This window comes from Falco cherrug, chromosome 6 (assembly GCF_023634085.1).
Source record: "Falco cherrug isolate bFalChe1 chromosome 6, bFalChe1.pri, whole genome shotgun sequence".
NCBI classification, from domain to species: Eukaryota; Metazoa; Chordata; class Aves; order Falconiformes; family Falconidae; genus Falco; species Falco cherrug.
The window spans coordinates 77,784,417-77,915,745 of NC_073702.1; the positions used below are offsets into that span (position 1 = coordinate 77,784,417).

A 131,329-nucleotide genomic window follows, 5' to 3' on the forward strand; every position below is an offset into this window, starting at 1 on the left:
TACTGTAAAACTGGTGTGTAGGTTGTATTTTTACAAAAAAAATAGATTCTCCTTTTAAGGGAATTGCCATGGGGCCATTTATCAGCATTAAATGCTATACTTGCTTCAAGGTAATTCTATCACTCGTACATGTCCAGTTCTGCTGTCAGAAGAAACAGAAGCATAATCTCCTCAAAGTAGAGTGAAGGAGATAAAATCACACAACCACTGTATGATCAGGTTGGAGGGGACCTCTGGCGATCATCTAGCCCAACCCCCCGATAAAGTAGGTTCTCCTAGAGCAGGTTGCAAATGTCATACTACAATAAGGTATAGCTTGTTTACATCCTCAGACTTCATATTTTGTCTTCAAGTACTCATTATCTGACTCATTTTCTGTTTATATTCCACGAGAAAGATGCTAAGCAAAAGCTGACTCCTGGAAATACTTGACATTCTTTTTAGGCTAATTTTGTCCTGAGCATGGCTGAAATGGCTGATTTTGAACCACTCATAAAAGGATGTCTGCAGCAAGGAAGACAGAGTATTTTCATTTCAGAGAACCCTGCTGCGTTATATTCCCTTATTTTCATCAAAACCAGACCATGTTTACTTGTCCTTTTGGCCTTGTGGTCAGTGTTTTTTATTTAAATCGGTTTAGTTCTAAGTAGTCGTTTTCACTCATTCCCGAGTTTCCCACAAAAACCTAAACAGTGGCAGCCTGATATAGCTTTGAACACTTTCCTCCTTTATTAAATAAAAAAACACCCCACAACCAAACAAAAAACCCCAACAAAAAGCACCCCTACCCTGTAAACTCTTCAAAAGCAATGTGCAAGTCCACAAACATGCTCATGAAGTTAGTAGCCTTGAAGACCAAGGTGACGGCCGGTTCCCTCCCCAGGCCTCCCTGCATGCACCCCTGCCACCTTCCTCAAGCCAGAAGCAATGGCCCGGCGCCTAGAGCCAGAACCCACCCCATAGCTCAAGACTCGTCTGCCCAAAAGTGGCTCCCTGAAACCATCCCAGGCTGGGTGTTTCTGGCTAAGGGCCAGAGCCAAGAGCCTTCTGGGGAATGAAGTGGGGTACCCCCTAGATGCATGGGGCAGCCCGAGGGCCTCAGCGGGCCGAGGTTTCTACTGAGGGGCCGTGAGGCAGCTCCATCCCGCGGGGGAGCTGTGGGAGCACGGGCTGACGGCAGGGTCCTCAGCCTCTGTGGGAAGGGGCGCATCGCCCCTCAGGAGGCTAGCGGCCTTCCCTCAGGAGGGCCTGAGGACAAATGACTGCGGGGCGGCCGGGAGACAGGGCAGAAAACCGAACCGGGGAGGCAGGGAGAAGGGAGGCGGCAGCGGGGCAGCTCGGCACTCCCGCCGGGCGCTGAGGGGGCACGGCGGGCGCCGGGGGAGGGGCGGGTCCACGGGGCGGGGACGCGGCCGTGACGTCACCCCTCCTGGCAACGGCGCCACGGCGTGGGGGCGGTGGCGCTCGGCTCTCGCGGGATTTGGCGACCCCCGCGGCGAGCGGGGCGGGGCGGGGCGGGGCGGGGCGGGGGCGGGGCCGGGGCCGCCGGTGCCGGAGCTCGCCCGAGGCGAGGCGTGGCGGGAGGGGACTGCGGCTGCTTCTGCCCCTGCCCCTGCCTCTGCCTTTGCCCCGGGCCGCCGGCGGCTCGGAGCAGCCTCTTTAACGCCGGTGCCCGTAGGGACACGGATGGAGCCGCCGTGCCCGGCTTGAGCACGTCGGCGGGATCGGGAGTCGCTCCGTCGAGCCCGGGCGGGCGGGCGCAGCATGGGTGAGCACGGCGGGGAAGCGCTGCCGCGGCGGGAGGCGGCGAGGCTGGCCCCCTCTTCCCGCTCCCCAGGGGCCGCCTCCGTCGCCCTTTGTCTGAGGGGGGGGGGGGCGCGGACCTGCGGTGCCCGGGGAAGCGTCGCTTCAGGGCAGCCGCCGGCGTGCCCTGGGGAAGCAGCGTCGCTGGTACCCGCTGCCCTGGCGGAAGGTGGCGGCTGGCGGAGGGGCTGGAGGAGCTGCCGCGGGTGCCCGGGCCCGGCAGGCCGGAGCCGGCGGCGGCAGGTGCCCGCAGGTGCTTGGCTGAACGCCGCCTCCCCGGCGGGACGAGGGGCGGCGAGAGGCCGGGGCCGCTCCCTCCTGCCCGACCTAGCCCGGGGGGCTGCGGCGGGGGCCCGGGGCGGCCGGAGGCGGATGGCGGTGCCGGGGGTGACAGGGTTTTCGGTGGGGAGAGCGAGGTTTGCAGCCGTATAGCGAGCATTGAGCCAGTGCTGGAGGGAGGGAGCTTGGTCTTGGTCGGAGGGGCTTGGTGAAAAGTTTTTCGGGTTAAATCCAGCCCTTCTGGCTTCTTTTTTGTACCCAGCTTCAGTTTGAGCTGTGCCTACTCCCATTTCTCCACCAAGGTGTTGGCTTCAAAAAAGCAAGTGTACGACGACTCGAAGTATTTCTGTTTTCATAATGTGCCAGCTCAGGTTTACACTTGAAACAATCAGTTGTGCTGGGTCTGATTTTTAATGGAAGAGCCTCTGCACAGGCAAGTGTGAAAGACCGACTTCAACATCACTCTTCAGAGCCTTCTTTCCTTATACAGGATGCCCCCACTGGGGTCCAAAGAGCTCCGTTGACCATTTTATCTGCCTCTGTTACCTCCACTCGCGTTGCATCCCTTGCTGTGCTGTCCTGTGTAACATCAGCTGCTTAATGCCCTTCTGGAGGGGTGTGTGCAGGAGTGCGTGTGGTGGGGGCTTGCCTGCCCTGTTTAAAGAGGGCTGCGTGTGTGTGCTTATGCTGCTGTGTGCAAACATGCTATGTTTAAGCGGAATTTAAGCCTTTTAGGTGGAAGGATACCTAGGTTTTGAATAGCTTTGCTTCCTCCCCCTTATGCATTAAAAAAAAAAGGGGGGGGGAGAAATGCGGTGTGTGTAGATCAAACGTGCAGTTAGTGGACCGATAAATGTTCCTCCTGATAATAAAGACGTGCTCTCAGTTTTTTCATCTCAGTGAAAGTTGTATTACATGATCAAAGCACACTTAAAATGAAGTCTGAAAATATAAAGTGAAATTGGCGTTCTAGGTTCTGATACAAGCCAAACTCTAAAAAACTTTTTGATGCTTCTTTTGGTTATTCAGAATAGGCAGGAATTATTGTTTCTTTCTTTCTGGGTTGCGTTGTCTTACTTGCAAGTGAGAAGCATCTGTCCAGGTCATTGCAGTGGCCTGTGATGGTAGTTTGTAAAGCATAAAGTTGTAGTGTGCTAGTTAAACTTTTTAAACTCAGACTGTGTAATGCTGAAATGTGAAATACCTGAGGATTTATTTATGGTAGGTCTGGGTTATTAGTGTACAGTTAGGAATACTGTAAACACTGTTAATAAAGGACTGAGTCCAGCTTATGACTAAAGGTTACTGTAGTTTTATGTTTTATGGGTTTTTTTCCTTTCCTTTTTTTAAGTGTGGCTTGGTTCTCTGTCTCTTCTGATTACAGTAGTGAGCATGTTATTACTGCTGCAGAGGTGACTGAATTGACAATACTGTGTCAAGTATTGTTATTGCATGGGTGGTTACAGCAATTTGTGTGCAGTATAGAACTGTTTCTGCCAGAACATTGGCAAACCTCTATAAATGATTGCAGAATGATCCTAGAACCTTTTAGATAGATTTTCTATGAAGGTGTCATCCTTTATTTAGATTTTCAAGCGTTATTCTCTTGTCACCAAAAGTAGGGAGAAATGTACTGTAAAACACCTCTAAAAATAAGAGTGGAAAAAGAACTAACTGTAGTCTGCACTGCACTCACTATATTTAGTGATGGCCTCACATTTAACTTTAGAGGTCATTATTTCATTATTTTATTACTGACGTCATAGTAGACCTGGCTCTTGATAAGAGATTGTTTGTCTTTTATGTCAGCTTATGGAAGAGATTTTACATGTAAGAGGTGGCATGGAGGGGGCTGTTGGGATATCTGTTTGACAAACTCAAGGGTTTCCGAGATTTATGGAGAAGTAAGAACGGGGCATGTGGAGGAATGACTGTGGAGGAACCAAAAGGAGAAGGGCAGAAATACAAAATGCCTTGGAATAGGTTCTTTACATTCTTGTAGTGATTGGACATTAATGTTGCAAGAGCATGTGTCATTCAGGCACTTGAAAGATGGGGAGGAGGATGTTGTCAGAGGTGACAAACACGACACTATTAACTGGTAACTAAAGTACTAGTAATGCGGTAATGCCCTGTTAAGGGCTTAGGCTTTATCATTGTAATTACTTGCCTTCTGTACTAGGTAAGTCAAATGGATTCAATATATGGTTCTACAAATAGAGAAATAGATTAATTAAAGGGGAAAAAGCGTTCAGATGTTCTGTGGAAAAACTTTGAATTACCTTTTTGCTGTCTTGGGTTGATAGCCACTTGGAGGTAGAATTCTGTGTATTGTAGGATCTGTCTGGTTTACTTTTATGGCCCAAAATTAGATTATTTTACTAATTGTAGTTGAGAAAGTGTTTGACTGTATAACTTACATGTTAACAAGAAGGTTGCGCTAAATTTGCAGTGTCCAACTAATTTTTATATGGCTTTACAGCTAAAGAGTGAAGTATTCCAGCAGCAGTTAATAAATTGCCACAGTGGTTCACTGAAACTTACTGGACTTCTGTCAGTATCTACTTCGCTATATGCATTTCTCCCCCCTTCCCCCCCCATCCCATCCCCTTTTTATTTCCAAAAATTTGTGCAAGTTTTGATTTGTGGTGCTGAGAAGTTAGTACATTTGAATTTCCTGGATTTTAGCTTTAGAAAGTTTTATAACTTTGGAATACTTTAAGAAGCCAGACATACTTTTTCATTGCTAACAGAATGAGTATAAATATACATAAATATATTTGTTTTACAGAAACTATTTAGTAAGTTTATCGGGCATTAAACTTGCATGACACCTTTTGCTTTCTTTACCTTCATGTTGGCAACAGAAAAAAATCGGGAAGGGTTTTGTAAGCAGGCTGAGTGCTTGTAACATAGTCACATGGACAGTGACAGATTGTTGCAGTATTGACTAGTAGTATTAGAAGAACCAATCAAAACATTACTTCAAGGTTTGCTCTCTCATTTGAGGAAAAAAACCCAACAAACCAACCAAAACTAAACACCCCCCCCCCCCCCCCCCCAAAAAAAAAAGAAATCACTCCAAACACCCCCCAAACATATGGGATAGGATAAATGAAGAGTCCTTCCACTACTATTATTCATAGTAAAATACTGAAGAATGAGTTATTGGAAGTAAAATTTTTTGCAACCCTTTTCTACTGGGGCACTTGATGATTGTAACGTTGACAGACCCATTGTATTTGTACTGGCAATGTTGAGCAAAGTGCTGTCTTATAGTTTTCTTTATTCTAGGCAAAACTATAAGGGAAGATGATGGAAAGTTGACCTCTGGAAGAGAGGTGCCTAAGCTACTGGGAAAACAAGTTACAGTAACTGAGAAGGAGTGGTGTGTACTGGGTTTGGGTTGAGGTGGAGGAGAAATCCCATCAAAAAGTGCTAGAGATTATGTCAGCTCAGCTTTTGCCTTTTCTGTTTTTCCAAGCATGTAAGAGCTGCTATGCTAAGTCTTGTCTTTGGGGCAGGTAGGAAGGAAGAGGATATGGAAAGCAGGCAGGTCCATCGTGGAATGTTGTTTGTTTTTAAGTAAGACACATGGTCTGGCAATTAGTAATTGCTCAAAAGTGTTTGTAGTTTCACTGGACTTTTTTTATAGATGGGGATAGGCTATCAGGGACTTGTACAAAGGGGGGCAAAGAGGCTCTTGCTCTCCACAGCTACCTGTGGCAGTGAGAGTCCCTGTTTAGCATGAATGGGTGTGTAGGAAAGATGTCGTTTTCGCATAAGGCTTTTTCCCTAAAGCTGCTGCTCATTCTGCCTAATTCCTTTGTATTTTTGAGAAATGGTGGGTGATTGGTGGCTTCAGACTGAGAAGTCTCCCCACGTCTGCTTTCCTTGTGTGCCAGCCATTCTGGGTGCTGGTCACCTTTACTGGATGGTTATTTTAATTTTGATAGCACTTTCATCTTGTGGAGAGTTCTTGAGACTGTGTATATGTTATTCAAGACTTAACTCCATGCAGGAGTGTAATTATTTGCTGTCCTGGCTTCTTTTATTCTCCTATCGGTTCTTAGAGGTTCTGTTTCAGCTAGGTAGGGTCTTCCCTTTGGAGTCTCTTCACTTTCACTGGCTGCCTTCGCCCCGTTGTCTGCCTGTATTAGGCTTTTTTGTCCCTTAGTGATTTTTTTGTTGCATAAACACAGGAAGTGTGTGGTCAGGCATGCTGCACTGTCTGGGACTAAGCGAGGCGGCTGCCTGGGCTGTCCCGCTCTGGCTGTCATCGCTTTGCTCTTCCCCATCCATTTTGCTTCCTTAGGGGTGCTGTCACATGTGACTGCTGCTCTAGTATTTCCCTGACCCAGCTTCATAAAAGTGCTTTGCTAGGAAAGAGCAGCAATGAAAGTGCCTAAAGTGACTTAGGTTGTCTTGACAGATGTGGGTAAGTTGATCAGGTGAAATTTGTTACTAGTAGTTCTGGAATGTAGCAATTTCTAGCAGCTAGTCCAACCTGTGATTGCCCCCTGCGCACTTAAAACTTGTCTCTGGTCCACTACAAGGGGTTAGTCCTTTTCTTCTGTTCCTTTAAAGTCTGGTGATTTGATTATTTTTTTTTTTTTTTTAAGCTGGCTTCCTAGATTTTGTGATGTAGTTAAATCAAACTTTTCCTTCTGACACTCTTCCTTTCCATGAATGTTGCTTTTCTCTTCTACTCTGAATTGTGAATTTGCTAACAATGTAAAATGTGCCCTCCTCACTGTGAAGGGGATGCTTGTGTCTTTGCTGTCCCGTATCTTCTTGGATGTGCAGTGATGAGAAATAGTTTTACATAACTTTGTCACTGTGATGGTGCGAGCGTAACCCTGCTTGCACATAGCCCTTGGCTGTCCTGTCAGAGTCCTAAATCAGACTGAAGGACAAGTCACAGTATGTGTCTGTCTGCCAGATGAGTTAAATCTTTCCACTTTTGGGGGTGATGTACACTGGAGAGAATATAATATGAGGTCATTTAGAATATGGAATTAACTTTTCTTAAAGGAATATGTATTGCCTATAGCACACCTAAAGTATTATTAGGCAGGGTTGCTTTCAGTGGAATAAATTAGAATCTAATATTTTGAATTATTAAAAAAAACCCACCCTTTTCCTTTAATTTCAGCAATTTGGACAGTGCTGACTTGCGATGTTACAGGAGAGGGTTGCAGCTGGAGCTCTCTGCTGAAATCTGGAGAAAGAAGCGAGGATCTGTCTGCTTGTGTGCCTTAGTGCTGTAAAGTTTTGTAATTGTAAATTTGAGTTTAAATTTGACATTGTTAAACAAACTAAAAATTAATTTTATCACCTTTATTGCTTAAACCAGATAAAGTATTATTTTAAATTATTGAAATGGCTTAAGCTTATGCTGTTTCCTTAGCAGTATCTAAATTGTCACGAACATGATACTTTTTGGCAGTAGAGGAATATGTAAATGTTTTTTCTTTTTCTTTTTTTTTGCTTCCTTTGAATAGATTTTTGTGGATTTGAGTTACTAATGATTTTTATTTTAGTTTTAAGGAAGGCGGTTTTGCCCAAGATCCTGGAAACTTGCCTGATTTACCATTTAAAGAAGACTCTTAAGTCATTAGTTACTACTTCTTGGATAAAATTACGAAGTGGTCAGTCTTAGTCAAATGCTTTCGACTGTATATGTAGCGTGATCTTTGTAAGCTGGTGCTGAAACAAAATCTCATCCTTCACTTGCTTCTGGCTAGTGAGTATTGTCCTCTTCCCTTCCTTGTACAAGCTGAATCTTTTGAAACTTCCCTGTTTTTCTGGATTAGTTTTCAGCCAGGTTGGCTCTCTAGAAGCTGAGACTAAGCTCATGGTTGCAAAAAGTGAATGAAAGCAGGATGAGGATGCTATTTAAGAGTGGTGTCAGCTGCAGCACATTTACAGCAGTTGTCAGAGTTGTGCCTGGTAGAAATTACTGTCTTCCAGTTTTAGCTCTTTGGTTCAATTGTGGATTTATTTGATTTATTTACCTGTTTGCCTTAATTCTGCTTAATATTTTTTATTTTCCAAGCTACATTGTTTCTTAATTTTTCAGGAAAGATACGAAAGAAGAACAATAGCAAATTTCTTGGGATGGTTCAAGTTACTTCCACTCAATGAATCTTTGGGACTGGGGAGAGAAAAGCCTCCCACTTTCACTGCTTGAAGAAATGAAACTGCTTAATTTCATAAAGGTTTCACGCTCTAGTAAAGGAGAATCATATCACTTGACTCTGGACTTGTAGCTTTAGTTATGAAAGGATTAGTTTTAAGGTTGCTTTGTGTGTAATTTCTGTTGTCCTGGAGTCATTCTGTGTGTGCAGTTTAACTCTGTGCTTCAGCGGAGATCTCTTTAAGCTGCTGCTGAACAAGGTAGAGCTTTGTGATGCTTCCTCCTGGCTTGCTATGGCCCTGGTGGTTGTGAGTCCGCAGTGTGAGCTGACAAGCTGGCTGGTGTGGAAGAAACTCATGTGCCAGGTTTGCCATTGTGTCAGCAAGCTGAGTGGCCTTATTCTGACTGCACAGTCATTAGTGCCTGTGCAAGAAAGTGGATGGGACTGTATTTCAGGAGCCAGGGAATGGAGAGTGTAGCCTGCAGTTACTTTGCACTTGATCCAAGCTGAAATTTCGTGAGTTTCTACTGAGTGTCTATATTAATTGCTCTCCCTAAGTGTTCATGATCCAGCAAACCGATTATTTTATAGCTTTCTTGTTCCTGATCTTTAAAATGCTTTTTACGTCCTTGTCATCCTCCCCATCCATTTTAAGCCAGCCAAGTGTCCTTTTTAAACTGTCTCTAACTTGCTTTCTTTTTGAAATGGGCTTAATAATGCCTTTAAAGAGAAAATAGTTCCTAAACAGCTAGAACTTATTATTTTGGTGGCTTTTTCTATTTCTGTGGATTTTGGTTTTGGTTGTACTCGGTGGTATGTATGTTTTGAGAAGACAGCTTACCGTAGGATGTAAAAAATAATATACCTCCGTCCTTCTATATTCTGATTTTCTGCAGTTGGGCTGGATGGTAATGTTCCCATCACTTATGCTTTTATGGAGTTTGGCTTATTTAGTACTGTCATAAATCAGTAAATGCAAGATCAACTAGAATAAGTCTGCCTAAAACTTAAGGGAAATTATATTGCTGTTTGCACTCATTTTAACATCTGAATGTTTCTGTCTGGGAAGTTACTGACTACTAGAACAAATTGCCAAGGGAAGTGCTAGATCCATCATTTCTCGATACGGTCAATCCCCTGGATGATGCCCCTATCAGTGCATTCTTTAGTCTTCCCTTTTGGCAGATTTAGTGATCATGTGTCCTTGGGATGATCTAGTTCAAGACACTGGCCAGGGTTGAATCCAGCTGGAGAAGAACCAGCTGGCTGATTTGGCAGCAAACTAAAACCGGCACACCCTGGAGCAGCAGAACTGTGGAAGCACAAGGGAAGAGGCAGCAGTATGGAAATGAACAGGGAGAGAGTGTGCAGGGTCACTACTTCATCCTCAGATTGTTGAAATCACTCTAAGAAACTCTATATTCTCTGTAAATGACTAAAGCAACTGTTCCTGAAAAGCAGAACCCATCTGTTTGGTTTCCTAACTGGTTAAGTCAAGAATATTCTTTTCTCCAGAGTTTTTTAGTACAAGACTTCAAATTTAGCTAGATTTGCAAGCTGCCTGGGAGTGTCGGCAGAGTTTCAGATGTTTGAAACCTCAGTGTCCCAGATAACACTTGTTTTTGTGTTCATCTGAGTTAGTGCTATTCTGAAGCCAGGTAAGATGAGATGCGGTTCTGAAATTGGGGCAGTGGAAGTGCTGAAGGGAGTAAGTCTTTTGTAGGCATGAGAACAAAACCATATACATTAATCCCATACTATCATGGGTATGGTAGATAAGGATCTTTCAGAAAAGTTATTGTAAACTGTGCTGTTTTGCTCATGAAAGTGCTTCATTTTTGTGACTCAAGTTGTGTGTGGTACAGAAAATACACCTTGCCCTTCAGCACTGGGAATGAGAGTTTGTGGAGTGGAAGACGATAGTTAAAACATTACATTAATATTTGCACATTATGAGAAGCCTAAGTATAATAGGATCTGCTTTTCCAGCATACCAGTTTCTGTGTAAGGATGGTGGTGAAGGGAAATTGGAAACTGTCTGGGGTTAAACCCTTTGCAGTTTGAGGAGAACTTGAAGACATTTCTTGTAACTGTGTGTGCTATAGGGTTGTATGTGAATTAACAGTGTGGTGGTTCTCAAGTGAAAGCACAGTTGAGAGTGCATAAAATTGCCTCCTAATTTTCGTGTGTTCATCATCTTACTAGATGCTTATTTTGTGGAAAGAGGGTTTCCTCTTTCAGTCTTAGTACTGTGTCCTTTCTGAGAGAGAATCATAAAATATATATATGGATTGCAAGGTAAATGGCATCTAATGAATAGGTAGCAGAAGAAAACCTGCCCTGGTAGATAACTAGGACCAGGAATCCTCAGGCTTGGTGAGTAGGAGATGAAATAAAGCTGTTTATGAAATATGAGATGTGCTGTCAATAGAATAAAACACAGCCTGCTATCTCCATGCAGCAAGAAAGCTGTTTCCTATCAAGACAAGAGTTTCTGGGTCTTGCTGTTCACTGCTGCATCATGCTTTTGCAGTTCTGAGCAGTGGTTGAAGTGGTAAATCCTGAACTGTGTTTTTTAACAAGCTGAGGTTATATTGTTGATTTTTCTCTCCTCCTGATTTTTTTTTTTTTTTTTAACGTGTGTGTGGTTGGGTCACCAGGGTTGTGGTTGGTAGTGGTGAAATATGTGGGGACAGTCAAAACTATTTCCTTAGTGTTTCTGAAATCCAAACTACTACTTCAGGTGAATGTGGTGAGAGCAGTGGAGGTGAGGGTTAGCTTTCTATGAACTTGGGTTTGGGTGCTTTGTCTCCTGACTGAAGTGACTGCTATCCCTTGCCCCAGACAGCTTTTCATAACCTCCCATAAGGCATCAGCTCCCTCCTCAAATTCTTCAAATACCAATCATTCTGTGTTACTATCAATTAGCTCTGCAAGACACAGCACATGCTGTAGCTGCTTCCAAGCTGCATATTTGATGATTAGCCAGCCATCAGGTTATAAGAGCAAGAGTGTTTGGGCAGTGGTTTGGGTGCCTCAGTGCTGACTCGGGGGGTGGGGGTGGGTGGGGGGAAAGTGCAGCTCTTATTTTTGGAATGCTACTCTTTTGGCATGTTTCAACCAAATAGCTGCACAGGGAAAGAATTATCAGGAGTGAAGCAGGATAGGCTGATAGTGGCTTGTGTGAGCCTGGTTTCTTCAAGTGCTCAAGGTGATGTTCCTATACCTAAAAAAACCTCCACAGTGAATGCAGTGGGGGATAGTTGATGTGCTGCAGCAGTACTGGGGGAATGGACTGACAGGAACCTCCTGCAGTTCCAAAAGGACAAATGCATAATCCACCATCTGGGAAAGAACCACCTCACTGTCTATCAGGTGGCATTAGCAGTATAGTAGCTACTAGGTCATGGGGAGTAGTTGTTCCCCACCATCTGGCACTCACAAGGGTGTCTCTAAAATATTGTTTCCAGTTTTGCTCATCCCTCCCCGCAGATGCAAGGAGGATGCTGACAGATGGGAGAGTTGAGCATGGTTAGGAGGCCAGTGCGTACAGTGTGCAGGAAGTTGGTCTAGCCTGGAGAAGATGAAGACATATTCTCCTTGGAGGCACAGTGAAAAAATGTGTATCAGTGGCTGCAAGTTAGGACTAATGGTAATTCCTGTTGAATATAATGGAGGAAAAATTACTGTGGAATTGAATACCAGAAAAGGTGCCCAGGGTGCCTGTTTTATCTCCATCCTTTTTGAAAACTTCCAGAATTTAGTTGGACAATGCTTTGGTGACCTGATTTGACTTTGCGGTTAGCCTTGCTCTGACCAGTTTGCCGTAAGTGGTCCAGAGGTCCTTTGAAAACTTGTTTTTCTATGATCAGAAGTATTGCAAGCTACATCTGTTTAAATCGTGGTGTTAATAAGATATACTCTAAATCTGTCTAAATTCAGGTTACAAATGGATGTTTAAAGGACTCTATCTCCTAACTTTTAGAATATAATTGAGCTGTTGAAGCAGTTTTATCTCCTTTAAAAGTATCTGATTAAGATTGTAGAGTGCCCTTGAGCATTTGCCATTTTGACTGGCTTTTGTAAAAAAACTATTGCATAAGGATTTCTCTCTGTGCTTTTCAATCAACAGTTCAGTTTTTTATATTGACTAAAATGTCCGCAGTAAAAAGTAAATTAATTTTATTAATGCCATAATTAGAATGGACTGTCCTGACAGCATGAAGTCAGATAGGAACACTTGTTCCTCTTTTAATGCTAAGCATATTTTGTGGTTTTTGCAAGATCCCAATCTGGGACCATTCAGACTATTGCATCATGTCTGTTTTTAAAGATGAAGGGAACACTTTGTGCATGCTCCGAATGATGCTTTTAAGTTTCCATAAATTTATTTCAAAGCCAGATTCTTGCCATGTTTGCAGAAATACTAATTGTCATTCTGAATTAAATATGTGCCAAATTGTAGGCCATCTATCAAAGCATTTTTTCTTTTTCTTTTTTTTTTTTTTTTTTTTTTTTAGGAGTGTGAAAAGAGTTTTCTTTTGGTTTAAACCCAGAAGGCTTTCAGACAGTTTCTTGTTTCTGTAAATCATGAATTCATAACCTGGAGCTATGATCATGCTGTCCTTTTTGGCTAGAAGAGTCCTGAAAAAAATCTGCAGGAGGAGCTGAAGCTTTTGTAGTAATGTGGGGTCCTGATAGTGAAGGAGGAAAACTTCTATAAAATTTAAATACATTTTTTAAAAAATTTTTTTTAGGGGGGTACAGGAATAACTTTATAAAAAGAATTCTAAGATAAGCAACAGAGTCTTCCCCTTCAAATGTATTTTTGTGAGCTAATTATCAAGTGAAAGTTTTAAGGGAAAAACCTATACCCTGTGGTACTTTTACTGCTTATTTGGTGCTTTGAATTTGAACTAAATCTGAATGAGGTACGATTTTTTTTAATTTTTTTTTTTTTTTTTTGTTCTTCAGAGCTTTTTGGCATGGCTTTATTTTAGCAGCTTTTGTAATTTGGTGTTTTGTGACTTACCTTGAATGTTGTGCCAAATAAATGTTATAAAATTAACTTAAGGGAAGGAACGGAGGAAGAGGTGTAAATCTATGTATGGAACAGTGTCTGAGTCATGACTTTAAAAAAAGCACACATTTTCTGAAGTACATTCCCTTGTACCCTCTCAGGTCCCTGGTTTTCTCTGCATATTAAATTAGTAGCAGCTTTTCACCTTTGCTTATGAAGACATGTGCTACCTTTTCTGCAGGTGTCACCTCTCATTTCCAGGCTGGTTTCTTGCAATGAGCTCTGCTCAGACTGAAGGAAACAGCAAAACATCACTTTGTGCTTAATGTAACTTGCCAGGTAAAACATTTTGACCTCTCCTGTCCTTACAAGGTGGTGTCAAATACTAGTGGTTTTACTCTAATACTTCCTATTTCAGTCTTGCTGTGAAGGGAGGAGTCTGTCAAGTCCTGCTCATAGAATTGAGGGGGGTAAATTAAATCCACAATTCTATCAGTTCTTAAGTTTGCGTATATCTTAAGGTAAGTATTTCTGATAATATTGGAGAAGACATGATTGGATTCTTCTTCTAGTGTAGGTTTAATATACCTGCAGTGAGAAATATATCACTAAGATGCTTTTTTTTCCCATCTGGTTGGTAATGATGACTTACCATCTACAGGATGCAGTTGGAATTGAGGGGATGTGTGCAGTGATTTGCTTTAGGGAAGTAAAAACTGACAAATGTTTAATTTAAAGTGTGTTCTATTGTACACAGTGGTAAGCACTAGAATGCACTCTAGAAAATTAGGGGAGCCTGGAGCAGGAAAATGAGCCATGTATGGTTTGCATCTTTAATGCTTCAGGGCAGGCTGCTGGGCAGGATTTCTGCTGTGCTGTTTAATTTCCTTCACAAAGTATCTTGCTAATTGTACTGGAGCCAGCTGGAGAAGCTGGTGTTTGAGATGGTTACTGTTGGAATGCAATGAGTTTCTCATTGCTTTAAACAGTTTGGGAGTAAAAGCATACATTTTTTTAGAGTTTTCAATTGTCCATTTCCTAATTATTTTAGCCATTCTTACTGGGCTGTAAAATTAGACATAATCTTTTATTAAAAATGTGTGGTGAGTCGTTTCTTGGAGAATGCATGATGGACTTGCCCAATCTAAAAATGCTGGGCAAATCCATGGCAGCTTCCAGATAGACCAGTTCTGTGCTGACAGGACCAAGACTTCTGGCTTTAGACCCTCTCATGGGTATACTGCTATTCTTGTTTTTATTTTTCTTTTTTTTTTTTTAGGATTGTTGCTCTAAGCAGAAAATGCTTGTGCTGGAATGGAGTGATGCAGCATAGAGCAACTTAGAAAGGAAGTAAGGAAAAACAGCAGATGCTGCAGGGTGGAAAGAAAAAGAAAAAAGAAAAAAAATGAAACTTTACTCAAATCATGTTATCACTGACTTTGAAAGTGACTGGAGCTGGCTTTGGACCGTACTGTCTGAGAGTTCATGACTTTGATGTCAGAGGCATAGCAGCGAGAAGTATTTTTGGGAGAAGTGTTCAGTGGCTGAAATGAATTTGTTTGGTCAACTTTGGCACAGAGTTGCCTGTCAGCTGTAGATATGTAAAATTGGAAGTTTGAGAAACTTAATGAGGTATCCAACAGATCGCAAGGATTCTGTGAAAGTGAGATGTCTCTGAAAGAGAACATGCTAAAACCAGTTACTGATAAATTCTTTTATTTGTATGATGTATCTAACACCTAGGTAAAATCTCATTAAAGATTTTTGTGTCTGAATTACAGAATGGTTTGGGTTGGAAGGGACCTCCAAAGATCATCTAGTCCCAACCTCTACTGCCATGGGCAGGGATACCTTCTGCTACAGCAGGTTGCTCAAAGCCCTGTCCAGCCTGGCCTTGAACACTTCTAACGATGGGACATCCACAGCTTCTCTGGGCAACCTGTCCCAGTGTCTCACCTCCCTTACCATAAAGAATTTCTTCCTTATGTCCAGTCTAAACCTACCCTTTTTCAGTTTAAAACTGTTGCCCCTTGTCCTGTCACTACAGGCCCTAGTAAAAAGTCTGTCCCCACCTCTTTTATAAGCCCCCTTTATATACTGAAATAAGTAAGGTCTCCATTATCATTAGAAAGCATAAAATGTGGTGGGACCCCATATTTCAGGAAAATAACACTGCTTTTTATTCCAGCTTGTTCATTCCCCTCTTCCAGCGGAAACCTTTTTTTTTTCCTTGAAGCTCATAGTATTTGATCAAAATAGGAAGCTGACAGTGTCTGAGCTGCTGGTGCTGAAGTCTGGGCAAGCAGATGCCCAAATGAGATACTGGATATTGTGAGACTGAAACGATATGTTTGAAAGCTGTTTTGTTTCTGCCCCACCCCATGTGTGTGTGTGTTCTGATTTGATTTTTTTTTTCCTAAAACTGTCTTTTATAACAGTTGAAAATACCTTTACTGTAAGCACAGGAGAGTACTTGCTAAGTTTCTAACTGATGTTCTAAACCGTAACATATATCTAGGACCTTTTTGGTGGTAACTTGTGGTAGAAAAGATACACTCTATTCCAGAGGAATGATATGTTTTCTTGATAACCAGCACTATGGTCTTTGATTGGAAAGACTTTGATTTTTAAATTCCCTTCTAAAAATATTTTTTTAAAAATTTGTTAGAGGAAGAGGGGCTAGGGCTGGAAGACTGAGCTGCTGCAGCACAGCACTGCCTGAATGCGAACTCAGGTGGGTATGGTGCTCCATCTGATCAGCTCTTACGCTGGGGAAGCAGAAAGGCAGCTTGTTGGAAATTTGGCCTGACTCTGTGGCATAGTGGCTGATTGACATCGCTCATCTAATGCTTCATCAAATCTGATGAGCCTTCTGAGATGTGGGGTGTGTTGGCATGAGTATGAAGGTTGTTGCTTCAAATGGAGCAAATCCTGTTGAGCTCCAAATTGAGTCCCTGCTGTGTGGCAGCAGGGTGTGTTTGGTGCTCCCAGAGTCTGGGTAGACACAGCTGAGCTGGTTTTGTGTAGAATCAGCTTGGGTCCAACAATGTGTGTTTTGTTTATATTGAAGGCGTCTTTAGTGCTTGAAAGCAGTGTGTGTTTGCCCAGCACCTGAGCTAATACATTCTACAGACTTAGGTTCTCTGTCTTTGGAATAATGAGCATATAGCAAAGTGGGAGTTAACTGCATATGCTTAAAAGAGAAAGTACATAAAATGGCGTGAAAATCTTTCAGTTTCATTGGCATTATGTTGTTTTATTCTAAACTAATGAAAGAATCTTGATGGCGCAGGGCACTTTGCTGAAAACAAGTCTTTAAGTCAATATTTGAATATATGAGATCAGCAGTATCTTAAACTGCCGAGTAAACTCCTCAGCCACATCCCTTCCTTGTGGCAACAGAAGTTCGCTTGGCTGGCATATAGGAAATAAAAGCTGCAGGAGCAGGAAGCAGTGTGGCTGCTGTGGTACAGGGGTGTTTATTAGGATTGGAGCTGGCATGACTGGTATGGCTCACATGGGAGCAGGCACAGGTAGAAAGGGCTCTGCCGTGTGTCACTGTTGTTTCTGAGGCCATGCAGGAGGTGTCTGACCTCCTTTTGAGCTACTGTGAAGGCAGAACATCTTGTGATGCTTGATGCTTTCAGAAGCCCTCGTTATGCAACTGTTTTGCAAGTCCTCCACATGGAGCATGAGTGTGATGGCTCTGCGTGGCTCAGCTTGGTTAAGTGTCTGCTGTTCTGTATAGTGTCACTTCGAAACTGTTGACTTATTGAAGGCTGTGGTGAACTCTGCTGTAAAATACTACGCGTGTAGACTACATGGTCTCCATTAGTTAAATACTCTTTCCTTGTCCAGCTTCTTAATAGCTTGGAACTGCATCCCTACCAACAGTGTTGACATGAATCCAGCGGCCTCATGTTGTTTATGCGTTGTGTTAGGATGTGGTTTTGTGGCAGGTTTTGTCTATGTGCAAAGCAGCATGTAGTGAGGGGCAATGTGATTGGATCCGTAGTGGGAAACTGCTGGTGTTAGGCATCTGACATTCATACTGCATGTTTTGGATGTTTTTATATCATCATGGTCCTAGTCTCATCCCATGGATTTAATGCCTGTTAAAGATTAGCATGCATTAAGGGTGTTGTTTGGCTGTATATCTTTGATTTAGTTTCAGTGAAAAGAAATCCAGATTACTTGCTGTGAGACTGCTGGTCCACACTGAACTGAAGCACGTTAAATGAGGATGGTTTGGGGAGCTTCACCAAGAAGCATGCTCCTGATCTGGACTGTAACAATCGTGTAGATGTTGGATTTGACTCAGTCCTGCGCATCTGGCCCTGCTGTGAGCCATCTTAGGGAGATAAACTTGAAGGTAGTTGGCACTTCATAGTTTTTTCTCAGGCTGTTTTCCTTGCCTAATTCACCAGCAGTATAAATAAACACTAGTTCCAGGTGCAGAGCAGGGAGGAGGGACCATGTGAATGCAAACAGAAGAGAAGATGGGTTCACAGCACCCTTGGGTTAAGATGTCTTGGAAGTACAGCTTTGCAGGTTTCCCAGTTTCCATTGATGATATAGCTGTGTTTGGCACCATGAGAAGGAAAGTAGGAAATCCTGTATGTTTCCATCTGTTCCCGATTCAGTCCCTAGGCTGCTTCTCATGCTGATGACTATTGGAACGTGAAAGGAAGGGAAGTATCTTTTTGCACAAGACCGGTGGTCAGATTGGTTTCCCCAGTAGTGGGAAATGTGAGATGCTTCCTTACTCAGTGTGAGGAAGACCAAACCCACATCTGTACCCCAAAAGAATACTTAGATCTTTGGGGAACTGATTATTATGGTCATGGTGGTTCATTGTGTAAACAGGAGAGCGAGTCATGAGAGCAGATGCAGAGCGCAGAAGGAGTCTGGCTGCAAAGAAGTGGAGGCTCTTGACCAGGAGGGATTTGTCTTTGGTTGCCAAACCCTGATGCTCACCTTGTGTGTATGTCTTACCAGGAAAGCTTCGTAGGACAAACCTCGTACAGTTTTTGAAGCAGGGGCTAGAATTTTAAGGGCAATGGGCAGTCCACCGGGTCTCTTTAGCTGAGCATATGAGTTGTCATTAGTGACTCAAGTCAGGGTAACAGGGAATTTTGTGGTGTCGAAGCAGAAAAAAGATAATTCTTATAACCACTACTTACATTTAGAACTTAGGGACGTGTTTTCATTGTTCAGCATTTAAACACCTGAACTACTTTTTCAGTGTTAAGGTCTATTTTCAGTGGCCAAAGATAAACTGTGGTATTGCTATTAAAACAGCTGGAACTCTTGTATCTAACATTGTAGGAATGTTTCTGTGGGAGAGCAATTGGGAGAAGCTTTCTACTTCAGTCTAACACCCGGTTTTGAGATAATTGTGAAGAAAAGTATCATAGCTAAAAGGATAAGATTGTGTCTTCTGTCGTCTTTTGTCTCTAGTGTAAGCTTGCTGTCTGCTATAAAAATAAATGCCTTTGTTACTCTGTGTATGTGTATTCATAAATAATAACATAAATGTTAACTTGGTTTTATAGGTGACTAAATTTTGTTTTTTTTTTTTTGTGATGTACAAGTGGAAATAACTACTAGTAAAGTTTGGTTTGGGCATCTAGCAACTGTCTGTTGTTATAAATTGGAAAAGCAAAATCTCAGTTTCTAGTGTAACTGCAGTTCTGCTGGCACGATAAATCTGGAGACTACACAACTTTCCAGGGTTCCTGTTCCAATAAATGACTGAATCTGAACTGACCTAAAACCTGCCTGAAGAGACCTTTACAGGGCATGACATGCAACCCAAATTCTTCGTGCTGCTCGATGTTGGACTCTGTCCCTCCAGGTCTGCAGCAAGTTTCAGCAAGGCTTCCTGAATAGCTTGGAGGTTATATGCAAGGATTTCAGTTATCCACAAATGTGTTTGGTGGTTTTGTTTGTTTGTTTGGTGGGGTTTTTTTTCATTTTATAAGCTATTACATGTGTTTTTAATGGGATTTATTTTATATCTGCTTTGTGTCTTTTCCTGGCTACTACAGAAAGGACACTGGATTCTGACAATACTGTAATGTCTTAAAGTACTAAGAATGTGGAATTTTGCTCTTTGCTGGACAAATGTCTGACACTTGGTTATTTCTGTTGAAGACAGTCATGCTAGAATTTCAGTGCGTTTTCCATTATTTTCCTTCATTTATTTTTGGATTTTGTTTGTTTTGGACGCTTTTTTTTTTATAGGGCTCCCAGAGGGCCTTAGTTACCTATAATAGCCAACCTCAGAGAGAATCTGGGTAGTTGAAGACTTCCTTTGTTTAAAATCAGTGAAGATGGATGTTATGCAGCCATGCTTATCGGGAGGCTTGCCTTCTGCTTTGGCACTGGGATGCATAAGTTTTGGAGAAGTGGAGAGTCCACCTGTGCCAGCAGTGACTGAATGCCTTGTGCAGGCAGCATTGCTATGTTGGCTAACAGCATGAGCAATTCTGCCAAAGAGGCAGTGTTAGAGAGGACACTTTCGTCTTTGATACAGGGAGCAACGTAGTCTGTAGTTGATGACACTGACTAGCTTTGACATGTTTGGCCCGTTTCATTGTTTCATTAGTCAGATTGTCATCTTACTTGAAACCAAGAGCTGAATAGACCACTCTCATAAAGTCTGCTATAATCACCTTTCCCCCAAGGATGTCCTGTCAATATTTTTTTACTAAGCGCTTTGATTTAATTGATCCCCTGCCCCTGAAAATTGGTCATAACCTTCAAAAAGCACTGTCTAGGAAGTTGGCTATGTTGGAAGGCTGTCATGGCTGGATGACAGAAAGTGGCCACCTAAGGTATATCTTTTTGGCTCAAGTCAGTCACAGAATGGCTGAGGCTGGAAGGCACCTTTGGAGATCATCTAGTCCAGCCCTCATGCTGAGAGCAGGGTCAGCTACAGCAGGTTGCTCAGCACCGTAGAATCGTTTAGGTTGGGAAAGGTCTTCAAGATCATCTAGTCCAACTGTTAACTGAAGACAGCTCTTTGTATCTCATTACTGATGCAGAACAGAGGTATTCTTGGATTATCACTAACAAATTTCAAAAATTCAATTACGACTAAAATGGAATGGCAGTGTCCAGTTGGTTTTTGGGCATCTTTAAGGAGACTGCACAGCCACTCAGAACAAACTGTTCCATTGTTTGATCCCTCTTGCAGTGTGTGTGTATATGTACATGCATATATATATATATGTTGAAGAAGAATTTGTTCTGTTTCAGTTTGTGCCTGCTGCCTCGTGCTTTCGTTGGGCACTGCTTGATCTTCTGCATGCACTCATCAATAAGGTCTCCTCCAGCCTTCTCCCAGCTCTTTCAGCCTTTGCTCATATGAAGGTACATATGAACATACCAGTTATCTTTGTGGCCCTTGGCTGGGCTCTCCAGTATGTTCGTGTCTGTCTTGTACCGGGGAGCCCAGAACAGGGCCCAGCACTCCAGATGGGTCTCACCAGTGCTCAGCAGAGGGGGAGGATCACCTCTCTTGACCTGATGGCAGTACTCCTAATGCAGCCCAGGATGCTGTTAGCCGCCTTTTGCTGCAAGGGTACTTTGCTGGCTCATGTGAATTTAGTGTCCACCACGTCCTACTCTGCCAAGCTGCTTTCCAACCAAGCAGGCTACAGCCTGTACTGGTACAGGGGTTTGTTCCTCCCCAGGGGCAGGGCTTGGCATTTGCCTTTGAACTTCATGAGGTTCCTGTTGGTCCATTCCCTCAGCCTGTTGAGGTCGCTCTGAATAGCAGCACATCAGTGTGGTCTGTAAGCCACTCCTCGTAGTTTTGCATCATCTGCAGATTGCTAAGGGTGCATTCAGTTCCAGGTCATTAATAAAGATATTGGAACAACTGAGCATTGATTCCTGGGGCACACCACTGGTGATTCTCCTCCAGCAGTTGTCATTGATACAACCTTTTGAGCCTGGCATTTTGGATGGTTTTCAGTCCACTTCACTTTATACTCATCTGGCCTGTACTCCATCCGTTTGTGTATGAGGATGTTATGGGAGACGGTGTACCTTAGTACTTCACGGCATGATGGGAGAGCAATTTCATTGTGAAAGGCTGTCAGGTTGGTCAGGCATAATTTCCTCTTCATACATCTTAGCCGATTCCCACTATCGTCACCCCAGTGCTCTTGGCACCGACTCATCTGCCTCTGACACTTCATTGAACAGTTTCCAGCCCCTTGACTGCTACCAGGGCAGTAAACATAGTCCTATGTTTCTAGATCTATTCTGTCAATTCTCAGTCTGTTAAAATTTATTTTCTGTAATGCCCTAATCAACCTGACTGATTTGGCTTGTCATTTTTTGTTTGTTTCCCTCTTTCCTTGGTTGGAAGCATGTGCCAGGTGCTGTCTTGTTTTGGCAAGAATTCAAATAAAACCCCTAGTTTGCTACTTATTGGTTAGAGATCTAGGATAAAGACAGCTTCTTTGCACACAGTGTAGGAGGTGGTTTGTGATGGCCCATGCTGCCTGTGAAAACTCAGAAAAAATGTTGTTTCCCTCTTGGGTGAACTTTGGTCCTGCTGGATGTGCAAGAAAAGCATAGTTAACCTCACAGTGTTTGTGCTGAAGCTCAAGAAGACTTTTTCTTCCAACACTTGGTCATTACGGATTTTTAAGCTACAATTGATTTGAGTTGGGTTTGAAATTGAGGAAGCTGTGTAAAAAGCAGAGGGGAGGCAAGATAGATGGTTTTGATAGTTTGTGTTTTTGTGATGTTCTGATGCACCTTCTACCAGTTGGGACTAGTTTCTGACTCTTTTGACCAGCTTGTATTACTGCAGTCCAACTTAACTGCTGACTGATTTTAGTATCATATCTGTTCTTCAGTAAAGCTTTTAAGTGAGAACTTGAGAATCTTCCAGAAGCATTCAGAACTACTTCAGGCATTAAGTATAATCCATGGACTGACATGAGTCTTAATTACTGTTATTATAAGGAGTTGTGATTCCTTAAAAACATCTTCTGTCATCACTGGACACTAGTTTTGCTTGGGTAAATATACTTGAAAACCTTTCAGAGGCTTATTTAGTCTGGACTGTTCTGGTAGTAGAATAGTTTCTTGCCCATCACACTGCCATCCAGATGACCCGATTGGTTCATCTAGGCTACTTGCTAATGTTGAAAAGGAAAAGTGGTAAGTGTTCCTGTTGAGGACCACATAGTAATGAGGTGTGTAGCGTCCTCCTGTTTCTGTGTCATCACGTGACTCCTCTAGCTTTACAGGCGAGACAGCACAGTTTGGATCTGTTCTGTGTATGTATCCTTGGGAGTGAGGGTGAAATTGAATATTGATGTCAAATACAGAAGGAAATTCAGCACCTAAATGTCAAACATAAAAAGCTGATGTTCGTACATTGCTATTTGTCTTTGGAACAGAGACACATGGATGACGACTAGGAGGTTCTTGAGATCCTCCTTTTGGTTGTTGCCATGACAGAGTCCATGTTTTACAGTCTGGAAAGGTTACCAAAATGAATGTGCTGTGCTGTGCATTTCAAGCACAAATATGGAAATGTTCCCCCAAGGAAATAAAGAAGCTTTCAAAATAATTGTTATGTTGACATAATGTGAGTATGATTGCCTACTACTTCTGTGGAAAAAGGACCAGGTGTTTGGCAGTTGCAGTCATATTCTGCAATGCTGGAAGCATTTACTATGACTGATACAGTGTTCTGATCCATTTTCCATGTTTAACTTCATAAAACTGTCCTATAGTGCGTATATTGAAATATAATATCTGCTAATGTGCTTAAAAACAGAGTTTATCATGAGAGAAATATGTAACATCGATATTTCTTACATTTTTATGCATTTGTAGGTTTCCAGCATGGTTGAGTTGGGTGGAAGATGACATTTTCATTTCCAGACTGTAGGTGATGAATGGCTGTTGTTTTTATGTTCTGTGGCTGCCAGAATTTCCTATCTGTTGGGCAATATTTCATGTCATCCACTCAAAAGACAATTCAGTGCTGAAGCAAGACAAAATTGCTATGGTGGCTGCAGGCAGTAGTCTGGAAATAGGATACTTTAAAGCAAGCTTAGAGAATACGTTTGACAAAAAATAAATGTATACAGTATGAAAAGTGTGTTAAGAGTTGTAGTGTGTGTATCACGAGCAGACAACTCTATTGATGACTTCTGTTCATAATGAAGAAAACAAATTTTCTTTCTTAAAGTAAAAAAAGCAAAACTAAATCTTCATATTTATATTCGACTGGTTCCTTTGTTAATGGGTATATTCTGAAAATCATGTAGTTCTGTTTTTTACCAAAGGTTTTCTGATTTAATCTCTAGGCAGCAGAGGGATAAAGATGCGTTACAACATGCGTGCAGCAGCACTTCTGATCAAAACTGTCCACAGATCAGAATTCTATATTGATTTAATAAGTTCATTACCAGGAAATACTTTCTTCCATTTGATTCCTTAATTTGTGAATTAATTGTTCAATATTATTACGTACTGATAGAATAAAGAATGACCTGGGGGAAAAAACCACTTTCACAGCCATTCAGGATTTCTGTCTTTTAACCCTGTTGTACTCTCACCTTTGCATGTGTCTGTTGTGATCCGCAGAAGAGAAGGTGTGAGAGCAGTGTTACATTTGGTAGTGCCTGAGTATCCTGACTGGATTTGAGTGAGAGGGAAGATTATTTGATTGCTGCAGGTTTGTGGAAATTTCTGGCATAAACAGAATTTCCTGATGAACAAATCGGCCTTTATTGCCAAACAGGCCTTAAGCTCTCAGTAAGCAACTCTAGTGGATCTTGTGCAACAGATGGACAAGTATGTAAATACATTGCTATACTCCTCTGGGTAAACTTATTTATATCAAAATTAAAACTTGCTTGCTGCTGCTTCTTCAAGTAGACCCAGATGAATCTGAAGGATTGTGTCTTTTTCATGTCTGGGAATTTTATTTGTATGATATTGTTAATTGTACACCTTCTGGCTATATTACATTTCTTGCATGAAACCTATGAAAATATTTGTGTGCCGCAATCAATTTTTTGCAGGTAAAATAGCAGATGCAAGTATGTGAATTAGCAAAGCATTGCATGTGCATGCTGCACATGCACAATTCGAGCCTTTCTCCCTCCTTGGCCCTAAATATGTATTGAGTAAGAAACTCTTGCCCTGTGAGCACTGATTCATGGTTGGTAAATCTTCAGTTGGGACTTTGCGGGGCCAGGGGGACCCACTGCCTGCAATCCTTTCCACCACACATACACAAAAACCTACCTACCACCACCAAAATATGACCTGGTGTCATATTCCTAAATTTACTTTAATAGGTGACTGTCCAGTTTTTTCCCTCTCCCCAAGATGGTTGGGAGCACTACAGCTCACAAATGAGCATTGCTGTAAGGGAAATGCTTGTTCTTAGCATTTGTCGTTGGGTCTGCCTTTTTTGTGTGTGCATGGCTTTCAAGTTGTGTTTCCACATCTGATTTGCATTCACTGTGGTGTGTTTCTCTCTTTTTTTTTTTTTTTTAGTGGACTATATTGTGGAATATGATTATGATGCAGTACATGATGATGAGTTAACGATTCGAGTTGGGGAAATCATCAGGAATGTGAAAAAACTGGAAGAAGAAGGATGGTTAGAAGGGGAGCTAAATGGCAGAAGGGGCATGTTCCCTGACAATTTTGTGAAGGTGAGTTTTCTGCGCTGACTTTGTTTTACTGTGATTATACAGCAGGCTAGTTATTAGTGAAATGGTTATAATACGTATCAGTTGTATTTGTAACAAGATGGGTTTTTTTGAACTGGAAGACCTTTTAGATGATTACATCTTTTTTATGGTGTTCTTGAAGGCCTTTTTTGTTTAAGTTCTGCTGCCTGTTCTTACTCACTTAAGCATTTCTTTTGGTCTGTACCCTTGTGCTGTATGTGCTGTCTCCCTCCTACTGCTGGAGTGCACTAACAGTTGTCTGTAGCCATGGTTACCTGCTTTAGTTTTTTAATCAATTCACCTCACTAAAACCATAAAAAAACCCCAAACCTGCCCCTACAGAAGACATCAAGTCATGAGGGAATTGGGAAAGTGGGGCTGCAGCTCAGCTATAATGAAAAACTACATCCTTAAGCTGTGGTTGTGTGGGTGCTTCAGCCTGGATTTAAGCTGCTTTGTTTGAAGGAGCTATTCTGCTCTACCCTGGAGTTTCCACTGCTGGCTCTGCCTTTTTTTGTGACCATGCAAAGGGACAGGGCAGGGAACATGTCCAGCTGAAAGGTAACTGTGCGCTCAGGTTGACTATCAGCTTGTTTGGTTTCCTGACCAGGATCTGCATTAGTCAGCAGCAAGTAACTGAAACCTTCCAGGTGTATGGTAAGTGTTCCACTGGGTGCAGTGCTGTCATGTCTTTGGGTTAGTCATCATCTTTCTATAAAATGATCCTCTTCTCTGGGATCTCTGTCTCGCTCAGTGCTGAATGACTGACTTGTGGTGGTTGTCTGTTGTTGTGAGATGCTGCTTCTCAAACCTTTTATTTAACCTTCCATGTTTATTTTGTTTGTGTCCTAATTTAAATTGAAGTTCTTGTTTGCACCTTCCACATTTTTCCTATTTTCTGACTAATATCAAGTATGAACCTATTTATTAGTTAAAATGAAGAAATCTGCAAAGCAGCTAGGTGTGCTATTCCATGTGTAACTTCTGAAATTCAGAGTCTGAGTCATCTGAGCTGCAGATACTTTATCATGTAAACTACGCAGATTTTATGGAGATGTTATGCTTTGCTGCTTTATGCTTTCTAGCCTTTTTAGTAACTTCCAGGGATTGCTTAGTGTGACTTCCGTAAATTATAATCAAAGAGAATTTATATATTCCTGTCTCTTTTCAAGCGAAATTAATCATTTGCGAAACAGAATTATCTAATGTATCTTACTGTGATATTTTCACATTGCTAAACCTACGGGGAAATTTGTCCAGTGCTATAAACACTTCTTTACACTAGCTTAATTACATTTGATAATTTTTTTGTTCGTCTTACTGAAAAAGCAAGATTACTTATTTTTGATTTACTGCGGAGGGATTTAAGTATCTACCTTTTAAAACTTATGCGAATAATCCATTTGTTCTTAGAGTATTTTACCAAGGAAAAGTTTGTACGAATGCCTCTCGCTTGTCTAATATTTTTAAGTTGTTTGTATTTTAGTTCAGAATCTGGTTTGGGTCCTGTATAAACAGCAGTTTAAGTGTTTTTTTGATGATTACTGTGTTGATGGTGGTGATGATAATTGGTGCTCAAGTGCCATATAGAAAGAAAGGTTCAGACACGGCTCATCTCTGGTTCTTGCGTCATCAAAACTGCCTTTCCTGCCTTTCTGCTGAACAGCGGAGAGGGGCCAGATGTGGCTAGTTTCTATGTTAAGTACTAAACTTGGTCAGATGTTTTCTTGCCCTTCTGCAGCTGTGGCTTTTATAAACTTTGGTTTAAATTGTTTTCATTCTGAAAAATCTTTATGCATCTCAGCTCCAGGTATTTTTAACTATACAGCTTTTCAGTATGTGTGTGGCATGGTTGGATTCCTGAATTACAGGGGACAGTCAGTTTTCTAGAAGGTGTGGGGCTTTTGAGAAGTGGAAAGGGAGTTGTGTGAAAGAAGACTACGTCTTTGGTTTCATGACAACAGGATAGCTTGCTGCCTTGGTGCTGGAGTTGAGTGTGGTTAGGAGGCTGATCTTGGGAACTTTTGCTCTTGAAGATAGTGTGCATAGACTGGAAGACTGTCATGCAGTGATGAGATGATGGGAAAACATTGTTAGGGAAGTGAAAGTCATGGTTTTCTTCATGACCGATTTGATTGTCATTTCTTAAAAGTTAGTTTACAGGTAGTGATAATTTGAGAAGCTATGTCTGGGAAAGCTGTTGCAGAGAAGTGGGGGTTTTCAGCCTCCCTCTCCAAACTGTTCTCATTTGCTGCTGCAGTAGGTTGTTAGTGCTACTATGACCGGACTGCTGCAAATACTAAGCCTCAGCAACTAAACTTACATGCTCCAGCTTGGCCTGGTGCAATGTTAACACTTGCAAGGTGTGGGTGAACTGCAGGAGGGAGGTGGGCAGAAGCTGAAGCAGGGTTATACTTTGGCCCTGTGAACAAGGCAAGTCCCTTGAGGAATGGATTTACTCATTTGCTGCCTTGTGCAGTAGCTCACCACTACCAGGTGGTGGTGGCCTCCATGTCCTCTAAGCTTTTTATAGTAATGGGCTCCTGTAAGGTGGCGTAGGGTTGAGAGTAGAGAAGTGTAGCAAGTTGATTAGGTGGGGTAATGACAAGGAGGATGCTGAAGAGGGACAAATACTGCTACTTCTCGTGACCCACACAAAAGGGAAAGGAGGCTGAAGGTCTGAAAGATGCAGTGGGGAAAAACAGTTGGAAGGATGCTAAGCTGGGAGGACTGGGTGGACCTTGGGTGTATGAGGTGGATCTCCCAGGTCAGGACAGTCGGCATGTGACCAGAGAGAGCATGTAACTGTGGGCAGGACCAAGGGTTGCACCAAGTTTTACGCATTTGGATGCAAAATTCTGGGACCAGACTTGAATATTTATTTCTTCATGAGAGGATCTTCTTATTCTTCTGTTATGAGTGTAATTCCATGCATTACATGGGGATCTGGCCTGAACTCATGTGGATAAGTTTGGTTGTTTTTCTTTCCTGATACATATGCTGGTTTGCTAAGAATTGAACTGAAGTCAGGGTATAACCCTTCCATGCAGAATTTGGATGGTAAATTATAGTCTGTGCCAAACTGAAAAAGATTAGCATTTGAAGCTGAAGGTGCATGTGTTATTCACTAAAATTGCCTAGACTCTTCGTATATGAAGTACTTAAAAGCATAATAAATGTATGACAGATTACGTGAAGACAGACGTTTTCTTTTTCAAATGTTAGATGCTTTTAGAGAAGATAATTGAGTTTTTAAAAGAAGCCTTTCATTTTCACAGGCAACTGTAGGAGAATTTTTTTGGAGGGGAGGTGAGGAGTGGAATAATGCCAGCTGCTTTGGGTTTTGCTCATTTTATTGGTTTGTCTCTTCTTCATCCTGTCTGAGGGCAGGAAAAGAGCTTGTTGCCTTGGTGGCAGCTGCAAACTGTCCTTGGCTGTCAGGCAACATGCGGCTGCTTCTTGCCTGTGTGAGGGATAACCAAAATACCAACAGGAGGATTATTACTGCATGCCGCCTGGATGTGTTGGATGCCACATATTCAGACTGTATCATCCCTGCTAAAGCAGATCAGTCCCCTTATGTTCCCTCCTCCTCCTGGGCTCCACTAATACACAGGATTTACTGACATTTTACACCACTCCTCATACTTTGACTTTTGCATGCTTTGACACATGTGTCTTTTCCGTTTGAAGTATGACCAAGTGCTATCAACTTAATTTTGAGTAGTTAAAGTTGTGCAGGAAATATAACCAAAAAGATACCTTCTTTTATTTGCCTCAAGTCTTCTAAACATTGCAAAATAGTGTTATGTAGTGGTAGTCGGTTTGTTTTGTGTAGTAGTAGCGATTGGGCCTTTGCTGTCAGAAGTGCAGCAACAGAAGCTGGCATTATGTTTTCGAATGTGTTAATTAGTTGTACAGATAATTAGGTGAGCTAAGCACTATATGACTTCGAAATACTTGCATACAGAAGGGAATGTATGGAAGCTTCCTGTGGAGTAGGGTTAGTTATAAATTAATCATATCAGTATGATGTGATGCTGATGCTTGGTACCTTATAAGATCTGCTGGTAGTTTTTTGATTGGTTTTTTTTTTGGCTTCTACCTAAACTTTTTGCTTGTTGACAGTGTGAGACTGAAGAAAGATCAGAGCTTGGTGGTACTTAGTGCCAGCTGGGACCTGGGCATTTTCTGCAAGCTCATCACTTAATGAGTTAAGTAGCAGTTTGAGATGGTCTGTCCCAAAAGGTGCATTTCTTGGTGCTGACTTCTACTTGCTTTGTTTTGCATTGAAAGAAGGAGAACAGGTGGACCTCTAAAGGGAACGCCATAGAGCCTCCCAAAATATCCTGAGATACTAGTGTGACAGTGTGACAGTGTTGGATGGAGAGCAGGAGGTGTTGTAAATGCTGGGAGGGAAGTCATGGGGTAGGATGTCCAAAGCGGTCCTGAAACCAGAGCTCAAGGGTAATGAAGCTTGCAGTGACTGTATAGTTGAAAACAAGTAAGTAAAAACACACACACACAAAAGTACAAGCAATTACAGTACCCACTTTTGAAGGTACTTTCTATTAATTCACTTTTTAATACTAGCCCTCTTTTAAGATTTTATGCCTGTATTGCAGTGCTGGATTTTGGAGTGTGTGAATTTCTAATTTTTTTAACAAAAACTGGTTTGAAATTGCTGTTTGAAACTGTGTGTGTATACACTTTTAGTGGGGGTGAAATATTTGAATTAGGAGTTCTTGTCCCTTACATAGTTGTAGCCATTTTTCTCCCTCTTCCTGTATGGGCGATTCAAAATAAACAACTTTATACATTCCTGAAAAGAATTAGCAGTGGAAATCTAGCAGACATTTGTTGTTTTCTTTGAGAGTGGCTTTTCCTTCCTAGAGTTCATCACAGTTTAAAATACGCATACAGATGTTCATCTCCAGTATGGGTTAGAGCAGTGCAGTAACACTGTTAGACTGAACGTGTGAGGTTTGTGGAGATGTTAAGGTATGTGGGATGTGGAAGGCTTTTTGGTTTTAGGTTCAGATTTTTTTTGTTTGTTTGTATTTTGCTGTTTGTTTATTTTGAGTAGCTCTGTTCACTCTCCAACCAGTTGTGTTGATAAGCCGGAAGTGATGATTTGCTGTTCTTCCTTCTGCTCATTTTGAAGTTTGTGTATTTTTTTTTGTCTGTGTGTAGCTGAGAAGGTTTTTAAGAAGTGAAGTTCCTCGTTTTATGTGATTTATTGCTATCTTAGTTTTGTGACTAGCTATACTGTGAGTAATATGGCTTTTCGTGGTAGTAAAACCAGTTCGATCATAAGCTCAAGGCAGTAACTTGAATGAGGGAGGAGCAGCAGATAGATTAATTAGTAGCTTTCATCAGTTAAGGTAGAAAGGTTTGCTGGTAGGTTTTGGGGGTATTGTGGTGAGCAAGCTGGTCACTTTTACAAGCACGTTTGGGATATGCACCACTTCAACTGTCCGCTCAGCAAAAGATGTGTCTGTGATAGAGCTGGTTTAGAGACTTTTTGCCTGCTCAGGTGTGTGCGCCTGCTCCTGCTTTGCTTTAGCGCTGAGCCTGGATCCTTTTCAGGTTAACATGAACTTTGCTCGCTGTGACATTTTTCTTCCTCCCCCTAAATAAAAAAGCCTGCAACACTGGGTGTGTTCAAACAAGTATGTCCTTGGAAGCGGTAAGCTTGCTTTGTTTTCCATATGTTCTTAACATCAGATATTGTAAACAGACTTTGTGTTTTGGAGTAATGAACATGAACAACAGCACAAATTAAAAGTTGTGATTGTAATATAATTTTTAGTTTTGATTTAATATATAAGTGTAAATTCTTGGCCTTAGAGGTGTTTGTGTAATAAAATTACTTTGGTATGATTTAGCTTATCTGCCTTAGCTTATCTTCTGCAGTGTACAGCGAAGCTTAGGAACTGCAGACACCTATGGTGCTTGCATGAAGAATTTCTTTTTAAAAGGGTGATTTGTTTTTAGGGGTTATGTCCTTGTTCAGCTTCCTGGTCTATGTGTTTGTCCATTTAAAAAGAACAAAACCCAACCCCCTTTGCTTCACGCTTAAGCCTCCCTGAATGAAAACGTCATAGTATTGGCATAGCTGACCTGCCTTCTTAAGGCTGGGTCTTTGCTGCCTTCTTCCTGCATTCTTGCTGGTGGGATGCTATTAAGGACCGAGTGTGCTGTGAACTGGTGGGAGAAGTTTTAGCTGAAAACTCCTTCAAGCATAGCCTCTGCCACAGTTCCTTTTCAAAAACAGAGAATTGACCTCTCCCAGAACTTTAAACAGGAATCATGGAGCTGGGAAGGTTCATGAGCAAGACAGTGTTACTCTTTCCTGAGTTGTTCTTAATTCTAACCTGGGCAAGGCACAATTAAATAGTGTAGTAACATTAATTTAAAAAAAAACAGATTAACTGTAAGCTTTTAAACAATGTGTATAGGATAAGTATTGTGCATCTAAGTTGAAGTAATCGGGGTGTCTTTATAGAATGGAATAAAACACTTATCTGTTTCCCGAATTTTGAGGTTTGCTCTTCTTCAAGGTGTTCTGTCCAAATTGTTTGCATGCAAATAAGGCTTGGGGAAATTAGCTATGCAGTACTTCATCGGTCCTATCAGTCAAATGGTATTTCGATTTATATGGCTTTTTCATTTGCTTTTTTTCTTTTGAGGAAACTGTCGTCGTAGTGAGTAGTGTGGGGAGGTGAGACCCTCGGGCTTGGAGGTGGTGTTGACTTCCCAGGGAGAGGTATGCAGCCCTGTCAGTAAGGAGGAGATGCTTGTGTTGAAGCTGACAGTTCTTGTTTTTCAGAAACAAAGTTAACGTGCAAGATTGAAAGCTGTATTAAGTAATTTTGCTTTCAGTGCTGAGTATGAGACAGAAACCATGGGTGTAAGGTGGCTTTTTGCCTCCTGGCGGGGAGTGAAGCTGATCATTCAAGCTGGGGCTCTTAAGACGTGTTGATGATGTGATGGCACCATCCGTTGTTTCTGCTGATTTTTTTTCTTCTGGCTCATGAAGAAAGTAGTGCCACTGAACAGTGTGTTGTCAGGGGGTGCCGTGTGGGTTTGCCTGAGCTGCTCCCACCAATCCCATCCATCGGCATGTGTCTGGGGTTTGCGGAAATGGCGATAATGATTCCTGTGCTTGTGGGGTGAGAGACAGGTCTCTACTAGCCGACTGTTTTGGCTTGAATGAACAAAGAAACAGGTTTCTTCCAACTGGAATGTCAGGATAAATGGCTTGCCTGAGCCTTGCTTATGATGGGGGAACCATTGTTTCTAAAAATGATACTAAATAAACCAGTGGAAGACATAAGCAGATAAAGTCAGTGGCACTGATGTATAGATATATATTCATATAAGAGTTTTTGCTGGGATTCAGTTCTCAACATGGGTTATTCTTATTTCTGTGACTCTTGCAGTTGAATCAGTGGATTGACTACTTGGGTTTGTATCAGTTGGGCCTTGACCCCTCTGTACTCTGACTATCTGACATGAAGAGGGGAAAAGCTGAGCCTTGAGGTTGGTTTGAGTTTGAAGATGATCTTGGACTTTGCACCGTAGAGACCCTGTTGCTGACAGCAATGAGCACAGCCACTTGTGGGCATCTGTGTGCCAGCTTGTCTTTTCTTATTGTCACTATGTCCACACTGAGATTTTGTTGCCTTATCGGTGTTGCCTGGGGCTGTGTGAATTATTTCCTATTCCAAGGCAGTATAGGTATGCTGATTAGAAAGATACGGCATGAGAAAGTTATATAGCTATAGAGTTACTTATCTTGGTGGACTATTAGATCCAAAAATACCACCTGTAAAGAAGGTTTCAGTTTACATTTGAAAACTGTTGTTTCACTGTAAGAATGACAATCTGTAGCGTTGTGAATTCTTTTGTGGCCAGATGTGAACACAGAATGAAGAAAACAGTGGTGCTTCTTTTAATATTTAGCATTTAAAACATATTTTCTGTATCTTAAAATACTGTGTTGCCAAGTGCATGGGAGAAATGGAAAGAGCTCATAATTTTTGCCACAGTGGCAGTACTGGTATGGAAGGGGATTGGAGTTACTGTTCTTGAGGACAGCAGGATAAAACATGATTAATGACTTGGGTGAAACCTGCTTAACATGCTGATTATTCTCTCTGATTCAAATTATCCAAGTTTCTTGATTGTACATGTGTCTTTTGCTTTTTTAAATGGCGTGTCAGCTTGTGATGTTTCTGTGTTGGAACAGCACACTCCTGGATACTCACACTGCTGCTCAGTTTGGGTGTTTGCTGCACAAGCTATCCTGGAAGGGGCAACAGGTATATACAAGTAGTTATTCCTTTAACCACATGAAACAGTCTGCTCTTTAGTCCTTCCTTATTTAGTTTTTACACTTGATTTGTGCATAGTTTTATAACTTCCTTTCTGAGCACTGGAGAAAGGTAACCATTGTCTGGCTGGAAGCTTGTAAACAGGGTGTGTTCCATCAGATGGGTGAACTCCACAAAGTATTGCCAGTGTCTTGGGCAGCAATACCTGACTGCAGAGGTGCAGAAAACCTACTTTTAAGTTTAGACCTTCACTGTATATACAAGTCTAAAATACAGCCATAAATATGTACTCTGTAATTAGCATATGTAATAATACCAAAAAGGTCAGTTATCTGGATACTGTAATATGTAATATTTATTGCATACTAGGAGGCTCTGGACGTGTGTTCCAGTGCTACATTTTTAGTAGTTTGCCGTATGTCTAATAAATCAACATGTGTGTACACCCAACACAGTTACTACTAAATCTGTTCTTTTGCCTTATTTTTATGAGGTTGAATGAAGTAATCTACTTGTGAACTTGAAAATTAAACTAGTGTGGGGCTTACTCATCTGGCCTGTGATCTTGTAACATTTGTGCCACTTGAGAATTTTTCTTTTTGGATGGGTCATCATTTTGGAGGGGGGAAATTAGCTGTCCTGTACTGTAGTGTTTTCAGTATTAAATTTATTTTTAAATGTATGTTTTCCTTCCTTGAACTTCGGGTTCTATCTAATACGGTGAGCTGGTCTCAAAGTTAGATGTGTTAAGTGGTTTCTAGGCTTATTGAGCTTTCTGGATACTTTTCACTTCCTAAAAATATAATTTTTGTGTATGCATGTGAGCTCATTAGCTTTGGACTTGGTATAATAAGATTTCAAACTGTTAGAAACTGATGAAGATGGTCAGTTGCCCTGTCACCTACCTGCTTACAGAACAGGAGCAGAAAGCAAGATGCATTTTCAGTTAACGATAACTTGTGAATCTTTGGTAAAACTGAATCTTAAAATCTTAGTGAAGATCAAAAGAGGTTTAGAGACTTAGATTTTTAGCCCTTATTTGGCACATTTCTTAGTCATTTGATTTAGCGTCTTAGGCAAGTGTTGTGATGGGATGTAGATGTGGCAATGTTTTAACTCACTGTAACCTTTGTGCAGAGGTGGCCATGAGTGAGGCACTGGAGGTTTTAAAGGGAATAGAGATGGGTGCCCTGGAAAAGGCATGTAGGGAAGAAGGAAGCAGAGTATGACAGCAAACATGAGAAGCCAGAATGATGGGAAGAAGGAATAAGGGATGTTCTGAGTTAAACATCAGAGTGGAACTGTAGTGGTTAACAGGTCATGGATTTCTCTGGACCAGTAGTAGAGGCATTTAACTGGGAGAAATGTGTCTTTCTGACTTCTGTGTGGGGAAAACCTGATAAAACACAGTGCTGCAGGAGCTGGATCTGTCTTGTGCTCTGCTACTTGTGATTCTTGGTTTCATTGATCTAAAGCACTATTTTGTACTGGTGGTTGATAGGACGTTAACTGCTAGTCTGTAAAACAATTACAAGAAAGATAATTAAATTTTCATATGTATAAGCAAGTAGAATAGAAAAGAAATGCAATTAACATTTTAAGATGTTCTTATCTGCCTGTGAATGTAGCAGCATGATAAAATATTATTTAGATATTATTTTTAGAAGTATTTTAAGACTAACCTCTTTTCTTAATTAAGTGGTTGGGAAACATTGATGTAAACATCTGTGCTTCCTTTAGCTACCCCTGTTGATATAGAATGCTTTGCTCCACTCTTGGTAGGCCTGGTGATGTGACTGCTGTCCTTTTCTGCATCTGGGCTTTGGTGCTTCTTGAAAACAGATGGAAGGAGTCTTTTTAACATCAGCAAAAGCTTCTTAGGATGCCAAGACATTCAGTGTTTTTAGGTCCCTTGTATTTTTGAAATATTAACAAGACCTCAGATCAGAATCTGTTTTGACACTTGTTTGGCATAAGCTTTACAGGTATCCAGTTCTCCACAATAAAAAGCAATTATAGATATGTATGTATAATTTTGTTTACATATATTAAAATCTGTATAAAAATCTGGAATTCCAAGCCTGCTTCTACATTCCCTCTTTAGAGGTGAGTTTTCCTTATTTAGGAAAGTCTGATTGTTTGCCTGTTCTTCACCTTCAAATATTACATTTATTCAGTGGCTCAAGTTTTAGTCTGTAAGTCTGAAGTGACTTGGTATTTTTTTTTTTTTTTTTTTACGCTTCCCAGGGATCCTGCTTATTCCATGTGTTATGTATTGTGATAAAGTGATACCTTGCCTGACTGATTATGCCTTTCTTCCTTACAGGGAGGCAGTATGATAGTATGATTATATGATCTACATTTAGCATAATTATAACACATGGAAAAATATTGGTAACTTGTTAAACTTCATGCTGGGTAATGTGATGTGGGTGTGATTTAATAGAAGGAAACACTGGGGTTCTGTCTGCAAATGGGAGAAGTGTGAGCCTGGCTTGAGTCACTTCTGCAGCTAATTATATTTTAATCTTGAGGGGAAAAGGTTAGAAATTGTGATCTGAATCTGAAGCAGGCACAAATATTAATAATTCAATCATATGAAAATACTTACCCAACCATTTATGAAACTCTGCTATGCACAGGGAGTCTGCACATATTTTCTGGCATCGCTTGATGGCTGAGAAGTTTATCTACCAGGGGCTCTGCATCCTTGCTTTCTGTACTCTCATGTTTGAAGCATGCAAAAACTTTAGCTGTAAAATGGATAGCTCTGTGTAAAACTTACAAGAAACATTTAGGCAAATTTCTAAAGCCATGCTCAGTTGATAATGGCCTTTGAGTGAGTGGTGTGCTGTGTTGAGGAACTACAGCAGTAGTTGCTCCCACAGCAGTATGTGCCTGTAGTTTATGTGAAAATTGCTGGGGACTCATGTCAGCTGGAAACTTTTTTTAAATTTAGTCTTGAACAGAAATGCCCCTGAATGGGGTGTACAGAAGTCAGAATATGAAGCAACTTCAGTTTTGGAAGAGGAAAAGATGAGGAGTGATGCCACCCTACTGTTGGTTCAGCCTGATTGTGGATCAGCACTTAAAAAATAAACCCAGTGATTTACTGTTAAATAGTACCTACACTGGCCATAAATTAGGCCAAACCCCCCACAACTGGTGACATATGTTAAACTGCCCAGGAGGTAATTTGTCTTGCAAAACAAAGGTTATCAAGTTTGTCCATTTGTCAGATGGCAACTACTTTCATCTTTAAAGTGATTTGTTTCTGGTTTTAAGAATAACTTTCAATCCTCTTGGGAGTCAGGGGCATCTCGTGACCTCTCCCAGCTCAGATTTTTTGTCGGGAGGTGGAACCTGCTCTGACCTCCTGAATGTTCCAGAGAAAGAGCTCAGGAGCTTCTCAGCTATTTTGGTACATAAAATAGCCTTGATCTGTCTCTTTAGCTCATGGCAAAGGAATGGGGCAGATAGCAAATTATTCATTTTTATATTCCTCTCTTTGCCTTTATTAAATATTTTGCCTCTATGGGTGCCTGCATTCAGGGTGAGGAAACGTTTCCTATTCAAGGAGGAGACACTGGCAAAACGAAAGGACGTGGGAAATCTCAGATTTAAGAGGCTGGAGCTGTTAAAGCTGCCCTGTACCTGCCTGTGTTGCTGTAACTTAAGACTGTAAATGTGAGAGGTAATGGCTGCTTAAATAGTTGGCTATGTGAAGATTTTTGTTTTCCAGGAGCCGTGATGTTTCAACGCACTTAATCAACCATAATCTGTCAATCTCATTTGTATGTAGCTGTACAGATTTTTATGCGTTTATATACAGTCACACACATATGTATGTGTTATTTTTCAGTGATGGGGTTTTGCAGGCTGTGAGGGGAAAAGATAAACTTGTATAAACAAAACTATTGCCCGTAGATGTATCACAAGCTTCCAGTTCCTCCCTCTCCCCTGAAATAAATGACAAGTTCAATTCTGACTTACTTTCTGCCCAGTAAAACGTGAATAATAAACTTCATTTACCAGTCCATGGGTATGTTATTGCTGCTCTGATGGGGAAGAAAAGAGATGAGATAATTCTATATGAAGGCTCAGACATTTACCTTTGTGTATTCATCTCAGCCTCTTCAGAGATCAAGACCATTTTCTGCTGCTTGAGATCTTGGTTTAAAATGTACTCAGCCAATAACAGAAACACAGATTGCTTTGGTATAAGCTGATGTTTCATAGTTTACAGTGGAAATAATGTTAAAAGTCTAATGATAATTGTTTTGGGTATGACTTAAATAGAAGGAGGTGGGCAGCTAAAGTCTTAATATTTTTATGTTTGAAGAATCTAGCTAAGGATTTAGGTTTACTGGATAATGAACTTCTCTGTGCCCTGTAATTCAGGAATAGACTTCATGTATACAATCATCTATTCCTAGTGTCCTTTTAGATGATCTGACCTGCTTTATCTCCAGCGCCCTGCTGATTTTAATGCTCTTTGCTTCTGGCAAGGGAAGCGGGGAGGATCCTGCTGTCCCCACTGGAGTGATGTGTAGGCAAGCAGCTGGTGGTGGGAAGGCTGCTTGCTTGCTTAAAAAGTAGGTCAGAACTGCCTGCTTATGTGTTTAATAGGCATCATGAGGCTATAGATTAAATTAATGTGTTAGATTTTTTTTGTCTGTGTATAGAGAAGAAGTCTTGTTTCACATGTTGCTGTACCTAAATGGTTTTGAGATGTTACATATAAATTTCCTGGAGGAATCGTTAAATTGTGACAGGTGCAATTAAAACAGTAGCCCCTTAAGATCACCCCAGTCTTTTTTTACCTGTTGAGTTAGATTTGTATGCATTTTTGCATATTAACCTGTAATGATTTTGGCAAATTTTGTGTCGTGAAATATGTGTTTAGTTGAGATTATGAAAACTTCAAACGTATATGACTAGTGCTGTTGTCTGCAACAGAAAGAGTGGGTGGTTACTTCCCAGTTGAGAGTGTTTTATGCCAAGAGACAGTCTGTATTGACCTTCTACTGCCAAGTCATAAATGCATAGAATCTGTGTTGCTAATGGGAACACTGACAAGCCTTGAACTGCAGTAGACTGGCATAATAAAAATATTAAAACAGCTGTGGTTAATGTCAGGTTTTCATTTAGTTTTTGCTGGCTGACAGCTGGTGGTGGCCTCATCTCAGAACAAGCTGAAGTGTCCTGGATGTTTGTTGTTGGTATTGTCACAGCACAGACTCTCTGATAGTTTGGATATGTGAGGCTGACTTAAAAAACAATACCTAAGAAAAACGCCTTACTTGCTGTCAAGCCAGTAAATAGGAGTCTTGGGCATGTTCATGTTGGTTATAGCGGTACCTGGGAGATGAGGCCTGGGGGCAGTGTCATTTTCCATCTGCTGAAATTCAGGCTAGCTGTTTGGGCAGAGATGTAAGAATTGCAGATTCTTATTAACATTTAACATTAATTGCGGACTCTTATTAATGTTATTAACGGGGCATGCATTAATGTTTGCATTGATTAGTGGAAATTTTCAGAGATTCAAACCGATCTGTATTTTGCTTGGAAATTTGTAAAATCTTAACGCGTCCAAAAGTTCAGAGAGTTGTAATGATGATGCTGAAGGTGGAATTGCCGGTGGTGGTGATGGATGCATATGTCAGAGTATCCTGATGTGTGCTTTTGAAAATGAATCTTAGAGCAGCTTCCTACTGTTAGCAGGCTGATGTGAAATACAGGTTTACAATGTAGTGGAACATATGTGGTTGTAGAGACCAGAGATTCCTGAATTTGCTTTAACTTGGTTTGGTTTTAATGTGTTTTTTAATGCCCTGAAGAAGGATAATTAATGCTGCAGTTCCTCTTTTAACAAGAAGGAAAAAATCCCCACCCACCCAATAGTGCTTGCTTTACAAGGATGTTCTAAAGGGTAGTAGGTTAAATATGGGAAAAGCAGTTGCTGGCTTATCCATGCCTCCTCCTGTAGTTTTCTGTCAAAATTTGTCAAGATTTATCTAACCCCTTCTTCTGTATTTTTTTGTCAAAATTAGATTTATCACTAGTTGCTGTAGCAGTAGACTCTTCTGTGGTTATTTTTCCTCTGCTTGTTGCAGAACAGCTTCACGTCATGCTATGGTCACAGCATGCTTTCTGATACATGAAGTAAAATGTTGCTGTTGACTGATTTAAACACGGCTGGTATCAGTCCGTTACTCATGTCTGTTCACTGTAAATCTGATTGATTTGCACTCTCTGCTCCTGGTTTTATCCCGTAGTCACCTTGATCTTTTCTTTGCATCCTCCTTCCTTTTGTATGCCTTAGGTTAGGAAAATTTCTCTTAACTGTGAAGTGTTCAGCTTTAATATCTTAGCTGTATTAGGAAGGTCTGGTGGTACCAGTCCGTCCTAGTGTCCAGTTACTCTTCCTGGTTTCTGCTGATGAAATTCTTCATCAATAAATCTTCAGCCTTTGAATATGACTGCAAGATTTTCTTCACATAATGTTTGCTCATGGAATTATTTCAGATCTTATTTTTATAAGTCTAATTCCACTGTACTTTCTGTTAAAATTTGCTATTGCTAGTCTTGAGTTAGACTTTTTGAGTATTTCCTTACTATCACCACTTCAAGTACTGACTGAAGCCTGGCAAAGAAGTCGCTCAAGCATTCCTTGTTTCCTTTTTGGGTATTTGCTCTTTTGTGGTGGTCACTGCTTTTGTCTCGGATAATTTCCTGTTTGTAAGCTATCAATTATTTGCTGCCTTTTACATTACTGCTGGACTGAAAAGTGTATTGTCTGTTTACTTCAAATTATTGATACAGGTGATGCTTACCTTACAATGTGTTCTAGCATTTGGAAGTGGTGTGTGTGGGTTTTTTTTTTTTGTTGTTTTGTTTTTCTTCTAATAAATTAAAAAAAAAAAACCAAAAAAACAAAAAACAAAACACACACACACACACCCAGAAGAGGGAGGTGTTACGTTTTTGACCCAACTGCCTGTGTATGTCTTCCCCATTTCCCTTTTGCATCTCTGTGGTTTTCCCAATGTTATTGAAGCAGCTGCTTCTGAAGCCTTGTGTGAAATACAGACCTGGGGGAGGAGCCTGGAGCTGACTCCTCACCAGAAAGCATTATGATTGAGAAATAAATTAAATGGGGAAGCAATAATTCCTGGAGCAGCTGGAAGCTTTTGGAGGCTGTATAAATTGCATAGTGAAAGATAAAGAGTTTTAAAAACCCAGGGATATAACTGCTCTAGGCAAGTTTTCAAGCACCGTTGTTATTCAACTGAGCAGAATGGCCTTATCAGTAATGCAGTCAGAAAGGTGTTTTGGAGGTGGCAAATTTTTCAACCGTAGTCAAATTTAATTCCTTATGGTTTATCAGACTTGGAAGTAATTAGCCAAAAAAACCAACCATAAGACTGACAGAGTCTTTGAAATACCTACTGAAATGGGAGATAGACATGATGCCCTGTTATTGTGGAGGTTTGGGGTTTTTGGTTGGTGTTTGGGGCTTTTTTTTGTGGTTTTTGTTTTTTTTTTACTTGGAAGATGGGATCTCAGCAGAGCTAAGATCTGCAGGGCAGAAGTCCCTGAGGATGAAGACTAGTTAACAGCAGGAACTACTCACCTGTTTTCTGAAAAGCCTCTTTGCTTAATGTAGATAAGTGGGAGGAAAATTTGTGCTGTCTGTAGTCTTGTTTGTTCTACTTGCTCTGCTCCTTTTGGGAAATAGGAAGGTACTTTGGACTGTTTGACTTGAGGTTTGTAGTGTGTTTGAAAGCATCAGTAGATTACCAAACCTGCTGAATTTTCCAGCTGGACAGCTGCACTAAGGAACCTGGGGTTTAATGTTCCAGAAAGCGCTAGATAGGTCCTGGTGAAATGTTTCTTGTATTTTTGGTGTTTCATCAATGCATGGGTTTTGTTGCCTTAAAGCTCATGTTTAAGAGTTCACATGATGTTAGTAAGCGTACATGTATTCATTGCCAATCTTGTTTTCAAATATTACATACTTATTGCAGCTACAGCTGCAGTAACTAGTGGACTTGTGAACCAGTGGCTGCTGCTGGTGGATGCAAGAATTGTTCTGAAGTTGATCACAAAAAGTACTTATGCCAGGTACTTATGGGTGTTTGCATTGCTCAAGACATTGTAATGCTGCAGTGGTAGGAAAGCAGACAGCTTTGAGGGTCTTGCTAAGCTCATGCAGGTGCATGAGATTCAATGAATGTAACACACTTGGGTTTTCAGAAAGTTTTTGATGAAGTTCTCCATCAAGTTACTGAAAGAATGAAGTTGCTATGAGACTAAACGGAAAAATATTTTATGGTTTCGAAGATGCTTAAAGAATAAGAAGCTAAGGACTTAGCAGTGACTTGTCAGGGTAGAGGAGAGCTGGTGATGGGATGCCCCAGGAGCTGGTTGTGACCCTGGCTTTGTTCAGCATCTCCAGTCATCTGGAGAGGGGATTTAACAGCAGATGCTCCCATTTTGTGAGTGCTCTTAAATTCTTAGATAGTTCAATGTCATGCTGATGGCAGTGAGCTAAGCAAGGTAAGTAAATGCCAAGTACTGTGTGTAAGAAAACTTAATCCTTATGCCTACATGGAACTGCCTGTTGCGAGCTGAGCATCAGCACATGAATATCTGGTATTGTCTCTTTCAGTTCTCCAAACTCCTCAGCTCCAGGTGCAGTAGCACCCCCAAACACTGGCAGGATGCCAGGTGTCCTCAGATCCACTGAGACCAGGATGGGGACAGGTGGCTAGAGATGGTCAGGGGGTGGAACAGCTGCCTGGTGAGATGGGGTGCTGACAAGGCTGGGACTCCTCATTTGAGAGGATAAAGCCAAGGGGAGACACAATCACAGTTTACACAGCTGTGGAGGTAGTGATAAAATAAATGCAGCGGTGGGGAGCACACACTGGGATTAATAAGGTGTCATCTGCTTTAGATGATAGAGGGGAGCTTCTTCACAGAGCAGAGAGCGATTATCTTGTGTCTATCCACAAGGAGACTGTGGAGGCAGAGGGGACCGTGGATGCAGAAAGGGATTAGACAGCTTCATCCGCAGACCTGAAGGGAAGAGTGGAGGGGGTGTATCTCCCTGATAGGAAACCCTTACGGGTGCTCTGGGAATCTGGAGAATCTGGGTTGCAGGGTAGCTCTCTAGAGAGTGTCTGGGATTGCAGCTGCTCAGAGCTGTGTTCTGCACTAGATGGACCATTGATCTGACTTAATGGGTTTCTTCTTGTGCAAAGTGACTATTTCCTTCTTTCAGAGTGTCTGTTCTCCGGTGGAATCTCTATTAAGGAGCTGATGCAGTAGAGTGACTGCTGCACACATGGTCTTTTCTGTCAAAAGCTGATGCTTTCTTGTTTATAGGCTTTTTAGTCTTGATTGGTACATTCAATTCCAATGTTAACACCTTATTTTAGGAAGACTGGAAGGTGGGAGACAATGATCAGAAAAATGTCTTTGTTACTTTTCCTCCTACACCTTTGCCCTCACTTTTCCCACTCTTGTTTCTTGTATCTCACTTTCTTTTCCACTGGTCTTTCAGCAGTACTTTTGCGTCTTTTGCTAAACAACCTTTGGAGCTTTCAGAGGCAGAGATGATCACCTAATACAGTTTTACGTATGAAAATATTTAGTGCCCTACCCTATAGGTCTGTCATTGAAGTAATGTTTTTGGATTTAAAAATATTTTCAAATGTGAGCTGTTAATTACAAGTTGTAATATGGGACTTCTGGGCTCTAAAGCAATTTTTCTTAGGGTTGGAGTAGATGGCTAAAATACTGCTCCTGTTTCTGAATTTTCTCAGCGCATCAGCTTACCTGTTTACTAACACAATTGTATGGAAGGGTCAAGTTTATTAAGGCCTTTAGTATGTTTGGTTGTAGGATGCCATGATTTTTGAGTATAGTACGTCATTATACACCAAATGGTACGTACCTGAAATCCATTAGTCTGCATAAATCTGCCTGTGTAAAAGCACTGACCTCTTGAGTAATTCACTTGGTCTTCTAAATCTCTTGTTTCAGGAAGTTAAGAAGGATGTAGAGCCAAAGGATGATGCCGTACCAGTCAGGAGGGAGAAATCTGGCAATGTAGCCAGCCTTGTGCAGCGTATGAGCAACTATGGGCTTCCAGCAGGAGGATTTCAGCCTCACCCCCCATCCAAAAGCTTCAAGAAGAGTATGTAGTCTTTCCAATTCCTTCAATTGCATAAGCTGCTGACGTGCATTGTTTTAATGAACATGAATTATTTAATGTCTGACTTAGTTTTCAGGTTGGACCGAAAACTAGAGACATAGGAGGAAGAACTTTGATTCTCAGCCAAATTCTGTTCCTGTATGCATGGACAGAAAGCTTAAATGCAGTTCTTAACAGCAGCAATAGGGATCGATTTTCCTGGGAACAGGATTTAGCCCCCTTCCAGATTATAGAGAGTTGCTCTGTAACTTCACGTGAGCTCTGCTTGTATTGTCACATACCTGAATGTGAACCACAGGCCTGTTCATGATAGTAAAAAATCTTCCTGTGGTCACTTCTTTTAAATGTGTTTGCTACAAATTCAGGACTTTGACAAGGAAACACTCCATAGTTCAAGTTCCTCTTGTTTGGTAGGCTTGCTTCTAGTGTGAAATAAGGTAGAGCTGGTGGTGCCTAAGACAAAGTAGTGGTCTTTGGTTGTAACTGCAGCCCCCAGGATGGTCGGGAGCACAGACTTGGTGCCTCCATATCTGTGGTTTTTATGTTTTAATGCCAGCGTTTAAATCAAGCTGACTAAAACTAAAGCAGAAAACTGAGCATTGCCTGCATCTAGAAAACTGACTTGTGATTGGTATTTCGACACCTCAGTCTTGTAAGAGATGTTGCTCTAATCTGGCTGCTTCTCTCTTATAAGGGATTGCAGGCACTTATATTTATGATTTAAGCTTGCTTTTTTAAAAAGAAAGAAGTCAGAACTTACTGTTTCTAGTATGTTTATGCTTTGTGGTTTTGCCCATAAAAGAAGAGCCGCTAGTCATCTTCTAAAGCCCTGAAATGGGACCACCAGACTTAGGAATTTGTTGGAACCTTCCTCTAGGCAACTAAGGATGTTACCTTCAAAATAATTTTTTAGTGAATCTAATCTGTATTTTATATGCATATTGGCAACAGCATGTAGGTGCCTGTTGGATGTTTGCATCAGCAGGCTTTTGAAAATGTATCATTAAAAATTAATGCTGTTCCTAGATTAGAGCAGCCAGACTCTGAAAGAGAATCAGCATGATCCTTGTGGGTCCTTCCAACTTGAGATATTCTAGGATTCTGTGATTCTGTGCATATGATCTGATATCAGTTCAGGTGTTGGCTACTTACTGTGGTCTCCCTAACCCTGGAACATTCCCATATTCAGCATGCATTGTCCTCATACTGGTGGCTGTGACCAGGGTAGTAGGTACAGCTTGGTCTCTGGCTAGTCTTATCCTCCTAGTAGAAAATGGTGTTCGGGCACCTTCCTTTAAGCACACAACTGTTCATTTGGCATAATGACAGTCTCTGCATTTCCATTTTACTTTCTGTTCCCTCTTTCCTGGAAGACTCTTTAAACATCTCCTGCAGATCCTGTTTGCTCTGTGCCTGGGCAATCGCTTACTGTCTTCAAAAGGTTTTCAGGGCTTAGTTGTCTTTCCTTTTCTAGTTCCTAACCTGGTAAAATGAGGTTTACAATGTTGAAAACAAAGTTAAGCTGCTTTAAGAGTAAGTTTCCAATGTGCAGTGAGGTAGGTTGTATCTGCCTGGGGAAGTCCCTTGTGTTATTCTCATGAGTAGCTTTCACTGTATTCAGGTATTTTATATCAGATGGGTAATAAGCTGCAGGCAGTATTCCTATCCGTTAGATGGCTGCCTTTATTCAGGAAAAGGAAAATACAGAAGGTGAGCTAAATCAAGGCAACAACGGATACATTTGTTTTACCCTGTACAAAACAAATAAAACCTGAAGCTGGACAAGCTGTTTGGAATTGCCTGGGGGCTGCAGTGAGGCTGGAGTGTTTTCTGAGTGGATTCATTAGTTTCTAGCTTAATCTAGGGATTTTCAAAACTGGCAGGCAGTACTTTCTAAATCGGGCACCACTGAAAACAGACTTCAGATGAGAGTGAGTTCTGTATGTGAAATGCATCTGCAGGTTTTTCTTCTCCCCCTCTTCCCCATTTAGATAGAATTACAATACAAAAAGGAATGCTGAGATCAGATTTATACCAAATGACCATGACTTTTAATTTGTCTTTTTTTGATATCAGTTAATCTCATACAAAGGAAGAGTGTTGAAAGTGCTGTAGGAGGTAGTAAAGGCCAGTGAACTGTTTATTCCAATTACTGTTAAGTTAACAATCCCTCTTGGCTGGTGTAGGAGTTTCAGTGGAGTTAAAAGAAGGGTATATTATGTGGGCAATTGCATGTTGTTAAAAATAACCCATAGAGCTTCATACTTTTGGCTGATATATTTCATGCCTCTTATTAAGCACAGGCCATATACCAGCAAGTAGAAAATTCTTGATTTGGTGAGCCCTCTCAGAAATTGTAGATGCTGACTATTACTCAGATGCCTGGCGTGTTTTGTACTGAGGACGCTGGGTGTGGCAGCCTTCTAAACATCTGACTTTGGACTTTCAACGTTGCTATAATACAACAAGAATCAATCTTGGAGGCAGTATCTGTGTTTTGAAATGTTTTCACCCAGTTAATCTTAATTGCTGCAGCTTGAGTGAGGAAGCATTGCAAAGTACAAGAGAGTGTGGAAATTATATATACAGTTCCTACTATCTTGAGCTTTACCACTTCAAGCTTTTGATTCACATTTTCACTTAAACTGTGGCAGATTGTTTTTGAGGAGGATGGGGAACATCTGTGGGTCATAGCTCAGGATGGCAGTTGCCTTCAAAAGTGTGCTGGTGCTCTGTTGTGGAAAAAGACTGAAGACATGGCCTCTTCTTTGAAGGAGAAGTGTCTGAAGTCTCTGGGTAGAGCAGAAACATCCCTCCAGGATACGTGCAGAGTAATTGGGCAACCATAAGTTCATACCTCACTGCCTGGAGGGGCTCCCCTCTCGAGTTTGTCTTTTTAATGCCTGCAAAGCTTTAATGGTATGTGGCAAACATCTAAAGACTGCACTTTAATTTTACCTGTGTCAGACACTGAATTGAAGCTTAGGTTGAATTTCTCTACTTCATACCGGCATGGAGAAAAGGGAGTTTTCTTGAATTCACAGATAAAAAATGAGTTTGGATTTTGAAATATGAGCTGAGAAAATGTTAGCATTACCTCAGACCTGTAGTTAGTAAGGTCTTTGTTAGAGGACAGAAAGGCTATCGGCGCTTCAGTGTTGTGCAGAACAGAACATGTTACTTCTTTCAGGATTACTTAAAGACTGGAGGCTCAAACTTGCATGTTTTCTTCCAAGCAGGTGCTAACACTGCAGTTGGCAGCTGTTGTCATTCCTGCAGACTTTGGTCAGGAAATAGCCTGAAAAATCATTGTAAGGGGATTTATCTGACTTGCTTGTGTCAACGTGTTTGTTTTTTTTTAATAGGATGTTGGTAATTGGCAGTGTATGTTTGTTTGTAATTGCAGTCTGTGAAGCTTGATGGTTTTCAAGCTCTAAGATACGGCTCGTTAGCCTAAAGTGACATAAGCAAACTGAAAAACCAGCAGCAAAAGCTACATAGCTTTTTGGAATGGTTTGTGGATCTTCTAATCAGGTTTGATCATCAGGAGCTGAATTTAGGAAAAAATAGTTTTCCTTTGCAAGTGTTCTTACTTTCACCATTTCCCTTGAATCAGGGTCCAAGAAGCGGCAGTGTAAAGTGCTCTTTGAATACACCCCGCAGAATGCGGATGAGCTGGAACTCAAGCTGGGGGATGTGATCGACATCCATGAAGAGGTGAGCTGATTGTCACGCTATGTGGCCAAAAGTCAAATGTTTGTGGGGGGGGCGGGTTGACTGATTACTGAGTTGCAAGGATGTTTGAAAAATAGCATGGGGAAGTAGTGTTTTTGAAGCTAAAGCAAGTAGTTTAGGAGTTCTTCTCTTAGGATCCAATCCTAAACCAATGAATGCTAGATGTTTAGGGGAAGTATTTGATCATCGCAGCTGTAAATTGTGATTTGTTACACAGATTCCTTTTTTGAGATACTTCTACAGTTCTTTGGCCCAGTCTGTGATCTGTGTTTTTAGATGCTTATACTAAAACTGTTTGACTGGTTGCCTTTAAGCACACATACTCCTAACTTGTTTAGGTGAAAAATGTTATTTGACCTGATTTTCCAGTTTCATGCTTTTTTGAAATTCATTGAAGCTTGAGCTAATAGTAACAGTATTCAGCACAGAGGCCTGTACCTGTAGTACAATACACTTCAACCCACTTGCGCAAAAATATGGAGCATAGAAATGAACTCAATGTGTTATTGCCTTCATTTCCCACTGGGTAAGAAATAGTTAAAGATATGTCTTGATGTTCAGACTTTGATGGCAATGGCCCTGTGTATTTGAGTGGGAGTTTCTTATCTTTTCCTGCCTATGTGCTTCCTTAGTGTCTGTTCCATTCAATGGCAACTTCTGTTGTGAGAGGCTTGAATATGTGGGAAGAGCTTCTCTTACAAGAGCAAAAACTGTCAGGGAGCCTGCAGAAAAGATCAGAGCCATAGTAGGAGGAACCTCGTCAGAACTAGGTGGAAAACTTCTGCATGGCATGCTCTGACCTTCACTGGTGCCATCTCTTCTTACTGTCTCCCTGAGGGTCTGAGGAAGGAAAAGACTGAACCTTTCTTTGTAGCCATGTGTCTGGTGGTGCTTTTAAGTAGTTTTACGAGATTGTGTTTTTCACATGTATGCTCTCTTCTGAAGAGAGTCCTAACTCTCCAGGATCCTGCCAGTTGCCAGGGAGGACTTGTCCAGTCTTCTAGCAAGGAAGAAGTTACTCCTTTAAATGCATTTAAACCAATGACTTCTAGAATTTGTTATCTCCTTATAAACAAGAGAAAGTGAGTTGTAAAACCTGCTCACTAAAATCATAGTTTCATAAATACCATTGTGTGTGTGTGTTTTGTAAAGGAGTGTTCCTGGAGAACCTCACCAGTTTAATTTGTGGATGGTGCCTGTACACAGCAGTCATGACTTTGAATGGTCCAAGTGAGCATTTACAAGAGATAGCAGTGCAGTAAACTGTTGCGGAAGCTGCTGTTTCAGGTTGCACGTGTCAACATCTGGAATTATTTTGGGAGGGATGTTCAGTGTGATGTATCAGAGATGACCAAGTACCCAAACAGAATAAAAAGATCAAAGCATTTCCTCATCTGGTTTCTTAAGGAAACATGGATTTTTTTTTTTTTTTTTCTTTCAATTTTTATTTGGTCAGTCCCCATACTTCTTCCCTTCCTAATGATTTGAAAATACGTGTTTGTAGTACACAGCCTTTGCTACTTCTGAGAAAAACTATTAATGAAATTTTTAGGCAAATGCTACCAGTAGAAAAATATTGCAGCTAACTATGCTCATAGAGCTGTTTGCACACTGTTTTTATGGTGGCATAGAGTAGACCTGACAGGTGTAGGCTTTGCTTCACTAAACTGTACTGATGGACCAGAAATGCGTGTGAAGAATGGTAGAAAATGCCATCCATTGGTTGTGCAGTATGCTGGGATAACTTTTCTTAGGTAACTTGTTACCATTATTGTGAGATGGTTTGCTTCCATTTATGTATAAAAGATGCTATTTATATATATGCAGATAGTGCATTACTGTTACTTCAAGGAAATATCATTTGGTTACTTTTTTTGTGGGGAAAATAAGGTAAAATCAGCCTCACAAGGGGACTTACCTGAGAACAATTAAGTAATTTAGCCTTTGTAACTTTTTATTAATTGACTAGTTACAACTGACACTACTGATTGTGAAATCAAAGGTGGAGGCAGATGGTTCAGGAATTAAATGGATAATACTGAAAAGAGCAGGCTACAAGGATCAGAAGTAGCTTTTAGGGAAGAAGGCCCTTGTGCTATGTGCTGGCTGAATCTGCAAGGTTTTTTGTTTACAGAACATGTGGGTTTTGCATGCAAAATACATGCACAGAATGTATGTGATAATTGTATCACTGCTGTATAACTTCTGTTTCTTCTTTATCTTCCTTCCACTCCTGTCAGCTGCAGCACTAAATAGCAGATTTATTTTTGTAGTATTATATTTGTAGTATTTGCATGCTGTGTTATCAAGCATAATTGAAATTCATATGACTCAATTTAGTGGAGTTTTTATTAAAAAAAAAATCAAAAAATCGGAGTGCTTGTTTCGGACCTCCCCCCCTTTGTTTTGAAGTCTGTTTTCATCGTCTTATAGAAATAAGTTGATGGAATTCACACTCGGAAAAAGCACTGATGTGTGTAAAAGCTGTAACTCCCTCTTGTGGAAATTGTATCATGTGTAAGATTTTTGAAATGGAAGATAAGGCTTGTGAAATTGTCCTCTGTGTTGCTAGTGCCCAGACATGCACAGACGCTATCCAACAAAGTGCGTAGAACTTTTTAAACCTTTTTTTTTTTAATGTTGATTAATGATACCATTTCTGGTAATATAGTTTGTATATAGTAATTTTTTTTTCTAAAGACCGCGTAGTGAGGAGGTTGAAGTAAGTGTGCTCAAGAATTTTGTTTAATTCCTGTCTGTCTCTGACGTGACGTGGCATCGCATTGCCTTGCAAGTCTCTAAAGCGCTTTGCTGACCTTATTTCTTGGCAGAAGAATAAATTGGATTCTTGAGTCACTTTCTGTGTCATAAACATTAAAAGTCCCTTTCTCATGGCTCTTGGGTGTTGTATGGGTGAGTCAAGTAATTTTAATTTTAGTTTTTTGTAATGCGTTGTGTAAAGCATGAGGCTGTGGAGCCTGGAGAGGACTTGTCAGTAATCTGTGCTTAAATTCAGAGGACCAGACTCTGAATTTGAACCATCCACAGCAAAGCTATATTTGAGCACCAGGATGTCTTTAAAAATAACAGTGCTCTTTTCGTTGCCTGTCTGTCTCTCTAGCTGCCAGGTTCTGCTTGCCTGAAGGTATGCTAGTGTTTAAGAACTATCCCTGTGTGTCAGGCATAGTGACCTAGAAAACAAGGCTAAAAAAAGAAAATGTAAACAACTGCTTCCCCACCCCCCTGTTGCTTTGCTTTTCATATCTAAAAACAGCTTTCCAGCCACAAAACAGAACAATTAAATTTTCAAAATATCTCATCTTAATTATATTTTTAAAATAGTGCTCATTAGGCAAATACATTTGACTTAAGACATTTTGAAAATTGTTGATAAATCTGAAGAGCACAATTCTTACTGAGTCTTCTGGTATTGTTTTACACTGTCACCTATGCATGCCCACCTTTGGCTTGTTCTGCTTTGGACCATGGGGTACTCCTGGTAAATGTTCCATTAAATTTTGGAGTATTGCAGTGTAAATAACACACCAGGGATCCAAGAACATAACATTAGAGTCATCATTGTTCCCTAATTACTGAACAGGTTTATTTCCAGTGCAAAAATGAGTTGTTTTGTGAATAGCAAAGCCAACAAAATTTGGCATCCAACAGACTTCTGTCCTTAGGACTGCTGTGTGCCACCACAAAATCCTCGTGTGTCTCGTCTACCTTTGTTGGCAGGACAGCCCTGATGGGAAAGTATCTGTACTTCTGACACATCTAGAGCTAGGCAGATGCTGTTTAGCCAGTTGTCTCCTGCTAGAAGGAATGGACAGCTTAGTTTTCTGTTACTCTGTGATATTCTTAAGGACTTTTCTGTGTTCTACCCAACATTATCTCTAAAAATTGTCTGTAGAAACTTGAGTCTTTTGACCAAAATTGTTAGAGATTGTTCAATAGATAGGAGGGCAGGGAGTAGGACTGGTGGAAAGTGGACAAGACAGAGGGAAAGACAGATGATCAGCAAGAATACATAAAAATTTCCTTCGAAAGCCAGGCTAAAAGTTGATAGTTATTTCATGAACAGTGTAATTTTTTTTTTTCTTCTGTAAGATATGTAACAACTGTTATACTGTCTTACCTTGAGGAAGTTGATGAACATTTTGCTGCTGTTCTGGATTAATTGGCCTGGGGCTAGTCACATGTTTCAGGATCACTACTGTAGTGACAGAAGTGGCAGTATATTATTTTTTTCCTCTTCTTTTTGCCTACTGTTTGTACATCTTTGGTAGGTTTCTTTATAGAGAAATCATGGTCTTTTGAACTTTCCCAATGTTGTTCGTAGAGTTTTATAAGTGAAGTATGGATGGAATTAATAGGAATTTCCTTTTGCTTTATTGGTAATGTGCAAAATATTTCTGTACAGGTAGAAGAAGGCTGGTGGAGTGGAATACTAAATGGCAAAGCAGGGTTGTTTCCTTCAAACTTTGTGAAAGAATTGGAATTGACGGATGATGGAGAAACACAGGACACTCTGGATGACACAGGTGGTATTCTGTTTGTTGTAAACCCTTAGCAAAGTCATTTTAGATCTTGCATGCATCTTGGAGTATTATGGTTTTAGTACAACAAAAGCTCTAAAGAATGTGAGCTATGAGCTTCCTTAGGATGGTATTTAATTTCATTTTAGAAAATACTGAGTATAGAAATACCTGTCTTGCTCCCAATACCCTTTTAGTAAGATTACAATCAAGGTCTTGATCTTACAAATGTGTGTTCTGCATTGTAGCACTAGAAATTTTATCATATACAGAGCTGAGGTTTTTAAAGTATTGGATGTAAAATTATTCTTCTGTTTTAATAGCTTTTTTTCATCTTATTCTCGCAGACATGCATTCCCTAATGTGGAAAACTGAAGTGTTTAACCATGTAAACTGATAAATAAAACTTTTGAATTTAACCAAAACAGTACAGAGAGCCTCAACTTAAAATGAATTCTGGGAAGGGGACCCCGGTTCTTTATTATGTTTTAATCTAGCAATAAAATTAAGGTAGTATTTACATTTAGCCATCCTTTGTGGCTATGAGTGTACAGCTTGGGCAGAAGCAGTAGCCGAGTGCCGAGTGGTGCCAGGCATGTGTGTACGTTACAGGAAATTACTTAGTTCCTTTGAAACTTTAGAATTCCTTTGCACTTTAGAGGCATTCTCTCTGTGAACGCCTGAGGACTTGGATTGTGCAGGCAGAGGATTTAAGCTTAGGCAAGTGCAGGGTCCTGCCCCTGGGGAGGGACAGCCCCACACACCAGCACAGGCTGGGACTGACCTGCTGGGGGGCAGCTCCAGCTCTGCCAAGGACCTGGGAGTGCTGGTGGGCAGCAAGTTGCCCATGGGCCAGCAGTGTGCCCTGGTGGCTAGCAAGCCCATGGGATCCTGCGGGGCATGAGGAGGAGCATGGCCAGCAGGTCGAGTGAAGATGTCCCCCCATTCTACTCTGCCCTGGTGAGGCTGGGTCTGGAGTACTGTGTCCAGTGCTGGGCTCCCCGGTTCAAGAGAGAGGGGGAACTACTGGAGAGGGTCCAGTGGAGGGCTGCAGAGATGATGAGGGGACTGGAGCATCTCCCTGATGAGGAAAGGCTTACAGAGCTGGGTATGTTTAGCCTGGAGAGGAGAAGACTGGGAAGGGACTTTCTCAATGTCTACAAATACCTTAAGGGCGAGTGCCAAGAGGATGTCTCCAGGCTCTTTTCAGTGGTGCCCAGTGACAGGACAAGGGGCAACGGGCACAGACTGAAGCACAGGCAGTTCCACCTGAATGTGAGGAAGAACTTCTTTCCTCTGAGGGTGACAGAGCTCTGGGACAGGTTGCCCAGAGGGGCTGTGGAGTCCCCTCTGGAGACATTCAAAACCTGCCTGGATGCCACTCTGTGCAACCTGATCTTTGTGATCCTGCTGTAGCAGGGGGTTGGACTAGATGATCTCCAGAGGTGCCTTCCAACCCCGACCATTCTGTGTTTCTGTGATATGACAGTGTGGAATGTGAGTGTTCTTTGGGAACATCATCTTAATGCTAGTTAATTGATGGTTAAACACAGCTATGTAATGTTAAAGGGAAAAAGTGATTTTAAAATTTATTTTTCTCTTTGTAGTGATGTGCACCCTCACTTGTAAGATGTTTAGTATTGTTTCTAACAAGAGTTTGTTCAGAGGTAGGAAGTGTCTGGTTTGGATATTTTTTTTTTAATTGCAGAAATAATTACAGTAGCATAAAATGAGTTCTTTGACTTGATCAGTCGCAGATAGCACAGTGGCTGTCCTTGGAGGTAAAGTTACCTGACTTTGGAGTCTGGTGAGATGGATTTACAGGTGTGTATGTTTGGGTGTTAACTCCTGAATACTGAGATCAGTCGGACTGAACAGTAATTTGAAGTAATTGTGTTTTCTGTCGCTAACTAACAAGTTAGGATTTTCAGCCCCTCATACCCCCAGGGGTTATATTTAATGCTCAGACCTTTCACAGTCAGTATCTCAAGTATCTGCTCACTCTTTCCTCACTCCTGGGAGATGGTAAATGCCCCATTCGCTGAGCTGTGCTCTTTTAAACATGCAACGTGGACTTTGCTCATCAGCTAGCCCTTGTTCGTGTGGGGGACTTCAACCTACCGGATGGCCGCTGGAAATACACCACGGCGAAGAGGGAACGTTCCAGGAGGTTCCCAGAGCAGGCGGAGGATAACTGCCTGACCCAGCTGGTCAGCGAGCCAGCCAGGGGAGATGCCCCACGGAGCCTGCCACGGGCAAACAGGGACGGACTGGTGGGTGATGTGGGGGTTGGAGGGCGTCTGTGGCACAGCGATCGCCGGATGACAGGAGTTTTCATTTCTCAGAGCAGTGAGGAGGGGGCTCAGCAGAACGGCTGCCTTGTGCTGCCAGGGGGCCGGCGCTGGCCTGTGCAGGGGCCGGGTGACAGAGCCCCTGGGGAGGCAGCCCTGCAGGGCCCGGGCTCCAGGCAGGCCGGGCGTTCCTCAGGGAGGAATTCTGAACGGCGAAAGGCAAAGATGAGCGGTGGGGGAGGAGGAGGCCTGGCTGAGCAGGGAGCTTGGGCTGGAACTCGGGGAAAGGGAGAGTTTCCACCGCTGGCAGAGGGGGCAGGCAGCTCTGGGGGGCCGCAGGGGTGTTGTGAGGCTGTGCAGGGTGCGGATCGGAGAGGTGAAAGCGCAGCAGAACTCGGGCTGGCCACTGCTGTAAAGGATGTAAAAAAGATGTTTTTACAAATCATTAGAAACAAAAGGAAGGCCAAGGATAACCTGTATCCTTTATTGGGTGTGGCGGGGAATGTTTCTACAAAGGCTGAGGTGCTTAATGCTTTCTTTGCCCCTATCATTAATAATTAAAGTAAGACCAGCTTCCTTGAGGGTACTGGGCTCCCTGAGCTGGAAGACAGGGATAAGAGGAGCAGAAGCAAGTCCCCACAGTCTGGGAGGAGGTAGGTAGTGACCTGCTGCTCCACTGAGACATGCACTCAAGACAACACAATGGGGCTGGATGGGATCCACATGAGGGTGCTGAGGGAGCTGGCAGAGAAAGCTCACCAAGCCGCTCTCCATCTTCTATCAACTGTCCTGGCAAACCAGAGAGGTCCCAGCAGACTGGAGGTTACACAATGTGACACTCATCTACAAGAAGGGCAGGAGGGGAGGATCCAGGGAACTACAGGCCTGTCAGCCTGACCTTGGTGCCAGGGAAGGTTATGGAGCAGCTCATCCTGAGCGCCATCCCGTAGGATGTGCAGGACAATCGAGGGATCAGGCCCAGCCAGCATGGGGTTATGAAATGCAGGTCCTGTGTGACTGACCTGATCTCATTCTGTGGCAAGGGTTTGACATAGAACCTTTAACACCACTTACCACAGCATTGTCCTGGAGAGACTGGCTGTTCATGGCTTGGGTGGGTGCACCCTATGCTGGGTTAAAAGCTGGATGGATGGCCAAGCCCCAAAAGTGGTACCAAATGAAATTACATCCAGCTGGTGGCTGGTCACAAGTGGTGTTTTCCAGGGCTCAGTATTGGGGCCAGTGCTGTTTAATATCTTAATCAACAATCTGGACAAGGGGTTGAATGTACCCTCAGTCAGTTTGCAGATGACACCAAGCTGGGGTGGTGGTGTTGATCTGCTTGCATGTAGGAAGGCTCTGCAGAGGGATCTGGGCAGGCTGGACCCATGGGCCGAGGCCAATGGCACGAGGTTCAACCAGGTTCAGTGCCGGGTCCTGCCCCTGGGTCACAGCAACCCCAGGCAGCGCTACAGGCTGGGGGCAGGGGGCTGGGAAGGTGCCTGGTGGGAAAGGGCCTGGGGGTGCTGGTCAGCAGCCGGCTGGGCATGAGCCAGCTGTGTGCCCAGGTGGCCCAGGTGGCCATCAGCATCCTGGCTGGTATCCGAAAGAGTGTGGCCATCAGGAGCAGGGCAGTGCCCGTCCCCCTGCGCTGGGCACCGGTGAGGCCGCCCCTGGACCCCTGTGTTCAGCTTTGGGCCCCTCACTGCAGGGGGACGTGGAGGGGCTGGAGCGTGTCCAGAGCCGGGCAGGGGGCTGGGGCAGGGGCTGGGGCACAGGGCTGATGAGGAGCGGCTGAGGGACCTGGGGGGGTTCAGCCTGGGGAAGAGGAGGCTCAGGGGGGACCTGATCGCTCTCTACAGCTGCCTGACAGGAGGCTGTAGGCAGGTGGGGGTCAGTCGCATAAGGTAGCAAGTGATAGAATGAGAGGAAATGTCCTCAAGTTGTGTCAGGGGAGGTTTAGTTTGGATAATATGAAAAATGTCTTCACTGAAAGGGTTGTCAAGCACTGGACCAGGCTGCCCAGGGAGATGGTGGAATCACCATCCTTGAGGTATTAAAAGACATGTAGCTGTGCCGTTTAGGGACATGGTTTAATGGTGGACTTGGCAGTGCTGGGTTAACGGTTGGACTCTATCATCTCAAAGGTGTTTTCCAACCTGAACAGTTCTATGTTTCTAAAATGTCTAGCTATCCTATTAGATATCCAAGAGGGGTGTAGCTACGTTAAGAGTAACTTGGTTGAGAAATTACAAGAAACTGAGTTTAAGAGCCATGTAACTTCACGGTGTTATCAAAAATCCTTGCATTTTTGGTAGAGGGAAGAGGCTTTAGATTTTATTGCAATTCCTAGGCATGCATACACTTAAAATAACTTATGTGAAAGGGTAAAAGGTGTGGAGGCTATTTTGAATTTGGTTTATAAAAGCTGTCTATTTTCATGTGACTGTCTCCTGGAATTCTGCACATGGAGATCACTTGCCTGTGAATACTACTGTGTAGCCTTTAACAGATTGACTAACTTGTAAATTGAAAAAGAAAAAAAAAAACCAGAAACAAAAAAAATATCTTAATTTAGATGGTAGGAGCTTTAAAGATCTGCTCTGAACTACATATTTTAGGGGTGTATAAATGTTGTCCCTTAAGACAAAAAGTTTAAAAGAATCTTAAATACTTGTGTGCTGGTTTTGACTGGGTAGTTACTTTTCTTCACAGTAGCTAGTATGTGGGGGTATGTTTTGGATTTATGCTGAAAACAGTGTTGATAGCACATGGATGTTTTCATTATTGCTGAGGAGTGCTGGCACAGAGTCAGGGCCTTTTCTGCTCCTCACCCCACCAGCGCAGCGAGAAGGCTGGGGGGGGGGGGGCAGAAGAAGTTGGGAGGGGACATAGACAGGACAGGTGACCCCAACTGACCCAAGGGATATTCCAGACCATATGACGTTATGCTCAGCATATAAAGCTGGGGGAAGGAGAAGGAAGGGGGGGACATTCAGAGTGATGGCGTTTGTCTTCCCAAGTCACCATTACACGGGATGGAGCCCTGCTGTCCTGGGGATGGCTGAGCACCTGCCTGCCCATGGGAAGTGGGGAATGAATTCCTTGGTTTGCTTTGCTTGTGTGCGCGGCTTTTCCTTTCCCTATTAAACTGTTTTTATCTCAATCCATGAGTTTTCTCACTTACCCTTCAGATTCTCTCTGCCATCCCACTGCGGGGGAGTGAGTAAGTGGCTGCGTGGGGCTTAGTTGCTGGCTGGGGTTAAGCCATGACAGCTTGTGTTAACTACCAGTGATTAATCTCAGGAGGCTATATACAGTTTTAGTGTGTAACCCATTTAAATTGGGTTTTAAGCGTTGTTAGGTTAAAAAGCTATTTAAATAAATTTGCAAACTCTTTTCAGGTACTTTTGATAGTGCATTTTGAGCAATAGAAAAATTTCACTTTGCTTTGAAAGACATGAGTCTACCACTGAAACATGCAGTTTTTTCCTGTGGCTGTTGAAACATGGTAGGATTCATTATGGACCTTTATTGATTATCGCTTTCAGCAGCTATAGCTGTGGAAATGACAAGCTTTTAAATGTTGGACTGAAACCACATCTTCGGAGAATGTGTAAGCAATGTTTTATAAAACTAATGGAAAACATTGATGTTAACAGACTGTGGAGCCTGAGTGATAATGGAAATAGCCAGAAATACTAGTGGTCTAATGACTTAGTTGCTAGAGCATTCAGTACAATACTGGTATAATTTCAAATGGTCTTGTGTTAAATATACAACTAGAACAAATGTGAGGCATTACAGCTACAATAATATTCCTGGAAAAGATGTTTAGCAAGAGCAGTGCACATAACAGGTTTGCTTCCACTTTTTTCCCCAGAAGAGCAAATAACTTCAGAGATGAAAACAACTTTTTCTTTTTTTTTGTCTTACCCACCCTCCCCACCCCCACTTTCAGAGTCTGTTTTCAGTGGTTCTACCTCACCTGTGGCCTCTCCAGGAAATGGGAGTGAACCTGGATCTGGACCAGCACAGCCAAAGAAAATCCGAGGTATTGGGTTTGGAGATATCTTTAAAGAAGGCTCAGTGAAACTTAAGACAAGATTGTCCAGTAATGAATCAGAAGATAAAAAGCAAGATAAGGTTTGTAGTGGTTCATATTGTTGGTTTTGGGTTTCCTGTAAAAATAATTTAGAAGACATGGAATCTGAAGACGTAGTACCTTACAGATGCTGAATACACTGACCATTTTAAAATTTGTCAGTATTGTTCCATAATGAGATCATAATAATCTCATAAGGTTCTTGCCTATAAAACAAGACAACCCCCCTCAGAATTCTTTCATAGTACGTTATATCTGCCATTGATTCCAAAAGGTCTATTCAAATGTCTTGGTATTTAAAACATGAGCGAAAACCAAGCTGATATAAAAATTGTTTCAAAGCTGTGTGGTGTAAGACATAACTTCTCGAACACATCTGTAATATGAGGCCTTTTGTAGTTCTCTTTGTAACAGACTTTGTATATAGTCTGGACAAGACTGTTAAGTGTTCCTGTACAAGTTAAACCTGGCCTTTAAAACATGGAATATTTGGGGGTTTCTTTAGGTTTTGGCTTGTTTTTTTCCCCCCAAGTTTTGGTAGATGTTGAGATTGCTCTTTTAGGTGTCAGCTGTCACTACCAATGTAAACATCCTTCAGTGTATGCTATCAAGCTTTTGGTTTTGTTGATATCTTCGGTTAAAGAGCTACATAAAATGCTGATTGTGTAAGCCTGAAAAATACTTTTCTACAATTTTGCATCCTCTTTCATGTTGGTGGTGTCCCCCCCTACTTTTTTTTTTTTTTTTTTTTTTTAGTGGGAAAGGAGCACTTTTATTCTCTGTATCAGACTTAAAGCTTTAGGAGAGAGCAGGCAATGTAATGGTAGTGGAACTGCTTTAGAATTGCACCTAAGAGCACTTTGCACCTAAGAGCACTTTTACCTCTTCGAAGCACAACAGTGATGCTCCGTTCTTTATCTTGACTTTATACATTGTTTACACCAAAAGCTTATATATGGATTTTCAGCTTTTGATAAATTTAAAACGGCTAAGATAGCCAGTGTTTCAGTTTTTACTCTGGTGACAATTCAAGAAAGCTTTTAAAACCTTTGTCCAATTTCAATTTTTTGTCTTGTCAGTTATGGTCATTAATGCTGTTTTGCTGACTGATTTGCCTTTCTCTTCTGCCATGGGAATAATTGTAATGGTGTAGGGCAAAAGGTGGGGTGAGTCCCTGAGAAAGAGGGTAGGGACAGAGACTTCCTTGAATGTGTTTCTTCTCAGTAGCAGTGCTAAGAGCAGTGATCATCCACCTGTAGACATGGTACGTGTCCTCTTTGTTTCTGGTCCAGTCAAAACATCGGATGATTCAGAAGACAAAAGCTGTAAGTTTGTTGCCTTCTGTTTAAGGCTTGGGGAATGTTATCTGCTGAGGAGGATGTTGTTCAGCTTGGGAAAGAGAAGGCTCTGGGGACACCTAAATGTGTCATTTTGGTGTATAGATGGAGACAGACTTTTTACTGAGGTCTGTAGTGACAGGACAAAGGGCAGCAGTTTTAAACTGAAAAGGGCAGAATTAGATTGGACATAAGGTGATGTCCAATCTAATGGTGGTGTTGGAGGTGAGACACTGGAGTGGGTTGCCCAGAGAAGTTGTGGATGTCCCATTGTTGGAAATGTTCAAGGTCAGGTTGGATGGTGGCTTTGTGCAACCTGGTTTTAGTGAAAGATGTCACTGCCCATGGCAAAGGTGTCAGACTGAGTGGTCTTTGAAGGTCCCTTCTGACCCAAGCCATTCTGTGATTCTGTGAAGGCACATTGATTTTCCTTGGTTGTCACCAGGCTTTGTCCCTTGACGTAGGAGTTTGTGGGATCATTGCATCTTCATGTGAACGCTGATAGACTAGAGTTTCAGGCCTTAGCTTTTAATTTGCTGTCTTGTCATGAGATTGATTGCTCAAAAGCATGTTTCCCTACTTTCTACGTTGTAACTTGGGAGTATAAAGAGCCTATCTAAAATATGTTCAATCAAGTCTACTCAGATGTTTTTGAATTGTGTTGTTTGCCTGTCTATAAACACTAAAATATGTTGGTGCTCTGTTTTGTTGGTTGGGTTGTCTGGAAAATTGTTGTTGGCTGTTTCTCAGGAAGAAGGGAAATGAAGTGAGAAAATAGTTCTGCATAGCTTAAAGGCAATGAAATAAACAGTTGAGTTCAGCACTTAACGTTCCACTTGTGCTTGTTGCCAGTCATCCCAAAGGTGGACAGATTTGCAGAACAATGTGGAGAGCCCTAGGGAGATAATTTTCTTGAAGGTCTTGTGAAAATGGGTGGCTTCTTTGGATTTGTGCTCAACTCACTTTGGAGTTAGATGGAGGGATGCTGGAAGGCCATTCTCAGTCTTTAAGCCAGTAAGGAAAGAAGTTGTCATCAGGAAACTCTAGAATAGAGGGGACTTTTTTTCTGTTGGGGAATTCCGAGACTGTGCAGCACAGGAAGGCTGAGCACTGATGTCTCTGAAGTGCTTAAGACTATATATGTTCCTTCAGGAGATAGTTTCAGCTGGTCCTAGTATCCTGTCTGGGCTCAGGCTATTTATAGCCCTCCTGCCTAAACTTCCTTTCATACTTCTAATTGCATCTTCTTTTGGAAGGGGGAAATGTAGAGAACTATTTCCATGTTGGACTTGTTTAATCTCATAGGTGGGTTATTTTAGTGCATCCTTCATATATTATTCTGGAGTGAGTTAAATTGCATATGTACTTCAGGAACATCCCAAGTGTGGCTTTATGGTATGTCAGAGGTACCAAACACCAGCCCACAGGCATCATCTGCTTTTAGGGAGAGTAAATCTAGTTTCTTTGACGTAAGAAGCCTGCAAAGTTTAACTGTAAATGAAAATGAACAGAGTAACTAAAGGCAATGGGATTTTTCATGTCAGTAACTCTGTTAGGGCTGTTCAGGTAAGTACTGACTGTAAGTTCATGTTTTATAGCTCACCTCTGAAGAAGTGAATGCAGCTGAAGCTGTCTGAATCTTCCTGACAGCTCAGTAAATCTCCTCTGTGTGTGTGGGGGGGCTAATAATACTGGAACAATTATTTTGGTTAGATGTTAACTCTGAAATTTGTTACTAGTTGCAATGCCTCTGTGGTTGGTTTGTTTTTTGTTTTTTTTTGGTTCAGGATATATCTCTAGTGACACTTACCTGTTCTGTTCTTTACGAATTTTTAAGAGTGGAGGGAAGCTTTGACAAGTTTCCATGTGCTCTTACGTTTGTCTGAACAGTTAAAACCTGAATGCCTCTTCAGCTGAGGTGGTGTATGGCTACTGCATATTCCTGCTTTATTCCAGTGCTAAGTGTGGTCAGAGAGTTACTTTCAGCAGAGCTGTTCGGTAACTGCTGCAGTTCTGCACTGGAGGAGGCAGTTTTCAGGATAATGGAAGAGAACGCTTGAAACTGCTGAAACAAGATTATAAAAGTATGTCTGGTGATGTCCTGAGATTTGCTTCCAGTTTGAGAGCTGTGCTCTGTCTTTATTCAGTAGACAAAATTCTAATTGCAGTGGCTGTAATATAAATAGCTACAGGATTTGAAGTATTTAATGGAAAAGCTCATTGAATCTCTTGGTTGTGGTCATTTGCATCATCTCAGCTAATAAAAACCTGAGTATGTTTCGTAGCGTAATAAAAAATAAAACTTATAAAGAATTTTTGTCAACAAAATTCTTTTTTGTTCATATAGCCATTACCTAACTGTCCCCCTGGAACAAAGCTAATTCATTTTCCCAGTACAACAAAACCTGAAAACTCATCAGAAGTAATAAAATCAGAAGGAGAAAATAAACCAAAAGGTAAGGATGATGAAATTTACATCTATTACTTGGTAGGCCTCCCTAGATAAGTACTTGGTTGTCTAATTTTTTTTGTGTGAAAATCTTAAACTTCTGTGTATACTGGCTTTTTCTGTAGTGTTGTGTACCTTTGAGGAGTTAGGCAAATGCGAAAGAGTCTAAAGGAGTTTTTGCTTGCGTTTCTGTGGCAAATGAGTCAAAAACGTTTGTAGCATTTTTTCCCAGAACAAAATAAGGCTGGGGTATGAAGTTTTATTGCAGCAGTCCCTTTACATTAATTTCCTACGTGCTCAAACTGACTGACGTTCTGCCTAGCTTTTGGTGTTCAGATGGGATAGTGGATATCTATTGCAATGGAACAGTTCCCGTACTTCATTTCTGAGTGGCTAGCATGTTGTCATAACTGTGTGCAAAGTTTCTTGCCTCGAAGTTGGTGCTTATGTTTTGTTGAAGTCTGTTCCCTAGATAATCCAGTTACATTGTGATTCTGTTTATAACAGCTTTTTTGTTTTTCTTTTTTTATTATCTCTTCAGAATTTCTGACTTCATTTAACTACCAAATTGCATAGTTTTATCTAGAGAGATATTTTTAACCAACCCAAGACATCTTGTGAGAGTGCCAACTCCATATAAAAAATTAACTTCAATTACGTGATATGTGGACGGCTCACTCTACCTGGTTCCAGAGCAGATGTTTTTTCTACTTCTCTATTGTAATTTCAAGTATATTTTTGTTTTATGTGGAAAAACCTTCTTTTGGTGTAAGTGGGTTTTATATGGAATGCATAATTTGCAGAAATAAGAATACTGCAGCAAACAACTGACTTCTTGTGTGTGTTCAGGAACTGTGTAATCTAGCACAACAGGGCACTTGAAGTGGCAGGTTTGTTAGTCAGAGCCCTAATTATATATATATATATATATATATATATATATATATGGCTTTCATGCCATTTGAGTAGTATTTTGGCTTTGTTGAATTCAGTAGCTGTAAATAGCGTGAACGTGTACAGACAGCGGATTACTGTCATGAGGTATTTGATGTTATGGCTTGAGAGCAGTTAATACTTGAGTTTTGTTATTGCAAAGCATGTATCAAAAGTTTGTGTACAATGCTTTCAGTGGAAGCTGATGCTTACTTTCAACTTTAAAATCTTTACGGAACATCAAAATTGGGATCACCTTTCGATCTTGTTAAACCATTCCAGTGCTATTTCTGTAAGAGCCAGCAAGATAATGTGCAGCTCTGAGTATTGTGAAATTTCACTTGCCTGGAACTTTGCATAAAAATTAACTCGACTCTGCCTAAAAAAATCTGAACATTTGGTACTGAATAATGAATTAAATATTTAGCTCTTTTTATAATTTCAGGTGCATCTCATGCTAAAAGCATAGAAATTGGACTAATCTAGTAGCTATGCTGAGACTCAGCTCCCCGGAGAAATGAATACATCAGAAAGGAACTGAAATATGCTAGTAATAGATGCTGTGGGAGGACATCAGTGCATAATACCTATAGAGACAAATTAAACATCTTATAACTTTTGGAAGAAAACTTGGGTTTGTTCCTTAGTGTTTTTATTTTAATATAGACAGTATTATAGTTTATGTATATCCTCCTCAATTTTGAGAGAGGAAGTTTAAAATAAACTGTGTTCAATACCTTAGCAAATAAACAGAGATCCCTAAAATGTTTAGACTAGTGTGGCTTAGTTTTTGGTGTGGCTCTGCTATTTCTGGGAAGTTTGTTTTGGACTCTGGTGCAAGTATGTAAAAATATTTTGTTTAAAAAATAAAATAAATACAGTTTGACCCCTCTTTCCCCCCTCATTATGTTAGAATACAACATCCATGTTTCCTGCTACTGTATTGTTGATCCCAAGTTTTTCAAAAAGATTAAATTTTAAACTACGAAGGATAGGTTGGATGGGGCTTTCAGCAGCCTGGTCTAGTGGAAGGTGTCCCTGCCCATGGCAGGGCGTTGGACCTACATGAAATTTAAGGTCCCTTCCAGCCCAAACCATTCTGTGATTCTATACCTTTTTATTAAAAATATTTGCTGAAGTTCAGATCGACTGTTTTACAAACACCATCTTAGATAGAGAAATTCTGGAAAGTTAAACTGGGCATTTTTTTCATCTTAACTACTGGCAGAATGTCAGGCTTACAAAAAAAAATGCCAGAATGGCAAATAGTACATACGCTTAATGTACGTGGCTGTGTTTCTCGGGTGGTGCTGATTGCTGGGGTTCACAGCCTGGCATATATGGGGACATTGGCAGTCTGCAGTGCTCCCTGTTTCCAGCTTTCCTGGCAGCTGGAGCAGAGCGAAAGGGCCACTTTCTGGCTCATGGTTTTCTTGCTGTTATGGAACTTGGTGTACGTGACGAGGGGAGAGGTGCTTAGAGGAGGAGAGGAGAGAAGATTAGGATTGTGTAGTGCCTGTGTGCTGGCTGAATCCCCAGGCAGTGAGAGGCAGTAAGGAAATGCATGTATTTTTGCAGAATCAGGATGTATAGAAATACATTACACTTCTGTTATACTTATTCATTACTAATGAATAAAATCCCTGAATTTGATAGATATTTGTAAGGTACCTGTAAATTTTTTTTAGTCTTTGTGGGTTTTTTTTTTGGTTTTCTTTCTTTTTTTTAACCTTGATTTAAACATTCATCTCTCTGACATGGTAGTTCTTATGTTTCTGTAATTCTTCACAAACACAATGTAGTCCATTTGTAGTTGAGCATTTTTGATCACTAGATAAGGCGGTAAAATAATGCAAGTTCTTGTACCTAGGATTACTCATGTGGTTACATAGATAAATGTATCTGTATAGAAATCCATATATATCCAACTCTTAAGCTTGGTGTACCTCTGCATTTTAACACAGTGGTTGTCACTGACCAAGGTAGATTTTTTTTTTAGTCTAAGAATGCAATTTGTGCATTTTTTAACTTAAGATTTGTATCTCGATTAAACAAAATACAAGAACAAAAAGATTTAACTGCAAATCATTTGTTTTCTTACCATCCAGCAAAACCTGCAGAAGGTCCTGATGGTGGCTTAATGTTGTGCTGCTGCCTAACAGGGTTGATGCAGCTGCTTACCTTTGTGTGTTGTCAGTGCCAAATACCTGATGGGTTGTGGCAGCACATCAGAGTCCTTTTGTTTGCTTCCTTAATTTGTCAGATAAAGAAATCCAGTCTCTCTATTTGCCAAGTTGTTTTACATGTGCTGGGGTTAAAAAAGGTGCAAAAACTGCTTTGCAATCAAGACTTCTATAATAATGTGTTTTGGCCTTTCTCCTGTTGTTTTTGTTCTAGTGTGGGAAAGGAAAACAAATCCCCTCCTGCTTTTTCACCTGGAATTATCACAAATTTAAATGGATTAGTTATTGAACTGTACCAAATGGAAAGAAAGAAATTATTCTTTCTACTTTTGCAGAAGAGGCTGTGACTGAGTTGATCGCTCAGATGAGGTCTGGTTTCAGGTGCTTAGCCAAGAATTCCTTTGCTTCAGTGACTTGGTTTTACTGGAGAATTTCAGCAAATGTGCCGCTTGAGTATTTGAAGTTTCTGTAATTGTATGTGTTGATAAAGGATGGCACCTTGAAATGATTGCATGAATTTAATTAGGATTAAAAATTTGAAATTTAGGTTATTTTTAAGAAAATACCTTATAAACTCAGTAAAAAGCTTGAAACCTTTTTTGCCTGAAGTAGCTCAAACCTGAATACATAATGCTATGGGGAGGGTTAGGCTGTTACAATTTTGAGTAGGTTCCTCATGTGCCTCTGAAGTCAGAGTACTTGAATTAAGTTGCGGTTGTGGAAAAAATATTTTGGAACTTAAACTACTGACTTAACAAAGACTTACCTCCATAGTTATGTAAATACATAATCATATTTTTCTTGTGATCAGAATGACATATTGAACATCTGTAGACCAGCCATATGAGACTGCTTTAGAAGGGAAGTATGATTGTCATGGTAATTTCCAAGATCTCCTTTCACATGGTGTTAAGTGACCTGGTACTATGTGAGTGAGTTACTACCAATGGTTTGGAAGTTTAATTTAATTGCGCTGCTTTGTTTCAGCCAAGGAATATTGCAGGACAATATTTTCCTATGAAGGCTCAAATGATGAACTCAGCTTTAAAGAAGGCGAGATCATTCAAATAATCAGTAAGGTAAGATATTTCGTCTGCTTTAACCATTTGTCTAGCTTTTGTGGATTTTTTTACAGGTAGGTAATGGTATAAAATGTGAAAGCAGGAGAGTCTGTTGCAGTAGGTGTTCTTGTAGGCTAATTTGTGTCATGTGAGAGTCAACTTTCTGTCTGCACTGGGTGGAGATACAGATGTCCTTAAAGATCATTCCAAGGTGGGAAGTTATCTTGGATTCCTCAAAGTCTAGTTAAATCAGTATACGCCTAGTACCAGCTCCTTTTTCAGTGAGGAAATTGGAAAAGCTTTGCAAATAGCCCTTTTATCTTCAGAACTTGTACTTTTTCCTCTGGTGGTATATCAGGCTGACCTAGAGGTGGTGGTTGGAAAGTGTTATTGTGTCAAAAGGTAATAAATTAATATCTGTACTTACTGATTTTGGTCTAGGTATTATGAAAAAAAACAACCCTGAGCAACTGTTTTCAGTAGGAAAATGAAGTCCAGGTGTTAGAAGTACTTGGTATTTCAAAGTAACCGTACAGAAGCTAATGATACTGTCTGGCTATTTAGAGAGACATGATGATTTAGTTGAATGTTCTTACTTGTGTTAAATATTGAAAACACCTCTTTGAAACGTTATCTTGTTGCAGAGATGGTTGTAAACAAGAAATGAACCTACTCATATTTAACTTCCCTGCAGTACTGGCCTGTTAGGTTATATACTGCTCTATTAAGGAATAACAACTTGCCTAAAAAGGTGGAATGTTTCTTTTTTTGTTTGTTTTCAGCTTTTGCACAGTTGCAGAAGAAAAGTAACACTATTTCTTTAGGAGTATTTTAAGTTTATGGAAAAGATGGCCATTTTTCTTAACAAGAGAATTGATATTGTCAGTAGTATTGACTGTAATTACAATGGAAAAGAGTAGCTATGGAAGCCACTTTTAAAAATGTGACAGCCCTTGCCCTGTCTTCACTGAATGTCTTGTCTCTCTGTCCTTTTTAAACCTATTTACTGAAAGCATAAGCTGCTCCAGACTGGAGCCAGAAGGGTTATCCGGAGCAGAGCTCTCCCTCAAAACCATCCTCTGAAGTCTGGGTATATTGATGTAACTTCCAGGTGGCTGCCTCAGTCCGGGTTTTTGATCTTGCCAAGAGTTAAGCTATTTTTCTTTACCATGCACACTTTGTGTAAAGCCTGTCCCCCGTGGCTGTTTCTTTTCTGTTTATGTACATATGATCATTGTCCATGGAGTTGTCTCTGACTTTCTAATATACCTCAGCACTGGTTAAGTGAAGTTTAGCAATAGATGCCTTATCTCTTCCACCTTCGCACACTGTTCAGATCTTGGACTCTGTAGTACTTATCTAAAAGGGTAGTGGAGGGAGAAATGAAAGAAAACTTCAGCAAACTTTTACTTTCAGCACTAATCACCTATTCAGGTCTTTTTCTTGCTGATTCCTCCTTTAGTTAAGGGGAGGGGGGGATTTCTTTTTAATATTATTTCATTTTACATTTTATTTTTACCCTACTCCTTTATCTGTTCAGTGTCTCAGCTATAGTAAGTGCTGAATTGTCCTTGTGTCTTGAACTTTGGGGTGAACTACTTGGTGCTTCTAACAGTGGCACATATCAGCAGTAATCCTCTTGGTTTTGTGTGCAGGAGTGACATCTGCAGTACTTTGGATCAGAGGCACAGAAGAAAGCTGTTATTTATGCTGCTAAAATATTCAAATAATGTCATACTTCTGTTACGGGCAAACTAAGGCCTCGATCCAGTAAGATCATGTAATGGATTTCTGTGCCACTGAATTAATTCTCCTTTTTTTTTATTTATTTTTTTATGTCTTAATGTGGTTATTTTTTCCCTCAGTAGGTTATATCCTCTTGCTTCTTCACCCTTTTCAGACCAATGGACCTGATCAATCACATCAGAATCACTTTTATTCAGTAGAATTGTGTGTTACTCCAGTGACACTTTAAATGTTTACTGAAGAAGTTGCCAGTCAAGGCAGTTGAGAACATTGAATATTGTACATTGGGTCATAAGGTGATCTTATCCTTATACCCTTATCTTATATATGATGTAGTATCATTTCATCCTCCTTTTTAAAAAATAGAGTGACCAAACCTGATCTGATCTGTAGCTGTTTCCTCTTGCTAATGTGGCCAAAAGTATTCCTCTCGTAAATGTGATATTTCAGACAAACAATTATTTTATATTGTGGGTAAAAGCAAAAATGTTGTTCCTGTAACTGTATCTGTTTTGGGGAAGAAGTAAATATTGATTGAAATGTCCTGTTGTTTGTTTTAGGACACTAGAGAACCAGGCTGGTGGAAAGGAGAACTAAATGGTAAAGAAGGAGTCTTCCCAGATAATTTTGCTGTTCAAATACAAGAGTCTGATAAAGACTTCCCTGTAAGTTCTTACATGTATCATTTATTATCCCAGAAATTATTGATGGAAATGCAAAGAATAAAAGACTTCAGAGCACGTTATGCTGCTTAAAATATTATTACAATTTTGGCAATATTTATCTTGAATTAGCTATATCAAAGAAGAAAGATTTAAAGGTTAATGTTTGTTTTAAAATTTCTCAAATATTTATCTGAGGCATACTTTTTGAGATAACTGTAATTAATGAGGATGGTTAGGCCATATAGAAATGGTTCTGATAATATAGTGTGATGCGTTACTGATTACTGAGTTAAGCTCTTACTATTTTGAAAGCAGATAAGCAGTCGGTCTCTTCCATCTGTAGTAGCAAAATGCTGAATGACCCCTGTGGAACCCACTGGGAATTTTCCACGTTGAGACTTGCCAGTAGGTTGCGGTGTGTGAAGGATAATCTTTGGATGGGATCTAGAAATATTTTTTTCACCATCTTACGTGCTAACTTGTAAAAATTTGTGTTTTCATGCGGTACTCTTTGGTCCTGTAGTTTTTGTTCTTATTCTATATATTTTTATTGACATTTGTATGGTGTTTTGGTTCGGACAAGTTTGTGCGGCAAAGATGGTTGTGTTAATTGACAGATGTATGTCATCCCCAGATGGGATGGATTCAGCTCCAGATCGGGACATCTAAATGCTGAAGCCTATATCTCAGCAGAACAGCATTTGAGTTTCATAGTAATTTAGTGCTGTTTGGTCTGGAATTGGAGACATTCACAGAGGAACAGAGGATTGCTAGATAAAACCTGATAGATAGTTACTGCCTTAGCATTTAACCTGAGTTACTTAATATACACAGGAAGTGTAGTTACTCCAAGTCAGTGCTTTCTTTTCAAATTGATTCTCAGCTTTGGAAGGGTGGCATAAATGCTATAAATACAGCTCACTTGATTTCAGGGGTGGGTGGGTAGTATCACAGTTTCACAATACAGAATTGCTCCCTTGAGAGAGGGAAGGAAGAAAATTATTCTTTTACCATAGACAATGTTTCCTGTAGACAGACCTTGCTTTGATCCTTTATTCTGCTCTGTGTAGTATGTCTTGATACGGGGATTCATCTTCCACTGAGCAGCTTTGTAGTTCAAGGCATTGAATAGCTGATTGTTGTGATCAGCTATTTGATATCAACTTAATAAAAAACATAGACTGGAACTACATAACAGCAAGTTGATGCTGAACTCTGTGATATTTTTATATATACATAGGTAGCAGTGCTGCACAGCTGGATGATGTGTTTTCTTTTTTGGGAAAGAAAGAAAATCCAGTGTTGTTACTTCAGTTCACTAACTTTTGTATTCTCTGAAACTAGAGAAAGAAATTTGATATGGATTTTCATGTTTGCTTAATTGCATTTCACTTGTTGGAATAGAATCTTTGTGCCTTAAGAGCTTATTCAATAGCAGTAGAGGCACAGAAGGGAAATCCATCCATAGCAACTCTTTCAAAAATACCCACTGCAATGTACTTTTGGAGGGTCTATATTACACTGATCCCATATGGTTTCAGCAGTGTTTGTATAAAGAACAGGTGTTTTTATAGGTTTTTGTGATTGTTTTATCAGTGAGTCTTGTTCTTACTGCAACCAGAGACACCAGTATTTTTAGGATTTGGAGTCCGAGGCTTGAGATGTCTGGCTTGAGAGGTGCCATAGCTCCTTCAACAGGAGAGAGTTTCAAATTCAGTTTTACCAGTTTAAGGAAAGTGATGAGTGACTATGTTTTAAAATAGAGTTATTTTCAGTGTACAGACTTTGGCACTGTAATACTTGGTGATTTTTTTAATGACTAGAGTAGTTTGTCTACCTTTCCCACTTAAATATGCATGATAAGGGAGCTCAAAACAATGTTTTTCATGTAACTGCAGTGTTTGTTGCAAACACTGCTTATTTTTTCTTACATTATTGTAATTTAAAAGTCCATTAATTTAAATAGTTCCTCTGATACTTAATCTAGAATCTTTTTATTTTTTAATGAAAGCGATGATTTTTGGTTCAAAAATTTACCTGATTGCTCTTTTAAACTTGAATGGAAGTAAAATTAAGGTTTACATAGCGAAATTCAAATGGGTGCGATCAGAGCAATTCTTTAGACTGGAAAATATATAATTCTTAGTTTTTAGTTCTTTGTACCTCTGCTACTTATGCATGTTGCTGAATCATTGATCTGATTTAAAGAAACCAGCATTTTGTTCTTGTTTTTGCAGCTGGTTGTCTGGGAGATATCAGAGGAATTACTCCAGTTCTGTGTTTTCTGTCTGTGAATTGATTGCTTCTGTGTGAAATGCTTTAAATCGGCTAGTAAACAAGCTAGATGTTACAGTATGCAAAACAAAACACAAACAAGTCTGTCTTCAGTAGAGAAATTCTGTTTCTTTATTGTAACTTTTTTTTTTGGGTGCATTTTGCAGAAGCCAAAGAAACCTCCACCTCCAGTTAAAAGTACAGGTACGTAGTATGTGTCTGAGGAAATACAAAATGTTGGAAGCTGTGCATGACTTACTTTTTTTTTATTTTATTTTATTTTGCCACTGCTGCATATTTCCTGAAAATATTCAAAAACTTTGGAAACATTTTAGGGCTCAGGTGACTGTTTATAAATAGTATTACACTCCTTGCAAAGGAGAAAATACACACCAGTTTGTGTTTGTCATATTTTTAGATAGTGACTAAGATAATTAAAGCTCTTTGAGAAATATCTATGGTTTGTTTTCACATTCAGCTCCAAAGCCTGAGTTGCCAGCTGGAGAGAAGAAATTCCCTTCTTTGAGGCCTGAAGAAAAAGGTCAGACCAGTTTGCTTCATAATGAATTTCAGACCATGATCTTGTAAATCAGTTACAGTTTTTAGCTTGGCTGCTCTCTGTAGTGGGTACCTGCTTGGAAGGCATCATACAGATTCTCTTAATGCCATCTACTCAATTTGTCATCTCTGTGATCTTGTGGAAGTGTCTTTAGAGCAATTAGAACAGCAACTATTCTTTTAAGAAATGTTTATTTCTTGTTACTTCATTACATTCTGGAAAATGTTTATTGCACTACAATAATAACATAGTTATTGAATTCATTTAAGGATATTAAATGATAGTGTCTGCAGTTTTGAATAGTAAGTTACTAGAAATGAAAATGGTTGCTGCTACTTCTGAATGTTTTGGCTGAAATCGGTCTCTGATTGGAAGTATTTTTGAAAGAAATAACGGAACAGTTACAGCACTCAGACAGATGTTATGGTCACAATGCTCAGAAACAGAGATTTCTTGTCTTGTTAATTCTTGCTATGTTTCGTATTTTCCAGTTTCACAGAGTTTGGAGATGTTTAGCACTTTATTCTTAAAATTTAAAGGACACCTTTTTTCAGAAAAAAAATAGCTACTATTATCACCCAAACATGTTTCTAAAAGGCTTCTTCTCATATTTGAAAAGTTTGCCAAGTCAAACTGTTTGATTGTGTTTAAAAGTCAGAAGCTTAAACAAACATGCTGGTTGGGTCTTAAAGAAGTAGTTCTGGTGTTACTGCAGTTTATCCATATTAGAAAAACATGCTGTGTGCTGTGAATAGTGAACTGGCTGACTATAGCTAGACAGCATTTTGACAAGTAAACCTGCTTGATGGTTTTCTTGGCTTCCTTGGGTAGATTTTATAACCCACATCTTAAACAAAGCATGTTCTCAGGTGTTTCATATGAAGGATAGTTGTTAAATTCAGCTGTTTCCTCTGCATGTGAACAAAAAAGTTATTTTTATCTGTTGGAACAGTATCTTCAGGTGTGAATTGAGATCAGCTGTATGATTCTAGAAATTCTGGTCACTTGGCTCTTTGTAAGTTTAAGTTTGTTTAAACTGAAGTAAGTTCAATTTTACACTGCTTCTGTTTGTACGGGGTGCTAACCTTTGTGTCATTGAGTTTAGCTTTCATGGAGGAATATAGGAAAAAAGATAGTTACTGAGTGACATCGTCCAAAATGCTTAGAACATGAGAGCTTCTGAAAAATTAAGGTAGAGAACAGCCCCTTACTGTTGTACAGGAAATGGAGTGTCTCATATTCAGTTGAAGGTCGTGTCTTAAAAGTTAGTTATTTAGATAGCAGTGGTGTTTTACTAGAAGAAATGCCTGCTTATCAGTGCCGTTTTACTTATGGAAAAATAACCATGTTGGTACTAGTGATTAATTAAGTATGAAATTGTACTCTAATTAGTTTAAAAAAAATAATTGAACAGCGCTAATCACAAGCTATCAAACCATGTAATTTTTTTATGCCTATTGGAAGAGTAATAAATCTGACTTTAATTGCAATAAAAAAAATTAAAACAATACTCCTGTAAGTATTTCTGTATTTATAGTGAAGGACACTTAGTGGTATCATGTAGAAATTTTTGTCCAGTGTAAATGCCTTCAGATTAGTATTTTTATTTCCATTACTAAAGTGCTCATTTTTAGCCAACGCTTATCTTTTCCATTGCAGAGCAAAATCCAAAAAAGAGGCATGCCATTTTGTCCAGCAGAATTGTTCAGTTTCTGTGCTCGTGGTGAATTTTGACCTTTGGTATTAACTTTTTCCACTTAGCTGTGGATGGTTTTTATATTCAGATTTTGAGTGGGAGTAATTGAAGAGAAAACTGACAGATGATAATTCAGGAATACGATTTGATGACAGGATCTTTTCTGCCCTGTTCATGAACTCACTTTTTCTTAAAATAAAAGACGTAATTCTCAACTTGTGTTCAGCATAGCTAAAATAAAGCTAATTGATCATCAGTTAATGCTAACTGCTATTGGGCATTTAAAATTTAAATCTTGCATAGAGATCGGTAGGCAGAAGTGGCTAGCGCTGGTAATGACAGGACAGTCAGCACCACCGTGTGGCAAAATCTTTCCAGTATTTCAGTACTCTTAACTTGTTAAACTCGGTACTGAGACTGGACGGGGATGCTAACCAGTTTAGGGTTTTGGTTCGTATCTCCTTCTAATGTTTAAACGTACCAAAAGAGGAAGAAAATTCCACCCTGGATAATGCGTTTTTGCAGAAGTATCTCTCTGCTCTGTTTACTTACTTGTATTCCAATGACAGTAAGTCAGTGTGTTCCCATTTTACAGTTGGAGGGCTGACACTCACGGGCTTCAGCACTTGTCCAAAGTCAGTCAGTCATAGACCTCACAGTTCAGGCTGTGATGAAGCTGAAGCAAATTTCCAACCCGACACCCAAATCCATAGTATATGTAAACGTTTTACATTAGACCAATACTTGGTTAAAAGCAAAGTCGTGCGAGGGGAAGATGGGGAGAATCAAAGCTGAAGGTCAGTCTCTCCATCCCAGTTTACTGATTTACTGCCTGGTAAGGGCAGTAATTGTAAAGGACCGTAACTTCTTACTATAACATAGCGATATTGTAAGTCCTCAGTACTTTATGCATGCCTGGCTGAGCTGTAGCATAATTTTAAAAGGAAAAGTAGAAGGTATGCTCTGGATATCCTACAGGGTGTGATTAGGGAACATGCGTTGAGGACTATTCAACTAACATTTGTGAAGCAGCTTGAATTTGTCAGGGTCCAGTATGTTATATGTCAGCTCCTCTGGATGGTATTCAATTGGGACATGCAGCCATTGTACAATAAATTTAACTTTGTTTGATTTTCCCATACTTAATTTGTATCTCAAATATGCAGGAAGGTTGACTTTATCTAAAATAAATTCAGTTATTCAGATAGATATTAATTTTCCCCTTTTTTCCATAGCTAAATTATGTTGCTTTTGTGTATGGAAGAAGTCTAGTTACAAAGAATAAAACCTCCAAACCCTACCTTTTAAAGAGGAGATAGGTGAATCATGGAAAAGAAAAAAGCAGTAGCAATACAGGGAGATTCTTGGTTCTTAGCTGTCACTTGCCGTATAATAATATGAATCCATAATTTCTTGCTACTCTTTTGTGTCAGTAAAAAGACGTTTTGCTTACTTCAACATGTTTTTTGAGTTCAGGTAAGTAGTTTCTGTGTTTTGATAAGGTATCGCTTAAGACACTTGCATATCTGTTTTTCACTTTGATCTTCAAAGAAAGTATTTCTGACAGAAGTTGCTTTCTAATTGATTAGTGTTGTAAGAATTCTATACAACATGGGTTTTTAAAATGTTGTGGTGACTTATTTTGTCAGATGAAAAAGGAGCTTTGGATCAGAAGCCTTTGAAGCCACAAGCTCCTCAAGTACCACCCAAGAAGCCTATTCCTCCAAGCAAGACTAACAGCTTACTGAGAGCAGGACTTTTGCACCCAAAACGTCCCGATAAACCTGTTTTGCCATCATCTGTGTCCAAGTCAGTATAACCTAAATAATATACACAACTGTATTTTCTTTGGTTTGTTGATTGATCTTCCTTTATGGATGAGGTGGGAAGAAACGTATGTTTTTAGGGTTAAAAGGATGCAAGGATAAGTTTCGTCCTACACCTACCAGTGTCTTAGTTCTCAGAGTCTTTATCAATGTGAACACTAGAACTTTCTAGTCGTTTGAGATATTGAATCCTTCTCAGAGTAAGTATTAACAGCAGAACTAACCATGGAGCAGATGAAGTTACAAATCTGTGGGATGCTGTGCTTTAAGCCTGCCTGCCCCATAATGAAGAAGTTGTAGCTACAGTAGCAGTATGGTGTAAAAGAATCTATGGACATGGTACTTGAGAATTATTATGGTGTTGGAAAAAACCTGAAGATTTGGGCTGCATCAACGTTTGATGTTTCAGCATTTCTGTAGAGTAAGGTAGATGGAAAGGAAGGGTTTAGCACAGTTAGTACGTGTAGTAAAAGTACGCAGTGTTGCTCTCCTGGGGAAGAAAGCACTTGTTACAGAACTACATCCAGTCTCTGTATGCTGTCTGGAGTATTCTCAGTTGAGTTACTGGACAAACAGGGAGGGTAATAGCAAGTAATTCTCACTATTTCTTTTAGATCCACTTGAAAAAAAAATTTCTCATGAGTTTAAAAGAATTATTTATGGTGTTTCATTGAGACTAATTTTGCATCAATACAGTCACCCACACAGTTTCCCTTTCTGTCTTATCAAAGTATTTGCTAGATCCTTACCCAAAACTGTATATAAACTCCTGACGGGTAACTGTCCCTTTGGGATTTTTAGTTCACTTGAAAGAACCATGAGAAAGTAAGGTTGTGATGCACTTGGCCTTGTACCAATAAAGGAGCAGACAGCTGCTACATTAAAGAGCTTGCACCTTAAATACATGCAAAGATACAGGGTGGCAGCAAGCATTTGTTAAGGTTTATCATCTTTAGAGCAGGTCCTGTATAGCTGAACCAAAAGGAAGAATATCTAAAGGGAGAAAGCAGTGAGGAGGGGAGGGCAGTGGGGAAAGGGAGTGTGGATAAAGCACACACTTTGGATGGTTGACTCCAACAGGGATCGGCTGCCTCTGATCCCACCCTGCAGAGCCCTGGGAACATTGGACGCCTGAATGAAGAGTTAGACCATTGCCAGATTCTTCTGGTTAGGTTCTCAGTGTGCAGTTATGTTATAGAACTTCATATTTTGGAGACTTTCCCAAGTAAAGATTTTTTTTTTAAAAAAAAACACAAGTCATGTTCTCCTCAATTTTAACAAATAATTACAGCTATGGAGGGATACATATGTGTAGTTAAATAGATGTCTGTAGTAAACAGTGGTCCTTTAATAACTGAAGACTTTAATTCTTAGGGGTATTTAAATATATTTAAGTGTCTGAAAGTTTAACATTGCTTTAGGAAGATAAGGCTGCTATCTCTTTTCCTGCTACAGTAAAACGTCTAAATAAAGCATTTGGGAGGTGAGTTAATGACAGGGACACACTGAAACTGACAACTGCTCTGTTTTGTAGTATTTATATATGGCATATGCAGGATAACCAGGTGATCAGGCCCAGGCAGCATGGGGTTATGACAGGCAGGTCCTGCGTGACTGACCTTACCTCCTTCTGTAACAAGGTGACCCTCTTAGTGGATGAGGGAAAGGCTGTGGATGCTGTCTGCCTGGACCTTAGTAAAGCCTTTGACACTGTCTCCCACAGCATTGTCCTGGAGAAACTGGCTGCTCATGGCTTAGGCGTATGCTTTGCTGGGTAAAAAACTGGCTGGATGGCCAAGCCCAAGGAGTGGTGGTGGATGGAGTTCAATTCAGTTGGCAGCCGGTCACAGGCGGTGTTCCCCAGGGCTCAGCGCTGGGGCCAGTTCTGTTTAATATCTTTATCGATGACTTGGATGAGGGGATCGAGTGCACGCTCAGTCAGTTTGCAGATGACACTGAGTTGTTGGGGAGTGTTGACTCACTGTAGGGCAGGAGGCTCTGCAGAGGGTCTGGGCAGGCTGGACCGATGGGCCGAGGCCAATGGCACGAGGTTCTACCAGGCTCAGTGCCGGGTCCTGCCCCTGGGTCACAGCAACCCCAGGCAGCGCTACAGGCTGGGGGCAGGGGGCTGGGAAGGTGCCTGGTGGGAAAGGGCCTGGGGGTGCTGGTCAGCAGCCGGCTGGGCATGAGCCAGCTGTGTGCCCAGGTGGCCCAGGTGGCCATCAGCATCCTGGCTGGTATCCGAAAGAGTGTGGCCATCAGGAGCAGGGCAGTGCCCGTCCCCCTGCGCTGGGCACCGGTGAGGCCGCCCCTGGACCCCTGTGTTCAGCTTTGGGCCCCTCACTGCAGGGGGACGTGGAGGGGCTGGAGCGTGTCCAGAGCCGGGCAGGGGGCTGGGGCAGGGGCTGGGGCACAGGGCTGATGAGGAGCGGCTGAGGGACCTGGGGGGGTTCAGCCTGGGGAAGAGGAGGCTCAGGGGGGACCTGATCGCTCTCTACAGCTGCCTGACAGGAGGCTGTAGGCAGGTGGGGGTTGGCCTCTTCTCGTAAGGTAGCAAGTAATAGAATGAGAGGAAATGTCCTCAAATTGCACCAGGGGAGGTTTAGTTTGAATGTTAGTAAAAATGTTTTCACCGACACTGTTTTGAAGCACTGGACCAGGCTGCCCAGGAAGGTGGTTGAGTCACCATCGCTGGAGGTAGTAGATGTGGGACTTGAGGACATGGTTTACTGGAATTGGCAGTGTTAGGTTAATGGTTGGGCTGAATGACCTTAAAGTTCTCTTAGATGATTCTATGATTCTAGTTTTATGTTACGGCATTAAAGAAGGCAAGATTTGTAAAGGAAAATGCCATCTTTTGGGGTTTTTTTTGCTGTGTGTGTTTTGGTGGTGGTTTCTTTTTTTTTTGTCCCTGGGTGATGTGTCCAGACATGCAAAAATGCATGGTAGAATAAAAGCCGTATATACAAAGTACATTATCCTATACCCAGAACAAAATAACTTGTTCTTGGCAGCTTTTTTTTCTTTACAGGAAGATCTTGATGTCAAGGAGTCTGAGTATGTTTCTGAATTATTTCATGAGAGATTGCTGAGGGTGCTGTTCAGGTTTCTTGATTTCTGTTGCCCTGAAGTATAATATTTTAGCTTTAAATGCCAAAATGTGCCTTGTAGAGAAAGTTTTGTGTTATTTTTACAAGGAGATTGTACATGTTTGACAACTCTGCAAGAGCTGGAAAAGAAGAATTCGTTTATAGGACTAGAGTTAGTCTCCAACAGACTTGATTTTAAGGCTTTGGAAAATATTTCAGTATTTTTTTCAGGTTACTTCTAATTCTTATGTTTCAGTTGTAAACTATTTATCTGCTTGACTAGATATGTGGTTCTCTCTCTTTTTTTTTTTTTTTTTTTTTTTTTTTCCTTTCTACAGGTCTAATGGAGAACTTGTTTGTCTTCGACCGAAATCTGAAGTTGAGCCAGTAGCAAAACCAAAGTTAGACTCTGAATCATTACCACTTAGACCAAAATCAGTAGAGGTAGATTCACTTGTGGTAAAGAGCTCTAAAGAATCAGGTAAGAAAAGAATAAAACATTTTTTTGGGTCTTTCTGTTTGGATTGTAGTATTTTACAAAGTTAGAATAAGCTTTCAAAGTTATTTATTCAATGCCACAGAGTGCCATTACAGCTGTTCAGGGGAAAGTAACATTTTTTAGAACTGCTGTAGGTAGCTGAAGGTAAGAGTCAGCAAGTGATGAGCAAATATGAGTAGGCTATTTGGTGGTAGATGATGAGCTATGTGTTTTAATAGATGACAGGAAGGGAAAAACATAAGTAATGATTTGTTCTTCTAATTTGAAAGCATGTTTTTTTGCTGGCAATTACCTTACGTTTTTATGAAATTTTTTTCCTTACTGACTGGTTCTGTTTGTTCTGCTTTTGCATTTTGGATAACTGGCTTTTCTAGCTAACTTGCATATTTTTAGTAATGCCATTGCCTTCAGCATTCTGTGATTAAGTTCATAGCTGTTCTAGATTATGACTTTATCATACCTTAAATTTGGGCCAGCATGGAGTGTTGTACATTTGAGTTTCATCCTTACGGCTTTGCTTGATGCAGCTTGAGCCAAACCTGGTATCTCTAAAAATCTAAATTTATCCAGTAAAAGCCTTGATACTGGTTAAAGTACCCACATGGATGATTAGGCTCTCTGAACTATTATATAGTTACCTGTAGTCCTTTACTGACAGCTCAACTGATATCAGTCCTCTGTGCCTCAGGCAGAAATCATCTGCTGTGGGCATATTTTTTAAACTCTAAATTATTTTTACTGTATGACTAACCACTACAGAAAAAACTGTAGCAAAATTGTACCTGCAGTGTTTGGCTTGCATATCTCAAAGGCAACCTTTCATCTCAGAAAAGGTTTCAGTAATAACACATTTTGAATTAGTATAACTTGTTGGGGTTTTTTTTAAGACCAGTTACGATATTCAGGTTATAGAATAATTGGTACTAAAGTGTAATAAATTCATCTAGAAGATAAACTGCTTCAGTTTTTTAATGCATTATTTTTATGAATAGGAAAGAGTACTTCTGATTTTTTCCATTAAGCGTTTTAAAATGGGCTTCTAAGCTTAAATGCTTTGTGTGAGGAAACGTTAGTTCATGTATGTTTTTAACCCAGAAACTGCATTTTTCTGAGCCACAAAAAGCTGGATTCCAGCACGTATTAAAATATCCTGAAGTTATTACAAGTGTTATCAGTGTTACCCTAAAGTATTTATAAGCTCTTTTTTATTATTCCCCAGTAAAATCTATGCATATGCTGTGATATGCCTTGTTTTAAAGGTGTTTAATTGGCCATTTAAGCCATTGCCTTTTTTTGAAGACTAATTTGAGTGAGGGTACGGAAGAAAAATAACTAGGCCAAAGTAAGCTGAGATATGAAATAGCAATGCACAACCTAGCCTTAAAAATATAAGCCTTGCCCTACGAATCACATGTTTATCTAGGATTGTGCTTAGATGTGTTACTGTACAGCATAATATCATTTATCCCCAGGAAGAAACTCCCCATGAAAACATATGGAATGTCTTTCCCCCACCCCCCCTTTAGGTGCAATTATCTTGACATCTTTAATAACCACAGTGGCACCATAGTAGTTGTGATATTAGATAATCATGTATATAACCCCCCTGATTTTATATGATTTAGAAAAAAATTTAAAAATATATGAATTCTGTTTTGCTAGCATTAACTTTTACAGGCTCATGGAGCAATACAAGATTTTAGCACCTCGATAGGGCAGGAGACAGGCTGCGTAACAAGTGGGTGAGGTTTGTTCAGTGGTCCTTGCTGGGTGCAGAGCAAGCAAAGGAGGCTCAGGCAGTCTGTGTGGGGATGCAATGCTGACAGTGTCAAGGAAAGTTTCAAAAATCCTGTTATGTGAAACTGCCCTTGTTTAAAACGATCTGTGTAAGTCACTTGTAGTTTTACTTCACTTGTGAAAAGAGACTAGTTCACACTCCTGCTAGTAAAATGTAATGAATCTCATGCTTTATGCCTTTGTATGCATTCTGATGCTAAAGATACAATACTGCATGCAGCAGAAAAGGCTATATAAAACTCCAAAGATGTTTGGTCCTAATACAGAGTTAAAAAATGTTTAATCTAACAAGAACTAGAGTAGGTACTAAAACATGGGGGGAAATGTATGGCTGGGGTTGGCAACGGTTACCAGAATCTTCCCCCTGTCCCCCCCTTCTTTTTTCTTGGCTTTTTCCCCTCTGCTTTAGATTCAGAACCTGAATTGAATGAATTTTTAGAAATCCAATAAGGTATGGGTCTTGGTTTTCTTCTTGCAACTTAGTTTGTCCATGAAGTGTGGCGTATGTTGAGCTACTTTCAATTTAGCCTAAGGAAAAGCTGTAAGTTCTGTATCTATAGGAAAAAACAACCCACCCCATACCAAAATTAGGCCCCCAGCCATCAGATAAGGACAAATACTCAAAAAAGTTCAGAAACACTGATCATATTGAAATACCTCCTCTTGAAGCTTTATTTGAAAAATGGCATAAATGTTTCTCTGTTAGTTTAGAATTTAAGTACTGTAAAAGAATAAAGCTGTAATACTAGCATGCTGAACATGTAAAGCAATTCTGTTTCTTCTACAAATGTTTCTTTTTCCTGCTTTGTAAAATAATTTTTTTGTTCAGAATCTTTTTCTAGACATTCCTCTCCTTGACTTTTCTTTCCAGATTTTGTTTCCTATCCTGTTTGCCATGTTTCCCTTCTTACGTGTCAGGAAATTACCCTACCCTTCTCCATTTTGGTAAGATAACAATCTATAAGGAAATCCAAATGCTTTATGCCATACGCATAGCCTCTTAACGTCGTAAGCATGATTTTCAGTTGCAGCTATTGATACTAAAATTTTGGGGGTTCAATTTAAAATGTTTTTTTTTTTTTGTTGTTTGTTTGAATGCAATGCCTGTTTGCCTTAGCTGTTAAGAAGTTACTTTAAGTATACTTTTCAGTTAGGAACTTGTGGGGATTAAAAAAAACCAACAAATAAGAAAAACTTTACAGGCCAGCTATTGACAAGCCAAACCTAGTGTTTGTAGTGAAATGTGTTCAATAATTTCTAACACTTCTGGTGTATGTAGATTGAATGGCTTTCTCTTTCTGTACACACAAGTTATGCAGTTATGAAGCTTTTAGGTACTGAATCCACTAGTGTTGGCTATTTAGCATCATGAGTCTTGTAAAATAGTATTCTTGAAAGTTGTGTTAGACACACCTTTAATTGTAGCAAATACCTTACTATTCCTGACTGCAAATTTAAATATTCTAAAGCTTGTATCTGTGCCCTAAATTTTTGGGGTGCAATCTCAGCAACATGAGTAATAGGAAAAAAGGCTGCCATCTTCTCTTACTCTCCTGATTAATGTGAGTCCTTATCTAAAACATGGGCTGCCTGGCAGTGCTTCACCCAGTGCGGGTCCAGTTGGATATTTTTACTTTTTCATCGTTTTTTTGAACCCTAGCCAGGTGAGATGTTGAAACTATAATTTCTTTAGACACTCCTTCATTTTTGCTTGTTTTTGTGAAGGCTTTTTAAGATAAACTGCTGTAAATACACTTGAAGCATTCACAAGTTTAACAAAACCTCTCACCTAATTATATCTGTTAAAGCTCCTAACAGTTCTGTTGTGGCTCCATTAAGCTTGCAGTAGAGACATTTCTAATAAGTCTGTCCCAAGTAACTATTTAAGCTTAGCTCATTAAACTTAGCTCATCTTTCTTTCTAGAAAGGTGCTGTTGCTCAGCCTTAAAATAATTTTCTGACTTAAATTATCCCCAGAGGTACAGTATTGCTCTTTTGGCACTATGATGGGATTTCCTTTTAACAATTACTCACAGGCTGTCTGTAAGAAAGTGAAATCACTTAATTGATTGAAATGGGTGTAAATTGTGAACTTTCTGTGTGTTTCCATTAGTATCTGTATTGGTTTCAGTGGGGCCAGGATTTCTCCTAAATTAACTAAGAATGCTGTTCAAAAAGAAAACCAAGCAAAACCACAAACCCTAATCCCCACCAGCCTGTGTCTTAATTTCTTCCCTATACCAAAGCAATAAAATGGAATGGTAAACAGGAACATGCAAGTGCAGCCAGTATTCCCTCTGACTGTAATGTCCTGGTAATATTTTAATGCTGAGCAATTGTTTCAAGTGTAGCAGTTTCCTTTAGAAGCTCTTTACAAATAGGAAAAAAAGAGCCACCTGGCTTTAGTGTCATCCCACCATCTATATTTAAATCGTATACAATTCAATACATCATTCTTAATATGCCTGATGTTTACTTTGTTCATGGAGATGGGGTGGAATTACAGTAAGAGCAGCAACTCAATTTTCAATTCTTATTTAAATTTACTGCCAAATGATTTGTCAGTTCTGCAGAATGACAAAAGGAGGATCATTTAAAGGCAAAAATTACTGAAATGGGTGAGAAGGCATGTATATTTTTTTTCCTGCCTTCATGTTATCTTTTTAGTAATACCTAACTATAATGTAAATCCTGATTTACATTTTGGCATGGGTTCATGCTCTGGGATTACTGACAGTTAAGAATGTAAAGATATACACCTGGATCGCTATTGCTTGACTTCTAATAAGTTACACATTTTATTGGTACAGACTACAACAGAAATACCTTCATAGTTATTTATTTCTCCCTCATCCTGTTTTCCGTCAGCCGCTTGCCATTCATCACTCTTCTGTTTCTTCCTTCTTTTTCTTCCCTGCTTTTTTTGATTACAAATATGATAACATATTTACAAAAGACTGCCTTTATATTCTCTTTACAAAAATGAAAAAAAAGTAAAACTGATTGGTAACAGGTAGTGTTATAAGTGCTTGCATTTCAACAAGGCAATAGATGATGAAGTAGATGTGTTCAGGAATGTCTGAAAGCTGTGAATGTTTTAGGGACTTCAAGGATAGTAATGTAGAGTAGAAAAATCAGTTAATACATTCAGTGGAAAACTTAGTTCCTGCAAGTGTAAATTAGCTTTGACAATGGTGTGAGTAGAAGTGGAATTAATCAGGATTTTAAGTTATCCAAACACTGAAGCTGTATGAATGGTCTTGCTCAGTGTTCTTAGTACTTTTTTTCTTATCTGACTTCTTGCTATACTGTCAATATGAATGAAAAAGTAAGGAAAGAAGTATCATAGCTTCTGTTTGATAAATCATAATGTCATGTAAAAATTGGAGGTCACCATAAACAAAACCCAGAGCCTTGAATGTTACTCTTAGTGCCCATAGTAAATTGTGTCACGTTTTAGTTAAGTTTAGTCTCTAGAAGAAATAATGGAGTTGTGTGGTAAAATGATATACAACATCTATAACCTTATGTTGATGCTTAAATAAGACTATCTCATTACAAATATGTTGGCAGGTAAGTATTAATATTTTTGTGGAGAAATGGTTAAGAAGTCCAGTTGTTAACCAGGTGAAGTACTTGTGTTATTAGGTTAGATATGTTCTGTTCCTCCTATTAATAGATTTTTTTTTCCTAAGATTGCCTTTTCCCATAGGATGTAAATTTCTCTTATTCTAAGAGAGAGTTTACCTAGAGCTATGAGCGTAAAGAGACTAATGGGCAGACATCTACATGATTTCATAAAATACGAGAATGGAGTTTTGAAAACTTTTATTACAGACTTCATGAAGTTCTGTATTCTCTTTGGACAAAGTACTGCATATGAAAAAACTACCCTGCAAGGAAATACTTGCAGTTAACATCTTGTTAACTTATTTTAACCAATGTGTGTGAACATGGATGTTAACATGTTGCTTTTATTTTTGTCCTAGTCACTAAACTTGGATTTTCATGCAAGTTTAATGATAACAAAATATGCTCTCCTACATAATTGAGTATGGCAATACTCAAAAATGTCTAATCTCAAAAAATATATTTTTCTGCACATACTAGTTAGGTCTGTTTTATGCTGCCATGTGACTACAGCACTAGTTCTGTTGAGAACTTGAATTTAAATGCTAATTGAATTAACTTTTTTTTTTTTAGGGGAAAATGTGGTTTCCCAGATATGCCAGTCATGTGGTTGCTTCATATAGCTAGTGTTGTATATGCTGAAATTCTTTGAAACAATAAGAGTTCTGATAATTTGTGTGTGTGTGTGTCTTAAGGAAGAAAGTGACAAAAGAAGAACGCAGCAAAACCTTCTGGTCATGATGGTGGTCTCTGTTTTCATCTCTTTCTAGATCTGTTAAGCTTTGATGATGTAATAGCTACCTCAGATAATCTATCACACCCCACTGCAAACCGACCCAAGATGCCTGGTAGGAGGCTGCCTTCACGTTTCAATAGCACTAGTCCTGTGAGTATATCGGGGGTGTTTCCTAGTAGTGAACTAAGAACTAACTTCCCAGGAAACAGGATTGCACTAGGAAAGTGTCTCATGAATCATTTTTACCTGAGAGGTAAATGCCACAGAGGTTCAGTTCCTGTAGACAAAGTCTACAGGAATTTCCATTCCCAGGAGAGAAGTGTATGTAAGAGAAACAACGTGGCTGTGTCGCAGCTGGAGGAGTCTTTCTGTTCTGTGGGTTATGGCTCCAGTGAGTACTTGGCTTTTCTAAGATCACTGATGATGAAACCATACACACAACTCACAAAGTGTCCTTAGTGTCTTACAAGCCTAACAATATATAGTCTTTGGCCACAACAAATTCGTAATTTAATGTTGCTGTAATGTGGGTTTTGTGACCTCATGTGCTGAGATGTAAGATTGTCAGAACATGAGAACCAGGTGGTGCAGAGTCCTTGAAATCAATTTGTATCATCGGATATCATATAGTTCAGTCATGCTAGTTACCATCTACAGTTACTGCCCATTAATGTTTGTTTTGTTGAAGCACTTATATGCTCCCAAAAACATCAAGGACTTGTTAAGTACTGCAGAGATGCTTGAAAATCCTGCCCAAGTTTCCTATGTTCAGTTTAAATTCATCTGAATGAGTAGTGCAGGGAAAGAAAGTTCTGAGTGGCGGGGAATGAAAACTCTGGTAATGTAGCGATTGAAGCTTGGGGGTTTTTGTTCTGTATTTTTTTCTTTTTGTAGTATTACATCCTTAGAAACATCAGGCAGTTTTTATTTACTTTTTAGTTTATTTTTTTTAAATTCTGAAAACCTTCTCATTTTTTATAAATCGTTTACCAGGCAAGTCAAAATGTGAGTCCGGAAAAAAATTTGAAGACTCAGAAAGAAGAAGAAAGTGCCAAACCAAAGCCATTTGAAACAAAAAAGGTATGATACCAAAGAGAGCTAGAGAAGTACCAGTTGTTCTGTTCATCTTGCTCATGTTTCAAGTTTGTATGGATGCAACAATTTAAATACAAATGATTATATTTAAATGCAAGTGTACAGTGTCATTTAGTATAAAGTTCATTATACTTCAGTATAATGTGCATCAGTTCTGATGAGAACTATTACATGAGGTAGCATGAAACTGGTGGTGTTTCCCAAATAAGCTTCATGTCTGCTCAGCCTTCAGCCTCCCGACAGAACAACTGAGCAGATTAGAAAGGTGCACAGAAGATTGTTTATAATGAACCAATGGGCTCCATTAAATCAGTTTGTTTTTTAAGGTGTAGAGAACTGTACTTTTTTAAAGTGAGTACAGGAACCTCAGGGAAATGCTTAATAAAGAGCTGTATAAAATAACTTTCACATACTACAGTAGTCCATTTGAACTGGACATTGTTTTACCTTTTGGGTAGAAAGTAAAGGAAATTTGTACACATGCAGCTGCCATACCAGTACAACATCTATGCTGTAAGTGAGCCGTTCATAAAGATCTAATTTCTTAGCTTTCTGCTCGTTTCTTTTTTTTTTTTCAGCCATCTGCATTCAGTCCACCAATTCCATCTTCATCTCAGAGACCAAGTTCTGTTATAATCAATTCTTTTCCTGGGGACATCCAACTTAAAGGAGAAACAGATGATGAAAAAATTTCTGTGGAAGAGCTCAGGACTCAGATGAATGAATTGATGGGTTTAGTAGACACACTGAAGAAAGAACATGGGTAAATATTTTCCTTCTCAATTTACAAAGGAATATATAAACATCTTCCAAATGTCTTGAATGCCAAATTTCTTAAAAATAAAAAGCTAGTCTATATTAATATTAATTGAGAACTTCTTTGTTTAGAACTTGATCTAACTAGATGTCCTAAATACCTATGAATTTGATGTCAGACTATTTTGGGAATTTGTACAGGTTTTTTCCTTCATATTCTGTGCTCCTGCATTCATTACAGCTTTTTGAAAACGTTTCTTAAACAGTTAGTACTCTCACTGTAAGGAAAAATAGGTAATGTTGAGGGTATAGAAGTACATGTACTGGCCTTGTGTAACACTGCGCACAAGTAGTTGCAGTATTGACAGGACTGTTGGTAGGGAAAGATATTACAGAGCTTTTGAAGTTGGTGATCGTGGTGGCCCCATCATCTCTGTGCATGTGGGTAGGGTTGTGTTTGGAGAATGATGTAGAAAAAAAATAAAATTTGTGTTTGAGTAAAAATAATAAAGACCAATCTGCAGAAAATTTACTTTTTCTGTTTTAGTTCTACAGCACAGACATTCATTTTGGTACTATTTAAATAATGACTAGTGTTAACTGAACTGGCTTTTATTGACCTCTGGAGAGGTTATAAAGCATCAGGATCAGTTGGTCTCCAGAGTAAACTAGTAAATTATGAGTTCTGGAGATCAATGAACTAGCTTTTCAGTGACTTGGTAATTCTTAGTACTTTCTTGCCTGAACATACTTATGAAATAAAACACATTTTTAGGAACTTTGTATTCTAAAGAATGACTGTTCTCTATGTAGAAATTGCCAGATTACTTGGAGAGTTGAATTCAAGTTAAAATAAAAGAACGGTACAGATTTTTAAGTAGCCTACTTAAAATTGTGATTATAAGTTAGGGATTGGTGCCTAGTGTTAGGTAAGAAGTGTTGAGGGTTGGCGGAATCTTGTGGTCCAACAGGCTTGAGTGCCAGTTTACTAGTGGGCCTGTACTTACATGTAAGTTTTATTTATAAGATGTAACATCAGACAGTTATGTGGATTGCTCTTGTAAAATTTAAACAAGGCCTGTGCTTCCTGTTCTCGGTAATATGAATTCTTTTTTCCCCCATCTGACCTGTATTTCTGGTATCTTAACCACTATTAGGAGAGAACTGGAAAAACTAAAGAAGGATTTGGAAGAAGAGAAGCTGTTGCGAAGTAATCTGGAGGTAACGTTAGCAATTTGAAGGTGACGGGGGGAGTTTACAAGTATACATAGGCAGTGTTCTGAAATCTGGCGCCACAGTAAAGTGTTAATGAACCTGCTCAAACTTTTTGTGTTGCTGTGCTAGCGTGGCGTTGAACGAATGCCTCACAAAGCGGTTGGATGTATATGAAAGATTCACAGTAGGATGTGTTGGGGTTGCGAGTTCAGTTCAGCGTTACTAGATTCTGCTCTTTGCTAGAAACATGTCCAACTGGACGTGTTCCAAGAGAGAAGAAGAATACTTTGCTTTTGTAAAGCTGAAGGAAAAATCGACTTTATGCAATCAAAAGAAAAACTGGGCAAAAGTCAACTTCCCTAAATTTTTTGATGGATTTGTTTAAATATTAAGTGGATAATTTACCAAAAGAACAGAATGCATCTGAAAATTTTTCTTATGAATGAATGCCACTGCTCTCAATTTATTAATGAAGAAGGCTACCTGCATTACAATATGATGACATTAAGTAGTTAATAGGATGAGCTCATTGTAGAAAAATATTTGTCTGGTACAAAAGAGCATTTTATTTGTGAAATAATACCTTTTATTGACTACAAAGCTACTTTTGAACTCTTGGTGAGTTTGCTTTTTAATGCAACTCAAAAGCAATCAATGAAGTTGCCTTAAATATGCACCGGGGATGAAGAAGAGGTGACTTTACGTGTATCCTCTAAATCCATTTGAAGAAATACAAATTAATTGTGGTGCGTTTTTTTGCATGAAGGCTGCTTTAGGAAGTTAGTCTGAGGTGGTGATGCAGTGTTGCATGGGGGCATGTCAAGTGATTTCACAACCCAGCTTTGCTTTATTCAGAGTTTATCCAACAAAATGTAGCAGAACTATAGGCAAGTTTGTAATGATTTTAAATTCTTGTTTGTTTAGCGACATACTAGTATAAAGTCAGCTGTAAATACTAAACTGTCAAGTGCTTCTGTGTTGTGATTTTTACTGAAGTGTCTTTGAAATACAACAGTTATAATTTTAGTGAAAGCTCTGAAGTCTTTATCGCCACTCCAGTACTGACTCTCTTTTCAAAATGTCCATTTTCCAGCTTGAAATAGAAAAATTGAAGAAAGCAGTGATGTCTACATGAGACAGCTGTGGACTCAATGTTTTTAACTCACCAGGAATTCAAAGATGAACACAAGGAGAACTGACTCTTTATTTCATAATAGTGGATGCTGGTGTTCAACAGTCTTAAAAAAATATATAGTAAAATAAAAAAAAAGAATATAGTCTTTTATTCAGAGAGATAAGAAAACAAAAAAGAATAATGATGTAATTTTTTTGCCAATATAAAAGAGGCCTTATTTCTTACTGTGCTGGAATTGCAGACCTTATTTTTTGGTTTGCTTGAAAATACTACTGAATCTGTATAGAAAGGAGAGGGAATTCTTAACAGATTTTTATTGACTACCTGTAGCTTAATTTTTGAAGAGATCTATACTATAAATAGGGTAATCTATCTTCACAAGTAATCTGTAAAATAGTCTATTGGGAGGGATGGAATAACTGTATCGTAATTGTAGTTGCTGCTTTTCCCCTACATGCAAAAGGGAATATATGATATTTGTATAATTTTGGCAGTTTTACCCAGGGTTATGCTGTTATGCCTGTCTACAGTGAGAATATTAATAATATGCTGTTTATAAGTTGAGTAATGAGATAGGAATTTGTTAATGCCATGAAGCAGGTGGAACTCCCATGCATTGTAATTAGAACGAATGATCTGAGGAGTTTAGCAGAACATTTTGTTGCTTGCACTATTGGATTAATAAGGGATTTAGGACTGAATCATGAAATTATGACAAAAATAACTTTTAAAACCACAAAATGCAAGAAATACAGAAGACTAGAATCCAGTCTTAACTCAACCTGTTGTGCCTAAAATACTGCAGCATACAGCATGAAAAAGTAAACCTTAAGTCACAGTGTCTGTGCTTCTGTGTGTCTAAACTGAAGACAGTCTTTCTAGTGGTTAAGTATGCATCTTGATCTGTTTTTAAAATAGTCTTGACCTGTTTTTAAAATAGTCAGGTTTTGTTATTGTCTCTAAATAAATCCCTTTTGAACTTTGATACTCCCAAAAGGTCTCAATATTTATATATTTATGCCATAAATTTTCTCAGTATATTGTGTACCTCTAAATTTAATAACAACTTCGTATTTTAATGAGTGGTTGGAACAGTTGCTTTGACAGCATTATGCTGGTGTCCAAGATGGTGTCTTTCACATTTTATGGAAAACAGTTGAAATCTTGTGGATGGCTTTTGTCTTTAACCCCTGAGCTCAACGCAGTGCACCAGAATAATATAAGAGGTGATATTTATTGCTGTGTTCATTTGATTGAAGAATTAAAAAACATACAGCTTCAGAAAGCCAGTCAAATGCATTACTTCTGTTAGTAATCACCTTATCTCCTATTGGTCTATTAGAATTTAAATGAAAAAAAAAAACGTGCCACATAGTTTGACAACTTTACCAGTAAGAGAAGCAATGAAGTTTCTATTCATGGGAATAGTAAAAAATACAGTAATTATTTCGTGTGTCACTTGAGCAAGCGACATGGAAGTGTTACTTCTTAGAGAGCATACTTTTTCCACAGTTGATGCGTCATAAAATACGAACAGGAAAAAGTCAATTGGAGGATGTCTGTCAGTTGTTGATTTAAATTGTTCATAAAATTTGGTTAATATACTATGCAGGTATTGGGTAATATTTGCTAGTCACATTGCTAATCAGCGGATCAAATATTAGTGCTTTTAACTTTTAATTGCCTAGGTGCATCACAAATGAAGTCTTGAGCCAGATCTTTATATTGAGGAGTAATGTGCAGCAGTAATGCCTTGTCAGACACTAAACTCTTACTTAGAATTTGTACCTCTGAGTCAGTTGAGGAAAAGCAAGAATTGAGCCTAACGGAACAGCCAGTTTTGTTATATAAGCTCCTCACTGTGATTAGAGCATGAAACAAATCTTGAAATGAATTGCTCTACAGAAGTTGTCTGCATGTAAGCTTGTAGCAGATGAACAGAACAAGACAATCAGTTAAAACCAGTAATGAAAGGTATTTGTTATTTAATGGCCTTTGTTCACTATAGCAATAAATGACCCAAGTGCAATGACTTGATTTAATAAATCCTTCTTTTAAAAGTCGCTGCTATGAGTATTTTTAGCCATAAGGAAACTGCCCAGATACGTGTATCTTGTCTTCAGCTAGTGTTACGGACCAGAGTGGAGGGGGAGAGGGTAATGGTTTTGAAGACATTCCGCAATACAAGTTGCTGAAAGCAGTATGCTTCACTGAATTGTTTACCGGTGCTGTAAAATGATGCATGCTATCCAAACTCGGCAAATAAAATAAGTTCAAAAACCTGTTGAAATGTCTGCTCAGTTCTGTTCAGGAATGTTTGGTATGCCATTAAATTTTCTACAAGAGCAGTCCAGGGGGTGGGAGCAAAGTGTATGATTATTTGTATAGACAGTCTTGGAGACTTTCAGATTTTAATTTGCTCACTGGAATGCTCTGGTTCCTGACTGTCAGGATGGCTTAGGATGGAAACAGTTGGAAAGCTTACTGTTTTTCTTTGTAAGTGTAACTGGGAATCTTAACTTCCCAGTATCTCCTTATTCCCCCCACTTTTTTTTTTCTGTCGGTCCGTATTGAACTGACCTTACTGGCATCTTCAGAGCCTTTTCCTAAGACCCCTATTACCAGTCAACAAATAACATGGATAAATGGATGTTTGAATCATTTCTTAAGACTACAGTGAAGAACTGAAGACTGAGAGCATGGCAGGTTTTAAAAGGGGTGTGGATGAGGGAAAAGGCAAATGAGGAATAGGCCAACAGAAGGACATTTTTAAACTGCAAGGTTTTTATTGTATCTTCATAACATTCTTTAAAAAGCTTTTGTTTGCATACAGGGTACAGTTTAAAAAACAAATTAACATCAAATTACAGGTCTACTTATATATAGTTGATCATCATTAAGGTAACATCTTTCATGAATGTTGCTCCAGGGAAATGAAGTTTCTGTTGAAAACCTGTAATGTATTGCAAGGTTTGACTTTGAGTTGTGTAGAAAAAATATCAGTACCTTGTATTCGTTGAAGTCACAATTAGCAGAAGCGTGTTAACTCATTCCGAAGAAATTGGTAAAACTAGATTTTCACAGCTGCCTTACTTTTAGCTGCTATTAAACTTATCTGAGATGTTCCCAATTGCTGGCTGCTTTCTCAGAGCAGTGTCAAAGCAGCTGGTCGTAGATCTTGGGTAATTGGATTTTGCAAGAGCTAAAAAGACAAACCACTCCCTTTTGGGTGCTGAGGCACATACCTCCCAGCTTGAAGAATGCAGCCTCGACCAGCTTGTAAAGCGTGAGACCTGATGCTGCTGGGTTCAGCGTTTGGAGTACCCCCTTTGCTTGTTGGAAGTCATGGTTTGAGTATCTTGCTAAGCCCTTGGGAGCACAGATCCACACCTCTTCCTTCCGAGCGAAGCATGTGTGTGTGTCTGTTGAAGTATGCCAGCCGTTGCATCCTTCGGAGGGCTTGCTAGATTGAGGAGGTGTTGGAGAATCGAGAGTCATGGGGTGGTTAGTCTTGCTGTTGTAGCAAAGGTTCAGGGAGTGTGTGTGACTAGGGGAAGAAGCCTTTTAAAACAGGTGTCCGTACCTTGATGCGGTCTGGTCTTGGGTCCTCTTCTTACTTAGAAGGTTGCTAAGGTGCCACCTTCAAATTTGTCTTTAACCAGTGCTATATCAAGTGTAAGTCATTTAACCTTTCCAGATGGGTTGCGTTGGCTGTGTCTGATTGCGCTTGGCTTAATTCCTACTTGATACCAATGTGAGACGCAAGTCTGGCTATAACAAAACAGAACATTAAATAATACCTGCCTTTAGGCTAAAACTGGAGACCTACCTTGCGGCAGAGGCCTGACTGAAGTTGCGGTAGCAGGCAAAATGATGTTATCCCAGGAAACCCTATAAGACCATGACAAACATTGCAGGACTGGAAAAAATTCCTGACCAAAACTCTTCCAAAGCAGCCCTGTTGAGTAGCGTGTTAGGAATTGCTCTATTGTTATGACAAACTACTTGTTGTAAATTACTGGCTACTGGAAATCTGGCTGCTGGAGGTGAGCCAATATTAAGAGAGCGAGCAGTGAATGTAGCACAAGGTTCAGCAGACAGCTCTCACCCCTTACAATGGGTGCAGCCCATAAAGAAAGGATTCTTAATTGCTCATTGAGCTTTTTACCTGTGCGAGAGACTGTCAGTAGTGTCATCTTTGATTTACGAAGGGTAATGCATTAACCTGGCAAGATTTTTTTTTTCTTTTTCTTTCTTTTTTTTTTTTTGTCTTGAGAAGATCAATACAGACAATACAGAAGATGCCTCCTCCACCAGGAGGAAGGGTACAAACCACGCAGGCATGATTCATCTGTGTGGACTCCTGGCAGAGGTGGCAATCTAGCAGTTTTGGGGGTGTGTTTGCAACTTGTTTTGTCATTTTGCAGTGCAATACCTTTATTGTTCGTCTGCAGGTTCCTCAGTGCTAATCCAGTTGGACAAGAAAAGAAGCATACTGATGCCCAAGGTTATTTCCTCATGGGAAAACTGTAAATGAGTCAGAGCACCCAAGCAACGCTGGGTAAAACCGTAAGAGTGAGACTGGGGCACGATGGCAGCAGATGAATGGTTAGACAGTCGCCTCTGATATCTTGAGGATCTCTGGCTGTGTTAATTTTGTTTACAGTAGAACCCAGATTTCTAAAAACGGTGAGTATTATCACAAAACCTTTTCCAGAACTGTTCGAAAATCATCGGTGGTCTGTGAAGCTTGTTTGTTCATAATCTAAAATGCACTTAATTGCTTAGGCTGTGTTTACTTTGCACTTCGTTCCTCAGTTTTATGTTCTCCTTATGTCTGTGCAGTGTTGATGTTTTAATAAATCTCTGATCTTTTTGCTTGTAGTTTTGTAATTGGTATCTAATCAAAGTGTTGCCACTTTTTAAGAAAATCAGAAATTTTCTTACAGAAAAAGTTACTGTGAAATTCACTTTCCTCTCAACTTTACTTAATACATTTGGAAAATGTAAATTTCCCTTGAAAAATACAACTGATAGCATTCTGTATAATTAAGAGCTTTAATTTTTATCCTCGGATGACCATGTTGAAGACTCTAAATAGTCTCCTGCTGCAGCCCTTTTAACTTGCCACATTATGGTGGTTTATTGAGTTTTAAACTAGCCATGTAGCCATTCAAGCCCTAAAAATAATAGAATAGGTTGATAACAATGGGTTTAATATTTTTTAGAAAATGTTAAATACACGCAGTGCGAGTTTGCAGTGTTTGGGAAAATATATTTGTGTAGCCAATTATGGCAAGACCGTGTAAAACTTTATTTTGTGCAGTATGTGTGTGTCGTTTTTGCGCAGGATACCATTCCCCATAAACCTAAGGGTAGTTTGTTTCAGGAGCAGTGAGGAGGGGAAAGCTGTGACCCCAGGTAACGGAGAGCTTTTTGGCCAGAGACCTCGGTCCCACCAGTCTGGGGTTGTAGTTCCTACCGTTGTCGCTGCTTGGGCTGAGCCCTCTGGTAGCGGCAGCCACGTGGGGCCAGACTGCCTGGCAGCATCCTGCCAGAAATGAAAAGTACGAAGGAGCTTGGGGTGGAGGAAAGGAGGGATGGTTTTGTAGAGTTTTACAAAACACTTTGATTTTAAACCAACAGAAGTCACGGAGTAAGGGCTTTGAATTTAAGGCTAGGATATGTTCACGAACATATGGATTACTTGCTTGACCTTTTTTTAAACTGTTTAAAGAGGTGCTGTCCTCTTGCAACCACTGTCTAGCCACTCACTCCTCACTCTTTCAGAGCTTTGCCCCCCTGGGGTGCTGTGATGAAATGAAATGAGGTGGAGAAGGAGGTTCCACAGCTGGTGACAATCTCCTGAGTTGGGTGGGAGGTACCTGAGGGTATGGAAGTACCTTGTTTCTCAAGGGTTTTGACAACTCAGTTGCTTGTGTGCCTATGTCCTGGTGGAACAGAAAGCTCTGGAAGGGAGGAGTAACCTGTTTACAGCTTCTTAAAAAGGGAGGCATTACTGGTAGTAGGTAGTTTATGATAAGATATATATGTTATTCTCTGTCTCAAGTACTATAACTGGATGTTTTGGGCGAGGAATAGGTGTATGTGCTTTCACATGGTCTTGGGTCAGTATATCCATGTTCTTTCCCTACAGTGACTTGCTGCTGTGTTCCTTGTTTTGCTCTAAGTATCTGTTGGTGCTTGGCATGTTCTTGCAGTGTGAGACTGGGTGCTTTCCAGGGTGAGTCAAGCAACGCAACTGAGCGAGAACAGTGTTTTACTGGTAACGCGGGCCGATATCTTGGTGAGCCTTAGATACCTGGACCTGTTCCAGATTTCTACCTCACTTAAAGGTAACAGCCCTAGGTGGAGTTACATCAGTGACTAAATACAAAAATATGAGTTAACGATGAAACACGATGAGCTCAAGGATTCCCTGCTGTGAAATGGAATTAGGGCTACAAGCATACAGTAAACACATAATGACCGCAGAAATCGGAAAAGAATTTGATACAGCCCTTTGCCTCAAACCTGTAGGTGTTTCCCAGCCACCTCCCATTTTTTGGCAAGGTTGATCTGAATCTTTTGGTTCACTTCTCCTTGTCCATTTTATTTCCTTAGAAGAGCTAATGGTTTCTAGCTTTTAAACCCAGAAAATCTTTGTACTCGTACCAGTTGAATTCAAGAGGCTGCCATAAGGTTCTCCTTTAGAGCTAGCTTAGAAATTCCCATGGCTCTTCCCTTTATGATCTTTTCATAAGTAATAAACCTGCGAATTTGAAAATACAGTAAGGTGAACAATTGTCACAGATGAAGGGGGTAGCCAGCTGTGCGCCTGGCCCTGTGATGCTGTCAGATGGTGAGAACTTGGAGCGGAGATGTGTTTTCCTATCCAGGAAACTCTGTCGGTGCAGGACCCCTTCTGTTTCAGCATCATCTGTGCTGCTCAGTACTATCGGGGGAGAACTGAGTGGCTGCTATCAAGGCATGGTGATCTGACGAGTGTGCATCTCCTGAAATCCAGCCATCATTCCGCTTTGCCACTTTGTGTTTGTTTTGTGTTTTAGTGCTTTAGCTCACCAATTTTATGCCTTTTTTTTTTTTTTTTATTAGTCCATGCCTTAATCTACCTCTGCATCCAATGACGGAAGATTAGTGTCTCAATTCTTTTGAATCCACAGCAGCTGTTGCTTTTACCTTAGACATGCATAGCATCTAGTAATCAGATTTAATGTAACATACTATTTTTCCTTAATCCCCAGGTTATTTTCTGCCAGTAAAGATGCCTGTAACAAATTGCAAGCCAGGATATTAAGCTTTTACAAAGAACCATAGGAAACTTCATGGGGGCAGCAGAGGCCTGAATCCTTCTGCAAAGCAAGTAACATGTTACTTCAGTCTGGTCCTTGTTTCTCAGATTTTGATATCTGATCCCAGAGGGCCCAAGCTTGCTACCTTGCGTGGCAGAGACGAAGCCTGTCTTAAATCACTTCAAAAAGGACCCACAGGCTGAACTGCTTTAATAAGCTCTCTACCTCGCAGTTTACAATAAATTATAAATGCAGTAACTTCCAGTGTTGGACCAACTTTTTTTTTTTTTTAAGAAAAGGTTCACAAATCATTCTCAGTAAAAAATTTAAATGATAAATATCTGAAAATTACCTTGCAAGGACAGTCTTTGGGGATGGGTTTAGCTGCTTTCTTGCTAGCAACAAGACTATTCCAAAGTGAAAACAGAGGTGTCTAAGCTCCTTTAACATCTGTTCCTTCCAGGAGGAAAGCAGTAAATGCGAGGGGATGGATGTGAGGGTAGTCCACTGCCTGCTCCTTTGGACTGTGCACTTCTTCCCAGCCACGCCGCACACGGCTCTTGGGGTAAGTTTCACTAGACCAGGCTGCCCAAATCCCCATCCCACCTGACCTTGAACACTTCCAGGGATGGGGCATCCACAGCTTCTCTAGGCAACCTGTGCCAGTGTCTCACCACCCTCATCATAAAAATTTCTTCCTCATCCGATCTAAGCCTACCCTCTTCCAGTATGAAACCTTTTCCCCTTGTCCTGTCGCTGCAGGAGGAAATATTTTGAAGTATTCATTATGTTCAACATGCCAAGCAACCTCCAGCACAACTCCTGGAGTGTTAGAAACCTGCTATTCAGCCTCCTTTACCCAGCAGTAACAGTGCAGCTCCCAAGGCATTGCGTAGCCAAGCTTTCCTTCCAGGCTGGCAGGGTTTGTCTGGCTGGAGGTGATGGACCGTTTGACCAAGCGGTGACGGAAGCTGTTCTGGATTGTGCCTGGCTGCACCACACACCGTCCCAGCAAGTGGTCCTGCCTGCAGGAGTCCCGTGTGCCTACCTTGGGGTCACTGCCCAACCAGGAGAGGAATGAAGTGGCTATTGATATTCGTACAACTGTAGTTTTATCTTATGGCAAAAGTCATATAGATCGCATTGTCACCAACAAGTCACAGATTCTCACCAACACGGGAAATACTGGAGAGCTTAAGCCTAATACAGGCTTTTTGACTGAAGGACAACTGCTGGAGGCGTGTGTGATCCTGTCGGCTAACTCAGTATGTCACTGCAGTAGAAGGGTAGAACCGAAGGCTCGATATATAGAGATACACTGCCAGTGGGGAGTTCTCAGTTGGTCTGTATGAGCAAGGGGCCATGAGCTCTGCATTCTGGACCTTGATAAGACTTCTGGACCTCAAAATGACTATTCTGCCCTTGCAGTCACCTTTCTGGTTTGTGCCACGGAGTCATCTTATTTCAGATTTAATCTGCATTCCACTTCTTATTTTTCAGGTTCTCCATAAGGAATCAAAGACTGGTAATCAGCAAGGTACAGTGAATAGCTATGTGTCTTTGTTAATTCTTTGTGAGATGTTACCAATTATCAATACTTTATACCCCTGATACCTCGTGAACCATAGTATGCTGTCTTATACCTTATAACAATATCTGCTTGATTTGTTTTACAGATGGCTGTAGAAATCTTATTCCCTGCAAAGATAACGGAGCTATTTGTATTCAGCCTTGTTCTCCCTCCTTCCATGGGGAGACAAGCTTTGTTTGTGAAAACAGAAAGTGGCAAATGTTCGCAGATGCCTGTGCCAGCCTGGATGTTCAGTCTCTTTTTCAGGTGAGGCATCTGCTTTGGCCTGTGCTCATAATTTCTTGCAGAGACAGCCCCTTCCTCCATCCGCTTTCAGACTTGAGCAAAGGGAAGGAGGTGGGATCCTAAAACACAGATAAATTTGATAACAGGCTTTGACTTCATCTTAAACCAAATGATAGGAAATAAATTTTAGAAATTATTGCGTGGAAACATAATTCAGAAGTGAACTTGCCTTGTTCTTTTGGTTAACATTCCTCATGCGCATCTAAACCAAGACAATGATACGCTGGGATGGACCTGAGAAAAAAGCAACACCAATATCTGTAATAATCAGATGATTCATGGTAAATTCTCCTCAACCACAAAATAAAAAACTTTATTCAGGTCACTTGAAGGATAAGGCACTACATTTAGTTCTTGCCCCTTTCTTTGTATCTGTTGTAGAAGCAAGGCATTCTTCTCAGGTGGGCTGTGGTCCTGGGTTTCAGGCCATCCAGCACATTTATTGCATACCCCAGCACAGAATGACAGAATGGTCACGGTCAGAAGGGACCTGTGAAGGTCACCTAGTTGCAGCACTGTATCTCTTGCCTGGTTGTAGCTGCAGCTTCATTTTCATTCTGTTTGTTCATTTTCCCAAATTTATTTTCCTCCCTCCAGAGAATTTCTGAACGTGAGCTCCTTCCAAGCTCTGGAGGACAGGTTAGTGTTGCTGGAGAACACCTTCCTTTTGTAGGGGAAGGAAAGCCAGCACATGGGAAGCCTGGAGGTGGAGCAAAATATTTTGGTGATGACGACCATGGGAATAGTAACTGCCAAGCTGATTTTTCATGCATCATCCCAGATATCCTGTCTTCACCAGCCATTCCAGGAAACATTGCTGATATAGTGGAATTGCTGAAGAAGATTTCCCTGCTGTTATCAGAGAATGTCAATAGAGGAAAAATGCAGGTATTTACTCATATGGGCTTCAGGAGGTGTTTTTGAGCTTGCCAGAGCATCCATACAGTGTTTTGTCCTTATAGCCACTGTCCAATGAAGTGATAGTTGCAAATCGCATGGACATCACCTGGGAGAGTTTCCAGAGAGGGCCATATTTTGTTGTCAGAGAAACTCTTTGACCTATTCATGTACAATGAAAGTACTCTCTGGAATTCTTTCTTTAAAAGCAAAAATTTTCAGGAACTGGTTAGACATGGGAAAGCAGTCCAAGGAAGAAGTCATTTTTAAAGTATGACGCTGTAGGGAAGGCAGACTTGGAGATGCTGTCCTGCAGCTGTGTTTGTCATGTGTTGCACAATGGAAACTCATTTTTTTTCCTGATGAAATCAGAGAGGTGGGGGAAGAAATATATGGAGGATGATGTAAAGCAAACCTGCATAGCAGGTCAGCATCTTGAATAGAACTTAGATGTCCTGATTTTTGCTTTATATTTGCTTCTCCAATCCCCTTTTGGGCCATGATATGAAGAGGATAGGACAATTCTGGTAGTGACCATGCCAATGAGATGTTGGGGTTTGACCATGGGAACCTGTTCATTGTCAAAGAAGAATATTCCCTTTATAGAAATCACTCTTGAATTTAAATGAGCCTTTCTGGAGACTCTGCCGGTGGAATAACAGTTGGTTTCTTTGAACATAAAAAGTAACTTTTTTTTTTCTTGTTTGTTTCAGGCTTACAGCAGGATAGCAAACCATATTCTTAACAGCTCCATTATTTCCAACTGGGCTTTTGTAAAGGACAGAAATGCTAGTTCAGTATTACTGGACTCGGTGAATTTATTTGCTGGGAAACTTCTCCTAAGGAATGGGTCAGAACGTATACAGGAGCGCTTCATCTCTACAAAAGGCTACAGCATACATAAAAACACTTCTGGAAAGAGCTTTGATTTTTCTATGGAGTTCAATAACACAGGCAATATCACTGGGCACGTGGTGATTCCAGAAGAAGAGCTTTCCAGGTTACCCAAGGCTTCCAAAGCCATCAGCATTGCATTTCCAACACTTGGAGCCATTATAGAAACCAGCCGGTTGGACCCAGTTTCTGTAAATGGAATGGTGTTATCCGTGTCTCTGCCAGAAGAGCTCCGGCGTATTTTGCTCACCTTTGAAAAGGTGAATAAACTGGAGAACGTCAAGGCTCAGTGTGTTGGGTGGCACTCCACGGAAAGGAGATGGGATAACAGGGCGTGCAAAATGACATCTGACAACATCAGCAGTGTTGTTTGCGTCTGCAAGTACCACCGTCGGACATTCAAATGCTTCTCCATTTTGATGTCCCCTGCCGTGCTCCGAAATGCAGTGCTGGATTACGTTACACGCGTAGGGTTAGGCCTTTCCATTTGCAGCCTGGTTCTTTGCCTTATCATTGAGGCTGTTGTCTGGCGCCACGTTACAAAAACCGAAATAACCTACATGCGCCATTTTTGTTTGGTCAACATCGCTACATCGCTTCTCATCGCCGATGTTTTGTTCATCTTGGCGGCTGTTGTTCACAACACAGCCCTAAACTATCAGTTGTGTGTAGCAGCCACGTTTTTCCTTCACTTTTTCTATCTTGCCTTGTTTTTTTGGATGTTTACCTTGGGCCTTTTGATTCTTTATGGATTATTATTAATTTTTTTTAAGATAACAAGATCTGTATTCATAGCTACAGCATTCTCTGTTGGATATGGATGTCCCTTGGTCATATCTATCCTCACTGTTGCTATTACTGAACCAAAAAACGGGTATTTAAGGAGTGGAGCCTGCTGGCTCAATTGGTATGAGACCAAAGCCCTCTTGGCCTTTGTTGTACCCGCTCTGAGCATCATTGTTGTGAATGTGGTGGTGGTGATAGTAGTTGTGGTGAAGACTGGGAGATCCTCTGTTGGAGAAGGCTGCAAGTCACAAGATTTGAGCAACATGATCCGAATTAGCAAAAATGTTGCCCTTCTGACACCTCTTCTGGGTCTCACCTGGGGGTTTGGATTAGCCACGGTTGTCGACAGTCGCTCTCTGGCGTTCCATGTTATGTTTGCACTATTGAACGCCTTTCAGGTAAACTCTGCAAGACTGGGAATGGTGTGTGATCAAACTTTGAGCCTGGGGAAAGGTAGCAGATCAAAGAGAGGCTGGCAGCATGCGTTGTGTGTGAAAAACAGGGTCTAAGCTTTCTTTTTGACTCAACGTGGTACATGCGCTAGGCATCCTGCGTTGACGTCGTAAAGGCAGATGGGTAATGGAACAAACTAGTTGGCACAAAGTGTGATGAGTCAGGATGATGAATTCATGTAAAGCATAAAATACACTGGTTAATGCCCAGTAACTGAAAAAAAGGGCTCATCCATATCAATTATACACAGAAAATTCTCATTGGCCATTGAAGATGGTTTTATTTTAACACATCAGTATAAACATCTAATATTACCTGACACTGTTGTATACCCAGTCTGCCTTGGCGGCTCTTGGCTAATACTGCTGCTGAGTGGGTTGAGAAAGTCTTGGTATGTAACCCATCAGTCCAGTTCTTAATGAGAATTAGCATGGGTTATATATCCATTCTTGACATTCCTGGAGAGCCCGTGTGAACTGGGCGGATAACAGCAATGAGCAAAAGGAGTTTATCCGAGTCATAGGTGATGAGATCTATCCTTAAGGAAGTGGTGTGTAGAAGCATTTAAGAACCATCCTGTGGTCATGCTGGTTTTGTTAACTGGTTTTGCAACTTTTTTAGGGATTCTTCATCCTGTTGTTTGGGACACTTCTGGACAGAAAGGTACTTGGGTCACTTCAGTACTTATTCTGGATTGTATGAACATTTTCTACGCTCTGAGAAACTGTTCCGTTTAATATTTTCTTAAATCTACAGACAAGAGAAGCCTTAAGGATGAGCTGCCTTTCATCAAAGAGGAAGTGTAGTCTAGCAAAGGTAAAGATTTATATAGATTGCTTTTTTCCCCCCTTAGAGGCTTAATTTACTAACTTACCTTATTTGTATGAGGAAAGAATGGAACGAATCACTGAATCTTGCCTGGTTTAACATTTTTCTAAGGCAAATGCTTGCTGAAGGAAATACAGTGTCCTGGTTTTGGCTGGGATGGAGTTAATTTTCCTCTTGGTGGTGCTGTGTTTTGGATTTGGTGTGGAAACAGTGTGGTCAGGGACTTTTTGGTTTCTCAGGCCTTGCTGGCGGGAGGGCTGGAGGGATGCAGAAAATTGGAAGGGAGCAGAGCCGGGACAGCTGACCCCAACTAGCCAAAGGGATATTCCATACCATGGGATGTCATGCTCAGTATATAAACTGGGCGGGTTGCCCAAGGCTGCCGATCGCTGCTCGGGGACTGTCTGGGCATCGCTCAGCAGGTGGTGAGCAACTGTACTGGGCATCACTAGTATTCTTTTCTCCCTTGCCTTTGAATTTCATTCCTCTCCCCTTCTCCCTTGTTTTCATTATAGCTTATTATTACTCTTTTGCTTTTATCTCAATTGTTACAACTGTTCTTATCTCAGCCCTCAAGTTTTACATCCCTTTCTGATTCTCCTCCCCACCTCCTTGCGTTGGGGGAAGTGAGCGAGCTGCTGCGCGGCACTTCGTTACTGTCTGGGGTTAAACCGCAACATACAGGTATCTGAAAAGGATGTTGAGGGTATTAAGCTTCTAGATATTAGAAGTGGCAATCCATAGACTTTTGACTGCTACATAACCTACTGCTGTTACAAAATTAAAAATGGTATTTTAATCTCATCTTTTCACCTGTAGATATCAAAGTCCTTTAGACAGAGATGCCAATGACCTTTTTCCCCAGCTGTAAAACACACCTAATTTAAGGTGACTAAGTAAGGAGCAGAATTAGGAGTCCAAAATCCCAATGTAATGACCTATTTGCCATCTATACAAAAATATGGATCCGTATGATGGCAGGGCTGCTTTTAGATATCAGAAGGTGGTTCTGCTTCCAGCTGGACATCAGTTCAGGATGGAAACCGCTCAGAGCCCAGCCGGTACATTTGGTGCTCATCAATGTTGGTTCTCAAAGAGCCTGAGGGTTTTTTTAAATATCAAGACAATTCATTAAAAGCCAGTGTTTAAACCTTAAGGAAACAGCTGTGTTTCAGCAGCTTCCTAGGAAAACGTAGGTGGAATTGAAGTGCTGACCTTGCTGAGTTAGTATTTCCTACCTCTGCTGGAAAAGTTTATCTGCTGTTTGTTAGATTTCCTTTGGTACCGAGGCTTTAATGCTTTCATGCTGTATTTATAAAAGGGAATCCCCTTTAGCTGTCTTGCAAGAATAGTCTGCAGTGCTCCTGCTGTCTGCCAAAAGAAACTATGTCAGTTCAGTTTGAACTTCAGGAAAATAAAGGTATTTCCTTGCTTTTCTCCAGTCTATATATCAGTCCTGATTCTAGTATTGAAAGCTATTCCTAGTTTTACAGATCCAGGATCCAAATAACAGTGAAGTTGTTGCACATCTTATCAAACTTCAGGTCAGGAGTGGAAGTTTGTAGGTTAAAATTCTCTCAAGTCACCACCAGTATAATATTCTGGAAACAATGGTAGAAATTTCACTAATCCCATGACCTGACAACACTTGCTAAAAGTATTAAGTGATCTCACTGGGCAAAATTTTACGTGGAAACCATGGCTGCCTGTGTCTACAAGCTTGGGTCAATGTGGCCACTCACCTGGGTGAAAGAGACCACATGAGTTTGACTTACAAGAGCTGGAAAAGTTTGTCACACCTGAAATGATTGTTAAAAAAAATAATAATAAAAAAAATTAAAACCTCTTGTTTCAGAGAGGTTTCAGAATGGGACTATCTGGGGGTTTAATGGCGATTGTGTAAAACACCTAGAAGGGTTATGCAGACTCTTGCTTCAGGTCCCCTGGTTGCTCCAGCCTCATAAAAACCCTTCTTCTGGATCAGATTTTAAGATGACCGTCTTGTGGTGTTTCTCACAGGATTTGAAGGCACCTCCTTTTTGAAATGGAACTTCCACCTACACGGATGACATATCTAATCTGACCTGCTGATTTCTTTTCCCTTAGTCCTAGCAATGGACGGTTGTCTTCAGTGAACCTGAGCAGCGAGAGGAAAAAGGAGCACTTTTTACACAGAAATCCTGGTTTGAGATGAGCCAAAGTGGCTGACCAGCTCAGAGCATGGACAGCACTGTCCTGAAGCACGACCACGGGAAACATCATGAAAACTAGAAGAGAAAAGGCTCTGAACCTGCTGTCAGGAGCAGGAAATCATCAGGGTTGCTGCAGCCCTTGGAGGAAACACACTGATACACCTTTCTCACCTTTATGAAAACTGCTGTGAGGAGAGTTTGTCCTCGTTTGCCATTTCAGTGCTTCAGTTTCTTTTATTATTTTTTTTTTTATGTCAGTGCAATGAGGAGCCGTACAGCATGTGGAGCTGTTCTACAGTTATTTAATTTTTAATGTGATGTGGAAATATTGAGTGTTATTGAGCTGGTTTTGGCTATCTTTGATCAAAAGTGATTCTGTTAGGTGGCACTGTATTCATAATTTCCATTTGTCCTCCCAGACCGAGGGAGCATGTAACACTATTTCTGCCTTGCAGCTGTTCTCTCCATCTCGGTATTTGTCCATCTCGGTGCTTGTGTGTCAGAGGAATTGTACAAAGCACTGTTTCAGTTTGCCAGGATAGAAATTTCATTCTTTTTCCACCCTGCAAGACAATGACAAAGATAAACAAGAATGCAAATAATTCTGCAAATAATTAGTTTCCCTCTTTAGATGTGGCAAAGTAAGTTGTGAATATGCTTCAGTTTAATCACGTGGATGGAAAGCTCCCACGTCCCATGCGGTGTGCTAACGAAGGAAATGGTTTGTCCATGTGAGATGGGGTACTCGGCTTCATTAGAAAATCAGTCCTCGGTCTGAGAAATCCTTTTTTAATGCAAGCTTTGATAGAAATGTTATTCTCTCTTGTCAGGACACATCAATGTTTTCAAATGGAAATAAGGTTGAAATTTTGTCATTGTTTCTAATAAGCAGTCACTATTCTCTACCGAAAAAAGCAGATAAATGCCCTTTAATGTTAGCTGGTATTACTCAAGTCAGAAATCACTCATCCCCCTGTAGCTTCACATACGTTTGAAATACAGAAAATTTAATCAAAATAATACTGTTTAATGTCATCAACACCCCTTTACTGAAGAGGGAGAAAAATACCCTGGGAAATGAACTGAGGGGTGTGGGGCATGTGATGCGTACTATGGAAAAATCCAGAGCCAGATGACTCGGGGGGCGGGGGGGGGGGGTGTGGGGGAGGGCAGGGCTCTGGAGGGGGGATCTCGAGGGCAGAGCTCTGCTGGGCCATGACAGAGTTCTTGTCCCCAGGACTTTGTTGCTTCCTCATGCCTTCCTCTCCTATTTTCTTTCCTCATAGACTGTAGTTTTGCTACAAGAGACTATCCCCACTCACTTCATGCAGTGCATTTGCATGTTGGAGAGCTTTGATTAAACAGAGATAAAATTGGACTTACATGCTGCTGTAACATAAATTTAAAAAGACCATTGCCCCGAAGTCTGCTTCTTAGTGTCAAGCAGCATTTTCTGTGCTTCAGCTTCTCTCTCTCCTTGAAGCACTTAGAGGATTTTTTTTTTTCCTTTCCTTCCCTTTCCCCCACTTAATAAGTTAATGTATGTTGGACTTGTCTCTTAAACCTTTTTCAGCACCAGTAGCATCTCCTCCAAGTCCCTGCCTGGCCTTTTTCAATGTAGTATCAGAGCTACGTGCCTCTTACGCTTGAGGGTTTTATTTCATTTTGGTATTGTACACCTGATTTATGAATCTACTACTATATTTTAAAGAATAGTTCAAAGACTAGCACAGGATGTGTAGTGTCAGGTGGAGGTGTTGGCCAGTGTTCAGCACGTGTCCTTTGCAGATGTGAACCCTGTAGGGGTACCTCTGTCACCTCTGTAGGAAGGGGACCACATGCAGTTTGCAGCATGGAGAAAACAGCTGCTTTGCACCTGAATTTGCTGCAGTGTATTTAAAGACCTCCATTTTCCACCATTCTTCAGGATTACATTTAATTCAACTAGTGTTTGTTTGTTTTTACTGTTAACAGTGAAATTTTATTACTGAAATGATGTGGTTTTTCCCTCCTGGAAATTCAAAACAACCCTAGCATCTTACCCTTGTCTTGTGTGTGCACACATGTGCATGTTAAACCACAGTCCATTACAACTCTGAATTTATAGACAATCTCAGATGAGGCTTCCCATGTTATACACACCCCCTCCAAAATCCCAGGAAATTCAGCAGGAGTCTTGGCCAGGCAGTGGTGCTGTGAAAGGAATCTGTTTCATCTGCACTTTGCTGATAGAAGTATCTAAGCCGTTTATCAAAGGATGTTTGAAGCATGGGGCTTATTTTCAGCAGCTGGCACACAGCAAAGTGTTTCACCCTGGTTTTATGATCATTTAGGTATTTAAAAATAACTAGGGGCTTACAGAGAACCACTTGATGGTACAGGATGAGGATGAGCACTGAAGTTTTATTTTTAATACCCCAAAATTAAACTGACCAGGAGCATTTAATGAATAAATGTTTCTGAGAGGTGAAAGCTGTAGCTGCCCTCTGTGGGTTATGAACTGGTATTTTTTTAAATGTCATGGGCTGATGACCCAGATCTAGGTGCAGCTGGTGGGGGGGAATCACTAGAGTTCAAATCTGCCAGTTTCCCAAAGTACCAGTTTAGCACAGCTTAATAATGTCCATGTTGAGTGGATCAGGTGGGCCCCTTGACGTGCAGGAGCTTGTTTTGGAGCTGTTCCGCCCTCCCTGCCAAAGTGGTCAGATTTGAGAACCCCAAGTGCTCTTCTTCACACGGTGACACAATTAATGGGATAACCCATTTTTTTCCATCGGCTTTACAGCATTGGTTGGGTGGCCAAGCACAGAGATGTCAGAACTCCTTGGCCCAGCAGATGAAATTTGAATTTTCTTGTGTTTTGATGTCAGCCTTGACAAGTTCTTGGGTAGAACATTAGTTTATCTCAAATACCTCAAGTTTTATGTTGCATTTCCAGAGCCAGCAACATTGTCCCTTGTTTTCTATCTGTCAGAGGCATCTCCTTCAGGGCTGGTGAATTGAGAGGAAAGTGCCAAACCAGTAGAGTCTCGCAGGCTGTTAACAAGGTGGCTGGGCTGCTCCATGAAATGTGCTGCTGGTAGATGCCCACCTGCACCACGAGGCTCGGCACTGCTAGCTCCAGGTGTGCTTCCAGCCTGCTGCCCGTGGCTCCAAGAACCAGTGGGTGCTTGGCGTGGTCCTTCGCAAAGGTGTTGTGTGGCTGCTTTCTAACTAACTCTGCGCTACAAACCAGCCTTTTTTTATTTTCACTTTCCCAAGCAGGCATAATCAATATCAAATGCCATTGGAGTTATATGTAATTTGAACTTTCCTGTTTTCGATGTAATCAAATCTTTCTATGGTTTTGCTCTGAATGCTGTAGTAAGAAGTGTTTTCCTTGAACCACCTTCATCTGGGTGTAACAGAGACACCTTGCTAATGGGGTAAAGTTTGTAAACCTCCTTACATACAGTCTACGCTTCAGGTCAAATGTGGTTGGGCACTTGTGTCTCTTCAGGCCCCTCAGGTTCCCGTTGTACCTGAAACCCAGCTTGACTTAAGTTACGCACAGAGGCTGGTTCCAGCTTTGGGAGAAGGTGCGTGCCTCTTCTGATTTTACAGAAATAGTTAATCTGCCACCAGTTACTGCAGCCACGTGCTAAGGTCGTTCTTTTTCACAACTGGAAAAAGTCATCTTAGGTCAATTTATCTACTTAACTGCAGCCAGTAAATGGATTTGCACTTTTATTTGCTCAGCAGTACGAAACTTGAAAAGCCCAGTGCTCTCTTGCTTGCTTAAGCATCAGTGTTTAATTATAGCTCTGCAACCCACATGAAAGACAGAAGTTTATCCTTTGGGTACTCTTGTTTCAGGCTCAGACCAGTAATAAATCATCTGTTTGGGCTATTTGAAGATTGTGTTGAACAACAGATTGATTAGAAAGATCATTCCGCCCCTTGGGGAGCACAAGTCGAGTTTTACGATTTACTACTTATTTATGCTGCAGGGTCTCTGGTGCAGGAGTGGGCAGACTATTACCATTACTGGGTTATTGGAAGATCGAGCTGTGTCTAACTTGAATGTGACTGGCTTTAAATACCCTTCCTTGAGAAGCATAAATGAATAGTAGAGCAAGTCTTTTGAGAAGCAATGAGTTTTCCTTTCTCTGCTGTTGCTAAACCGGGCTTTCAGTAAACACTGACTCTGGGAGCTGTACAGTGGTGTGAAGGCAATTCTCCAGCCTGTGAAACAGTCCCTTCTGGCCTTGACACGCGATAGCTATCACAGGCCTTTCTTTCCATTGCAGTATTGTTACCAGTAGCCAAATGTGAATTTCTATTACTAGAGGTGGCCATCCCCAGGCAGAGCTCTCTGTTTTGGCTGGCTCTTTGATGGAAGTTGTAAGGAAAAGGAAGGTGAAGTAATTGGATCAGTATACTTGTATCAGTGCCAACATTTTTAATAATATAAAAAAATATACAGGGTTTTTAATAAACTCTGCTGTGTATTAGTAGTATCTTTGGTCCCCATCCTTGCTGTTACGGTGTTTTTCTTCCAGAAATACTCCATTGATGTCAGTAGTTAGTCCTGACTTCTTGTGGTATGAGAGAGCAGAACTGGATTTAGGGTACCACTCGCCTGCTTAAATTGTGTCAGATCCATCACAGTCCTCTGTGCCGTTCTGGGTGATCGCTGTTTCTACAGTAAAGGCTTCACTTTTTCTGAATAGTGACAGTTACTCATGCAGCCTTTGCTTCTGTCATGGTGTAGTTGAAAATCTCCCGTGCTGCTGAGATGGTTGGCTTGGGAGCTCTGGGGCAGCCTGGATTTCTTGCTTAGCTTCTGTGTTATTACAAAATATTATCTTAATCTCTACTCACTACAGAGAGCTCCATGTATTAATCTTGCCAGCTGGAGAGGTACAGCAGAAATCCTCTCGTTACCTCCTGTACTGCAAGTATTGGTGCCGCTGGGCATAGCAAGAATAGGGCGGTAGAACAGAGGATTTTGACCTTTTATCAATAAGCTGTAAAGCTGCTAGAGTAAATGTGTGTCAGGATCTGCCAAAAGATCTATTGAAAGCAAGATTTAAAGGCAGACTTAGGCGTGTGCTGATTCGTAGTAAAATTCCCATTGACTTTGAAACAAACTGCCAAGCCATAAGTGTCTTGAAAATGCCTGCTTTTGGGAGAAGGTTCAGACAATCTTTTTTTAAGCTTTTATTTTTTAGGCCACAAGAAACTGTTGATATTAAAAAGAGCCGCCTTCTCTTGGAGCTGTTCAAACCACCTTTCAGCCTTTTTCTGGGCAAACCAGATAGATTGAGCTGTCTTCTTCCTTTCAGAAGAGGAGTTGTAGTATTGAAATTGTATTGATTTCCATTTTTGCTAGCAGACAGAAGAATAAACGTAGTACACAGATGCACCCTTCAGGTTACAAGCTGTGTTAAACTAATAGGAAAATGGGTCTTCTTCCTGTAATGAATGTGTGTGAAAAGCCACAGGAAAAAAGGAGAGTTGAGACAAAAATTTTGGTTATGGAAACTTAAGCCACAAATACAGGAGTGAAATTCATAAAAAAAAAATAATAACGGTTGACATCTGAAACAGGTGCAAGACAACTCAATTGCAATGTTGGCAAAGAAAAAAAGCTATAAATCTTTAGGGTTTTTGACCTAAATGGGAGGCTTTGTGCTTCAGCAACCAGCCCTGGAAACCCCATCTGGGACCTGCTGTGGTAGCCAGACTAGCTGGACACAGGGGTTTGGCCATCAGGCTGCTTCAAGAGAGCAGGTGCTGTTGTGCAGCTCGGTGTTGTGTTGTGTGGCTCCTCTTGGGCTGGCCAGCTCGAGGTTGCACCAGACCCATTTCATGGTGAGGCCCACGTAGGCTGTAATGGTGCAAAAAGAGGTGGGAGCATGCTGTGGGGCAGAGGTGGGAAGTCCGCTAGCTGGAACTCGCATGGAGACCTTTCTGTGGGGAAGCTTTGTCCCAAGGCATTTGGGATGTCTGGGGGTTCAGCGTGTGGTGATGGGAGATGGCAGATGCCTGAAACTGAAAGCAAAGGGTGATGCAGAAGTTGACGAGATGTCCACAGATTGCTGTCTGAGGTAATGTGGAGCTCTGCAGCTGCTTAGCAGCAGCAGAATGCAGCTTCTGTGTAGGACACACTACTATGAAGAGTTTACGAGGAATAAGCATGCAAATTGGGGTGCTCCTGATGAATGCATGATGCTTTTATTTCTTTTCCTTGCCCCCCCTCCCCCACTTAAAGGAATGCTTCCCTTTTTGTTGGTCACCATCCTAAATTACTTGAATTATAGAGCTGTATAATAGCTGGCATGTGTTGCTGATCACTTGAGCTACTACAACATTCTTAAAAATAAATGCTCTTTATGGAAATGGAACTTAGAGCCAGAGGGGAGAAAAGAGATGGGCTGAGCGAGACACACTGTTGTTGCTTCCAGCTTTTCCATGAACACTAGTTTGCAGAGAGGTGAAAAAATGTGAAGAAAAGCTGTGTACGTCAGATAAGCATGACTCTCAGCTGAAACATGCCTAAAATATAATTGTTCTGATGATGGAATAAACACCCCTCTCTGGAGATCAGCTGAACTGCTGTCAGTCAGTCCTAAATTCTCCCAGTGTGTAAATTTTCTTGGGGAACCTCAAAAAGTGAGGGGGACGTATGCCTGAATCCTGATTTTCTAAAATCAGTTTGGATAATAGCATCCAAGAATAGCTTTAGGGCTGGCATCCTCTATTGAGATGATGCATGGTGAGTCTGAGTGCGTAATTTAACTCTGGGTGTACTGGAGATGGGCATCAGCCCCAAAGCAGAAATGGTCACAGGCTGAAAACTCTGTCTGCTCTTCGGGGGGTGGGGTGAGGGAATAAAAAAGTCTGCCATGGGGAAGGTCCGATCCAGGTTTGCGGGCTCAGCCCTGCTGTGTTAACACCCTGGTCAGGGTACAGCTGATCAGAAAGACACCAAAACGTTTTACCGATGGTGTGTTGGTCACATCAGGCCGAGTGTAATCAGGACTGGGACAATCCACAGCTCATACTAAACACATTCAGAATCTTAATGCTTTAATTAAAATCACTTTTGGTAGTAAGGTGTTAAAACTTTTAAATGCAGACCTACCTAAATGTTTTTTACAAGGACTTACGTATGGTTCTATTTTTAACTCTGTTAAATAGCATGTGGGGTTTTTTTTATATTAGTGAAAGTTTTCAATAACTTGATTTTCCTAAAAGTTGACCCATCCAGTCATTTATGTGGATGTTTACTTATGGCATTAGGACTATAACCTTGGATTTTATTTCTTGAAGGTCTCCACACCAGCTGCTGAATCTCTGACCTTGGTTAACTTCTGCCTTGGTAAAATGGCGTGACACAAACCTGACCTAAGTACCAAACCTGAATATTGAGAACGCGACCTATTCTTCTGTGCTATAGAATAATTTAGGTTGGAAAAGACCTTTAAGATTGAGTCCAGATGTGCTATGATGCACAGAGCTCAGCATGCTGGCATCCTGGACCATGGCTCAAGATCCTACATGATGCCACAGTAGAAGTGAATAATAATAATACTGCTAGTGACAGGCTTCCTCTTGAAAAATTTTCATTTCATTCATGTGTTTATGAGAATACATTCTGAAATATGTTGGTGACAGGTAAGGGAAATACTTAACATTATTTATGTGCTAAACAAAACTTACTGCCCTGTGCTATTCTAGGTAGAAGTAACTTAGTAGCGTAAGATAATCTTCCACTGCAGGCAGAAAAACAGGTGATTAATAACCGCTTACCAAAATTCTTAATTGTTAATTTTACTAATACAAGAGGAAAAGGGTATCCTACAGGCATTATGACAGGAGTCATATGTTTATATGAAAGAAACTCTCTTAAAAATTGTATTATTTTCAACTGGTGAACTCTGGGCTTGAGCTCTAGTTAGTTGATATGTTTTGACATAACTAAATCATTGTTCCCAAGAAATAAAACCAAGCCATTTGGCTCAGAAAGAGATCTTATGACAACATAAATAAAAACAAATAGTACGAAACAAGTTCTTGCATTATTTCTTCAGGGTAAACCCATGATTTCTACAATGCTTTATTGCTGTTTTCAGACCAAAGTTATTTTATTGGTGCAGTAAAGATGAACCGTGCAAACAAAAACCCCCCAAGCCCCACAAATGTAACTGATTTTGCTCAGCTCTGCTATACAACGGTGCCATCATCCTAATAAGTAAATGAAACCTGGAAGTTTGAAGGAACAGCTGGGGAACTTGTTGAAAAAATTCTTTACCCTGATGTAAAGAAGTCGGAAACTTCAGTTGTTTTGCCTTTGTATCAAGATCATCTTGGCATTCATTCAGGCCAGTTTCTGTACAAGTTAGGAATGAAGAAAACATCAGGACAACAAAATACCAATTTGGAAAACAGCTTTTGAGTTAAGTTCCGTCTGAATTTCAACTGTCTTCTGGTGTTTTCCTAGGCTAGTCAGTGAACCTAAAGCCTTTCTTGCAGAATTATTGTTAGTGTAATAATTCTGCCTTGTTCCAGTTGTGTTGCTTCTCTGTCAAAAGGTAACTGGAAGACACCAGTTCTGCTGGTTTTGCCCATGAAGTATCCTGGGCACAGTCAGTCTGTTACTTCTGAGCCAACATGTTAGAGTAGCTTGATGAGCAACTTTGCTCTCAACTGACTCACTGAGTGCTGCTTTAAGTCCTGTCCCTGTCCTGTCCCCCACCCCCTGGCAAAAGTAACTGTAAATACAAAACGCTTAATGCTGTAGCATCTTTTGGATGAAGTTTATGTTTGTCAAGCAACACACCTCTCAGTGCATCAACCGTAATTTTTTTACTAAGATAGGAAGTGGTAGATTTATTTGTGGATGAATGATACTTCTTCAGTTTTATCACCAGACTTAAAGGTGTTTTTATGTGTGTGCATGTATCAAAATAGATTACATAGCCTTTCTGTGTGCAGGAAAGAAATACATCTGTCCATGCAATATCAATAGAGGCTCTGCATGGAATAAATTATTTTGTTTGTTAACATCTTTATTAGGCTTTGGATGTGTAGAGCTATTAAAAATAAACCAAATACCTCTTGATAGGATTAAAATTTACCAATCTGTGGCCGGCAGTAAAGATGTGATATCTGTTAGAGTGCATATGGCTGAGGCTACAGAGCAATGCAATAGTTTGTCGCCTGCAGTCATCTAAGAGAAAGATGCAGAAAAACTTAAATTACTTGTTCTGATTTTTTATCATCAGAGATACAGACACTAGCTTCTCGGAGAGGCAGAGGTGAAGGCAAGAATTTTTCCCTAAAGGCTGACTGAAGGGTTTTGAAAATTGAAACCATGTGGAAGAATGAAAATCTGGAAAATAAATAAAACCAAATCATTTTGCTTACAAAAAAATCATAACTTCTGGTTAAAATGTTTTAGAGGATTGCTGTGTTAAGAACAAAAAAGCAATTTTCTGGGAAGAGCAGAAGGACCTTCCACCCCCACTGAAATGGTCCACCAAAAGAATTGAAAACAACTTCATTATGAGAAAAACTTAGTGAAAACAATTCTTGTGTATCCTTTGACAGAATTGAATTTGAACTGAAAATCTGACTTTGAATCCTCAGTTCAGTATTTCTTGTCTGTAGTGTGATCTCAAGAACAGCTTTTCTCACCCTCTTGCTTGCTGATTTTTCCACTGTGGGACCTTTCTGGTAGGGAATCATAGAAGATCTTGGGTTGGAAGGGACCTTTAAGGATCATCAAGTCCAACCCCTTGCTCCTTGCGGGACTGCCTAAGGTTAAACCAGACATCAATGCACTCTTTGCTATCCTCAAGCTTGCTTGCTTTGGGCTACAGCTGCCAGTTTGTACTGGGATGGGGCCCAGTCTGTACTAGAAAGAAGCCAGGGGATCCAGTCTGTACTGGGACAAGGCCAGGGGAGCCGGTTTGTGCTGGGACTGGGCCCAGACTGTATTAGGAGGAGGTCAGGGATCTAGTTTATACTGGGACAGGACCCAGTCTGAACTGGGAAGGAGTCAGGGGTTCTGGTTTGTACTGGGACAGGGCCCAGTCTGTACGGAGGCAAGGCCAGGAGATCCTGTTTGTACTGGGACAAAGCCCCATCTTTACTGGGTGGGCAAAGCCCCACCTGTACTGGGAGGGGCCCAGCAGACTGGGACTGGGCAAAGGCTTACAGATGGGCTGTATTTTTTTGGTTTTGTTTTGTTTTTTTTTTTTTTTCTCAGTTCTCACCTTGCTTATGCATATGTGCTCAATACAATGCTAACAACCATCTCTGAAACATCTTGTCCTGCTGGGTGAGCAGAGCCCCTTTGGAAATGGCCAGTCCAACTCTCCAACACCTTGAAAGCACCTTACTACGGCTGTGCTGTTACTCTTGTGGAAAGCCAGAGATGAGCCAAGAGCAGGGCAAGCGCCCTTGTGGTAAGAAAACTGCGCCCAATTAAAAGTTTGGACTGCTTGCGTGACCTTGATAAAAGCAGTTTTTACAAGTCAAAGTCATCTTGCTCAGCACATTCACACTTTCTTTTTCCTGACCAGACAACCACTGAAGGTGCAAGTATAATGGAATCTGTCATTTTAATGTCATAGATTTTCCCCTCTTTCATCGGTGCTAGCACAGACCCGCAGGGAATTTGCAGTGTGAGCTCTGAGCTCTCCATCCTGTGAAGCACCTCATTTATCAACCAGAGTCATTTGCACAAAGAAAATCCAAAATGTAATTTTTTTTACACCACAAAAATAAGTTTGAAGGGATAATACACAAAACCACCGAAACTTGCCCCCTTTATTGATCAGATCCTAATGATTAATGACAGGTTTTTCACCCCTGGGCCCATGGCATAACCTTAAATCTTCTTTCCAGCTATTACCAGTCCTGGAGAGGTATTAGAGATTGACACAGTCCCAGATCTTATCTGGGTTACTCACATCAGTCATATAACCACATAAGTCTTGAAGAAAAGTACAGGGAATGTATATTCTTCCCAGTAAAACAATTTGCCATCTCGCTGAGCCCAGTTCTTCACAGGGATGGCACAGTGGAGAACGTGCATGAGATTATTTAACGATCTCACTAAATAGCCCACTTCCAATAATTTATTATCTTCTTGTCTGTCTGTATGCAGGGTAATAATCCGTGATCACTGCTAAGCATCTCCTACACTATCTGAATATACCAGGAATAACACCGACAAGCACAATCCCCTTGCTCAGGATTTGTAGAGGTGATTTAGTGGCAGCTACAGCTCTTGCCTTTACCGTTGGACAGAAAAAAAACTTCCCTCGGTGAGCCAGAAGGTGCAACCCATCAGCTTCAAGCCACTTGCCTTAAAATGGTGCATTTATTTGATCGATATATCTATCAAAGAACCAGCATTGTACAAAAAGGAAGCAAAGCCCAGCTGAGCTGGGGTTTGCTGGGCTTGCAGACTTGAAATCTGCTCAGGAAAAAAAAAATCACCTGTCTGTCAACCTGCACCTTGCCATCCTCTCCTTGGGAGACGCCATTGCCTTTTCCAACAGGGAAATTTGGAGGAAATAGAGAAGTTTGCAAATGGAGGTGTTTGCAGCTGAGCACTTTGCTTTTGTCAGGGGCCCTTCTGGCCCTTTCTCAGCTGTGTGACCAATTGTGCAGCATTATATGAGCAAAATGTAATTGCTCTGGAAAAAAACCAAAAACACGCCTGTCTTGGGATGATGCAGGGATGAGCCTGGTAACGCTCCAGGGCATAACTGCATGTTTTCTCCCATGGGTAGTGGCGTGGACTGTGTATCTGCTGGTACCCTGGCTGTGGGCCAGATGATGGACAGGGAGAAGGAGGAGGAAGGAAGTCCTGGATTATCTGCACAAGAAGCTATAGGCCAGTACATGTGGATTTGTGAATTTTTGGTGTGGGAGGTGTCCAGTATGAGTCGTGACTCTTCTTTCTGTATCCTGACTGCTGACTAAAATTTCAAAAAATGACAGAACAAAGAGTTTGAATAAAATGGGAATTCTATTCTAAATTTCACGTCACCAATCTTTTGTGGAGAAGTTTGGGGTTTTTTTCAATTTGGGAACATTAAAGTACCTTATAAAAACAGTAAGCCTGCGGTCTCCTTATGAAAGTGTTCATTTTCAGAATTACTTGCTACCAGAACTCAACTTGCATACCTATGTTCTGCAGAGCTCCCCACCGACACCAGCTGGGCTGCTCTTGATAAATGCTGGGAGAGAATTTGGTGAATTTAGCATTACAGTTTTACCACAAATTGTAGATGTGACCTGAATAACAAATGCCATCTCCAGTTCTGCTTCCTGCACTATGGGCAATTATGAGCAGGTATTTTAGAAGGTCTGGTTTTTTTCCTTGACACCTGTATTTGTTCCAGGTCCTTCCCACATGGAGTAACTGATACCAATTTGGTACCTATCTGCCTGAAAATATAACTCAAACTTAGTCAGAGTGTGTCTAATTTAAAAATATGCCTAACATGCACCTTCTAATTAATCTGCAGCCTTCCTCCCCTCTACGCCTGATACATTCTTCTCTTTTTCTTAGTATCAAGGTATGATTTTGCTGATTTGCCTGTGGCACTAAATATACTCTCAGAATATCACCTTGTCAATTATTTTCCTAGATTTCCTGTGCTATTTGGGATTTTATGAAATCCTCTGTCACTGGGGCTGTCTGTTGTGGTATAAGATGAAATTGTGTATTAGGGAAAAAAATGTTTAAAGAAGTTCCTTGGGGAGAATAATGGAAACATCTTCTTGTCTTAGCAAGTTAATGCATGGTTTCACTTCTGCGCATGTAAAATGGCTGCATCAGCTAAACATTTTTTGCTGTTGGTATTGCACAGCTGTGTCACTTGTACTGAGATATATTAGAAACGGTCTATTTGTTTTCATTAGAAATGGGAGGTGATGTGGCTTTTCCTGTTACTGTCTGATTTTCTCTTTAGGGGAAAATGTCAGTGTGACTTGATTAAATTAACATTCTTGAGGCAATTTCTGACCGTGAACTTTTCTCAGAAAAATCACTGATATGTACTGATCATCTTGAACTTTAGCATAGATTCCGCATGCACTAATTTTCCTGGCATGATAATTAAACAAAACTTAATTACGTTTAGCAGACCTGTTAAAAGCCAATCACACAGATATAGGCAAGTATCTCTTTTCTATTCTCTATGATGACTTGGGAGCAGTGCAGGGCTCCAAAAAGTCTCAATGAGATTGAATGAGAAGGAAGCACCCTGTAATTAAATGGATGGTATCATAGGTATAGAAAATTATTACTTAAATAATTCTAAAATTAATCTGGGGTGTAAGGAGAAAAAATTTCTGTGCAATATCTGGGAACTTTTAATCAAATAGTACAGTTGTGTGAGAACAAGAAAGAAAAACTTGCCTACATCTTTCTGCTCCAGAGAGTTTAAGAGTAGTCTCTTTAGGTTTACAATCTGAAGTAAGAAACAAACCTTATAATGTCATAATAAGTGATTCAGAAACAAATAATACTGTACATCTCAGCCTCTTGTAGTTAGCATACTACAGATTTTAGCCAGATGGCCTTTCCAAGCTTAAACAGACCTTCATTTTACTGGTAATTTAGAGGACTATAATGCAGTAATGGACCAAAATAAAATTACAGGGTATTATAATGTGCACGTAAAGGCAGATGGACGTGTTTCTAGTGATGGACTATAGGCTACAGCTTTCAGTGCTGGTATGTAACTACCAGGTGGTGATTTAAAAGGACTGCCCTGGTAGGGGTGGTTTAATGGCTGAACTGTGCGTGTTTGTGACGGTGCAAAAGTAAATCCTTTTTTTTTTTTTTTTTTTTTTTGGTGGCATAGAAGGACTAGGGACCTCATGAAAGCACAGATGAGAATAGTTCAGTGAAGTACCTGTAAATATTCATTGTTGCCTGAGTGCCTGCCTCCTAGGTAATGAGTTTGTGAGGCAGGAATTGCGCTTGTGATGAGCAAAATAGTCCCGTATTTTGAATGGTTTGAATTCTTTGTGAGTTTGTCCAAAAATCCCCTCTGTGGTAGTACCTTATTTATGAACTTTAAAGTTCTTGGGAGAAGCCCTCTTCATGGGATGTCTTTGTATTTCCGTGCTCAGTTGGGAATGAACCTCAGTCTGGAGGTATCCATGTGTGACCCTTGCTTATGGAGCTTATGGACTACCCTGGACTGGATGCCTTATGTTTCAGGGAGATGGATCCCACTTCCTTGCCCTTTCTCTGTGCTATGGCACGTGCTAGTACGCAGAGGAGTTGTCAGATGTCCGTCCCCATGAGTTGTGTTTGATTGCAAGGCTGAGCACCACAGTGCCCCAGGGTATTTTATTGGCTACCCAAAGTTGGCAGCTCAGCCTGAGGATGAAAGGGATGCACAGAGGAAATCCATAATTTTCTTTATTGCATTACATCTACAATGGCTATTTCTTGTATTTTCCAGAATACAGCAGCTAAGTTCCCCAAGAGCTAAAAAGCATTAATGCTTCCACTGAATTCAAGATGTGGAAGACCCTGGCTGTCCCAGAGGACATCTAAATATCTCTTTTCCCTCTCTTGCAGCAGTACGGTGTGAATGCATGATCCTGCTGTTATGTTTTGTGTAGGATGTGTGCACTGCTTAGCTTTTTTCTTGGCCATGTTACTTCGCATCCCTCCTCTGAACCACAACATTGAGTTCATATTCTCCATCTCTGCTCCTCAGGCATGAAGGAGAATACTTTGTCTCCTGAATGCTCACTCACACCTGTATTTGTCCCTCTATAGCTGGAGCTGAAGCTCTATGCTTCACTTTTGCTATAAGCACTTGGAAAAAAGATCTTGCTGGATAGAAGTGGAAAACTTGGCTGTTCTTGTTGCTAAAAGAAACTGCCAACGTGCCATTCCAGTCAGTTTGATCTGCATTTCCTGGTTTTGGTGGGTTTGAAATAATGCCGGAATTTACTCATGGTTTCTTTCTTTTTCACTCTAAAGATGAACGGCAAAACCTTTTTTTTCCTAGAGAAGAGCTCAGTGACCTTGAAAATATGCACCACATCAGCTCCTGCCAATGTATTTGTGTGCAGATGTGTAGTGTATATATAATTTGTGTTGATGTTCGTGAAATGATTTAAGCAAGATCAGCAGCAGCTGGTTAGTGTGTGATCCCCTGTCATGATACGCCTGTGTCTTTTTTTAAAAATCTCTTTACTTCAATAGGAAGATGTTAGCATTTGCTAGTCCTCAAGGGATTGCTCTCAAAGTTGTGAAAATTCTAGATAGCGCTCCAGTAATTATCTTTTTTCCTCCTGTGCCTTCCAGAGAACATTATGTTGGAATTATGTGTTTACAATTACAAAGGAGTTATTTGTTAAACTATTTTCTGCTTCTTGGATAGACTTAATTTTCAAGTTCCAGTTCGTGCTATAAGGTCCAGCCTCTGACTGGGAGCTCCCAGTATCCCAGCAGAGTTTGCAACATTCATGTGTCACCATTTAGAGAGAGAGACTATGAGCAGCAAGGGATGTAAAATAAATAAATAGACCTCTTCTGGACATTTGGAATGGTTAAGGTGAAGGCTTATCCACCACCGTGGGTTTGCATGTTTTCAAATTTTTTATTATTTGTACTGCAGTGAGAACATCATAAAAGAAGGGCTTAGAAAAAAAGCATTCACTGTTTCAAGACTGAACCAGGCTTATCTGCACACCATGGCTGTGGGTTCTGGTTACACCTTCACCTCTCCATGCTGTGGTCACTCAGTCTCTATCTCTTCTTTGCTCTGTCTCTTAGCGAATATAATCTTGAGTATCTTAAATAGTTGCAATGTCTCATTTAATTTTATTCACCCTGTAATTCTTACTCCATTTATTTTGTCTCCCATTTAATCTAATTTGGAGTTAGAACTTCAATCATCATCTTAAAAATGTATGTGTTATAGTAAAATAATTTAAATTATGCTAAATACATGCTTAATATCTTAGATTCAACTTCAGACAGTATTCTTCTACGCACTGAAGTAATTAAATCCCCACCATGAGCCATAGTCTGATTTATATAAAAGATTTTTGGATTTCATGATAACTCACAGTTTGAGGACAATAACAGCATTATCTTTGCAATACTTGCTATAGTGTGAACAATAATAAGTCATTAAAAGTTAATCCGTTTGTTTGTGGAGAAAAGGTACAATTAATACAATGGCTGTTTCAAGAATTAGGCAATGGTTTTTTTTGTTGTTATCAGGATGTATCTTCTACAGGAGCACAATGTACCTTTATTTCCTATTAAGTTAATGATCAAAAAGTCCTTAAAATCCACTTTGTTCTTATTCAGAACACTTAGACTGCTTTTTTTTCCGAGTGCAAAATTTCTTGGTGTTGCTATCCATAGTAAGAATTAGAGGAGTAACTCTTTTATTAGGAATGCATCATAGCATGATCACTAGTCAAAGAATGAGATTTTATTTGCAGGAATTGATTCCTTTTACTACCTTTAGCATCTTGTGTAATATTGCTTTGGGATGACACAAATGCCACTCAGGATTATTTGAGGACATTATTTTAATCGCTATCTTAAAAAAGAAAAAAAAGTCTCTTATAGGCTTCAGTATTTAAAAGGTCTAAGAGCTCATTTTTACTAATGCTATATGGTCTCCACTCTGCAAGCTTTATTCTTTCAAATGTCATGTACATGGTTTTTCTGGAATTCTGTGACAATCTTACAAGTTCACTGCTGTAGTTATTTGTAGCATGATGTGGTAAGTAATAATTTTTTTCAGTAACTTCTCAATGTAAATAAAAATCAGTCCTTATCTTCTACAGTGTCATACTACAATACTTTTTGTTCATTCATCTAGCATTAAGTGTGTCTCAAACCCCACAGTCTGGGAAATTAAAATGTCAATATTTTCTCAGAAAATAATGGACTTCTATAATTGTAGTTCTTTACATCCACATATAACTGTTACAGAGGCAAAAATCACGCTTAGTCCAATGGCAAATATACTGCTTTTGACAGATTTAAACCATCAGCAATGATCCAGGTCTGTAGCTATCCGCAGTGACCATACTTAATCAGGAGGTTAAAACAGCACGTGTTGGGTGCGTTGGCACTAGGAACATCAGCAGGATCACAGCTGGCCCTTTGGCCCTGATGCCAGCCAGTATTTCCATGCTATGAAGCTACTTTGGCCAGCAAAATGGTGAGGCCACATCCAGGCTACCTTTTTGGGAATAATTCCTGGCCCACGGTTGGGATTTGTTGGTAGGGTGCTGGTTTGTCTTGGCTGAAAATGTGGACAAACATTCAGTTTAAATATAGGTGACCAAGACTCGGTGCCAGGGAATAATTTCCCAGTATTAACATGGCTGATGAAAACAGTGACCCTGAAGTCTGAAGTAATTGGAAACAGGGTGAGGTATGCAGGTCCCAGGCACAAGGGATGCCCTTAGGAAATAGCAGCAGGAACTGCTCTTAGGTTGTTTCTTGAGATGAGCCTATCTTGACGTGAAAGACTATCCCATCACAGGCTCAACACAGACCCTAATTCTACTGCTGTCAAAGGGCTGAATGCTCTCCTAAATTGTATCAGAAAGGTTTTTCAATAAAAACCAGGGAGAATGAACACCCCTGGTATGTGATACATACATAAACCCCCTCATCTAGGATGTAGTGTCTCACACTGAATAAAGATGGATAAACTAAGGCAGCACCTGAGAGTGAGTGACTGTGATCTGAGAAATGGGGAATCTCTCTTCATGCAGAAAATGGAAGGTACTTCATCTACTTAGATGGCAAAATGAAGGTTGAAATGATAGTGGTTCCTGTAATACAGTGGGGAAATAAATGAGTGAGGCAAGAGTTATCAGAGCTACAGGAGAGTTTCAATGTAATAATAAATAGGTATATGTTCAGGCTGGACATAACAGAAAGATTTCCAATCATCACTGAATGAAAGTCAGGGATAGGCCTACAGTAAAACCAAAGGAACAAACAGCCAAGCTGTAAAAAAGAAAAGAAAAAGGAGTGTGATCTGCTTACACCCTGGCTGCCTGCAGTGCTGGATCATGAGATTTCATCGCTCCAAACATTCATTGTAATGCTGTGTTCCTGCTTCATCTGGATATTTATATAGCTCTGCAAAACACGTATTAACTGCATTGAGAAGAATCTCTTAATACAGTCTCTCTCTATATATATTTAGATCTCATGTAGATGTTTACATTATTTATATATGTATTAGAAAGAAAATATATTGTTTCAGCTGGGACTGGCAAGGGCACAGTGAGGCAAATTGCTTTTGGGAGGTGCCGGTGTGTCCTCACCCAGACACTCGAATTCCAGGTGAATGGGTGGGGGTCAGACAAACTCATTCGGGCAACTCATTTGTCCTTTCTTCCCTACTTTCTACCAGCCGGAAGGCAGTTTGTCACAGAGTGCTTTGTAGGCAGCGATTATAGCTTCTCCAATAGCAACTTTTTCAACACTGTTAATAATCCATCCACATGGTGGGAATGACTTAAAGAAAGAACAAGCATTTAGGATTAAGGGAATGAGAACCTTGCGTTTGCAGGGGAAAACAACTAATTTATGTTCTTGAGATGGTTTAGGACAGTAGCGCTGGTTTTATGGTAAAAAAAAAAATAGGTATCATAGTGGGAAAAATGACCTGAAAAGTATTTTCTGCTGGTTTTTTTGCAGTGGTTGACAGATGGTTGCAGAAATGTGATTGCCAGCGTGGAGCCCCATTTCATGCTTGTTAGTGGTGATGGCATCTCTTGGATAGTCACCTAGCAAAGGTGGCAATGTTGCCTTCACCTTTTCCTTTTCAAAACTGAGAAGTGAGTGCAGGTGGAGAAAGAAGGTGCCCCAGCCTCTCCCCCCAGAGAGGGAAGCATTGAGGCCCTGCTGAGCGGCAGCTCTGACCTGGCGCAGGCAGGGCTAGGGTTGAAAGTGGCCAAACCCCCATGTACAAAAGTAGCCCCCAAGGAGCACAAGTTGCCTAGGGAGAGTCAATCAATCCCAGGCATCATGACCAGCTCTGCTAGGAAGAAAAGGAAGGTTGTTGACATTGGCGACTTCACTCTGAGGCGAGCAGAGAGTGCCATATGCCGACCAGACCCAACCCATGGGAAGTCTTCTGCCTCTCTGAGGCCTGGATAAGGGATAGTACTAGAAAACACGCTTTTTTGGTAGGGCCCTCTGATTACAACCCATTACTGCTCTTCCAGTAGGCAATGATGAAGACCAAATGACAAGAAGTCTGAGGGCAGTCAAGAGAGATCTCAGGGCCTTGGGGCAACTGGTTGAGGGATCAGGAGGACAAGTAGTGATATTTATTCTATAATGCTAGTTGCAGGGAACGATGGGGTGTGTAATCAGAAGATCACACAGATCAATACCTGGCTCTGGGCGTGGTGTCAAGAGCTAAATTTCAGGGGTTTTGATCATGGGTCAGTTTACACAGCAGCAGCAGGGGTTCACCTGTCTCAAAGGGCGATAATGACCCTAGGTCAGGAGTTAGCAGGGCTCATCAAGAGAGCTTTAAACTAGATTTAAAGGGGGAAGGGAATAAAACCAAGCTCATTAGAGATGAGCCTGGGGGTGGCATGCCAGGGTGGAGGTGAGATCAACAGCACAGCTGGAGTGCATCTTTGCCAATGCACAAAGCCTGGGCCACAAGTAGGAGGAGCTGGGATCCATCATGAAGCAGGTAAATTATGCCACAATTGCCATCACAGAAACATGGTGGGATAACTCACATGACTGGAGTGCTGCAATGGGTGACTGCAAACTCTTCAGAAGGGATAGGCAGGGAAGGAGAGGCAGTGGGGCAGCTCTGTATGTCAGGGGATGTTTCGACTACCTAGAGTTGAATGATGGTGGCAGTAGGGTTGAATGTTTATGGGTAAGAATCAGGAAGGGCCAACAAGGTGGATATCATGGTGGGAGTCTGTTCTAGACCACGCAACCAGGATGGAGAGGCAGAGGAAGTGTTCTACAAGCAGTTGGGAGAAGTCTCATAATTGCTAGCCCTTGTTCGTGTGGGGGACTTCAACCTACCGGATGGCCACTGGAAATACACCACGGCGAAGAGGGAACGTTCCAGGAGGTTCCCGGAGCAGGCGGAGGATAACTGCCTGACCCAGCTGGTCAGCGAGCCAGCCAGGGGAGATGCCCCACGGAGCCTGCCACGGGCAAAGAGGGACGGACTGGTGGGTGATGTGGGGGTTGGAGGGCGTCTGTGGCACAGCGATCGCCGGATGACAGGAGTTTTCATTTCTCAGAGCAGTGAGGAGGGGGCTCAGCAGAACGGCTGCCTTGTGCTGCCAGGGGGCCGGCGCTGGCCTGTGCAGGGGCCGGGTGACAGAGCCCCTGGGGAGGCAGCCCTGCAGGGCCCGGGCTCCAGGCAGGCCGGGCGTTCCTCAGGGAGGAATTCTGAACGGCGAAAGGCAAAGATGAGCGGTGGGGGAGGAGGAGGCCTGGCTGAGCAGGGAGCTTGGGCTGGAACTCGGGGAAAGGGAGAGTTTCCACCGCTGGCAGAGGGGGCAGGCAGCTCTGGGGGGCCGCAGGGGTGTTGTGAGGCTGTGCAGGGTGCGGATCGGAGAGGTGAAAGCGCAGCAGAACTCGGGCTGGCCACTGCTGTAAAGGATGTAAAAAAGATGTTTTTACAAATCATTAGAAACAAAAGGAAGACCAAGGATAATCTGTATCCTTTATTGGATGTGGTGAGAAACATTGCCGAAAAGGCTGAGGTGCTTAGTGCTTTCTTTGCCTAGGCCCTTAACAACAAGGCCAGCTTCACTCAGGGTACCCATCCCCCTGTGCTGGGAGACAGAGGTGAGGAACAGAAGCAAGTTCCCACAGCCCAGGAGGAAAAAATCAGTGACCTGCTGCTCCACTTAGATGTGCACATGTCTATGGGGTCGGATGGGGTCCACCTGAGGGTACTGAGGGAGGTGGTGGAGGAGCAGCTGTCCACTATTTGGCAGCAGACCTGGCAAACTGGAGAAGTCCCAGCAGACTGGAGGTTACACGATGTGACACTCACCTATAAGGAAGGCAGGAAGGAGGATCCAGCGAGCTACAGGCCTGTCAGCCTGACCTTGGTGCCAGGGAAGGTTATGGAGCAGTTCATCCTGAGTGCCATCATGTAGCACATGCAAGACAAGGCATCAGGCCCAGCCAGCATGGGGTTATGACAGGCAGGTCCTGCTTAATGATCTTCTGTGATAACATGACCTGCCTAGCAGGTGACGGAAAGGCTGTGGATGCTGTCTGCCTGGACCTTAGTAAAGCCTTTGACACTGTCTCCCACAGCATTGTCCTGGAGAGACTGGCTGCTCATGGCTTAGGCGTACGCTTTGCTGGGTAAAAAACTGGCTGGATGGCCAAGCCCAAGGAGTGGTGGTGGATGGAGTTCAATTCAGTTGGCAGCCGGTCACAGGCGGTGTTCCCCAGGGCTCAGTGCTGGGGCCAGTTCTGTTTAATATCTTTATCGATGACCTGGATGAGGGGATCGAGTGCACCCTCAGTCAGTTTGCAGATGACACTGAGTTGTTGGGGAGTGTTGACTCACTGTAGGGCAGGCAGGCTTTGCAGAGGGTCTGGGCAGGCTGGACCGATGGGCCAAGGCCAATGGCACGAGGTTCGACCAGGCTCAGTGCCGGGTCCTGCCCCTGGGTCACAGCAACCCCAGGCAGCGCTACAGGCTGGGGGCAGGGGGCTGGGAAGGTGCCTGGTGGGAAAGGGCCTGGGGGTGCTGGTCAGCAGCCGGCTGGGCATGAGCCAGCTGTGTGCCCAGGTGGCCCAGGTGGCCATCAGCATCCTGGCTGGTATCCGAAAGAGTGTGGCCATCAGGACCAGGGCAGTGCCCGTCCCCCTGCGCTGGGCACTGGTGAGGCCGCCCCTGGACCCCTGTGTTCAGCTTTGGGCCCCTCACTGCAGGGGGACGTGGAGGGGCTGGAGCGTGTCCAGAGCCAGGCAGGGGGCTGGGGCAGGGGCTGGGGCACAGGGCTGATGAGGAGCGGCTGAGGGACCTGGGGGGGTTCAGCCTGGGGAAGAGGAGGCTCAGGGGGGACCTTACCGCTCTCTACAGCTGCCTGACAGGAGGCTGTAGGCAGGTGGGGGGTTGGTCTTTTCTCCCAGATAACAAGTGACAGGACAAGAGGAAACTTCCTCAAGTTTTGTCAGGGGAGGTTTAGTTTGGATATTAGTAAAAATGTCTTCACTGAAAGGGTTGTCAAGCACTGGACCAGGCTGCCCAGGGAGGTGGCTGAGTCCCCATCGCTGGAGGTATTTAAAACATGCATAGATGCAGTGTGTAGGGACATGGTTTAGTGGTGGACTTGACAGTGCTGGATTAACATTTGGACTTGATGACCTCAAAGGTCTTTTCCAACCTAAATGATTCTATGATTCTTTCCTCTGTGGCCTGCCTAGACATGGAAGATTCTGTCAGGAGTCTGGGGTGCTTGCTTATCTGTAGGCTTGGCTCCCATTTTATACACATTTTGGCACCACTTTTGTAGCTGCAGATGCAGTCCCAGCACCCTGGAGACAGTCACCATGACAGAGTCGTCATTGAAGTGGGATCACCTTAGCGAGCCTCTATTACTATTGCATGTCACACATTTTGCAGAGGTGTAAAACAGTAAAAGAAGAAGTGGGTTTATTTCTGAGGAAGGTGTTCCCAATCTGCTCTCTGTGCTGTACCACATACACAGAGACCTCTAATATCCTTCCTTATGCATAAACACATAGTGCTTTGCATTTACCTTTAGTGATCTTCAAGAAAGTCACGATATTTGTCAACATACAAGAAAACTAGTGAAGTAAGATAATGTAGCCCCATTAAATGGAGGTTTATGCTTGTCTTCCAAAAGTATGTGACACAGATGCAGAGACAGCTGCCTTTAGGTCTCAGAAATTGAAGAGTGTGAAAAATTAGTTATGTCAAACTCAAATTTTGCTGCCTCTTGCACTCAACTGTTTGCAAATGCTATTGTTTTGTCCTTTGCCCTTTTCTCCTGTGGTCTACGCTCTAGTAATTGTTAACTCCAGTTTTCTCTACTGGAAATACAAGAAATTTATGCCTGGTCCTCAAGGTATTGCCTAGGTGTCTTCTCCCAGCTGGGAAGGTTTTCTTGTTCTGTGTATTTTTGTTTATATCTTGTCACAAGTGATGCAAAATGGATGAGTACTGGTGTATTGATACAAAAATAAACAGTGATAAAGGTTTTGGATACCTGTTGAAAATACGAAGTGCAACTTTGTCCATCTGTATTTGAAGTCTGTGAAAATACCATGAAAGACTTGATGTTAAACCTGCATCTCTCACAAACACATTCAAATGGAGGAAATGAAACCTTTCCTTTTGTACTGTTTTCCACAAAAAAATAATTTGGTCAAGCAACAGTCTTCTGCTGTGACTACTTTGGGGTTTTTTAAGTACAATTTTAATTAATCCACCAGAACTGAATCCATGGTAAATGCTCAACAAGCTAGTATTTGACATCTCCAAGCACTAATTCTGTTGCTTTATTACCTTCTGGGTTACTTGAGAAACCACTTTTCTTTGCTGCCACTTCTCTTTGCATTGAAGATGATGCTGTTTAGAGGTGTTTTTTGGTAGTATAAAAGCATTAATTTGATGGCAGAGTCTGCTTCCCACTCTGCTGCGTGCAGAGGCTTTCTGCTACCATGATTTCTCTGGTACAATCCATGTTGTCAGGGCCTGACGACCATAATCCAGACCAGGTAGAACAGTCTCCAAAACACCTCATGACTACTTTGTTGTTTTTTCACTCTGGAAGTAAATAGAGCATAGTAAGTAGACTTCAGCCTGATACTTGTGGGACTGGGGAGACGAGACTGTGGTCTAAGGACTAAAATGTGTGACATGCACAGGGAAGCAACAGTGTCTGGGAAGGGAGTGGGAAGAGAGTAAAAAAAGGCAAGTGATAAACAAGGCTGAGCAGGAGCCTGAGGGGAGGAACTGCATAGGGAGGACATCCCTACCCTGAAATAGTGAAGGGAATGTTGGGGATTGTTGCACCACAGAAGATGCAGTTTAAATGAACAGCAATGTCTTTTCAGAAACTTTTCCTCTTTCTTTTCCTTTAAGCCTCTTTCATCTTCCAACCCATTTTACTTCAAGAATTTTCTCTCTTGCTTTTGCATTTTTACCTGCTTTCTGCTGCTGTTTCTGCCCATTTTTAATTTCTTTTCTTTTGCATTCACTCTTTCTGTCCACTTCAAGAGATTCTGCTTTATAGGACAGAGTTCATGTTTCTTCTTGTTTGCTGTGCCCAAAGAGCACCCAGAGAAAAGAAAGACTTGAAATAGAACTTACACATATACTTACCATTGGACAACTCAGGCAGTGGCCTCCGCTGGGTTGTCCTTGTATTAAACTGGCTGATCTGACTGTTACAGTCCTTTGATCGCTGCACCTTGCTGGAGGTCACGCAGGCTACACGATCGAGATCCTTTCACTGCGGTGAATAAACCAGTGATTCCAGTGAAGACTCATGTGAGAACATGCGGATCAAGTGCGTAATAGATCATCACCTTTCTCTGCAGCTGCGCAAAACTTTGCTTTAACATGAACCCTTGTGTCAGGATACAGCTGCAGGTACCTTTTTTTGGCAGCAATGCTGAGTTTGATGAATACTTATTCTTGCTCCGTTCTCTCATCTGTGTCATGCAACTGCTCCTAGGGCAGTATGGTAGGGGATAAATCAGCTGAGGTGGATACAAAATACGCCCTCTGTCTCTTTCCTCTTTTCCAGGAGCATGTTGCTGAGGAAAGCCTGGACCCAAGAGTTAAGATACAATTGTTGCTTCAAGGATATGGGGTTTCATCAATAACTTCAATTTATTATCATTCCTTCTTTAGCTAGTGACTCAAAAGCATGTAGTTGTATATGTATATGTATATGTATATGTAGGCAAACATACACCAACCGGCAGGCTGCCACTGTGTTCAAAAGCAAACAAACAGGAGCTGAAATGAGAATCATAAATTTAAGGTATTATTATCTCTAAAAAATGGTGTTGCAGAGGTGGTAACTGCACAAGCAGAGGCTTCTCCCAATTGTAATTGGGAGAAATGTGTTGGGGGGAATCATATTGAAATTGTTTGCTAAAAGAACTGGCACAGATCAGTTTAACAAAGCTTACATAAATAACAGGGAAGCTTGTGGCTGATGCAATAGCCAGTACAAACCCAAGTACATACCTCCAGCTAAAGATGCACAGGAAAGTGATATGCTGTCACGGAAGGGAGATGCTCCAAACTGGAAATTTGGAGGTTCCCCTTGCTGGGGAGACACAGAGCGTATTGGAGGGAAGGCAGGGAGAGGATTTTTGTGGTGGAAGCTGATAAGCTTGGGAGCTGAGAATAAGGACCTTATTTTTTTACCCTGTTTTATTCTGTGTGTAGGAAGTAAGATTCGTGTTCCTTGTGCTCAAAACCTTGCTCAAGACACACCTGACTATCACCTCTGCTGCTATAGAGCACGGCCTTTGGGGAAGAAGGTCAAACAGTTGCTGATGGTCATTTTGCAGGGGAGTAATTGAGCTGTGTAACCTTTAGAGCACATAATTAGCAGCTCTGTGCCTCATTATGAGTCATGCCAAGTCATGCATTCATGAAGGACCTCAGAGCAGGAAAGTGTGTGTGTGTGCATGTGCACAAGCAAACAAGACCAGCAAAAGAATCCTTTCATGCATAATGTGATTGTGAACTGATCAGTGTTGGATCACCTAAGCTATATTAACAATGATCAAAACCCACCCACTGAGACAACACATCCCTCAACAGAATGGTAGCAAAATGTAAAAATTCTTTACGGGGAAAAATTGATTTTGTTCTTTAGTCTTAGTTTGAGCTCTCCATGGAAGAGATTGTGTTTCTTTTCTTCAAATGCCAAACTGATCCATAACTCTGCATAAGTCAAAGCAGCCTCATTTCTATTAACTATTGAGCCTTTAGGAAGACTGACCATCTCAAACAAATGCTAGTTCTTCTGATATTATTCTAAAAATCAGTACCTTAGCTCAGCGTTAATGGTCTTAACTAAATAGTGTTACCTCAGTATTGCCTGAGCTGTTTCAATAATACAATAAATATGGAGTGTACTTGAGCTAGTTTTAAACAGTATTTTATCCTGCCCTGAAGCTTGTCTAAAATACTGGAAAATTAAAAAACACAAGTGTCCTTTGACCTTTTTTCATTTGCAATGAAGGTAGCAGGAGTCTATGTAGGGAAATGATGGATCTGGGTGACTTGCGAATTTCCCCTTTCTCAGACTGCCACCAATGTGTTTAATGATTACACGTAGGCAGAATTAGGTGTTTGGACTCCACTTTTTATGTGTAGGGAAATGAAATATAACGAGAAGGTGCTATGCTTTCTAGTGAAATTGCTGGAGGGTCTTTGGTTTCAAATTCAGAAGAAATCCTTCCATCAAAGGAAAAAATTAAAGGGGCTTTTCTTTCTGTTTTTTTTTTCCAAAGTAGAAACTCCAAACTCTTTAACAGTGTGAGCTATCAAAGCAGTCAAGATTCAAACAAGCAGTTCCCTATTTCAAACCCAGCCAGAATTGCCTTTGGGTCTAATGTCATTAACGTATAACCCAACGAGATAAACCTCTGTCAACAAATGTGTTTGATTTCTTTCTTGGACCGACAGTGTGAAGTAGAGGAATTTACAATGCAAGTAAACACAGATCAATCAAATAGCATTTCATACTCTTTTGAACTTCGCTAGTTAATGCATTTCAGCATCTGTTATCTGATTTTAATACACAAGATCTTTTTCTGTGCTGGTTACATCAATAGTTACTTGGCATATGAGCTGCTTTCATAAATGGGTATACTTACATTATACAGACTTAACTTCTCAGGTTCCCTACTCTTCTTTTATCCAGCCCATTTCTCTCTCCCTGACTCTTCTGAAACTATTTCTACTGGATGTCAATCCAAGTTTATTAGTGTCTAGTGTGAACCTCTTTTGTTGAAATGTTAGCCCCATTCTCTTCTTGTCCTTTCTGACATAGATTGGAAGAAAATTTATTAATTCCTCTACACATTTTTTACTGTTCAGTTGTCTCAAACAATTTCCAATTTAGATTAAAAAACTTTTTTAAAAAATATATCTTTTCTTGTATTTTTGTGTCC

At 40.9% G+C, this 131,329-nt stretch overlaps 2 protein-coding genes across 8 annotated transcripts; both read left to right on the plus strand.

Moving 5' to 3' along the window:
- The first annotated feature begins 1,532 nt into the window (after nucleotides 1-1,532).
- Nucleotides 1,533-91,166, plus strand: CD2AP (CD2 associated protein). Of its 2 annotated transcripts, XM_055714361.1 has the most exons (18): nucleotides 1,533-1,768; nucleotides 24,790-24,950; nucleotides 43,361-43,514; nucleotides 47,149-47,249; nucleotides 51,691-51,811; nucleotides 58,058-58,242; nucleotides 61,886-61,994; nucleotides 66,091-66,182; nucleotides 68,471-68,575; nucleotides 71,017-71,053; nucleotides 71,328-71,390; nucleotides 74,754-74,913; nucleotides 78,358-78,500; nucleotides 84,716-84,831; nucleotides 85,675-85,761; nucleotides 86,355-86,539; nucleotides 87,690-87,753; nucleotides 88,841-91,166. In XM_055714361.1, exons 1-18 carry the CDS (start codon nucleotides 1,765-1,767, stop codon nucleotides 88,880-88,882), a joined length of 1,929 nt encoding a protein of 642 aa, XP_055570336.1. In that variant the 5' UTR covers nucleotides 1,533-1,764; the 3' UTR covers nucleotides 88,883-91,166. The 2 variants fall into 2 exon arrangements, 1 of the variants encoding a protein (XP_055570336.1); XR_008732849.1 differs by lacking the exon at nucleotides 88,841-91,166 and having other exon boundaries at nucleotides 85,675-85,760; nucleotides 86,353-86,539.
- A 5,370-nt stretch (nucleotides 91,167-96,536) lies between these two features.
- On the plus strand, nucleotides 96,537-105,226 carry ADGRF4 (adhesion G protein-coupled receptor F4). Of its 6 annotated transcripts, XM_027808708.2 has the most exons (7): nucleotides 96,537-96,760; nucleotides 97,696-97,732; nucleotides 97,872-98,032; nucleotides 98,669-98,959; nucleotides 99,682-101,046; nucleotides 101,723-101,764; nucleotides 101,858-105,226. In XM_027808708.2, the coding sequence occupies exons 1-7, from the start codon at nucleotides 96,683-96,685 to the stop codon at nucleotides 101,960-101,962; spliced, it is 2,079 nt and encodes a 692-aa protein (XP_027664509.2). In that variant the 5' UTR covers nucleotides 96,537-96,682; the 3' UTR covers nucleotides 101,963-105,226. The 6 variants fall into 6 exon arrangements, 2 of the variants coding, with proteins under 2 accessions (XP_027664509.2, XP_027664506.2); XR_008732976.1 differs by having other exon boundaries at nucleotides 99,682-101,917; nucleotides 104,036-105,226; XR_008732974.1 differs by having other exon boundaries at nucleotides 96,690-97,732; nucleotides 99,682-101,764; nucleotides 101,858-101,917; nucleotides 104,036-105,226.
- The last annotated feature ends 26,103 nt before the right edge of the window (nucleotides 105,227-131,329 follow it).

Bases quoted from the DNA above. Each gene is read 5' to 3' on its own strand.
- ADGRF4 (XM_027808705.2), top strand. From the start codon at position 97,558: ATGAGCTCTGCATTCTGGACCTTGATAAGACTTCTGGACCTCAAAATG. The intron at 98,033-98,668 runs GTGAGGCATCTG...TCCTCCCTCCAG, and splicing joins ATGTTCAGTCTCTTTTTCAG to AGAATTTCTGAACGTGAGCT. The intron at 101,047-101,722 runs GTAAACTCTGCA...CAACTTTTTTAG, and splicing joins CACTATTGAACGCCTTTCAG to GGATTCTTCATCCTGTTGTT.
- CD2AP (XM_055714361.1), top strand. The intron at 66,183-68,470 runs GTAAGATATTTC...TGTTTGTTTTAG, and splicing joins TCATTCAAATAATCAGTAAG to GACACTAGAGAACCAGGCTG. The intron at 85,762-86,354 runs GTATGATACCAA...TTTTTTTTTCAG, and splicing joins AGCCATTTGAAACAAAAAAG to CCATCTGCATTCAGTCCACC.